This window comes from Clarias gariepinus, chromosome 13 (assembly GCF_024256425.1).
Source record: "Clarias gariepinus isolate MV-2021 ecotype Netherlands chromosome 13, CGAR_prim_01v2, whole genome shotgun sequence".
In the NCBI taxonomy this organism is placed as follows: Eukaryota; Metazoa; Chordata; class Actinopteri; order Siluriformes; family Clariidae; genus Clarias; species Clarias gariepinus.
In genome coordinates, this window is record NC_071112.1 from 21,816,057 (window position 1) to 21,927,289 (window position 111,233).

At 38.4% G+C, this 111,233-nt stretch overlaps 4 protein-coding genes across 4 annotated transcripts; 2 read left to right on the forward strand and 2 right to left on the reverse strand.

The window, feature by feature from the left end:
• The first annotated feature begins 19,629 nt into the window (after positions 1-19,629).
• On the forward strand, positions 19,630-76,266 carry ldah (lipid droplet associated hydrolase). Its single transcript, XM_053510463.1, has 7 exons — positions 19,630-19,748; positions 21,834-22,028; positions 34,668-34,802; positions 49,945-50,114; positions 59,773-60,013; positions 73,407-73,489; positions 75,722-76,266. The coding sequence occupies exons 1-7, from the start codon at positions 19,655-19,657 to the stop codon at positions 75,911-75,913; spliced, it is 1,110 nt and encodes a 369-aa protein (XP_053366438.1). The 5' UTR covers positions 19,630-19,654; the 3' UTR covers positions 75,914-76,266.
• A 4,738-nt stretch (positions 76,267-81,004) lies between these two features.
• On the reverse strand, positions 81,005-86,785 carry gdf7 (growth differentiation factor 7). Its single transcript, XM_053509268.1, has 2 exons — positions 86,450-86,785; positions 81,005-83,748 (listed from the first exon to the last, which is right to left on the reverse strand). The coding sequence occupies exons 1-2, from the start codon at positions 86,691-86,693 to the stop codon at positions 82,769-82,771; spliced, it is 1,224 nt and encodes a 407-aa protein (XP_053365243.1). The 5' UTR covers positions 86,694-86,785; the 3' UTR covers positions 81,005-82,768.
• Positions 86,786-93,273: 6,488 nt separating this feature from the next.
• tpp1 (tripeptidyl peptidase I) lies at positions 93,274-100,778 on the forward strand. Its single transcript, XM_053509717.1, has 13 exons — positions 93,274-93,401; positions 93,594-93,665; positions 93,792-93,931; positions 94,010-94,160; positions 95,766-95,887; positions 96,119-96,297; positions 96,471-96,669; positions 98,091-98,279; positions 98,381-98,450; positions 99,032-99,152; positions 99,464-99,622; positions 100,116-100,241; positions 100,553-100,778. Exons 1-13 carry the CDS (start codon positions 93,373-93,375, stop codon positions 100,691-100,693), a joined length of 1,698 nt encoding a protein of 565 aa, XP_053365692.1. The 5' UTR covers positions 93,274-93,372; the 3' UTR covers positions 100,694-100,778.
• Positions 100,779-103,183: 2,405 nt separating this feature from the next.
• Positions 103,184-107,098, reverse strand: yy1a (YY1 transcription factor a). Its single transcript, XM_053509718.1, has 5 exons — positions 106,476-107,098; positions 105,100-105,262; positions 104,658-104,718; positions 104,333-104,491; positions 103,184-104,009 (listed from the first exon to the last, which is right to left on the reverse strand). Exons 1-5 carry the CDS (start codon positions 106,981-106,983, stop codon positions 103,827-103,829), a joined length of 1,074 nt encoding a protein of 357 aa, XP_053365693.1. The 5' UTR covers positions 106,984-107,098; the 3' UTR covers positions 103,184-103,826.
• Positions 107,099-111,233: the final 4,135 nt, after the last annotated feature.

A 111,233-nucleotide genomic window follows, 5' to 3' on the forward strand; every position in this document is an offset into this window, starting at 1 on the left:
AGATGTTACTAATTAAATTATCAAACTCTTTTAATTGCCAGTAATAAGATGGCAATGACTATGTTATTGTTAACTAATCATTGTGAAAAGCAGAAATGCTTAAATACTAGAGAGAGCTGACTGGCCGAGCTCTCTCAAGAGGGGAGGGATGAGAGGTACTTCGTGCTCCCACATTAATCACGGCTCTTATAGCCAATCAGAGGCATCTGTGAGTTCATGCAAGTGAAAGGAGTGGAAAGCGCTGTCCTTCGAGTGTGTTACGCCGTCCCCAATAGTGCATAAGTGAGCAGTTCGAAAAGATGCGGTCGGCTGGTGTCACGTGGTTCGGAGGAAACACGTGATAGTCTTCGGCCCTCCCGACTGAGTGGTAGTAGTAGCCTTAATGTGGGTGCCCCTATGGACGGGAAGGAATTGGACATAAATAAATTAGGGAAGAAATCAGGGAAATATAAGACTGTTAAAAAATACATCCATTAATGGCAGCACGGTGTCTAAGTAGTTGGCACTGTTGCCTTGCACCTCTACGGTCTGGGTTTGATTCCTGCCTTGGGGTCTGTGTGCATGAAGTTTGCATGTTTTCCCAGTGCTTGGTGGGTTTCCTCCAGGTAGAGCTTAATTACTTGCAGATTAGGCTAACTGGTGTTCCCAAATTGCCGAATAGTGTGTAAATGTACTGTACATGTGAATGTTGACCAAAGCTCCTAACATGGTCTTAAACTATGGAAACAAATACAATGGTAATCACCATTGGCCTCCACTTGTTGGGCTACAGAGGTTCCTAGATGGATGGACGGACTAAGTTTGCTTCAATGCTTTTATTTTAAAAGAAAAAAACATTATAAGTACTGATGTTTACTTGTTATAGCTAACTTGCAAGTAATCAATTTAACTCCATCCTCAACTCCATGTGTGTGTCCGTCTAGGCGCAAATGCTTCGGTAACTATTTCCAGATGGCAGGAGGGTGTGTGTAAGAGGTGTGTATGATTGCTGGTGACTTTGCAGATGAAGTCTGTGGTGTAGATGTCTGTGATAGAGCGAAAAGAGAACCCAATAATCTTCTCGGCTGTCCTCACTATCCGCTGTTGGGTGGCACAATTCCCAAACCAGATGATGATGCGGCTGCTCAGGATGCTCTTGATAGTCCCACTATACGTAGATAATGGTTAGAATCTGTGGTGGAACCTGGGCCTTCCTCAGCCTTTTAAGAGAAAAAAAGATGATGTTGGGCTTTCTTTTGCAGAGACTTGGTGTTTAGGCTCCAGGTGAGGGTCTCCTCCAGGTGGACACCAAGGAATTTGGTGCTGTTGAAGAGCCACAGAGGTTCCGTTAATGTTCAGAGGAGAGTGGTCACTCTGTGTCCTCCTGAATTCAACAACTATCTCTTTTGTCTTATCGGAGTTCAGAGACAGGTTGTTTTCTTTACACGAGTCTGTTAACCTCTTTTGTTCCTCTCTGTATGCTGACTCGTCATTCTTGCTGATAAGACCCAACACGGTCATGTCATCAGCAAAGATAATGATGTGATTGGAGCTGTGTGTCGCTACACCATCGTAAGTCAGCAGTGTGAACAGCAGTGGATTAAGCACACAGCCCTGGTGCTGGAGGTGCTGTTACCGCATTGACTGATGCCTTCCAGTCAGAAAGTCCAGGATCCAGTTACAGAGAGAGGTTATCAGGCCCAACAGACTCCAAGGTTGGACCAGGTTTTGCAGATGATAGTATCAAATTCTGAGCTGAAATATATGAACAGCATTGGAACGTACCGTAGATATCCTTGATGTCCAGGTGTGCGAGGGCCAGATGGAGTGTGGTGGAGATGGCGTCATCTGTGGAACAGTTAGGACAATACGCAAACTGCAGTGCAGACCAGTGAGGAGGGCAGCAGGGTCTTGATGTGTCTCATGACGAGCCACTCGAAGCACTTGATGATGGGTGTGAGTGCAACAGTATGGTAGTCATTGAAACAGGATCCAGATTGCACTGCACACAGAGATGTTAAAGATGTCAGTAAGAACACCTGCCAGATGTTAAGCACATTATCTGAGCACTCTGCCAGGGATACTGTCTGGTCCAGCCTTCCTGAACATCATCCACTCAATGTTCTCAAAACAGTCCTAAATAGAAAAAATAGATCCTACTGGCATGGGTTGACTCTGCATAGAGTTTTCCTTACATCAGCTGCGGTGAGACACAGCACCTGGTTGTTTGGAGGAGGGGTGGTCTTCCTCTATGTTGTTCTGCACGTCAAACTGAGTGTAGAAGCCATTCAGCGCATCTGGAAGGGAGTCATCACTGTGACACTGTGTGGCAGGTGATGATGTCCTGATTGGTGGACATGGCGTGTATGCCCTGCCTCATGTGCCACATGGCACTGCTGTCCTTAAAGTGGCTGTGGATTCTTTGGACATGTGTGCGCTTCACCTTTCTGATGGCTTGGCAAAGCCTTGCTGTTCTTAGGACCACCTTGTCCCCCGCTCTGAAGGGAGAGTCTCGGGTCTTCAGAAGGGCACACACCTCCACAGTAATCCACAGTTTTTGGTTGGGGAATAAGATGTTCTTGGCGTCATTGACGTCGTCGGTGTACTTGTTGATGTGGCTGGTCACCAATGACGTGAACTGACAGGAAAAATCCTGTTCATTAAAATCCGTAAAATCTTATTGTTCTCCTCTTTTGTAAAATGGTCAATGTTACAGTGAACACTGGATGTGAGGCAGACACATACCATGGATGAGATGCCAGTCTATCGCAGAGCATTGTGCCTTGCTTTGTAAGTTGTGTTTAAACAGTGTTAATCTACATTATACAGCAATAATTAATCGCTCCATAGCATTTACAATTCCTGATTATCATTATATGCATTATAAATTGACAACATTTATTAATACTTGTCACAGTTCATGATTCAAATCTAAAATACTTAAGTAAAATAAATGTAAAAGATGCTTATAAATTACACAAATTTATGTGATTTAGCCATTGTGCATGTTTTAAATGATCGATCTGATGAATGCTTGTGGACTGATTTTGAAACTGCTATGACAAGAGTCCAACTTCTTTATGAACTGTTGTAAATTCTTCTACCCCAGACCAGACTGTGTGTGTGTAAGTCACCTCATTGGCACACACATACAGTACTGAGGTTAAGGGACTGCGTGTGATAAAAAATTAGATTTTATATTTGTTTTCACATTTGTGCTTGAATAAGTCTGCATTAAGAGCTCGGGGATTCTGATAGACAGATTTTTTTTTTTACTCTGGGGAAAAGAGATAATAATATTGCACAATCCGTAGCACTTTTTAAACACTCCAGCAGAGTTTAAAGTCTCTCAATGTACTGTGGGCTGATTTACGGCTGTACTCGATCATAAAACAACAGCTGGCTTTATGACTGACCTGGCACACTGCGGCAACATGTTTCTCTGAACTTTGGGGACTGAAATTTCAAGAACATAAATTACACTATTCTGTTGTGTTTGTAACACAGTGACAAATCAATTAAGATTTTCATGTTCTGTTCAGAAAGGTCTAGCAATCTGATGCTTGGCCGTAGCTTCGGTTTATATGCTGTGGTTTTATTAGATCAATATTACTATGTTGTAGGTCATAACCTGCTATTTTGCGCTTTCATCACCCTTGACCCCAGACCCACACATTTAGCATATCATACACACGTGAGGGCCATATCTGATAAACATGTCAGCATCAGCTGAGGGGAACAGTGATGTCAGCAATTTAACATCAATGAGAAATGGTTTACCATGTGTCTGAAATGTATCTACTGCAGTCAACCACAAGAGGACACCAGCATTTCTAAAGTGAATCATTTTGTGACTTTCTTTTTTTTTTTTGCATTAAAATGTTATTTATTACACAATATATGCAAATGCAAAAGCAAAAAGAGCCCACCACTAGGTAATTAATTCAGTTATTAATACTGTATGTTCCACCTGGAAACAAGTTATTTAATCCTTGCTGAGGAAGTGAGCAGCTTCTCATTTCTTAAACAACCATGTCAGAAGAACCTGGGGTCATAACAAAGATGTTACTCTGTTTCAAAGAGGTCAAATTATAGACCTACATCAAGCAAAGAAAACAACTAACTACTGTAAAATTGGTTTAACAACTGTAAAATATATTATTAAAACCTGAAAGGATAGCAGTGAACCATCATGTTTGAGGGTGTAATGTGGTTGGAAACAAAAAGCTTGTGATCAGTCAAATGTTTGGTGAAATGAAATTCTAAAAAAAAAAAAAAGGAGAACTGATAGCTATGTTTAATAGTAAAAGTAGCTGAAAAAAACACAGTGTAAAAAGAACTTAAGAGATTGGGACTAAACTCCTGTTTCGCCTTATGAAAACCACCTATCGATAAATTAAAGGCTTCAATTTAATAGGAGAAGCAATGGAAAGGATTATGTGGTCTGTTGAGTCCAGATTTATCATATTATAGATTTTTCACACAGTAAATTTACAAACAGCAAGTATTATAATCACAAAAACACTTTTTTTTTTTTTTTTTACAAATGTAATATAGCTAAGCATTCAGATCCTAAGGTCCTTCAACTGAGCTCCAACTGGTGTATCCTATTTGCAGTGATATCTTAAGATGTTTCTGCAGTTCGAGTCAAAATGTGGCAAAGTCAAGTGATTGGACATCATTTAGAATGGAACAAACCCTTTCTAATGTAGGACCAACAATTCACAATGCACGTCAGACAAAAAACAAGCAATGACATCCAAGGGACTCTCCCTAGCCCTGTGCAAAAAAAAAGGTTGTGACTGTATAAAAAGATTTGGGCAAAGGGCATAAACCATATCTAAAGTTTTGAAGTTTCCCAAAGTGCAGTATGTCATGAACTAACCCGAGGAGAACAGAAGACGTAGCTTTAGCGGTTAGCCCTTTGTAGCGTGAATGGTAAACCCAAACGCGGAGTGACACGAATAGGCAGGATAATCACGCTATTTGATCTAAGGACTCTCACAAATGGGGAGCAAGGGAGAGACACAAATCTAACCCGCGTCCTATAAACACACACTCAATCTGGAAGTAAACCCAAGAGGGTGAGTACTCACGGTTCGGTGAAACGGTCCGAGGCGACATGGGCGAACTCAAATGACTGAGCAGAGTGTAGAGGTTTGTTTACCCTTTTTATACTTCCTGGTTCGCGACCGCCTTACTTCCGGGTCCTAGTGCCGGTCGCGCTCTGAGTGTGCATGACAGTACCCCCCTGTCCAGGACCGGCTCCAGACGGTCCTGAGGTGGAGGATACCCGACGACGGTAGTCCCGTATAAGTTCAGGATCGAGGATAAACCGAGCCGGAATCCACGACCGTTCCTCGGGGCCGTAACCTTCCCAATCGACCAGGTACTGGATTCCTCTACCCCGAGGGCGCGAGTCGAGGATCCGGCGAACGGTGTAGGCGGGACCACCGTCAATGATCCGGGGAGGAGGAGCTGGGGGGGTGGGTGGAATCATGGGTGATGTGATGAAAGGTTTGAGTTGGGAGATGTGGAATACTGGGTGGATTCGGAGCGCCGCAGGCAGCTGGAGCCGGTAGGTGACTGGGTTTATCCGAAGGGAGATGCGGTAGGGACCGATGAATCTGGGTGAAAGTTTCTTGGATTCAGTGTGAAGGCTGAGGTTTCTTGTAGAGAGCCAAACTTTGTCACCTACGTGGTACAATCGTCCCGGGGGGTGTCGGCGGCGATGCTGGGTGGTGTAGCGGGCGTTGGCTTGGTGGATGGCCCGATTGGCAATGTTCCACAACCGCCGACACCTGCGGACCAACTGTTGGGCTGACGGTACGTCGACCTCCGGTTCTTGGTGGTTGAACACTGAAGGTTGGAAACCGTAGCATACCTCAAAGGGGCTGAGCTTTGTGGCCGATGAGACGTGGAGGTTGTGTGAAAGCTCTGCCCAGATGAGGTAGCGAGCCCAGGAGCGCTGTCGGTCTGCTATGAAGCATCTCAGATAGCGCTCCAGCTGTTGGTTGGCCCGCTCCGTCTGACCGTTAGTCTGAGGGTTGGTATCCAGAAGATAGACTGCAGGTGGAGTCGATCAGATGGCAGAAAGCCTTCCAGAACCTGGCAGTGAACTGGGGGCCTCTGTCCGAGACGATGTCCTTTGGGAACCCATGCAGACGGACTACATGCTCTAATATCAGTTCCGCTGTCTTTTTGGCTGATGGGAGTCCGGCGAGGGCCACCAGGTGCACGGCCTTAGAGAACCGATCGATGATGGTCATGATGGTGTCTTTTCCTTCGGAGGCCGGCAGGCCCGTGATAAAATCGACGGCGATGTGCGTCCAGGGTCGGCGAGGGACGGGGAGAGGTTGGAGTTCGCCGGAGGTAGGTTGGTTGGTGTCCTTTGCCCTGGCGCACACCGGGCACGCCTGAACGAACTCCCGGACGTCCTTCACGATGGATGGCCACCAGAAGTCCCGTTGGAGGAACTGCAGAGTGCGTCGGATGCCCGGGTGTCCCGAGATGGGGGAGGAGTGGCCCCACTGGAGTACTTCTGACCTCATGTTGGTGGGCACATAGAGCCGTCCAGGCGGCACACCTGCCGGTTCGGTCTCTGTGGTCTGCGCCTGGCGAACCCTCGTTTCCAAATCCAATAGTAGGGGTGCGATGATCTTTGAGGGTGGTAGGACAGGCGCGGGGTCTACCCGGGGGCTGTCAGTTTCATGTTGACGAGAGAGCGCGTCTGCCTTGGTATTCTTAGACCCCGGGCGGTAAGAGAGATGGAAATTGTAGTGCTCAAAGAATAGAGCCCACCGTGCCTGTCTGGGGTTTAATTGCTTGAGGTTTCGGATGGTGATTAGATTTTGATGGTCCGTCCAGATGATGAATGGGTCCCTGGCGCCCTGGAGCCAGTGACGCCATTCCTCCAAAGCCCACTTTATGGCCAACAGCTCGCGGTCCCCTACCCCGTATCGCTGTTGAGTGGAATCGAATTTTTTGGAGAAGAAACTACATGGGTGTAGTTTCTGATCTGGACCTCGTTGAGAGAGAACAGCTCCAGCGCCCACATCTGAAGCGTCCACCTCTACAACGAAGGGTTTACTGGCGTCCGGGTGGAGGAGAATAGGAGCAGTGGTAAAAAGGGAGCAGAGTTTCTTAAAGGCAGAGACGGCGGTCTGGTTTAGTCGAAAAGGGGAAGATGATGGGCGAGTCAGGGCGGTCAGTGGTGCGGCAACTGTACTGTAGTCCCGGATAAAGCGACGATAGAAATTCGCAAACCCGAGAAACCGCTGAAGTTGCTTGAGGGTCTTGGGTAGGGGCCAATGACGCACAACTTCGAGTTTCTGCGGGTCCATGGCCACACCCTGGGGCGAGATGATAAAACCCAGGAACGTGGTGGAGCGCTCGTGAAAGGCGCACTTCTCCAACTTACAGTACAGCTGGTGGGCAAGTAATCTCTTTAGAACCGCCCTGACGTGCTGGATGTGTTCATCAACAGAACGGGAGTAGATGAGTATATCGTCCAGGTACACGAATGCCCACCGGCCTAACATGTCCCGGAGGACATCGTTTATGAAATGTTGGAAAGCGGCGGGGGCGTTACACAGTCCAAATGGGATCACTAGACTCTCATAGTGTCCTGTAGGGGTGATGAAAGCCGTCTTCCACTCATCGCCCTCTCTGATGCGTACCAAGTTGTAGGCGCTCCTGAGGTCCAACTTTGTGAAAATGGTAGCACCAGCGAGGACGTCCAGGGCTGAGTTGGTAAGAGGCAACGGATGTCGATTCTTGATGGTGATGTTATTGAGCCCCCGATAGTCAACACATGGGCGAAGTTCGCCTCCTTTCTTCTTCACAAAGAAGAACCCCGCGGCAGCAGGCGAAGAGGATGGCCGGATGGTACCATGGCGGAGAGCGTTGGTCACATATTCCTCCATAGCCTGCATCTCTGTGGATGACAATGAGTAGAGGTGGCCGCGGGGTGGGACAGTTCCCGGCTGAAGGTCTATTGCGAGGTCGTACGGTCTGTGAGGGGGAAGATGAGTGGCCCGTCTCTTGCAGAAGACCTCCGCCAGGTCCCGATAAGCGGCGGGGATGGCGTTGACATCGACATCGGGGGCCTCGGACTCCCTAGAGCACGTCCCAGCCGCAGCCCGTAGACACAGTTCGGTACAGGTCGCGCCCCACTGTAGAATCCGGTTCTGCCTCCAGGAGATGAGAGGGTCATGTTGGATGAGCCACGGAAAACCTAAGATGATTGGAGGAGAGGAGATGGGGGTGACATAAAAGTTGATCTGTTCCTGATGTTTATCGATGATAAGGGTGATGGGACGAGTCTGGGTGGTGATGGGACTGGTGGAGAGGGGCCGACCGTCGACGGCGGTAATCCGAACCGGCTGGGATAACGCCTCGAATTCTAACCCCAATTTTTTGGCATAAGAGAAGTCAATGAAGTTACCTGCGGCACCGGAATCGATGAACGCAGTACTCCTAACTTGTTTGTGGCCAAAATAGAGGTGTACTTGAACCGTGAGACGGGAGGAATCGGTCGAAGTGGAGGAGAGTTGGATATGACCCGGCGAGTGGTCCTCCTTCCTCACCGGGTCTGGCCGTTTCCCGGTCGAACTGGACAGATAGCTCGGTGGTGCGTCGCTGACCCACAATAGGCACAGAGTCCCTCCTTAAATCGTCGCTCCCGTTCTTCAGCGGTCAAGGAGGCGCGTCCTAATTGCATGGGTTCCCCGGCTCCTGTGTTAACCACGGCGGGAGGTGGAGATCCGGCAGGTCCGGTGGTTGTAGAAGTGACGGTAGATCGGGCGTCGAAAACCGGGGCCGGGGTGAAGAAGGTGGGCGAGGACATGGAGGGCGGCAGGGTCCGAGGAGCTGGCTTCGGGCGCGAGAGCATGCGTTGGTCAATCCGGAGGGCCAATTGGATGAGACCCTCCAGGGTCGCGGGCAACTCTCGTCCGGCTAGCTCATCCTTAATGCGAGACGCCAGTCCCTCGAAGTAAGTCGTGCGGAGGGCGGCATCTCCCCAGGTGGTCTGGATGGCGAGGGTTCGGAAATCCGCCGTGTAGCGACTCACGGACGACTCTCCCTGCCGCAAGTGATAAAGCTTGGTACCGATCTCCACCTCACCAGCAGGATGTTCAAAAGTGAGCTGTAGTTGACGTGAGAATTCATTGTAGGAGTGCGCTGTGTCTGAGTCGGAGCGCAGTACCGCCGTGGCCCACTCAGCTGCCTGCCCAGTTAGCAACGAGACGAGAAGAGCAATGCGTAGCCGATCGGTGGAGTATTTGGTGGAATTAAACTCAAACACCAGATCTAGCGCTGTCAAAAACACACTACATTTCCCGTCCGTGCCATTCCATTTATCTGGAAGCGCGAGAAAAACGTCAGAAGGAGGGGGGGGGGGTTGATGCGGCGCCGCGGCCTCCGCAGCGGGGGGCCGGCTAGCCGCGCCAGCAACAGCTGCGCGGAGATCCGCGTTCTCCCGCCGAAGCTCCGCTACCTCGCGGCGCAAGGCCGCGACGTCTCGGATGCTCCGGCACAGAGTAGTAAGATCTCCGGTTAGCTTGTCGATTAGCTTGGCATGCCGATCCACCACATCGCAAAGACGCGCGTGCTCCGCTGGGTTTACCGCGGAAGGCTCAGTCATTCTGTCATGAACTAACCCGAGGAGAACAGAAGACGTAGCTTTAGCGGTTAGCCCTTTGTAGCGTGAATGGTAAACCCAAACGCGGAGTGACACGAATAGGCAGGATAATCACGCTATTTGATCTAAGGACTCTCACAAATGGGGAGCAAGGGAGAGACACAAATCTAACCCGCGTCCTATAAACACACACTCAATCTGGAAGTAAACCCAAGAGGGTGAGTACTCACGGTTCGGTGAAACGGTCCGAGGCGACATGGGCGAACTCAAATGACTGAGCAGAGTGTAGAGGTTTGTTTACCCTTTTTATACTTCCTGGTTCGCGACCGCCTTACTTCCGGGTCCTAGTGCCGGTCGCGCTCTGAGTGTGCATGACACAGTAGCTCCATCATTGAAGAATGTAAGGCATTTGCTAAAATGCACTAGTTCAAGAGGGTGGCCAAGAACCCAAAATCTCACTCACTCATCGTCTATACTGCTTCATCCTGTATTCAGGGTCACGGGGGTGCTCGGAGCCTACTGTATCTCAGGAGACTTAGGTCACAATGCAGGGTGCATCCTAGACAGGGTGTCAATCCATCACAGGGCACACACATACACTCATACACTATGGCCAATTTGGAAACGCCAATTAGCCTAATCTGCAGGTTTTTGGGAATCAACCGGAGTAAACCCACCATAGGAAGAACATACAAATTCCATGCACACAGGGACAGGAATTCAGCCTAGCCGGGAATCAAACCTGGAGGTGCAAGGCGACACTGCTAACCACTACACCACTGTGCCACCTAAACCCAAAAGCTGATTTATTAAAAGTCCTTCTCAGAGAACTTTTAGAACGACAACCATTTTAGAAATACTCTGAAACCCCAAATGTGCTTTACAAAGTAAACGGTTCGTTACAAAGTATGCAGTCCCGAAAAGGACTTGTAATGTAATGCAGGGATGTCCGTTTTTCCTTTTTTTTACTGAATTAAAAAGGGTATTGACTTTAGACTGATGACCAAAAAGTCAATGGAACCCTCACTCTCACTCTCAGCTCACTCATTGTTTATATCATTTTATCTGGTATACAGGGTTTTGGTGGACTTAAAGCCTATTTCAGAAGCCTTGGGGCATTTACTGCCTTGTGCCCTGAGCTCCCTGGGATAGGATCCAGGTCTCTAGTCTACACAGGACAAGCGGGTATGAAAAATGATAAAAAATTTTTTACTCCATTATTGCCAAGACACAGGATTACTTTAAAAAGTGTATATAACTTCCTTCAATTTCAGTTCCCCAGTGAAACCTTATTTTATGACCTGTGTAGTTACTATAGCAACATATGCTTTAGACAAACTTTCACAGTGTCAGGCAAGCTAATATTAAAGCTTAGTTTAGATTGATCAATTCTACTGGACAAGCCACATTACATCATGGTTCCAGGACTGTTGTGCCAGGTTCAACAAATTGCTACAAACCTAGTGCTTCATGTATTACATTGTGTGTTGCGTAGCCTGATATATTAGAGCACCACTGCAATCACGGTAAGGTAGTGTTTCCACCTGTCTTGGTTTCACCCTCAACTTAACTTACTGTTATGTACAATACGTTCTGCATGGATTAAAGTTAAAGATGTATATGGATAAAAAAATTGCATGTTAATTAGGCCTGTGGTGTAGTGTTAAGGATTTCCAGACGAAAAGAACATCTTTTCAGAGTTTTCAAACTCAGAAATTAGCCTGTAACCAATCAATCAGTCATCTGCCGCATTTATGTTGGTAACCGTAAAATTAAATGATGAGACAGAGATTGCAATGAAGTAAAAATGGAAGATATGAGTCAGAATGAGGTAACTGTATATAAAGTTTAATGTTCTATTGAAATAGCTAAACTCCCATTAAGCAGCTGAACTTGGCTAACCAAAACTAATCAGACAGTCAGCTGGTTGTAGTTTGGGGAACAACACAAAAAACTCTTTTTATCTTAAAAAAAACAATGCAAGGTTAATCTCTAAATCATTCAAATGTTCTATTTTGTTTTAGAGAAACCCATTTAAAGGGGCCTAAATAGACCCTAACTCGAGGTGGCGATCCTATGTCAAACTTTTAGGATACCTGGCAGATGGAGTGACCTTTATTTCCTTTAGAAAATTTACAGTATAACAGGTTTGTGAACAGCCTGAGATCTGATGTCCACCATACTGTGACACTCCATAATAGTGTAGATGAAGGCTTGATTCTGCTCAGCTGTCCTAGTCCCTGAATAGGGACAGAAAGTTTTGGCAGTTCACTGGATCAATTTGACGAGGTTCCAACCACTTATGGAATGATTTCAACATAAGAAAAATCTCTTAATTCAAGTCAGTTCAAGATAGTTACCTCTGAGGCGGCTGTTACAGTAGCATACCCAGCATCCTGAGTAGAATCCAGTACCATTTATAGCAGCCTGAGAGTCCAACAGACAGCTACACACCGGAGTGACATTGTGGAGCATCATCTCAGTAATTATAGTTTTCCATGATATAAACTGTGTGACCTATCTCATTGTAAGGCAGTGTTTTTCAGTCTTCACAGTGAGACCAAGCTCAGTGATGTGAGCAAAGAAAGAAAAATATGTATTGCTACTAAGTAGGAGTACTTATGAGTGCATCATCATGTATACTGTAGATGCCTATATGTCATCCATGTATAGATGCCGTGTCTTGATGCCTATAGCCTCCTTATAATTCTCCTATAGAAGAATTATAACTTTTATGGAAATCCAGGTGTGCTTGAGATAGGCCAAAGTGTAGACCTTTGTATTAAAATGTTTTTCATTGACAGACAAATCTCAAAAAGCATCCGTGATGATAATAATGTAAAAAATATGGCCAGAAGGGCATTTTTATGACAACCCACACACCACGCATTTTTATCTGCTATGACCGCCTCAATAAAATCTTCTAGGAGGGATTTTGCAGGGATTTGTGTGCAAACTTCCAAAAGAGCAGTAGTGAGGTTGGGCATTCCAAAAAAAAAAAAAAGGATCAGTGGTGGGACGGCGCGGTGATGTAGTGGTTAGCACTTGCACCTCCGGGGTCCGGGTTCGTTTCCCGGCCAGGCTTGATTCCCTTCTCTGTGTGCATGGAGTTTGCATGTTCTCCCTGTGCTTGGTAGGTTTCCTCCGGGTACTCCGGTTTCCTCACACAGTCCAAAGATATGCAGGTTAGGCTAATTGGTGTTTCCAAATTGCCCACAGTGTGTGAATGGGTGTGTGAGTGTGTGTGCCCTGCGATGGATTGGCACCCTATCCAGGGTGTACCCTGCCTCGTGCCCTAAGCCTCCTGGGATAGGCTCCAGGTCCTTGCGACCCTGAATAAAGGATAAAGCGGTTTAGAAGATGAGTGAGTAAGTGATGTTCAGATCAAGCCTCTGTTCAGGGGCATTTTTTGCGTTTAGAGGAATTGTTATGTTGGAAAAAATTTTGGCTACGCCCTCTAGTTTCAGTGAGTGGAAATACAGCATACAAAGACATTCTAGGCAATTGTGTACCTTAAACATGTGACTTAGAGGTTCGGCGAAGGCCTCACATCTGGGGGTCATGCTCAGGCATTCACATACTGTACATTTGGAAGTATGCTGGAAATATTGTGCAGATCCAATAATGTGGACCAGTCCTGAGGTTGGGCTGCATGAATTACATCTGAGAAGAAGAAGAAGAAGAAGAAGAAGAAGAAGAAGAAGAAATAAAAGAAGAATATTTTATTTGTCACATATATTTCACATCACTTTACTTTTTTTACATTTAATTTTCTTATTCACACACCCAGCTTGTTAGGAAGCTAAGGTCAGAGCACAAGACGAGTAATAATATGGCACCCTTAGACCAGAAGCTGACCAGTGGCAGCTTGCTGGTCCCAGAGCTTGAACCCCCAGCCTTCTGTGAGGTGGGGCACAGTTGAGCTATCAGTTCAAATTTTCTTTCAGACAACAACTCTTGACTGTCTCACAAAGCCAACAAAGCCCAGCTGAGTATGTGTTGTTGGAGTTGTTGGAGATGGAATGAGTCAGTGCACCAAGCAGCAGTTTGTGGGTTTCAACCACAATATAATCTTAGAGATTGCATAAGGTGTCTCTGAATTCCTTTGTTGATCTTTCCATCCACCTGGACTGGCTGCTGCAAAAGTAAAATGGAAAACCCAAGTCAAGGTTCAATAAAGAATTCAGTTCAATTGTTCTCATGTGCCTCTTAAAGATCACCAAGATGTTAAAGTTAAATGACCAAGCTGTTAAACATGTCTCACCCATCCTGACGCATCCCAAATTCTTATGGCCTTTCAAGATTTAAGACTCAAAGGCGTATTTGCGTCCATTTGTAGCGGCTACAAAAGGCTGTAATACTAAGATGTGGCATATCTGAAGACTGTGCATAACAATCAAAATAAGGGATAATGCCTAAAGTGTGCAAAACAAGAAAATACCTTTTATAAATGATTTTTTTAATATCTTAACTGCTTCAGTAATGCACCACCTGGTGTAGATGTCTTGCAGACATAGATTGGTGTATGACCACAAAGTTGTGTGAAACATGAATAGGGAGTAGAGCAGAGGGGTCAAAACAGCATACAGGGGCACTGCAGTCAAGAGCGAGGGTGATGTACTGCTGTCTGCCACATTGGAAATTAAAAAAAAAAAAATAAATTACTAAATTCAAATTCTATTTCAATTTATTAGACTTATCACTCTAAACTTTTGAAAATACCAATTAGCCATAATTTAAAACCACTGACAGATGAAGTGAATGAGATTAAATGGCTCATTACAAAGGTACCTAACAGGGGCAGCAAAAGAATTGTTAGTTTTCAAAGCTGATTGAAGCAAGAAAATAAGAACTCATACGGATCGGATTATGATGGCTAGATTATTTGTTCAGAGTACCTACAATATAGCAGATCTTGAGGGATATTCCCAGTATGCAAAAGTTGGTGCATATGAAACATGGTCAAAGGAAGGACAAAGTGTGCACTGCACTGGTCAGCAGGTCATGGGGGCCCAGGACTTGATGGTACAACTGGGGAATAAAGGCTAGCCCGTCTGGTCTGATTATAAAGAGATTGACTTTAGTAAAAATAAAAAAAATAAATAGCTCATGTGGATGCTCCTTTGACTTAAACCTCCTACCTAAACATTGTTTTAGACCAAGTACACCTTTAAGCAATTCCCTAACTGCAGGAGCCTCTTTCAGCAGGATAATGCATCCTGCCCTACTGCAATAACAGTCCAGGAATCATTTCAGGAACATGACAAAAAATTTTAAAGTGTTGACTTGGCCTCCAAATTTCCCAGACCTCATTCTGACTTGGCATCTGTGCTGGAAGTGCTGGACAAACAAGTGTAATTCATGAAGGCTTCACCTTGCAGCTTACAGGATATAAATGATCTGCTGTTAATGTCTTGGTGCCAGATACCACAGCACACCTTCAGAGTTCTTGTGGAGTCCATGCCTCAATGGCTCAGAGGTGTTGTGCTGGTACAAGGAGGATCTTTACAATATTGTATCAATATTAGAAAATGTTAATGTTATAGATGGTCTGTGTACTGTACTGTTACAATGTTGTGCTTTTGCATATGAAACATTGGTGTTTTTAAATGATTAATTTATTATAAGTATTATTTTATTATTTTAAACTTTTTATTAACCAGTGAAAAAAAAATTATACTGTCACCCATCAACATGTACAGTATGCAGGAAATACTTTATATTATGTCCTTTTTATGTTTAAATGTTGGAGTCTCCAGAAAATGTTCTTGATATTTTAATATTGTGTTTTCACAGGTGCCCTAAATGTTCTCCAGTATTCTCAACAGATGTGCCAAAATGATTTTGACTGAGTGTGGTTGGACTTCATGCATGTTTCCAGGAAAACCTCAGTATTATTGATGAGACAGGGACTCCTGGATGTCAGATTAAGGGCATGGAATTCTTGACATATTTAATTGAGGCCTACAAAGTAAAACCAAATGGAAGCTTGCATTTTATTCTTTTTCTTATTTTAATTGTGCATGTCAATTTGCAATTTGTCACTTTTGCTATTGTCCCCCTGGTAAGCACTAATCCTTATTCATGTGCATTAGCTGTTATATCACTGTAATATGTAAGGTAAAGTATATGATATTTTAAACTGGTTTGTATGTTTGGACTCTCTGACAGAAAGGAAATCATGTCCGTATCTTGAAAAGGGGGCAGAAAATATCACTCATATATCCACCAGGAACAGTAGAAGGCCTGGTAGCATTAACTGACTACTTAATAAGTTATCACTGAATGACTGTACCTAAAATATTATGGAAATTTAATCACTGGTCACTTGTCATTTTAAAATGTGACTGCACACAGCCCATAAAGAAACTGTGATTGGGACTTGACCATTTGAAAAGCAATAAAAAAATTCCTATACGTCTTTGCCTCCACCAATGCATATGATTTTGTGTACCATGGTTGAGATGAAGTCCCAGAAAAGTATTTCAGTGAAACAAGAAGAACACATAAAAAATTAACTGTAGGAGAACCAAAGAACACATGAAACAATATGCATAATTGTTCAACATATGTTTAACAGAAGGAAAGTCTTTGCCAAACTCAAGGCCATTTAGAAATCATCGGACACAAAGCTAAACTAATGCAGAGTCCAACATCAAACAATTGTATGTACTGTAAGTGCTAGTTGCCGTAGCCACTTGGCCAAGGACTGAAAGAAGACTGAACCTGTCACTATCAGATAAGAGAAAATTGGTTTGGATGGGCAGGAACCACCAAGGCCGCCAATGTTAGACAAGCAAGTTTCTAAATCACTAATGTCCGAAAGTCTGTTGTTCAACAAAGAAGCCCCTATTCCAAAATTGACACTTTTGTGCAGCTGACCCCATGAAAAAAGCAGAAGCCTTCTATAGGAACGTTTGGAGCAGGATTAAAGGAGTAGGAGTAAAGAACACTGTACCAAGTGTTAAGCATGATGGTGGTAGCTTTATCTTTGTGGCTGCTTTGCTGCCAGTGGATTTGCTGAATTGCACAAAGTGGATCGAATAATGAAATGGGAAGACTTTCTGTGCTTAAAAATTTGGGTTTGGGCTCAAAAACCAACACATTTAACTGAGCACTAACAATTATGCCAAAAAAGGGTGGTCAAATATCTAGTCAAGGTTCTGCCAAAAGCCATTTGATGTGTATAATGATATACGTTCCCAAGGGATATTCAACAAAATATTAGTTGTGCAATACAGTATATGCAGTATATGTGATCATTATTATTATTATTATTATTATGTTATTATTATTATTATTATTATTATTATTATTATTATTATTATTATATCTTTCGGCATGAAAAAAATTGAATTTTCGGTATAATTTTGATTTATGTTGTAGAAGAATTCTGCCTGAAAAAAAAGGCCAGTTAAAAAAAATCTTAGCAAGCCTAATGTTGACATGCCATTCAGTTTAATGATGAGTTTATCTAAACTTCTAAATGCCACCCATTCTTATCCAACCAGAGTCTATGCCACTAGTGAAAAAAATGTGTCCGGAAGCACTATTATAAAACAAAACTTAACATTAAGTCATGCATGGTAAAAAAGCCTCCAAGCAGTCTTTTCTCCAAACTCTGAGAATAATTTTTGAGCAGTTGACTGCTACTGTATAAGTTGAGCAGCTGACACCTACAGTATAGTGCGCACACAACATTGCTGAAGTGTTGAGATTGTAATTCTTATCTGTACCATAGCCCGCCAGAGCAATGTTATTAGCCATAAATGATTGTATTGTATAATGTGAAGTGTTTGGAGCATTGCTGTGTTTTTGTTCCAGGACTTTTTTCCTCGCTGTGTCTTCTGGATCACCTCTCATTTGGTGTTCTGGTACAAATTAAATACTGCTTAATAATTTGTTTGCAGTTCAGAAAAGTTTCTTGATGTGTGTTAAGCTTGAAGTTAATTAAAGTAAGAATTATTGCTTAATGTGTCTGCCATGTCTTTTTATACTTACTGTCATGAGGGAGCCACAGTCGTGCAAACGCGATGGATGTTAAAAAGTTCTCTGGTTATTTTCAGCAAAAAAGAAAAGAAAAAAAAAAGTACAGTACGTCATGTTCATCAAAAGATTGTATTGTATGTACTGAATACTGTGTACTGAATCTTATGGAGATCCAGAGACCAACAGACCACTGGGAACACATTAACATGTTCCATTTAGAACAAAAGGGTTCTAGTTAGCCATATGAACTATTAGCATTATAAGGAATAAGAAAGCACAGCGAGGGGGTGGATTTCTGGACATATGACATTGAACAAAGAGAGAAATAAGCGATAGATGTATGGAAAAGTGCACACAATGTCAGAAAACCCTAACAGTGTGTTTTGCAAATTATTTAACATTTCCCCCAAAAGGTCAGCAACATATTACATTCTGTGACTGCAGAATCAGATTTTAATAATCTTTTGTTTTTAAGTCAGATTTTTTTTTCTGTGAAAAATAGTATTTCAAATAAATAAATACATAAATAAATAAATGGAGTACCACAGGTGGAAAAACTATTAAAGTGCATGTTCAGTGGCACAGTAAAGACATACTGAGGGATGCTAAATGTATTCTAAAGGTATGGTATGTTAATGTAAAATGTACATAACTAATTAATATAAGATGATCATAAAAAAAAATAAAACTTTTCATTTGATTGGTATCAGCATCCTAGCTAAACAACGCAGCTTATATTCTAGCTTTTCAGTTAAATTTGTTACAATTTACTCAACGTTGCAGGCGGCGTGAAGTCATTCCCAGGGGACTCAGGGCAAAAGGCGAAGATGCATCCTGAAAGGGGCACGTGCACATACACAGAGATCACACAACAATTACACTTACCTCTCTCGGTTATCTCAGACATGACAGCTGTAGCAAAACACTGACAATCTGACAACCTCTGCATGACAATCTCCAAAAATAACTGTTTACCTTAAAAAAAATAAAAAAAAAATAAAAATCTATCATCTCATCGTGAATCTATTTGCACTACCTCAACTCACTATCAGAGTATTGCATTGTGTCATGTTGTTGCTCTTGTTTGCAAATTTGCAAGTGCACGCTGTCTTATGTTGTCTTATTCTGTCTTTTTTATTTTTTGTATAGTTCTTAGACAGTTCAGGTAATTCATGGTGTTAACTTGTCATTTTAGCTAGTCAGCTAAAAAAAGGTGTCTTAGATAGATAGGTTTTTAATTTGTTGTATGTACAGTAAACACTGGTTCTCTCACTAAATTCACTGGTTCACTATTTACTGAATTGTATATGGTTAAAATTACAGTAAAAGCTCACTTGACTTGACTGGACATGACAGGAGGGCCACAGACACTTATTTGTTACATTTTCTATCTTTATAAGAGTTTTATTAGATAGATAGCGATGGATTGACATCCTGGACAGGGTGTACCCTGCCTCATGCCCTAAGTCTCCTGGGATAGGCTTCGAACACCCAGACGCTGTAAAAAAAAAATAATGGGTGGGTAAGTGAGTGAGTTTAGCTAATTTGAAATTTTCTTTAATTGTAAGTTTTGAGTAACATCTTTATCGTCAGGAACCTAGAAGAAAAATGACAACATGCCTGAAAGATTCAGTGCAGATGGATTTTGCTTTTTTTTTTTTTTTTTATTAAATCTACAAGCTAGTCAGGTAATCAGTGATCAACCTAGGTTATGCTGATGCTGATATTTTGAACGGCTGATTTTAATCTCTAATATTCATTCAGAAAGCACTGAATTCCTCTGTTTCATCATAGTAGCTGCACTAATAAAAATGACCACCAGGACTATCTTTAAACAGATATTGTTTTTGTGATATTATAGGAAAGTCTTAATAATGAGTTACTTGAATATACAGTACAGTATGAGACAGAACAATGTATATTTACTGCATCCAAACAGCAGGTGGCAGCAATAAAGACCAACTGTTTAATTAGCAGCAATTCGGGGGTCTAGAAGAAGACAAACACGGAAGCGTGTGTTCAACATAATCTTCATTTCTTGCTATGATATTTGTATTAAGGAGGAGACTGGAAGTTTTTAGGAAAACCATTTTACTAAACTGTCTCGCCATCCAAAACGACGCAAAATTCTTTAACGGTAAGGAGAGTCGTGACGTATAACACAATGTCTGTGTGATCCTGAAATTTGGTCAAATTAAATTAGAATTGATTCTGAAATTGAGTAGAACTGATGTTACAGAGGATTAAGAGTGGCATTTCCCCTAAAGACTCAGAAATAGGAAATAGGTGACTACTTTATTATATTAATGAATGAGTCTTTACATGTTTTAAGGTATAACATTGTAAATGACAAAAACATAAATTAAAAAGCACTGAGAATTACATTAGGAAACACAATAAAAATTAAGAGTATTAAAAGAAGAAGTATTTCATGATAGACCCAATAAATACAGTACATGTACTGTAAAGAATAAATGAATGAATAACTGTATAAATTGCATACCCCTAACCCATGTTATCCAGGACGATGCTTTCCATTACAGAATAATAATTAGTTGCTATGTCATTATTCTGAAATAAAGACAATTAGCAAGCATAATTACTTTTACAGATGTTACTAATGCTTTGTAACACTGCAAGAAATTATTATTGATTTGTGGCTTCTTAAGGTCAGAAAAGCTGAATTTTCAAGGCGCTTTATGTTATACATAAAAGATGCATTCCAAATGATGCAGAAGTTATTTATTAGCACAGCCAATAGCAAAAAGAAAAACAAGTCCCTGTACCAAATGTGACCAAATTATCTACTTTTAAATCTGTGCATTGATAATAATGACTCTGATAATTGTCCATTATAAGAACTGGCTAACTGGCTTAATTTTATCTATAATTAAACCTTACCATGGGAAGAAAAAGTGGGCACAATTTGTATGGTTTGTGATACAGAAAAATGCTAGACAACTACGTGTGCTTATACCAATAAAGACTATGCTGAGCATCAAAAAGCACAATAATTGAAGAAAACTAGAAGGAAAACATTGGAGAGAACGAGAAAGAGAGAAGCAAACCAGAAAAACAAGTTGCCAGCAATAACATTTGATTTAATAATTTCATGTGTATTTTTTTCATAATAAATTCTTGTGGAATTTATTCTAGTGGTTTCATATTAAAATTCACTATTTCCAATTATTAGTTCTCTATATAATTTGAAGATGACTGAATCAGATCATCACATCTATCTGGAATTTTCTTTCAGATCAATAAAGGATCTATCTATCTATCTATCTATCTATCTATCTATCTATCTATCTATCTATCCATCCATCCCTCCATCCATTACCATGCAGAAATGTCATGTAAAGCCACTTACTTATTGTCTATACCTCTTTACCCAGTATACAGGGTTGTGGGAACGCCTGGAGCCTATGCCAGGAGACTTAGGGCATGAGGCTGGGTACACCCTGGACAGGGTGCCAATCTATTGCAGGGCACACACATATACACACACAGTGATTGTCACATGCTCATTTACACTCTATGGGCAATTTGTGTACGACAGTCATCCTAATTTGCATGTTTTTAGAAACACTCAGAGGAAACCCACCATGTACGGGAATCAAACCCAGGAACTGGAGGTGCAAGAAGACAGCATTAACCAATAAGCCCCAGTGCTGTCTCATGTAAAGCCAGTTTATCCAGAAGAATTTATTTAAAAAAAAAAAGGTTAAAATTTACACATTTGTGTTTATTCAGGTCTCTTTCATTGTATGAATGTAATGCTTTCTGCAGTCTTTAAAATTCACAGTTTGTAGAAAACCAGTACTCTCTTGTAAAAAGTTGTCTGTTTTATTTTAGATTCACAACACTGATCAAAAGCTTTATATTTTCAGGATGTAAATGAGTACATTAACTTTTTTAACTTTGTTTTTAGTGAACAAATTCCATTACACATTATACAAGTTAATTCCGTGATACTAAGCTTGTCCATGCTCTGAGGCTTTTAGTATACCAGTGTGAGTCAATGAGTGAGCCTGGAGCAGGGTGGCAGGCCTGAATCCCAAATAGCTGTTTGCATCCACTGTTCAGTCTCCTTGCTTTTGGCAATGTAGTAGGAAAAGGCGTTTGTATAGTATTATTTGAACTAATAAAAAAAAAATTAAAACCATGACTCGATAATTGAAGACAAAAACCTTGACTCTGTTTTGCATGTGTGTGTGTTTAGGCCCGCCATCTGGCTGTGGAGGTCCATCTAATGTAATGGGCAGCCTGAAGTCTGGATGCCAGAAAGAGGATGCAGCTGTGGAGTATGTCTACTGCAGAGGTGCTGTCACTGAGCTGCTTAAATATGGTCCCAGAGACCTGCACACAGCTCCCAAAAACTCTAACTCACCACAAGTACTCTTCCTCATTATCCCAGGTAGGCAAAAAGCAGCCAGTTTCCAAAATTTATGTAAAATATTTATTATTTTGGGCATTGAACGTAAACTTCTTTTAGGCTATAAATTCTTTGGAATTAGTTAAAAAATGTAGGTCGCTCTGGATGAGGGCATCTGCCAAAATGCCTAAATGTAATGGAATAAAAAAATAAATAATTTAAGCAGTAATAGAGAGAACATGAAAAACGGAAGTATTAAACTCTTTAACTTTAAACTCATTGTGTGTTGTTGGTCACTCCCCTTAGTGACCTGCTTAAAGACTTTTGCAAAAAAAGCTAACCATGTGCAGAAAGCGAAAAGCATGCAGCTGCACAATTAATCGCAATTTGCACCTGTGCACTAATTTAATCTCAATGCTACAATGTATTGCATGTAATATATGCATAGTAAGAAATTTGTGTTTGCTAATAATTTGAGTATTTATTTTTTGTAATACTTTTTAGGTGATAAATAACTATTGTCTATTTTTTGTACAATACATGTAAGGTACTGCCGTGATTTGTTCCCATCTACGAATGTTCATAGAACCGCGCTCTGTTGGTATCTGCGGAAATTCGTAACTCGAATGTTTGTAAGTTGGAGACTCCCTGTATTGACAATATGCTTTTTTTTTTGTAATCATATTTTGCAGCTCTAATTACAGGTCACAAATGTAATAAACTATCTTTTTTATATATAATTTAATACATTAATGCGATTTAAATAAATGCACAGATCCATATTGCACTACTTGAAATGTAGCCCTTGAAATAGTCAGACAGTACACAGTCCAGCATGAGTCATGAAGAGGCCAGAGACGAACACTACAGTCTGGGGTGTGTTGACATGTGACGGGCCAAATCTGCTTATTTTTAAACTATAAAAAATTCCACCACTATTGTGGATGACAGTGCAGGGCCTCTGACGGACTGTGTAACCTGTGTGTTGACCAGAATGACATAGTAGGTGCATTTATAGGCTAATTGCATAGACTGACTGTCTTATAGCCTGACTGTTTTATGACTGTCCTATTAGTATTCAGTGAGCAATTGAGTACGGTAAATGGGTAATGTCAGATAGTTACAAAGGGAACATTGTTCATATTATAGACATATGCACATATTATGTACTTTTTTAAAAAACCTTTGTAACTTTATTAAATTTTTACATGCAAACGTGATCTATTTAAATTTCTCAGCAATGAGAATGCTCATGTACCTCTTTTTTTCCTGTTTATGAGGCACATAGCGTGTTCAAGATTCTGCTACTTAAAACCATTTCATAGGCCAAGATGCAAGTTTAGTTTAGAGTAAAAACAAAGCTTTATAAAATCATTGCTCATCAAAGCTCATTGTATGTAAGATCTTGTTTACGGTGATCTTTGAAGTTTATTTAAAATCTCCTAACTTTTTAAAAGAGACTTTTTTATTGCTTTTTTAGAAACCCAGGAGAGTTTATTGGGGGGAGGTTGAGGGGGTGTTGAGGGGTGACAAAACAAAACGCAGATGAGTTTACACAGCACGTAATCTGTGTTTACTTTTATTAGGAAGGAAATGTTTTTGGCAAGTTAAAGTTACTTAAGTGTTTTCAGACCCATTTGTATCCCAAGAACTTTCCACAGACAAATATGAATTATTAATTCTTGATAGGCTGTCATATACCATTCATCGTATCACGTATGATTTACCGCAGAGCCTCGTGTCACGATTAACGGAACGAAATGGAAGAGTTTACTTCACTAAATACGTGTCAGCTGTACTTTCCTTCTTTCAGGCAGTTTTTTTTTTCTTCATTATTGTTTGTGAAGATGATTTTGCTTGATTTTGCATTTTTAGTTTGTTAAATTCTTAACGCAGTTAATTAATTAATGCTTAATCATTATCATCTCTACTTGATCTGTTGTCTATGGCAGGCATTAAGCAAATGCATTATATAAAGAAAATTCCTTGAATGGGAAAGCACAGGGAGGCCTTGCAGTTGATGTATCTTTAAAGGACAAATATTTCACAGATCTGTCGTTTATACAGTGTATATAATAGGCTCTTCGGTTAAGGCTTCTTCAAATCAATCAAATTGCGGTGCTGTAATTTCCTTTGTGCCTCGCTGTAAGACCTTCTTTTCAGTTTTAAAGGGCTTCTTTGTCTGTCTCTATAACTAAAAATAGAAAGTGCAGTGATGTAATCTCTACCCAGTTCTAATTCCATGTAATAACCTGTATCATATACATTTAGCACATGTCGATACAGCTTACAAGTACTTTTTTAGGCAGTGAGCCTTCAACTACAGGTGCCGTTAAGAGAAAGCCCGCTCAGGCTGATGACCTTAACGATGGGTGCATCGAGCGCCTGCTTTTCTTCAGCTCTGAATGTCACTGAGCATTGTGCTCAAAGGACTCTTTATGGCCTTCTGAGAACGTGTGTGAAGGGCTGTTATTGTAGAGCCCGTGCCCTTTTCCCTAGAGATAACAGCAATAATCACCATCTTCTCCCCAGAATCAACTCACCTTGTCTTACAGTGTTTCATATCCGTCATAGCGGTGGCGCAGGTGCTGAGGTTTTAATGTGTTACAAAAACATTGCATAAAAACTTTAAAAGGGATAAGACAAGTTACGTGAACATGGTAACTTAAACCCAGTAAAACGCTTTAGAAAACTCATGCATGCTTTGTCAGTTTATGGCCGGTACATTGTTACCTATCAGGGATTGATTTTTTTTTTTTTTGCGTGGCATTGAACAATGGTCAGGGTTACATGTCAAGTAAGGCTTTCTTTTTCCTTTTCTTTTATCTGTGCTGACATTACTAAATATCTGTCATGCTGTAAAGTTTGTGAAAAATCTTAATTTTATCTAATCAAATCTTTAACCTTAGTGTTATAAGCTTCTATCCAAACTTAGTTATCCACATGGACTTCATAAAAGGTGTTACTTTATTCTTGTGTGTATGTTTTTTTTTTTTGTTGGTATAATATATTTGGAAAAATAAATCAGTCAATTTTTCTATACCTTTATGTCTGTAACCCGATCATTCACCACACATACTGTAGGCCCATCAATACCCGTGTTTAATTTACAAACCCTGTTTGTGAAACAATTGGAATATTTTTTAAAATGCAATAAAAACAAAACAAAAAAATATTCGTAAACATAACAACACACAGAAAATGGGAATTTGGGATGATACAAATTAACAGTGAAAACTTTTGTGATATTTGAGTTAAACTGTGATATTTAAGCTATAATAAACTGGTGTAAATTTAACATGTAACAGTTTTATACCTTAGCTTCACAAATGAATTGAACATGAGTAATTAAATCTAGTCCATTCAATATGATGTTGAGTTTACTACCGCAATGGCCTTTAAAGTCTTGAGCGCGTGTTGAGCAATTTTGAGCATGCCGCCATGCTGCTTCTATTTTGGCTCTGCATGGCTTTTAATGAGTGGGTTTCAAGACTAATTCTGAGTCTTTTTAACTCATGCAACTTTTGATAATGGAACGCCATAAAAATGCATTTCAGTTTTGCCACTGAGATTTTCCCACACTCAACACAGAAACGGTTAAATCCAACGTGATCAGTTAAGGCTGATAAAGATGAAAAAGAGCCAAATCCGGTCACTGACTGATCTGGGTAAATCATTTAAAAAAATATTTTTTTTGGAGTCAATGTGGTGATATATGAATCAGTACGTAAACGAATCGCCGTTCATAACTGATTTGATTTTACCTATCTCTGGTGTCATGATTGCGTCTTAATGGAGCTTCCACTAAATCACGGATTGGTCATGGCTCATCATGAACTTCAAGTCCTTTAATGGCACTGAATGAAAAGCTGATATTCTCTTGTGCTCAATACAGCCGCATGGGCTTGGGAGTACTTTAGGAACCTTTGACACTATTTATGGGGCGATCATCAGCTGAGCATCAGTTGATTCCCTGTGCATTTCAAGCAGTCGGTTATAAAAAATAGCAATTGATTTTAAATGCAAAAAAATCATTTAAAAAAAAGTTACATTTGTTTTAAATACACCATAACATGAGATTCTAACTCAGTTTGACTTAATGTACCTTCATCAGTCCCAGCTGAACTTTGGCATGCATTTTTTGCATGGAACGAGGATTGTGGAATTTGGCCCTAGTTACTTACATAGCACTTGTATTCTGGGTGACAAACTTTATGGTAGGGTGCAGTATCACTACCAAGGCCTATGGTAATGTACGATTTTTATTTGTTTCTGATTGATTTCCTCGACCTTCGAAGGAGAACTGTGCAGTTAAACCGATTATTAATTGATAATCGACTGACTTACTCAAACTGATGATCAATTATGGAATTAAGGGCCTTGAGCTTGTCTCACATGGACTAAAATACTATGGAAATGTTTGTTATGATCAGATAGGTTTAAGTTTTAGCTAGGTTCGGAAATAAAAGGACGGGCGTCAAGGTCTTACTGCCAAAGATATCACAGACCCACCAGACTGTTATTGGTCCTTTACACGTACAACTGGCATGTATGGAGATTTAAGAAAGACACATTCTATAATAAGTATGACAAAGTTCATGCTTATTTCAGCAAGACAGTGCCAAGCATCATTCTGCATGCCCTACACCAGTGTGTTTTCACAGACATGGAATGTTTGGTGTATCTTGAAGACAACAGACTTCTGAGAATCTACGGACTTATATCAAGCAAAAATGGGCAAAAAAGCATTAGTTCATCTAAAAATTAAACAGGTGAAGCTTATGAGTGTGCAGTTGAACATTTTGGCATAATAAATTTTTTAAAACGTGCATAGAAGTGTGCAATTCAATTCCACGTGAACGAAGTCGTGGGCATATCTAGTCACTAAATACGTTAAAGTTGGTCAGTGTAAAAATTGGAAATCTTTTCTCAATTACATAAAAGTTTAAAATAATTAACAAATAACAGATTCTTGTTTTTCATGCATTTTGGAAAATAATTAAACTTTTACAGTAATGGATCTGTATACTGCGATAGATCTACTGTACTTACTTGCAAATTAGAATGTCTTTATCGTAGAAGTATTGTAGATATGCATTATACATTAGCATTGACGTTACAGTTAAATTCCGCTCTAACCAATAAAACAATTAATGTACACTTACCAGCCACTTTATTAAATAGCCTGTGTTAATAGTGGGTAGGGTCCTACTTTGTTCTCTTAAAACAACCTTGTATTTTTTCGTCGCAGGGTTTCCACAAAGTGTTCGAAATCTTTTTTTTTAAATCCTGGGTTATGTTAATTGCATCACATTATTTCTGCAGATTTGGCAGCTACACTTTATACTGTGAATTTCCAGCCTATCACAGGGAGCATAATCATGCCGAGAGTAGCATTTGTTAGATGCATGAATAGGGGCTGTAAAGGAATGCACATGGTAAGCAACAATACTCTGGCCTCGTCCATATGTCTACAAACAGAGCTTGTTCTATGCTTTTTGTACTTTTGTTCACATGTAAATGGTTTAAGATGGCTGAAAATTATTTAGACCTCCTGGAAAACTCCTTCCATGCTAAACATATTTAGAAAGCCAGTTGGCGTATCTCCTGTGTTTAATGTCAGAGAGTGAGAACATTTTTCAGACTTCTGATTGGCTGATGTGGCTTTACAGTTAAGGTTATATTGCCACCTATTGGTTCAGCACGCTTTAGCAGCGTGTTTTTGTGTTTCCAATGATCGTTGACTGTTATAAAGGGGCCCTCCGTGTGCCAAAAATCATTCTCCACAACATTACACCATCAGCTTGAAGTGTTGGATCCATAAGTTCATGCTTTTAAAATTGAAATTGATCAGGAACGTTTGGAAATTGGATCCAAGGAAATTTTTTTTCTCAATTTTTAGTTCCACAATTATAAAGCTTGGTAAGTTGCTTTGCTGTCAGCTTGAACCAGTCTGGCCATTCTCCACTGACCTTTCTTTCAGCTGTTTTTTCCACCAGAACTGCCACACACTGGATGTTTTTTTTTCACCACCATCCTTAGAAACCGTTATGTACAAGTGGTTCAGCGGTTTCTGAAATACCCAAACTAGTCCATCTGGTCCCAACAACCATGCCATAGTCAGAGTCACTTAAATCACCTTTTTCCACATTTTGCTGTTTGACTTGGAGTTTATCTGGTACTTCTGCATGATTGTATCTGTATGATTGTAAGCGCTGCACTGCTCTGTTAGATAATTGTGTGAATATGGATGTGTACAGGTGTTCCTAAATGAAGTGGCTGGTGAACATATGATAATATTGGTATATGTTCAACAATAAAGTTTCACTGTAAAATATCTGGTTTAGGAAGAATGTCCGATTTTAAGAATTTAAAAAAGATTCTGATAATGGAACATTAAAAAAAGATCTCCTTGCAAAATGTATGATCAGAATGTAAAATGTCTTGATAGGCCCAGAAAATCTTTCTGCTGAGTGCGTTACCATTTATTAGTTATTTAATGAGATTAAGTTCTTTCTGCATTGAGACAAAAAATTTAAAACCATCAATTTTGATTATTTAATTATTTACAGTAACAATAAAATGTAAGTCTTGTGTAGGTTTTAAATGTAAGGGTTTGGCTAGCTAATACGTTAAACCTTTGATGTCCCATATCTCTAAACAGCTCTTCACCCAGGGAGAACTTGTAATACTAAGGTCACAAAATGTTAATAATATATCGAATGGCATGAACTTTATTCTTGTTAAAACGTAATTACTTTAGCGGTAGTATAATTGTTTCCTTGTAAGTGTTATGATGTTTTATATTAATGAGCTGTTTATAGACAGCATGCAGAGTTTTACCCCTGCCAGACTGATAAGTTTAATGACTTGTTTCATACAGATTTCTGTGTTTCGTGCAGAGTATCTCTGGTTATCTCCATTCTTATCAGACCAAACACGGGGAATTTCAACCTTTTTAGATGTCAGGTATTTCCCCCAATGGGATCAAATTCCAGTTAATCAGGAGAGCCTGAGAGTAGCGATAGGATCTGTGCCCAGATGAATTGACATTCCTTTTTGGTTGCAGTTAACTTTAGATGCATAACACCCATGCTGATCTGTTGGATCACTGAATAGCCACAGCTTATCATAATTGTCTTGAGATATGTTTAGCTCTGCATGACCACTACTGGGAGATAACCAATGCTGATAGTTTTACCATCGAGACACAGCTGGTCTTTGTAATAAGGATTGTAGCATAGGACTGAAATGAGAAATGTGCTTCAGTGTGTGTGTGTGTGTGTGTGTGAAAATGTTTTACATTAAAATAATTTAACTGTTGACCTTAACAGCATGAATAGATGCTGCCAACATATGTTGTGCATACTTGATGGATGACTATTATTTTACTTTTTTTTTTTTTTTTTCCTTTTTTTTCCCATCATTTAAAAATTAAGCAGTTTAAAATCTTTAAGCGTTGTTAGGCTAGTCATAATTTGTTGGTAGTGGGGAGGGGATGTGAGAGAAGAGTAACTTGTTATAGCTCATATTAAAGCCATAAAGATGTTCAGAGGGTTTGGAATGGCCTCTACAGATGGTTTACATTTATAAGAACCTGATGTGCACGGCACTCTCTCGAGCAGCTGTTTCCAATAACCTTCAGTATCACATTGTTTGATAATTCATAATGATCTTACAAAGATTCCTTCTAGTCTTTCCTCAGTTCCCCATATACTATCTATAAGGGTGTTGCTATGAGGTCTCCTTCCTCTTTTCCAATCACGGAAGACCTACGGATCGAGCGCCCGCTCAATCAATCTAACTAAAGTAATGTCTTTTAATAATGATTGAAGCATGAAGAGTTTTTTTCTTCTGTTTTTTTTTTTCATTTTCCTAGAATATGGAAAATATATGGAGTGCCCTCATCATTCCTCGCTGTCCTTCCTCCCCACTATTTTTCTTTCCTTCTCAGCTTAAGCCTCACACTTTTCTCTTGCTGTTTTTTTTTTTTTTTTTTTTTTTAAATAAAATTCTTACCATCCATCTGTTCTTGCAAAATGTGGTGCTGCAGTAAACATAGCAATGAGAAACACCCTGGATAATGAACAGTGAGTTGATGTGAGTCTAGAGTTTTCTGAAACAAGAGTTTTCTCCTCTGGCTAATGGAATAAATAAAACATGCCACTTTATGGTCCCATAAGGTCCCATATTTTACTATTTCTTCAACACACTAACTTGGATCTCAGATGTGTGTTTGTTAATACTCCAGGTGAAATACCCCTCAGGTATTGCACTTTTTTCATACCTTAAACAACCTATTTGTCATAAAGGGAAATATGCAGTTTCTTTATGTATGTAACTGAGCTACCGCTGACGCTGTCCCATCCAATCAAACAGCAGAGCTGAGCAGAGCTAGAAGAGGAGATCTACTTATATGAGGTCATATTAGGGGGTAAATTAAAATTATAATTTTTTACCCCCTCTTACACGTTTTGTTGTGTAAAAATGATTAAAAGCTGAATTTCCCATAACATGTCTACCAAACTTCATCCACTATAGTGTAAGTATTATCAAAAATATATGACTTTATGTTGTAATTGTTTTATATTGTAGGATCTTTTTCAGGGGGACGTGATCTATTTTTTAATAGACACATCATGCACCTCTGAAGTAATCTCCTTTATCCTTGCTCTCATCTGGAAACGTACAGCATTGTGAATTTAAAGAAGAGCCCTCAGAGATAAAGCTGTCTATCAGAAGATCTGGCCATACTGACCCTTGTCTCTATGTTCGCCAGGCGTCAGTAAATCATTTTCACTTCTTCCTCTTTCGTAAGATGGATACACATCTTGGCATGTTAAGACCCAATCCATTAAAGGATACTCCACACAGTGTCTGCGATAAAGAATTCCAGCGCCTTCAGGGATGATGTCGTCTAAAATACGTGTTTAGTTTGTGACCCAAATCTGCGATTGTGATTCCGTATTGAAGATATCAATCAGAGTTGACAGTTAATGTTCAGCTGGTGAATTTGGGATTGTGTCCCAGAATTTGAATGTGTCTTATCCCCAGTATACAGTGCAAAATTTTTCACTTATGCCAAACTTGACAACGTATTTCATTCTACGAAAAACCTCAAGGGTCGCACATCACTGTTTGGCGAGCCTAAGAGAGATTTAGAGACGTGTGTGTATGTGTGCGTGTGTGTGTTTGAAGCGAAGGTTGTCGGAGAGAGAGTGGGCTCTGCACCTGCAAGGCTACGTCAGTGGCGTGGTAGTCCATGCAGCCTCGGGGTCAGAGACGGCAGGCAAGGTATCTGTTTAATGTTCCACTGAACAGTGCTAAATTTATGAACCCTGTGAAAAGAGGGAAATGATAACATGAGGGAGAGCAGAAGATAGCTCATGCTTTTGTGTCCTTTTTTTTTCAAATACGGGAATCCCTCCGTTACATTCTTTCTCTCCGCACAGAAACAGACAAAACTTGTCTTTACTGTCACCGCTCTAAATGGAGAGCTTCCGTTTAAATTCCCATCTTACGACACAAATGATGGGAAAGAAAGGACTTTGCAACTTCCTGACTGCACTGTTCTCACAAACACACAGATAAACCCCACATTTTATAATCATGAATTCCTCACTCAGAAGAGTTTCCTGGTTATATAACCTACGGCTTACATCGTGTAATCCAGGGTGGAGCAGCACTTCGGTATCTTACCAGCTCCCTCACAGCTTTGCCCTTACAGCTGATGATTTAACAGTACAATGTTTTGGGAAGGCTTTTTACTCTGTCTGGCTCTTGATAGAGCGTGACAATGACTTTATTGTAGTGACTTGAAGCAATCATTAATCATGCTGAATATGGCTGAAGAGGACTTGGAAGGACGGCTTTTGGCTTCGGCTGCCTGCCTGTCTCTTGTCCAGAGATCAGTACTGACAGTACTATCTTAATTTGGTCAGTTTCAGGTCCACAGACTCCGAAACAACAAGCGCTGATTTGCCCGAAGGCAGCCCATGCCCTTCTGGTATTAAAATAATATGTTTTTTACATTGCCTGGCCAAAAACTGTCACCATTTCAGAAGGGTCAGATTGACCCGCATCAAGCAAAGAAAACAACAATTACTGGAACAGGATTAAGAACTGTCTAGCACATTCTTAGAATCTGGAAGGACATGGCTGAAAATGAGCTTTGTCGAAGAAATGAGGTCCAAAAAAATAAATAGAGATCACAGTAGAAATCACAGCTTTGTGTGAGCATTTCCACATGCACAATAAGATGAGAACCTACAGGTTTGGGAATAAACAGCTGTTTGGCCATAACCACTTGTTAGAGAGACTAATCAGAACAAAAAAAAAAAAATCAGTTTGCTAGGGAGCATAAAAATTGGACTTTGAAGCAATGGAAAAAGGTCAAGTGGTCCCAAGATTCTCAAGTTTACCCTATTCCAGAGTGATGTGCACATAAGGATAAAAAGAAAAGCACATGAAGCAATGCACCAATGATGCAAAGTGCCCACTGTACCAGCCTATGTAGGCATTGTCGTGACCTGGGGTTGCTTTAATTGGTCAGGTCTAGGCTTCACAACAGTATGTGGTAATAAAGACAGCTGATGACCTGAATGTACTGAATCACCAGATTATCACATTAATTAATTCGGTCTTCCCCGATAGCACAGGACTGGTTCTTGGAGCATGAGAAATCATTTACTCACATGAATTGGCCACCATATTGGGCACCATAATTATAAATTGAAATGTTAGAGTGCGCAACTTTTATTGGTCAGGCAGTACATTCCTGGCACATTTTAAAGCACATTATCAGAGTGCATAAATGCTGACAATATTTCACTGAAATTTGAAAAAGTCTAGTTGTCAGATCATATTTGTCCTGTGAAGCTTTCATGCTACAGTCTAGGCAGAATGATTTTTATACAAAGATCTGCAGGAAGAATAATAGGAAGAGAGGAAAATGAGACACTGATGGTGTGTAAATGAAAATACGGATAAAACTAATAGACGCAAAATTTCGAATAGACATAATGGCTACAATTAATTAATACAAGCAAATTTTTGTTCTTCTGTTGTATAGCGTAAAAGCCTTATTGGCTTTATTTGAAAACTAAAGAGAAAGATAGTACCATTCCTCTTGGAAGTTAATCTTATTGAAAAGTTCCTATTTAGGTTCCATTAGGTTTTTGAAAGTTTATTTTCAGTCGTCTCCTCACAGGTTTTTGTACGTAATGTAACATAGATAAATAGTTGCTTGTTCACATAAACATCTTTGCACGCTATCAAGGCATTAAACCATAAGCAGCTGTGTTGTTTTAGAATTAATGACTGATGAAATATGAAAATCAAAAGAGTGTTGTGAGTTTTCGAGCAAAAAAAAAAAAAAAAAAGAAGCACAATAGGTTAGGTTCATTTCCAGACTACCGCTCATTCACCACAGCTGTTTTTATGGTTTCACCAGTTCCTTCAGCCCTCACATGCTCTTGTTTAGAGGTTTTGTATTTAGTCATTAATGGTGTTAAATGGCTTGTAAAGTGTTTCACTTTGCTCTAAGGCATCAGTTCGATAAGGCTTGATTACCAAAGCCAGCTGCTCTACTACTTCAAAGAAAAAGAATTGCATGTGTTGCTACTTTTATTTATTCTGTGACTACATAGGTTTCTCAGACACTGAGTTCACATAAGTTTTTCTTGCTTTAAATTACACTATAAATTATTCATTGGTAATTTCTGTAGCGTGAAACTACTGAGACTGGACTTTCCAATTTGTTTTTCAAAAGTCTTTATGCACCATGTGTATTTCCTCGTGTGAAGAAGAACCTGCATCTGGGACAGTTTTGCCCATTGCGCAGCCTCACTGAATTCCTAACAGGCCAATGACTCAGTGTACTGAGATTTATCTACTACCTAAGTGGATACCGAGGACTGAATTTACACCTCTAACATCTCACTCAGTGCCTTTAGTTATTTAGTGGCAGTAGTTCCAAGATGATTCTCTTTCCAAGTAAGAATTCGCACCACACTTGGCTCATAAATTGAGGATAAAACGGCGGTTTTGTGAAACTTTTTTAGCTTCACCGTTCACACACGCAGACACACATCCATGGTTTATTATGGAACACTGAAGCACATGAGCAAGATTTTTAAATAGATATCAGTTGTGATATCTATGAAGATTTGATCCAAGATTCTTGTGCATGATAAAATCAGTTGTTTCTCGCTACAGTAGGTAAGTAAGATTTAGCCAAATTACAGTAGGACCCTCTGTACCTACCTAAACTCCTGTGGATCTGGCTGCACCAAATACCACCTAATTGCATGAACTAGTGGAAAGACAAATATTTTAATTATAATATATTTTTTACTGCATAACAATAACTTTCTGTTCACTATTATGTACTGGTTATCATCATCATCGGGTTGTGAGTTCAAATATCTGTTTTTCTTTTTTTTGTCTTTTCATTTAATGCCAAGCTGTTTAATTTCAAGACTTATTGACAAAGAGCCTTTTTTTTGCCACAATGACGTTTTTCACAGCAGGTTTTTTTATTTGAGCACAGTGAAAAGGCACGAAATAGTCACACTTTTTCCTTTCTACTTTTTGCTCTTGTTAATGTTGCCTTTTTTTCAGCAACTTTAGAGTAAAGCAGACAACAGAATGTTCAGTGTGATTTTTCTCCCCTTTCTACAGGCAATCCTGGCGTTGTGGGATTTTATAAGAGCTTCATGTGGACATTGTATCAGGCATTTAAGCAACGATACCCAGTCTGGGCTGTGAGTCATGCTGGACACTGTGCGCCTCCAGACACAATGGATATGGTTCAAGGTAAGACACCTACCGTACACTAGCTTGTTTCATTGAAAGTCTTGTAATGCTGACTACAACATTGACTATTTGTTGCTTATCTTGGGGATGTTAGTATTGGTCGTATGCTCCTTCTAAAACCCTTAAAACTTTTTTGATTGCTTTGTCAGCTTCTCTTCAATATTATTTTGCCTTGATAGTATTCTAGTATAGACCCTGGTCTTTCTGTACTACCAAATCAAATGAAAAGTTTATTTTATTTAGCACCTTTTATAACGAGCCTTCTTTAAAGAATAAATAAAGAAAATTAAAAAAACAAATAAAAAAAAATGATTGAACAAAGATTTTAAAGTAGCCAGATTGAAGGCTGAATTTTTATTAAAAGGCGAATTATTCCAAAGAAATAATAAAATAATGATTACATAATAAAATAATTATTCCACCATAGAAAACAACCAAAACTTAACATCCTTTAGGAATTAAAAACCAAAGTAAAAAAAAAAAAAAAAAAAGAGTTTTAACCAAGATAATTTAATACTAGCCAGATTTGAGGCCGACTTTATATTAAAGGGCAAATGATTCCGCAGCAACGGGAAAAGCTCAATCTTGTCTGTTCTTATAGTTAGTCCTCAGTTCATATAAAAGAAGCTGATGGGAGGATCTGAAAGTGAGTGTGATGAAGAATGGGGCTGTAAAAGGTCAACAAGGTATTTGGGAGGCGAATTGTGTAAAGATTTATAGACAATCATAAGAACGTTAAGATCATATCTAAAACTGAAAGCCAGTGCAGCGATGCCAAAGCATAGGGTTATATGTTCTCACCTATCTATTTTGGTATACATTTTTGACTCAGACTGCATAGCATTTCCACACGTCACATCAACCAAATACTATAAATGTAAATTTCACCTTTATCACCTTCACACAATTTACAAGTTGACAGGATCACTATTCTCATCAAGACAGTAGGTGGCAGCAGACAATTAAAGAGGTTTTAAGACTGAAGTTGTCCCACAAAATATGTGGGTGCATCAAGCAAGTATGTCACAATATCCACAAGACGATAAGAAAATTGTCACTACGCTAAATTTTAAGTGTTCATTTAATTTGCCATTGCTCTTCATGTAATGTGGGTGTCAAAGTTTTATGTATAACACTTAGAATTTATGGACGTCTTGCTGAGCTGTTGTTGTGTTACGGTGTGTAGTTGCCAGAAAAATCTGAGGCAAAGGGATTCTCCTCACCACACAGTAGGAAGGAATGTTGAACGTGTACAACACTGGTGAGCTGAACCAGGCAGCTTCTCATTCTTCTTCCTCATGCCAATGTATGAATGCGTCCAGTATGTTCAATCATGAACCAGTGTGGACGTTTTTATTGAGTTTGCTACGTGGGAAAGACATTAGCCAAGCCCACCTGTAATAAACCAAACCGCATACAGATGGCTTGGATCAACTTAAACAGCACTTCCACTGGCTAGTTTGATGGATTGGACAGTAGAGCTTGAAGCTGGACATATCAGGTCTGTAGACAAGACAAAAAAGCGACCATACATTTCTTATTCTTATTTATGTAGCTATATGGATTATTAATTCCCCAATAATTCCACAATGTATTTCTCCTAAATGAAGGCGCAAACCGAGTGACATTTACAGAAGACTTCAAGCACAGTGTGTTGCCCGAGACTCTTAGCAGCAGTAAACAGTTTGAATGGTGTAAGTGTCATAAATGAAAATTCCAGATGAATCATTTCTTGAAAATTGACAGATAACTCACAATCATTCACAACCACCACTGCCACATTACATGTACTCAGCTGTGAGTTATTGCCACGTCACAAGCTATTTTCACATGTTTGTGCCAATAAAGGAGTTCCTGGGAGGCCAGCATTTGAGGCGTGAAGGAGACAGTCCGATCATAGCTCCGGTGCACTGAGAAAACTTTCCTCCTTGATGGTAACCAACCACTAGTAAAACGCTGGCATAAGTTCATTATTTTAGCAGGGGATTCTATGGTTTTTTTTTTACTTTGCATAATCAAAAGTCCCGACTTGACTTGAACACCAGTTGTAATAATCAGTAAAACAGTCGACAACACCAGTCAAATGATATAAGCATTATTGTTTAACAGTTTGTTCCAACTGATATTACAAGAGGCTTTCCACAAGGAGTGATAATAGATGGTAACAGCTGTGAGACGATTTAACCTTATGTATTACTCCACATCAACTGATGGTTGCCATCATGGATCAAAGTAGGGCAGCATGTTCTGTAATACTGAGGTGACAGCAGCTAACACGTAAGGAGCACTTAACTCTTATCTCTCCATAGCAACTTACTTTATCTATTGTCATGGATAGTTAGTTACAAGTCACAAATTGGTGACATTGTCTTCTCTTAGTATCCCACATTTCTTATCTGGAGGCCAACTTGTATAATTGTGATTATGTGATGCTTGGGTGGTTGAGCTGCAATTACCTGGATTTCCATTTATACTCAGCTCTTTTTCCTCAACAGCTCCCAGATTTCCCACAGTAGCTTAGCCAGGCTAAAGATGGTCTGAATAGGATTGGATGATGTTATATGGTCCAAAGCACAAAATACACTTTATTACTCAATGCTCAGTGCTACAAAATTCACACTTCCTCAATGCAAATAATTTACCAGATACATCAACTTAGGACTGGGACACAGCAGTCCAAGAAACAGTTCTAAACTCAATCTCTTTGGCTTTGTATGTCCTTAAATGGAAGCTGGCTCACAAATGGTGTGTACCTTCTTGGCTTCATTGCCCAGTTTCCAATATACTTCCTTTTGTCTAAGCCTACTGTACACAGAATAGCGACTAGTAGTTATCAGTTCTTGCAAAGAATTGAGAATTGCATGCTCTAACAAAAAAACTTGCCTTGCATGCATGGTGGTCCAGTTACACTGGGGCAACCTTTTGTTCGAATTTAGGACTCTTGCCCAAGGTTGTATCATTTAACTTTGTGAATTGGTCAACTGATCTACCAACTTGTAATAAAAGTGAGCTTGCAGATCATTCTTTGCTGAGTGAACTAGGCACCTAGTGTATTATTTAGACTAGCTGGCAGTCATTCAATTTTTAGAACAAATGTGCATTTGCCATAGGAAGTCTGTGAACACAGTAGCATTCCAAATTATACCAAGTTTTTCTACTCCAAACTTGACAAACCATCTTTATGGACCTCACTTTGTGCACAGGGGCATTGTCCTGTTGCAAGATGTTTGAGCTAGCCACCACAGATCACAAAATCTTATTTCCTCACCTTGCAAAACTCTTGGGTAGCTTTTACTGTATGTTTTTATTCATTATTTATATGCAATATAAGGCGTCTTATCAGTTTTTGGCTAAATCTGAAGACAGAGTATACTTGTTCAGGTCAGAATTAAATCTGTAAGCACTCAGGTCATCAGTAAACACCAGTGATCTGGGTTCATTGGCAACCATAAACACTTATGCCATAACACTGCCTCACCCATGTTGATCATGAGCTGTTCTTTTCTTTCTCCATATTTTTTCCATCATTCTGGTACAAGTTTATTTTGGTTTCATCATTCCAAAGAATCTGGTGAAATGATCTGGCAAAGTCTAATCTGACTTTCTGTTTTTAAGCATTGCCAGTGGCCTGCACTTTTTTTGTGAAGAGTCTGTATTTACTTAAATAAGCCATCTCTTGACTGTAGGCTCTTGACTATATATGTTGGCTATATGTTGTGAAAGGGTTCTTCTTTAAAATAGATAGAATTCTGCAGTCATACACTTCAGTTGTCTTTCATGGTCTTCCATGTCTTTTGATGTTGCTGAGCATGGCAGTTAATTTTGTCTTTTTAAGAATGTTCCGCAAAGTACTTTTGCTATCTCTCTGATTAAGGATTTTTTTTTAACCCGTTGAGCACCACCTTCGGACCTCATGTTGAGAGTTTGAGTGAACAGCTACCAAATGCAAATGTAACGCTTAGAACCACCTTCATGCCTTTAAGCTGCTTGATTAGTTATCGAGCAATAAGTGAACAGGCCACACCTAGCCATGCAACTGTTTGTTAGCCATTTTTAGCTACTTGATAAGTCATAAGGAAATAGTAATAAGGAAACAGGCCATACCTGGCCATGCAACTGTTTGTGGTGAAAGTATTGACTTTGCTCATTTGTTTCATTTTGAGTTCAGTGTGTTTGTTCCAAGGCCAAATGAAAAAAAAAACCTTTGTTTCAAAATTTATGGATCTTACTGTATGTGCCTGGTTCATTGAAACCTAACTAACTAGCAGGTTTGCTTGTAATTGCAACTACTGCAACTCATGTTCTTTTAAGGAACATTTCACACAACTGTGAAGAGCACTAAATACACAAACCAGAATGATAAATATACCATGGGCTATAAACTATTGGTAAGGTAGCAGTAATCGGTTTATTGTTCCATAAAGTATGTGTTTCAGCTTTATTAACTGTGGGTGTGCAGTTGTAGGCAATTTAGTCATACCGGGTAAGTGTCTGACTCGCCCAGGTGAGGGTTGCAGCAGTGTATTGAGTAATCAGAGGCTTCAGTAAAAAATCTGATACACAGTCTGCTGGTGGTGACGTACTGTACAGTGGGGCAAAACGTATTTAGTCAGCCACTAATTGTGCAAGTTCTCTCACCTAAAAAGATGAGAGAGGCCTGTAATTTTCATCATAGGTATACCTCAACTATGAGAGACAAAATAAGAAAAAAAATCCAGAAAATCACATTGTAGGATTTTTTATGAATTAATTGGTAAATTCCTCTGTAAATTAAGTATTTGGTCACCTACAAACAAGCAAGATTTCTGGCTCTCACAGACCTGTAAATTCTTCTTTAAGAGGTTGCTCTGCTCACCAGAAACAAAATTGTAGAACTGCACCAGGCTGGGAAGACTGAATTTGCAATAGGTAAGCAGCTTGATGTAAAGAAATCAACTGTGGGAGCAATTGTTAGAAAATGGAAGACATACAAGACCACTGATAATCTCCCTCGATCTGGGGCTTCACGCAAGATCTCACCCAGTGGGGTCAAAATGATCACAAGAACTGTGAGCAAAAATCCCAGAACCTGCAGAGAGCTGGGACCAAGGTGACAAAGGCTACCATCAGTAACACACTGCGTCGCCAGGGACTCAAATCCTGCAGTGCCAGACGTGTCCCCCTGCTTAAGCCAGTACATGTCCAGGCCCATCTGAAGTTTGCTAGAGAGCATTTGAATGATCCAGAAGAGGATTGGGAGAATGTCATATGGTTAGATGAAACCAAAATAGAACTTTTTGGTAAAAACTCAACTTGTCATGTTTGGAGAAGAAAAAATACTTAGTTGCATCCAAAGAGCACCACACCTACAGTGAAGCATGGGGGTGGAAACATCATGCTTTGGGGCTGTTTTTCTGCAAAGGGACGAGGACGACTGATCCGTGTAAAGAAAAGAGTAAATGGGGCCATGTATCGTGGGATTTTAGGTGAAAACCTCTTAACAAGGGCATTGAAGATGAAATGTGGCTGGGTCTTTCAGCATGACAATGATCCCAAACACACCGCCCGGGCAACGAAGGAGTGGATTCGTAAGAAGCATTTCAAGGTCCTGTAGTGGCCTAGCCAATCTGCAGATCTCAACCCCATAGAAAATCTTCGGAGGGAGTTGAAAGTCAGTGTTGCCCAGCAACAGCCCCAAAACATCACTGCTCTAGAGGAGATCTGCATGGAGGAATGGACCAAAATACCAGCAACAGAAAACCTCTGTGAAGACTTACAGAAAACATTTGACCTCTGTCATTGCCAACAAAGGGTATATAACAAAGTATTGAAATGAAATTTTGTTATTGACCAAAAGTTTATTTTCCATTATAATTTGCAAATGAATTCTTTAAAGATCCTACAATGTGATTTAATGGATTTTTTTTCTCATTTAGTCTCTTATAGTTGATGTACAGTCATGTGAAAAAATTAGGACACCCTTTGAAAGCATGTGGTTTTTTGTAACATTTTTAATAAATGGTTATTTCATCTCCGTTTCAACAATACAGATAGATTAAAGTAATCCAACTAAACAAAGAAAACTTAAGAAAAGTCTTTTCAAGATCTTCTGTAAATGTCATTCTACAAAAATGCCTATTCTAACTGAGGAAAAAGATAGGACACCCTTGCCCCTAATAGCGAGTGTTACCTCCTTTGGCTGAAATAACTGCAGTGAGACGGTTCTTGTAGCCATCTACCAGTCTTCGACATCGGTCTGAGGAAATTTTACCCCACTCCTCAATGCAGAACTTTTTCAGCTGTGAGATGTTTGAGGGGTTTCTTGCGCGTACAGCCCTTTTCAAGTCACCCCACAGCATCTCAATGGGATTCAAATCTGGACTTTGACTTGGCCATTCCAGGACTCTCCATTTCTTCTTTTTCAGCCAATCTTTGGTTGATTTACTAGTATGTTTTGGGTCATTGTCATGTTGCATGGTCCAGTTCCGCTTCAGCTTTAATTTTCTAACTGATGGTCTCACATGTTCTTCAAGCACCTTCTGATACACAGTAGAATTCATCGTGGATTCTATGATGGTGAGCTGACCAGGTCCTGCTGCAGCAAAGCAGCCCCAAACCATGACACTTCCACCTCCATGCTTCACAGTTGGTATGAGGTTCTTTTCTTGGAATGCTGTGTTTGGTTTACGCCAAACATGTCCTCTGCTGTTGTGTCCAAATAATTCAATTTTGGACTCATCTGTCCAAAGAACATTATTCCAGAAGTCCTGGTCTTTGTCAACTTTATCTCTGGCAAATGTCAGTCTGGCCTCGATGTTTCTCTTGGAAAGCAAAGGTTTCCTCCTTGCACACCTCCCATGCAAGTTAAACTTGTACAGTCTCTTTCTGATTGTAGAGGCATGTACTTCTACATCAACAGTAGTCAGAGCCTGCTGTAGTTCTCGAGATGACACTTTAGGGTTTTTGGAGACCTCTTTTAGCATCTTGCGGTCTGCTCTTGGGGTGAACTTGCTGGGGCGACCAGTCCTGGGCATGTTGGCAGTTGTTTTGAAAGCCCTCCACTTGTAGACTATCTTCCGGACAGTGGAATGGCTGATTTCAAAATCTTTTGAGATCTTTTCAAATCCCTTCCCAGACTCATAGGCTGCTACAATCTTTTTTCTGAAGTCCTCTGACAGCTCTTTTGTTCTCACCATGGTGCTCACTCTCACTTCAACAGTCAGGAGCACACCAAACTAAATGTCTGAGGTTTAAATAGGGCAAGCCTCATTCAACATGCAGAGTAACGATCTACTAATTATGTGCACCTGGTGTGATATACCTGTGTGAGATCTGAGCCAATTTAAGAGGGAATACATGTGAGGGTGTCCTATCTTTTTCCTCAGTTAGAATAGGCATTTTTGTAGAATGACATTTACAGAAGATCTTGAAAAGACTTTTCTTCAGTTTTCTTTGTTTAGTTGGATTACTTTAATCTCTCTGTATTGTTGAAACGGAGATGAAATAACCATTTATTAAAAATGTTACAAAAAACCACATGCTTTCAAAGGGTGTCCTAATTTTTTCACATGACTGTATACCTATGTTAAAAATTACAGGCCTCTCATCTTTTTAAGTGGGAGAACTTGCACAATTGGTGGCTGACTAAATATTTTTTCGCCCCCCTGTATATGCTCCTCTCACATATAAAGAGTCCATAATTGGTGTGAGAGGAGTTATCCGGGATTCTGGTGGCTCTGCAGGGTTGTTATATGAGGTGTCAGTGGTGGATAGAGAAACCCTGATGATACTTTTAACAGTTCCTATAATTAACTGTTGGATTTTAAGGTCTTTTGGATCTATGCAAGATCCAAAAGATCTTGTACCACACAGTGAGACATCTGGTCTGGTTTTTCCTATTGTCCCTCCATACTGGGTGGAGTTTGGCTTCTTTCTGCCTCAGTAGGAAGTGGATGTGCTGCAGTAATTCAGGGAAGACAGATGAATATTTGGTGCAGGCATGAGGCTGGTTATCTTCAAGCACACAGGCATGACTCAAGGAAATGTAGATGATGTGAACACATTCCCTTAGCACCCGAACAGGTATGTTTTTAGAACCTGCAGCCTTCTGTGAGTTCCACTGCAGACAAATACTTGGTTGCTTGAAGTTGGGGTTGACCTTTCTGCTGGCATGTTGTTCCGTGCTTCAAACCATCCGTAGAACTCATTCTGTGTATTAAAGAGCAATGCGTCACCATCACAGACAAGTGATGTAGGTTTGTAGTCTGAATGCCTAAATGCCCTGCTACATATGCCTTGTGTCCTTGGTGTTTAGGAGATCATTATGGATTCTTTCTTTCTCTCCTGGGGTTCTCTCTGGTACCCCAGGACAGATCTGTATGCAGTATCGTGGTCTATCTTAGTCCTACATGTCTGTGGTGTGGTGGTATGTAGCAGTCACTCTGACCTATTCTAGTCTGTGTGCATAGTTATATTATATGTGTGTATATTAATGTGTGTTTTTTTGTCAGTTTTTTTACCATCTGATCCACACACCACAGTAGATGCCTTTCCTGATACAATCGTCCCATTTTATATAGGCTTGGGACCAGCAATACATCCATTGGCTAGGGGGATTTACTGTGAAAAAAGCTACTTAAGCCTAGTACTCTTGACACTTAAGTAAATTTGATTGTGAGTACTTCTGTACTTTTACGCAGGTACAAATAAATGGAGGATTTCTGCTTTTACTTGAGCAATATTTGCCTTAGGCAATCTCTGCTTTTACTCAAGTACTGGATTTGCTGTACTTTGCCCACCTCTGGTTATAGCCTTTTAACTGGACTACTGTTTGAATGTAATATGAAGTTATATGTTCTTAGTTATAGATTATTTGTACATCTTGATGTTCGGGCAGTATGCTAAAGAACAAATAGATTTTTTTATACCCTTTTTATGATGCTATAATTGAGTAGCATAACTCCTTGTAATACTCTTTTACATTTTTTTAACTAAGACATAGTAATCTATAAAGCCTTAACAATGTCTGAAGCAGCACATTATGTGTTTCTCTACATTTTATAACCTAAACCTGATTATATGTAAAAGGTAATAATAACAGTGCAAGACATAGGGAGTGGAGCTTAAGCTCTACGTGCAGACACTTGAGTCACCCTACTGACTTGTTCCTTCTGTATCATATTCACTGCTTTATCAGCCTTTCATATATATACTGGTATTTTACATTATAAAAATGATTTAATGTCCTGAACTCTTTGTGTAGTTTGCTATTTTTTCTCCTACCAAGCAGATTCTTTTTATCTCTCACATTTCTTCATGTCTTACAGGTCAATCAGCCTCTTTATCATTGTCTGGACCCTATTTTTATGTGTAGCTTGCATGACATGGTGAAAGCTTTCTGATGTGTAAGGGAAGCACTTCAGATTAATAGAGATGAATAGGACTACTTCTTATCAGTATAGAGGCTTCTCAAGTTTGATGAGAGAAGCTATCATCAAAGTGGTTCTGTTCAAATATTTTGGTTTAAGAATAAATACAGTAAAAAGCAGATCACTGTGTCTTGTTGGAGTTTACTACACAGATACACAGAAATCAAATTTGCTATGCACTATAATAAGTTTTTAACATGACAAACATGGGCATCGCGTGAATATTAACCTTAGGTTTCCATTTTTATTCGATTAGTAATTGTTTTTATTATAAAAATACAATAATTAATGAGCATATAATGAAATAAAAGCTGTGCATTAGAATGTAACAAAATTAAAGATGGGTAATTGAATGCTATCGCTTTGGCCAGGAAAGGTAGTATGCACTAGTTTAGTTAAATTTTTTTCTTTTCTATTCTATTTAGTTCACTTCAATTTAGTTCAGTTCACTTCAGCTCAGTTCAGTTTAGTTTGGTTCAGTTCATTCCACTTTAGTTCATTTCCTTTCAATTTAGTTTACTTCAGTTCAATTTGTTGTAATTCTTTCCAGTTCGGTTCACTTCAATTCAGTTCAATATTTTTTTTTTGTGCAGCACTTAAACATTGTCACAAAGCAGAAATAAAACAGGAAAAAAAAGACATAAAGCCTATCCTCCTTTAGGTGATACTCAATGTTTGAGTGATACTGGCATCCAGGGCTGGCACATTTCAGGCAAAAAAACCTGGGGGGTGGGGGGTGGGTATTGCCTTTGAAAGAAGTTCATTGTGGCGCAGATGCATATTTGATTTAACACTACCTCAGTATAAAAACCCAAACTAGCTCAGCAAAATCCCGAACCTTCCTGGGGTGGGCGGGGGGTTTGGGGGTCTATCTCACTTTATTTTGCAATCAGTTGTTAGAGTTGTGGTATAAAAATGTTTTTGAATTTCTTGTTCACTTTTTAAACATTAACTTCCCAGTTACTCACCAGGAAAATGCTGTCTTAAAAAAAACAAGACAAAGAGAGCGAGAAAGAGATTATTAGCCATGTTAGCCACCTTGTTTGGTTTATGAAAAGCAGTGTGCTTATATGAGGGTTTTTAAAGCCCATGCAGTCTCTCTTGTCTTACAAAAATAAAGTAATGTTTTAGAGGAGGTTGATCAAGTTAAAATATTTGTTATACCGCACATAAACCATGTGGTATTTTATGATGAAAAGCGTGCTTAATTAACCAATCTAATCATAGACTTTAAGATGCAGGCTAGGTCACACAAGACACGTAGAAAGAGATTCAGATTTCTCAGGATTTACATCTACTGTATGAGGACATCACATGGTCTATACACTGAAGATTTGGCAGTAACACATGTACCCTGTATGGTGAGAGGAGATGCATAAGGAGGTCTGTTAATGTATCTCTCTCTCTCTCTCTCTCTCTCTCTCCCTCTCTCTCTCTCAATAGGTCTTCCAAAGTCCAAATTAAAATCTTGTTATTTAGCACTGTTGCCTTGCACCTTCAGGTGTTCGATCCCCCCCTCTTTGTATGCGTGCTTGTAGTTTGCATGTTTTCTCCCACAGTCCGAAGGCAGTTAGCTAAGGCTAATTGGTGTTCGCAAATTGCCCGTAGTGTGTCACTGAACGTGTGTGTGTGCCCTGTGATGGATTGGCACAGGGTCCAGGGTGTACACCGCCTCGTGCCCTACGTCTCCTGGGATAGACTCCAGGTCCCCGCGATCCTGTATACAGAATAAAGTGGTATAGACGATGAGTCAGTGAGAATGAATGACATCATATCAAAATTAAAAAAAAAAAGATTTCTTTGCGGATCTTGACTAATGCAAAGAAAACAAGTTCATATTCATTTTAAAACAATAAGGTACTAAGGTTTTAACTAAGGAACATTTCAGAAATCAGTATTTGGTGGAACAACCCAGATTTGCAATCACAACTTTCAGGCGTCTTGGCATTCTCTCCACCAGTCTTTCACATTGCTGTTGGGTAACTTTATGCCATTCCTGGCACAAAAATGTAGGCAGCTCAGCTTAGTTTGATGACTCGTGATCATCCATCTTCCTCTTGGTCAGATTCTAGAGCAAAGGTCCTGAATTAATATTTATAAAGGTCCAGTCAATAAAATTTTCTTCGAGCCGAGGTCCGAATTTTATGGTTGTTAGGATTCAGATCTCTCTATATAAAGTTATTTTAAATCTATAAAAAATAAGTAGTTTAAAATTTCCATGGAATATCAATAATATCTATTTTCGGCTTTCTAACTATGTTTGAGGACAGTTTTGAGGAACTTTGATGGCCTTGTATATTTTTTTGTATTTGTATGGGATACAAACAACAATCTTTAATCAATCTTAAGTGAATTTTCATTCACACTGTCTATACACTGTATACTATTGCATTGGTGGGCTCTGTTAAGTGATGCGTATAGCCCCACCCACATTGAGGAAAAAAGTGCTAGATTTCTAGTATATTACTTATTCTCATTTATTAGAAATGCATCAGCTTCCAAATAGAGCAGAGTCCTGTTCTAGGGTCTTCATTGGGGTTTAGGTCTGAAGATTGGGCTGACAATGGGTCTTGATCTGATGGTCCTCCATCCACACCTTGATTGACCTGGCTGTGTGGCATGGAGAACTTTCCTAAAAAAAAATGGATGACCCATATACACCTATCTCACCTATGCGGTTTGACTCACAGTGAGATGCGATATTAGGCACCGTGAGGTCGCGATTGCCCGCCGACAGTCCACTAACGTTCCGCGAAGTTCTGCAAGGTCTGCAAGCTTTCGCGAGGACCGCCAAAAAAATTAAACATGTTTAATTTTTCACACAGAAAGATGGAAACATAATCACAGCGCAAAAACCCGCGGTTAATTATGATGAATCCTACTTATGGCCACCGCGCAAAACCGGGTAAGTGAGATAGGAGTAATAGTCAGAGCAGAAGGAGGCAAATTTTCTCACAGGATAATCTTGTAGGTGTAAAATAGATTTATCAGGGAAGCTCCAGTTCTCTGCAATCCAGCTCCTATGGTCTTTTGCAATTCACAGCCTGGCGCTTCTTTGCTTCTTATTGATGAAGGGCTTCCTTCTGGCTTTGCCTGACTTCAGCCCTGTCTCTAGGAGGTTCCTGTTTGGAACCGTCCTTGCCGTGCACTCTATGTTTAAAGGTCACTTGATGTCACCCTACAGTTGTTGAGTGACAATTGAATGAGTTTTTGGTCATCCCTATCAGTACATTTTTTTTTCACCCTCTATCAGTTTGTAGATTGCTCTCCGCAGTGTCTGCTGCCTGATGTTGTTCTTGTGTAATGCCATCTTTGAAAATTTAAGGATGGGAACAACCTGATGTCCACCGTATCCATGTAGCGGTCAGCTTTAAGTCCTTCTTTTTCTCACAGAACCATTTTTTAAAATTATTATTATTAGGCATCGGTCAATGATTATTTTTTAAAATTCCAATTGTCTTTGAGGTACTACTACTACTGGTTTGACTTTCCAGCTGGTCACATAGCAAAAGGAGAGTGATGATCACAGCAATGGTATTTCCTCATTCCTCATTAAATGATTTGGTCCAGGTAATTGATCTAATCTAATCGGATAAACCAGATTGAGGTTTGCTTGTATGGGAATTCAACAGACACTGGAATAGATTAAAGAAAATTTGCCAGTGGTCTCTTACCTCTCTGTATATATTGGGTGTGTATATATGTAAATATACTGTGCCCTGCAAAAGTTTTCATACTTCTTTACCTTTTCCACATTTTCTTATGTTACAATTATGAATGTAAATGTATTTTAATGGGATTTTATGTAGATTAACACAAAGTGGCACATAATTGTGAAGTGGAAGGAAAATGATAAATGGCTTTTAAAATTCTTACCAGTCTCTACCAGCTTTGCACATCTATAAAGTATTTTTTTTTTGCACTTTGCAAAGTAGCTTAAGCTCAGTCCGATTGGATGGAGAGCATCTGTAAACAGTAAAATCTTGCCAAGTCTTGCCACAGATTCTCAAATGGATTCAGATTTTGACTGGGCCATTCTAACACATGATCTAAACCATACCATTGCACGTAGCTCTGGCTGTATGTTTAGGTTTGTTGTTCTGCTGTGAACCTCCGCCTCAGTCGCAAGGCTTTTGTAGACTCTACCAGGTTTTCTTTGCCCTTCATTTGGCTCCATCCATCTTTCCATCAACTTTGACCTGCTTCCCTGTCCCTGTTAAAAAAAAGCCTCCCCACAACATGATACTGCCACCACCATGTTTCACAGTGAGGCTGGTGTATTCAGGGTAATGTGCATTTGATTTGGCATTTAGCCAAAAAAAATATATATTTTGGTCTCATCTAACCAGATCAACTTCTTCTGTATGTTTGCTGTGTCCCCTGAATGACTTAACACAAACTGCAAATGGGACTTCCTATGGCTTTCTTTCAACAATGGCTTTCTTCTTGCCATTCTTCCATAAAGGCCAAGCGCATGACTAATAGTTTTTATCTGTCTGGTGTGTTCTTTGGGCTTCATGATGGAGTTTGTTTACTAACAGCAGTATGTTCTCTAACAAAGCTCCGAGGGCTTTACAGAACAGCTATATTTATACTGAGATTAAATTAGACACAGATGGACTTCTGAAGGCAATACGTTCCACCGGAATTCTATTTCATCATTTTCCTTCACTTCACAATGGTGTGCCAATTTGTGTCGGTCTATTACAGAAAATCTCAGGGACATACATTTACTTTTGTGGTTGTAAAGTGACAAATTGTGGAAAAGTTAAATACTTTTGCAAGCAATGTACATACAGTACATACATGGAGTACCTATAATTTCTACTGTTCATTTTTAGGATGGACCATTACCAAGCATATTCCCATTTAAAACATATTATTAATTTCAGTAATTATCCAATCCAATGTTCTTAAGTATTTATTTAAACAGTCCTTTGGATTGTTTTGGCTTTTTTTTTTTTTTGGCAAGGCAGTGTTTATTTATGCTTCACTGTTGTTGGTTCTTTCTCATAGGAATTTCACTAGGAATTTTATTTTATACTTCACTTATTAACTGTATAACCTGTGACGCGGTGCTAACTGTGGCGCGAAAATTAATCTGATTATGCAGTCTGTTGAATCTTGTTATGATGCATGCATCTATCTTGTTTATTAAAGTATCTTTTTATTTCGGCTTAATTTGTGTAAAATACCTAATCCTTATTTTGTGTGATAAACTATTTAACCAACAGGCCGTGGTGATTTACCAGCAAAATGAGGGAAACTGCCTATAGCTCACACTTTGCTGTTTAAGATCATCACAGCATTTTCCTTCTTTTCCCTGTTGCAACACCAATCTCACGTAGATTTACACTTTTTTCTCAAGTTAACACTGCTTCATTTAGTGCTGCTTGGATGACATTAATATTGATGCCTGCCAAGCATTGTTCAGGATTGCAAGTTACTGGAATTGCTGATAGGGTGTTATTTTACCTGTCCAAAGACATAATGAAAAACAAGAACAAGATGTTGAAAGAAAACTCAGCACATGAAAAACTTGCCAATTTAAAGTGCCCCATAGATTATTAACAGTTTCTAAAAGGTGTAATCAGACTCTTACAGTCAGGAAACAGTCTTGTGTTTTTTAGGCAATTATGATGATAGCTATGTTGATTATTGTTAAAATCGACAATGTACTCACAGCCCTCTTTATAACGCAGGCTTATTTTATTGTCCTGTCTTGTACTTTTAAGATGCTTCGAAGGCCGAGTCAGAGGATGTGTTTGGATTGAATGGACAGATAGAGCACAAACTGGGCTTCCTTTTAGAACATGTGCCCCGAGACACACACCTCGTCCTGATTGGTCACTCGATCGGCTGCTACATCATTCTGGAGATGATGAAGAGGGACCCAGAATTGAAGGTAACAAATTAATTGAGTCCTTGTTAGCAGGTTTTAAAATAATTTTTTAATTATTTTAATTGACTCGCAATGAGCTGTATTTTTATTTTAGTTTTCATTTCGATGGTTATTTATGCAGGTCTGCAATACGTTTTTAATTTGACCATTAAAGACCTGGTAGTGTAAGCCATAGAAGACAGCCTGCTTTTACCATGATTAAATGGATTTTTTTTTTTTTCTAGAGCTGAAAAACAATGAGCCAGCATAAGTCTAAGCTTGAGAGAGTAAATTTTGCTTAGTGACTCACAGCTGTCTCTAGAGGCTATTGTTTGCTCATTCAACCTGCTTCTCTTTATTAAAGCATGTAAATAATGACTAGCTTTGCCTGAGTTCCTTGGCCCTGTCTGCCCAGTCTCTGAAGACTGCTTTGCTAATGTGTGTGTGTGTCTGGCATGGTTTAAAAGTTCAGCAAAACATGAGCAGGACTATGAACAGTTTCGAAGTGGCCTGAGATGCCATTGCTGAACAGGATAATAAGACAGTTGTGCTCCCTTGTGCCTGCTGTGCAAAAAAAGGTCAGAGGATTAAATAAGGTGGAAAAGAACTTTGATTTTCTTTCTCCCTCTGGGTTTTTTCTGCTACTAAGATGTGCACTTTGTCATTTTTATTTTCAGGCTTTGCTTCTTGTGGGATTTTTTTTCCTGCTCTCCTTATCCCTCACCTCTTTTCTCTAACTTCCTGTCTGTTTCAGTCCTGCGTTTTCTTTTGTAGAAATATTTAATTCCACTCAAGGGCCTTATACAGATGTGCATGTAACTCATATTAACATGCAAGAGCTACATCATTCTACATAATTCTTCATGTAAAGGTCAAGTACTTAAAAACCTTGCTCATTCGATTTTATAATAATATCTAAAGTATGTTCTGGAAAATGTTTACACTTCAATATTTGAAGTAGATAAAAATAAAAATAAAACAATATTAATATAGTCCATCCAGTGCATGTCTTCCTAACATGTTTAAAAGTGCAATGTGCTATTTAATTCCAGTCTTGTTAACTTCATATTTTTAAGTGTGCACTATTGTCTGTCATTTCCGTTTTTAAAACAGGTTATACTAAAAGATTTTGAAGTCGTGGCATGCCATATCTTTATAGGCGGAAAAGAATATAAAAAGGAAAAAAAAATATTTCCTTCACTGCTGCAGATTGTAGGCTGCCAAAAATGCAACATGGTGATTATGTATGATATGTGATAATCAGAAACTCCTGCTGTAGCTATGTGGGTTAGAATAAAGGGCCCTGCTGAGGTCTGAAGAGGCAATAGTAGGTCTTGCTCCGCTTTTCTTCTAAAGTGGACAGGTGGCATAATTTTTCAACTTGTACCGGGGACAACACCAGCATGTGTGAGTTTCAGCCACTCACTTAAAAATGATTCTGTTAGCCATCTCAATACGGTGATTATTTAAAGGACTGTACGTCATGCATGAATACACCAGTTCCTTTTTCGCTGTTGATTGGCCCGTCTTTACAGACTTGTGCCTATGGAAGATTATTGTCACGCGGGTAATTTAAAATGGCAAGGCCACTGGACTCGCAGCATAAATACTCATCAGTACTTGTCCAGCCACTTAGACTGACTGCTACTAGACATTATTACAGACATGTTTGTCTTAGAAAGATCAAGGTTACTCGACACGATGAATATCCTCTCTGGTCTGCTGCACATGTGTGCTTAAATTGTGTAACCTCAGCCTACTCAGCATTGTTGGGATTTCTGCCCATTCTAAGACGCTGAGGTGAATGTTTAGACTCCAGCTGGTCTAATGAACAACTCCAAGAGCACAGCAGACATTTCTCAGTTCGACTGAGTGCTATGAGAAGAAAACCCTGCAAGAAATGTGTTCCATGTCCCTGACCATAGCAGCTATTTTTTTGCAGGGGGCCAGTGCACAAGCTGAGAAATCATTTTATCATTTATGTCACTGGTGTCAGATTATTTGATTTAAGAGTCTAAAGTAAAGATGTGCAGTTTATATTTCTTCAAGTGATTTTAGATTTTGAGTTTATTATTACTTCTGTTGACGTTCACTCAGCCAGAACCTTTTTTTTTACATCCTGTATGGTTTCTTTTTAATCATTCATCATTTCTTCTCTGGTACAGAAATTACTGGAGAATTTTCACGTGTCACGTATAAGATTTAGTTTTAGTCATTTACAGAATGCAGACTAGTTGCCCGACATGGTCTTTATGGATAAATGTAAACAGATGTGTACAACCATCTACATTTGTTTTTCACTTTATTTATATGCATGATTAAAATGTGTACCTTCTGCAGACCATGTGTCTTGCAAGTGAGGATGGGAAAATATGGTGCGTCGTTGGTTTTCATCAGGCTAATTCAAACCATTTTTGCTGGTGCACACTGACCTCATGCTCACATTGCTGTATGAACTCTTCCTTACACTTCAGACTACTTAATCAGTATATACAAACAAGTAAAATTTAAGTAAGATCGGTACTTTGAGGAGGAGCCAAATTCGTTTTTGCAGTTTGTTCGTGTAATGTATCAGATCAATCATTTTGCTTGTATGCTAAAGCACAGATATATATACGTAATTTAGTTCCTATGTTCAAGTCTCTTTATCTGTACAAGTATGTAGTCAGACATAATTTTGAAACCGGAGATCATTATTTTGACAGCAGTTTGACTCGGCTAAATGACTAAAAGAGGAAATTTTGTTATTGCCTTGGAACCTGAATTGTTTTCAAAGAGGTCTTGGACAATTGGTGCACTACAGTCTGTTAAGTAAAAGATAATAGTATTTTAAATGTTTAAATGGAGTTGTTATCAGGGAAAGGTAATGGAAATCTTACAGATGTTTAAAGAAAAGAACTTAACAGGTTGTGTCATTAGCCTTAGTGGAACGATGGCACGTCCCCAAAATTCCACCAATGCGAAAAATGTGCCTGCCGCTTCCTGTGAGTGTGTGTATCTCAGTCGCAGCACATTGGGTGGGCCTTCATTCATGGAGTAAAGGTTAGGGCAGACAGGGGTGAGGTCTAAGTGTTGGCATTACTTCATAATTCACTTAAATAAAACATCGTTATAGTTACTGTGTGCGCCAAGTAAAAGTGTAAACATTACATTATATAGCTGGCTCGAGTTACTGCCCCGATACACTCCAGGTTTTATAAACCCAAATAGTAAAATTTGCTTAACATGCTGCAGACTGGTCGGACCTTCAACACATTCAAATACTCAAATGACCACTTGCACAATTTGCCACATTCCATGGCTACGTTCGACCTAGTTTTTACAAGTGTGTACCTCGCTTTTCAAACACAAGTGGATAAATCGGGCAGAAGGTTGTTTAAAGGCTTTCCAAACCTAGGTGAGTGTAACATATGCCAATTGGCTAAGGCATGTTCAATTGGCATTTTAGGAATTCTTGGCTTTTGTTATGTGTTAAAGACTGGGAATGTTTTAAGGCTTTATGGGTTCGTTGAAATATGAGGTACCTAGTAAGATGGACATCTTAGAAATTTGGGAACGGACTTGATGTGGTTAAATATATGCCTTTTATATGGTGGGCTAACAAGGTAATGCCAATCATACACCAGTTATTCACATAACATTGGTAGTATTTATATTACACATTATTTACATTACATTGTTTTTATTTCGCCTTTATGAGCCATAGATCTGCACACTTGCCCACAAACTGTGTATTTCTCAGCGTTAATGTGTTACAAGCACCTCTCTCTGTAGATCCAGAAGGTAAACAGAGTATTTCTGCAAAGCCTAGATTTTGTGCCACTCAGTAAAAATAAGCCTTTTTTTTCATCTCACCTTCTCCAGATGCTGGTACAGAAGAATCAGTTTTTTTTTTTTTTTCAAATATAGGAAATTTAGGAGGACCTATCCCTACGAATAAAAAGCAAGTGTTTATTTTTTTCATAAACATTTTTTTTTTTGGTAAATATGTGTGTAAGAGAGTTTTTGAATTCTGCAACAGGTTAGACTGGAGCATGTGTGAATGTGTGTGAGTGAGAGAGGAACAGAGCAGGAGCGGGTGACTGGCAATCAGTTTTACTGATTAGAGAATCCCTCCCAGAGTTCAATTCCTGTGACCTGCGTAAAGAGAAGCTGCTTCTCATCAAACCCAGTACTTTACACATCAAAGATCACCTGTTCACACTCACTTAAGCTCTCTCTCAACGAATACCTCCGTTCCAGAGACAGTCACTAAAAAGTTCATCTTTAAGCTACAATTTCTACACCTAAATTTAATTTAAGCACCTAATTAGAAACCTCCTGTGTTAGTATGTTTTGTGAAGATGTGCATCAGGACTGGATAGCAAGAACCAACAAAAAGAGCATGAAAAGGAGTGTTTTTTTTTTTTGTAACTTTTTGTGCAATTATATCTGCAGGCAGTCAGATATAACATGCTCAGGACAAATAGCCCAAGTCGTTAACACGGGAGCATGCTGCGTGCTTGTGCATCTATTTATTTATCTTCAGTAACTGATTTATCATGGTCAGGGTCACAGTAGTTTAACCCTATGATGCACGAGTGATATGACCCTACACTCTTCCATAAATGGGTCATTTTTGACCCACCTATAAAAGTCAATGTGTTTTATGCTATTTTTTTTCATTTTGGTTGTGAATAATGAATTGTAACATAGTCTGCATTACATTTTAGACCACACAAAAATTATTTCATGTTTGAAATTGTATTATTTTTCACTTTAATACAGATTTTAAACATTTTGATAATTAAAAAACGAATATTATACAGAACAGCAATAGAACATTGTCAACATTCATTATGTGTATGTGTGTAAATGTCTGGTCATTGACAGTTCTTCACTCTTTTCTATTCTCCTGCAGGTAAGTCTCCGTGTTTGCTAAAGCGTTTGATGTGATAGTCCCTGTTTTGCCTTCTTGTCTCCTCACTGCACGCAGTTGTGACAGACTACCTGTTTCTGGCTGTGATCATTGCACACAGGCACATTGCACTTCCCACACCTATTGCTGACTTTGCGATCTTTGTTACTTGGGCAGATCGGACACCTCTTTCTCTTCAGTTGGCCCTGTCTGCTTCTGTCCTTTGGCTGGGTTGTGGGTTTTGTTACTCCACACCTTCCCATTGCTTCAATGATCGGGGTTTGCAGTTGTGGGCAGCCTTCCAGTCGACTTCTTATGTGTGGTGTGACAAGCTCCTTTGAGAGCTCTTTTAGGAAGAGTCGTCGTGCATTGGTGATACCTCTGTTGAATTTAGGGTGCTGAGTCGTGAAAAAGGTATAGGCATTTGGGGTGGCGATGTCAAGGATGTTGTACCACAGCACCATGGGCCACCTCTGTGTTTGTCGCTTGCAGGTGTAGGTGCCAACCATTTGGTCCATGGTGTCAACACCTCCTTTGGTCTTCACCATTTCTGTTTTTTTCTTTCTGGTGTTTTCATCCACCATTTTATTGTGGTGCATCGTGCTCAAGAGGACAACAGCCATTCCTTTCTTTCTGACGTAGCTGGCCATAGTAATGCTGCCATTGAATCCAAACTCTGTTCTGTGAACCTTCCTGGACTTGGAAGCCTTCATCAGAGGAGGGATATCTGGCTTGTTCTGCCGTAGAGTCCCCACAATAGTGAGATCCATTTCCAGGAGATGCTGCGCAAGAGGCACACTGGTGAAAAAATTATCTGTGGTGATGTTGCGACCTGTGTTTCTAAATCTACTGCACAACTGCCGGACAATGTTCTCCCCCAGATTCTTCTGAACTTCTTCTCCTGGTTGTCTCCCTGTGTAAACCATCTATACAACCGTCGTAGGGAGCCTAAAAATTGTAGAGCGGACTTAAATTTAGGGTTAGGGGTGCGTAGACAATTCAAGTGTACGTGCTATTACTAATTTCATGTGTGCCATTGTTACATTTAGAATGTAATAATTGTTATTGTCAGATTCTTAAATGAGGCTGATGGTTGTATGCAATACATTTCACTACATGTTGTACATGTATAACTATGTATGTGACAATAAACTTTGACTTGACTTGAGGTTCCCATGAAATTGTTTGGGAAATGCATGTGGGTCATTTTTGACCCACTTATGGAAACTTGGGGTAGTAAAACAAATATTATAATTTCTTAAAAAGTATAAGAGGTAACTTAAACATTTTAATGGAATGATATCAAAAACATGTTATTTGAGGAATACCTGGAATATGAAAAGATAACAATTTTTCATTACAAAGATATTGCAAGAAAATGACCTCTCCGGGTCATTTTTGACCCACTTGTGCATCCTAGGGTTAAATGACTAATTTGTTGATGTTTGGGGGAGCAGTTGGCTTGTTAGAAACTATCGCATGTGGGTAAAAAAAAAACACAAAAAAAAAACAGTTGCAGCAGGCAGTATTGGTCATGAGAGGGAAGAAGTAAAATAAAAAATAATAATTAAAACACTAATGTTAGCTACTAAAAAGGGCAGTGATCAAGATGCAGGTTTGAATATTCACTTGCAGGTCTTCAATTCTTAATTTTTTAAAGAAGGTACATTCACCAGATAACTTATATGTCACTTCCCAAATCAATCAAGAGAGGCAACTTATCTTAGAGTTTTAAACAAGTATAATATTTACAATTGGCTGTCTTGCTTTTGTTAAGACAGTTGTGCAGTTGTGTTGGTTCAATGTTCTGCAGTGCTGAAATTCTTTTGGATCTAGGGTGCAGGTCCATATATATTTGGGAAGTGACATATAAGTATTATTATTCCTCTGTATACCACTACAGTGCATTCAGTGTTAAGCAACCAAAATGTGATACAAGTGTAGACTTACAGGCTTAATATAATGGGACAATTGACTGCTAAGCAGTTTGATGGCCATGTGTGGCCTGTTTTTTAATTATTTCATGAAAAATTAAGAAGATAGAGGTTCTGGAGGTGATTTCAACTCATAATTTTGCATCTGGTAGTTGTTCATGGAAACACTCAATTTGCACTCCATAGAAATACTGTTGAAAGTAAAAGAGGCCACCACTCTCACTCACTCACTCACTCAATCTTTTATACCGCTTTATCCTGTATTCAGGGTCGCGGGGACCTGGAGCCTATCCCAGAAGGCTTAGGGCACGAGGCAGGGTACACCCTTGAAAGGGTGCCAATCAATTACAGGGCACACACACACACTCACACACTACGGGCAATTTGAGAACACCAAGTAGCCTAACCTGCGTATCTTTGGACTGTAGGAGGAAACCGGAGTACCCAGAGGAAATCCAACAAGCATGGGGAGAACATGCAAACTCAGAGACGGGAATCAAACCCGGAACCTGGAGGTGCAAGGCGACATTTCTAACCACTACACCACCACTTTAGGAGGCCACCAATAGATGAAAAAAAGGGGGTTTTCAGAGGGATAATAGGAACCTTTAGAGTGGTCAGATGAACACCTCCTGCAAAAAGGGACATCTAGCTATTGTATGTCTGGAAGACTCTTGAGGAGGCAGGGACACCTTTGTGAACATAAATACAGATGTTTTACCTCAAGATATAAGCCACTTAAAAACAGAAAGGTCAGATTTTACTTTGCTATCAAAAAAAGGCCTGCTTACTTTTAATACAAGATGAATTCGTACCAGAATAATAGGAAGAGAAAGAATATGGAGAAGGGGATCGCTCAAGATCCATAACATACTGTAGCATGTTATCTGGTGTTAATGGTCGAGGCAGTGTTATGGGATGAGACCTGGTTTATGGTTGTTTTTTTGATGATAAGACTGATGATAGAAGAACAATGAATGAAGCGTATAGAGTTATACTTTCAGCTCAGATTACTCAATCAATTGGACAGATAGGATAGGTTTTTTTTTTAAAGTTCAGGTGGATAAAGCCCAAAAGCGACCCGAGGCACAGAAATGCAATGTTTTGGAAAAGGACAGACACTTTCTTACTTTCTGAAGGCTGAAAGACCCACAATCAAACAGCAGCTGATGTTTTTTCTACAGTAAAAGCCTGGCATCTCAAGGGAGGCAACTTATCTTGTTGTAAGCAGGTATAATATTTACAATTGGCTGTATAATATAATAAATGGCTGTAATTTCTAAATGGTTAACTCAGTTTTTTTTAATGCCTTACATTTAAGCTGAGTGTATACACTTCAGTCACAACATGATTATTTTTATAGTAATTACCTTAATCATTTTTTTTTAACTTTCTTTGCTAAATTCCTTTAGCAGATGCTTTATTTTAATTAAAGATGGATTTATTACTGTAAATGTTTTTGTTGTTACAAGTGCTTAATGTTGGAAATTGCTCTAAATGATTTACTTTACCCTATAGAATGTTTCCTTAGAACAGTAAAACTGTTGGCAATAAATGTCCACAAAAAGGATGTATTTAATAATTCTGATTTCACCAGCTTTTTTTCTGTCTTCCCACAGAGGATAGGTATAGTTATATGAATCAGTAGAAACAGATCCTAAATCAACAATTTTTTACTGGAACATCCATTGGGCCCCGCGCTTTCTATTGTTTGTATCAGAGAATTAACAGATGTTGTGCTATAAGTCAAATGCGATGTCATTCCAACTAGCAGCAGTATCAGTGCTCGAAATTGGTTTGACAATAAATAAATTACATCTGGCATTACATGCGGCTGGCTATTTGATATTTTGCCCCAGGGATTGAATATTGAATTGTATAGTTTCATTGAAAAATACTTGGCCTTAGCTAGAAAGCTTCGCAAAGGCAGACGAAGCACGTTCACTTTGTCTTACTGAATGAGTTGAGCTGCTTTTTAGTCGGTGGCCAAACACAGACAGGTGCTTCCTGTTTCTGGAAGTCTCTCTCTCTCGTTCTCTCACTCTTCCTTTCTCTCTCTCACACTCTCATTCTTTATGGTTCTGTCTGCTATCGGTTTCATAATAAACAAATCATGAAAGTTACATGTCATTTCTCATATTATGCTCACCCAGAGGCAGCTTTAAATTAACAATACATGTCAGGTGCATCATATTTGTGTGGCGGGGAAATGCATAGAAAACCACCTGTAGCATCTCTTACACTACATGTCATTCCAAAGGCTCTGTGGTTTTTTTTTTTTTTTTTGAAGTACATGTGGTTCAGTTAATGTGGAGAGCAAAAGCAAATGAATCCAAGGAATGTAAACTGATATTATTGCTACAGAGAGACTTTTTTGGGCCCAACAACACCTGTTTTTATAATTTGATTCAATATAGACCAGTGCTCTTTACTCCAAGTTTTGATATTGATTTTTTTTTCACTATTTTCTAAAACTCATTTCAACTGTCTTGCCTTTCTTAAGGCAGTTGTGTTGGATCAATGCTCTGCTGTGCTAAAATTCTTTTGGATCCAGGGTGTTAGCAAGAGTCTAGCAAGAAACATGGCCTGTGTATTTTTGTGCAAATCTGATTTTGTCATTGGCTGATTAAACCTTTTCATAATTTATTATTATTATTATTATTAGGATTGCGTTAATGTGTTTGTGAGATAATGCCATGCTAACATTGCAGACCATAATACAAGCAATTCTGTAATTATTTAATGTCGAAACTGAATCTAAAAGGAATTATGCAGATCTGCTCTGCCAAACATATGCAAACTCATTTTCAATACGTGTAACATCCTCTGTTTCAACTTCTCCCGGGATCAGGTGGTGAAGTCCGTGCTGCTGTTTCCCACTATTGAGCGCATGGCCTCTAGTCCGCAAGGCAAGGTCATGACTCCTGTGCTGTGCCACCTGCGCTACATTGTCTACTTGCCCATCTTCCTGCTCTCTCTCCTACCCGAGAGGCTAAAGGCTGGCATGGTGCAGCTGATACTGAGGAACATGCGTTCACTAGACACATCCTGCATTCCAGCCACTCTCAGCTTGATCAATGTGGACTGTGCTGGTGAGTCTGTCTCATTCACTTCCTACCACTTGCTCACTCACTGAATGATTGATGTTTTAGTCGCCATTACAGCAGCACTTAAAGAGGAGTCTTGCCAAGTAAGAGCACATGAGAAATCTGGTTTTTAAATTTATTTAAAATTGTTCTTGACATACATATCCATTATATGTTGACCCTGTTTTATTTATTAGCAAATGCTGGATGGATATTCTCCAAACCATCTGTAGCAATTCAGTTTTTAGGATGGTGAAATGTAGAATCTATATTATTATGCAGTAGCTTGTGTGTCACGATTACACAGGAATAATTGTATTAAAGGCAGCTTGACATTTACCTATGAATAGACCACAGTAAAATTTGAGCTTTGCTTTAAATGATTGCAGTTTCCTCATCGAAATGGCATTATTTAAAAAAAATGGAAGGGAAAAAAAATTGTCTTTGGGACACTTTTGGAATCTTTAGCAACAGAAATGCTACCAATATGTTATTCTGTTGATTAACTTTATAAATACATCACTATTTCTATCCCTCATATGAATTTTATTGCAACATTTGATGCTGATGTTTGGAATGGCCTGCATAAATGAAATCAGCATTTGAGTGGCAGCCAAGTAAGCAGTTTTTTCCCCCAGTGAATGGAATAAATTTTTATTTATTAAAAGTCTTGTCTAATCTCCAGGGTTTTCTATTTGCTCGGTAATGGTGCAGATGAAGTGTTGTGAGGAGGGGTGATATGAATCTTCTCTTCTGAAGGAAGCAGACCTGCTTGGCTCTTTCTTTCAGGCTGTGTAAAAGGCAGAGTGTTTTTCCCTGTCTGTCCTGGGAGGTGGATGATTGATGCTGTGATGGATAGAGAGGCTCTGCCAAAGAGCCCTCAGTGGACTATATAAGCGTCTCTCGCTCTCTTTTCCTCTTTTATGTTCACTGTCCTTCTTTCTATGTTCCTACTGAGACTTTGCAACCAACTGCAAGACACATGCTTTAAATCATTAACACTTTTCAGGTATTGTCAGGATATATATATATATATATATATATATATATATATATATATATATACATACATACGTACGTACGTACGTACATACATACATACACACTATATAGACACAGTGCATCTTGAAAAATCATGAAAAAACGCCAGTGTCTCAAAATATTAGACTATTGCATTTCTTGGTCTAGTTCACTACAGTGGGGCAAAAAAGTATTTAGTCAGCCACAGATTGTGCAAGTTCTCCCACTTAAAAAGATGTAAGAGGCATTTTCATTATGATTTAATTTTCATCATAGGTACTGTATACCTCAACTATGAGAGACAAAATAAGAAAAACAATCCAGAAAATTACATTGTGGGATTTTTAAAGAATTTATTTAAAGATACTGTACTTTTTTTTAGATGCACTGTGGCTATTTAATACTGTATATAACACAGTGCATCTCAAATATGTATATAGCAAGTCAGGATAAATTTAATCGGTATATTCAATATTGTAACACTTGTACACCTGCTTCTATACTGTATGTAGTTATCCAATCAGCCAATCATGTGGCAATAGCACAATGCATCAGTGTTGCAGGTCAAGATATTTAGGTAAGATTAGATAATGTATTAGTCAAACATGTGACTTTAGCTATGGCATGGATTGAATATTTCACAGACTACAGTCTTATACTTTATATATTGCATTTTTCTGCTCATTCTGGAACATTAACCGAAGCTCTTCACCTATATCTCCATGTCTATATGGTTGTGCTGCTGCCACAAGATCAGTTGATTGGATAATTGCAAGATCCGCAGGTATTTTTATTTAAGTGGCCTGTGAAAGAGTCAAATTAATAATGACACATTTTGCATGCGTCTGTGTGTGTTCATGTGTCTGTGCGCGTGTCCATGTGTCTGTTTGTGTGCTCACATTGTAGCTAAGTACTAAGTCCTGGTCTTCATTTGTAAATGAAAAGCTGCTCTTTCTCTGTCTTGCATTACACCCATAATTAATGGCAAGTTGACAGACTTAATTAGGAAAGCATGTTGTGATTAGATGGGACTTCCTGGGTACTTTTAAGGATTTATTTATACGGAAATCCCTTTTCTTGAAATCTGGACTGTTGATGCTTTCATGTTAACTTCATGTGAAACATGCACACAGTACATGCCAAGCAGACGTGGGTGTCTGACATAAATAAATGAGACCAACCTCCCTAGAGAAAAGAGATATTAAAACGATTCTAATGTGCTCTGTCATCGAGTAGTTCAGCTTGTAGTACAACCCAACTCTGCTTTTTTTCTTTGGCAAATTACCGAGGGAATAAGAATTCTTAACATTTTCTGTCACCTTTCAGCCTTGCATTTTTTGGGAATGTGAGAGTGTGAAACCCGACTACGATTGCTAAACACTCCTTTCACACCACCAGAGAGAAACATAGTTAACACTGACCTGACCTGCGGGCCAATGACGAAGGTTGTACACTTCCTATCTGGCATTTTCACTAGACTAGCTGCATATCTTTTCCCTTTCCTTTTCCAGACACCTGGAAACCAGGGAACGGACATAGAAATATAACATTACATTGAATAAAACACACATTATCCTTCCATCAAAAGATGTTTATGATTATTAAGGATTTGAATTTTTTTTCTTTTTCTAAAATATATACCATAATTTCCTCTGTCGTAATTATTTAGACAACACATCTGTTTTCAGGCACTAAAATGTGTTCTTAGGGAAAGTGGTTTTAAATTACTTCTGTTTTATTAAATAGTATAAGTTAAAGAACACTATAACACTATATAACACCATGTGACAGATCAGGTTTGCAGGACGGAGCCATGTCATGGAGCAGTTTTTAAATATTGAGATCCAGATGGTTTGCTAGACATGTCAATAAGTTGATTTGGCTGCCTAAAGAAAAGTTTAAACTTTTCAATTTAATTTAGTTTTATTTGTAAAGAGCTTTTAACAACTTTCATCAAAAGAAATGCTGGAAGTTTATATGAAATGTTAGTGTGTATGAATCTAAATGATTGGTGAACTAGTGCTATCAATTGATTAAAATGTATTTTAATTATAAACAGTGTATTCCAAACTGGTTAGAGGAAACAGATTATGCTGTTTTATTATATCTTAAACATTAACATTTAACAAATGTTAAATTTAAACCTTTCAAATAGAACCAGCACTGTATCTGCTCGAACCCGGATCCTTAGGTCCAAAAATCAATAACTTACAGCCTTAGCCACCTGAGCCACCCACACTCCCACGTCAGGCATTTAATGTATTCTTGTAAAAATAATTCTTAAACTTGCTGCTCAGCACACCTAGTGATGTCTCCTCAGTCCTCTTATTATCCGGACTAACCGTGCCATTTTACAACAGGGTGATGTGCGATTTACTTGGTCCTATGATTTATTTGAGTTCAAAAAATAGTAACATGTACAAAAATCTAGATTAATCGCATGCGACAGCCTTCGTTTAAACCCTCTTTGCTGTGTAGCAGAATGCATTATCAACCTGAAAGCTGATTTCTTTGTCACTCTTTTCCGTCAAAGAAATGAGTAGTCTACAGTCTATCACTGAATATTACTTTCATCCAGTCATGCCCACTCTGTCATTGTTTCTCTTTAGCCCACTGTAACTTTGTAGTCTTCTGTTAGGTGTTAGTGCTGTTATTACTGTTAGTGCTGTTATTAGTCTTAGTGCTGCTGTTTGGTTTTGTTTGATTTCTTTCAGTTCTGTCACCAACATTGACATGCCTTTTTTTTTTTTTTTTACTGTTCTCTTGTCAAGGTTTATTGCTTGACTTTTCCACTTTGATGCTTTCACACCTTCCTTGTCCTAACCTTATGTTTTCTTTTTATAACCTTCCCATTTTGTTTTTGAAAAATTTTAGGCACCCCTGACTGGGAGCAACCAAAACGTTTTGCCACACTCCATATTGAATTTCCTTCCTGAAGGAGTTTTATAATACTTTTCTTTGTTTCATTTGGCAACTCTCTTGTCTGGACCATATTTCCTTGTAATTAACCAAGTGCAACTATAGGCAGATTTTATGGGGGGGATGGGGAGTTGTAACTCCACATAATCAAAACCGGCCAGTAAAACTCCAAAATATCACATCATAATGATGAACTAAAAGTGCTATTGTATAACAAGATAGAATAGTTGACTTTCTTGATTCCATATACTTGACAAGCAAAGAATAACACTTCCCCTGCCACGTGTGAGACTTGGTTGCGTCCAACCCATCTTCTGCACGCAGGCGTGAGCAGCAGCGAGCGAATACCCAGTGAAAAGAGGAAAACATCGACTTTTTTAAGAAGGCAAACCAACCATTTAAAGTTGTTTATTGGTCAGCCATAGACATTAAAAATACAGTAGAGTCACACCCCCAACACCCCATCACTTTCACTTTTTTCCCATAAAGGATTTACGGTTGTATTTTCTCACAACCTTTTAAACACAAATGTCATATTGCTTTATGACATTAATTGTCACAAATATCTTATCTCATCTACAAATACTAAAATGTATTTGAAGACACCTGACTGTTTTCCACTTGGACATGGACACATGGACATGTTCTCGAACATCCCCTAAATGTTTGGAAATCTCAACCCCCCATTGTGGAACCCAAAGCCCTCGAGTGTAATTGTTAATTGTCTGTATAAGCACTCTCTTTTACCTGCAGATTATTTTGGATTTGTTTTCTCTTAACATTTTAATTAAGTGTTAATGTATTTTAATAAATGGCAATAAAAATATCACTATAATATTTTGTTAGACTAATTTGATTACGATGCAGATTCTTCATAACATTATTTTGACTTATCTTATGCAACATCATAGTATTTATTTCCAGCCACAGTCGTGTTAATTTTTGGCCAAAATCTTGTACTGATTACGGTAGGGTTAAACCACTCCTTAAAGTCTTCTCCAGCACGTATCAATGACTTTTAATTTGTTAGCCAATCCATGTGTGAAATTTGGCTCCCAGAGCCACTTTTTTAGGATTCGTGCCCAATGAGAACCAGCACTGCATCTGCTAGAACCCGGATCCTTAGGTCCAAAATTCAATAACTTACAGCCTTAGCCACCTGAGCCACCCACACTCCCACGTCAGGCATTTAATGTATTCTTGTAAAAATAGTTCTTAAACTTGCTGCTCAGCACACCTCGTGATGTCTCCTCAGTCATCTCATTATCCGGACTAACCGTGCCTTTTTGCAACAGGGTGATCAGCGATTTACTTGGTCCTATGATTTATTTGTGTTCAAAAAATAGTAACATGTAAAAATTTCTAGATTAATCACATGCGACAGCCTTTGTCATTCTTAAATATGCCCGTGCCATAAGGATGGGAAAAATCTATTGATGGGATAACCTGGTCACTTTGCATGGTGGGTGCATCAATTTTTGTGCTTCTCTTATTACACTGATTCACCCATTTGTCTGGAAAAGGTCTCATCACACCAATTGGCCTTTTTCCATTGCTCCACATCTTTATGTTCCCTAGCAAGTTAAAGGCATTTTTTTAGTTAAGTCTAACTAACCAGTGGTTTTTTTTTATGGCCACACAAAGTTTTAGACCCAATCCTGTGATTTCCTATTGTATTGTGCATATGGAAATGGTCTTACATTTACTATTAACCATAACTTTGATTTCTACGGTTGATCACTTTAGAATAGAATGAATCTAGACTCCTCAGACCACCTGATCTTTTTTTCTGGTTCTTAATCCAATTTTTGCGCTACCTAGCAAATTCAGGCCTTTATTATTAGTCTCACTAACAAGTACTTTTCTTATGCCCATATAGCTGTTTAGTCCAAATCTTAGAAATGTGATTATTTTGACTAATTAACATAGTTGTGATTTCTACTGTCCATTTTTTATGTTTCAGCTTCACCAAGCATTTATGTGATCGCTGATCATGGTCATTCATGGGTTTTTTTTCCACCAAGTTGATGGTTCAGCACTATGCTTTTTAGGTTTTATTAATGTGTTGGACAGTTCTTCCAGTAATTTCAGCAATTTTCTTAGATGTTTTCTTTGCTTGATTACTGATTACTCCACAATTGCAAAGTAAAAACAGGTGTATGGAGTGTTTTGTTAATTTATTAAAAAAAAAAATAAAGACTGAAATATCCTATTTACATAGGTATTCAGACCCATCACATAGTACTTGGTTAAAGGGCCCTTGGCAGCAATGACAGCCTAAAGTCTTCTTGTGAATCATGCTACAAGCTTTCTTTTGAAAGTTTCTTCCATTCTTCTTGGCAGAATCGTTCAAGCTCAACCAGATTGGATGGGCAGCATGGGTACACACCCTTTTTCAGGTTTCTCCTGAGATGCTCTATTTGGTTGAGGGCCGGACTCTGCCTGTGCCACTTCAGGACTTTCAAAGAGTTGTTCTGAAGCCGCTCCTGTGTTCTTGTTTTTTTTTTTTTTTTTTTGGCAGTATGCTTTAGAACGTTGTCTTGGTTAAATGTAAACCATTACCCCAGCCTGAAGAATGGCTCTGTCTGTTCACTTTACCATAGATTGGTGGAGTGCTGCAGTGATGGCTGTGCTTCTGTAAACTTCTCCCATCTCCATACTGGAACGTATGAGCTCATTTGTAATGTTCTGTAATGTTTTTACTTAAGCTGTCTGATCAAGGACCTCTGTCCCTGATTAGGCAGTTTGGCTTAGCGGCCAATTCTGAGAAGACTATTGGTTGTTCCAAATCTTTTCCATCATGGTCACTTGAAGCTCGTTTATTCCTGTAGGGAGCTTATGGCTAGCCTGTCCAGTCTGATCTCCCAACAAAAAAAACAATGCAGTGCAACTTGCTGACTGAAGTCAAATGTTGGCCACAATAGAAGGGCACTGTTACATCCAGTGCACCGCAGCCCGCCGCACATGGGGCCCAGTAGACAAACAGCCCAAGGACAAACCAGCCTCCAAACTGCCTAGATCCCAATCCAACCGACCATCCATCCATCCTGCAACCCACAGCACTCGAAGGATCCTGGTGCCAGACACCCCAGGGCACACCCCAGAGGTTTTGTATCAGAGTCATGCCCTGAACAGTACCTACACAGCATCATTGTTAAGCGTGTGTATTTTACTTTTTTAAACCTAATAAATTTACAGCTGTGCTCAAATTCTGTCCAGTGCTAATTTGGGCTTGCCAGCCAACTTTAATATTATTCTCGCTTAAGGGAGGGTATCTAAAAAGTAATTTTATCCAGTAGCAGTTACACAACAGGAAACTAAATCCTGTTCTGTGAAGCATAAATCCGTTGCTCTACGGGATTTGATCAGACCACGTTGGAACATAGAGGCAAGCATGCTCTTATGTAAGCTTTGGCTGTTTAGAAGACGAGACACAATTTCATTTACACACCACTGTACATGTTATATTAACTTCAAACGTGAACTGCACCTGATAATAGTGGCCTACTCTGTAAAGAAATAGTTGGCACGTTTCTGAATTTAAGCTAGGCACCCTAACAAGAGTTCAGGCATGTAAGCATTTAAACATGAAACCTCTCAGTTGAAGAACGTTGAATAGAAACCCGAGGGCAATAAAATGATCAAAATGAAAGTCATACAGGGGCTGAAATATGTTCGCTGTTTTGAAGTAACTCTAGAACATCTTATCATAGCTGACCAGATTCCTGATTTTCCATGCTGTGGATTGGTTTATGAACGGTTTTATTGAATGATATTGAGGTTTTGCTTCAATCCGTAGTCAAGACAGTAATGTTAGAAAAGAAGCCTAAGAAATATCCACTCCGAAAAGACCTTCCAGCATTCCTTCAATGTTGTTTTTCATTTGTTGTATTATTTGCAGTAGTATGGTTTCGTTTTTCTAATATCTTTAACTTTAATTCTTGCGTAAACTAAAAATCTATTCTGTGACAAGCATGATAGAGAAAAGTACCAATCAGAGGTCAGATATATTCTAGCTAAATGAAGGATGTGGTTACAAATTTGTGCAGCCTGGTCACTCTGGTTTCTTGACCACAGGTGTTATTTCTCATGGAGAAAAAGCCACAAAGCTTTCCTCAAGCACTTCCAAATCAACTTTAATCCACAATTAAAAAGCGATGATGGATAAATCCCTTAAACTCTACGTGATGAAAGACATGTTTATTTCTGTTATTTCATGCAATTGCTTTTCTCTAAACGGCAGGATAATTCTGTATGAGGAACTGCAGAGTTTGCCCACCCACCTTGGGTTCTGTTTGGTGGGAAAAAAAAATCTGCACTTTGTTGCACCGGTTTGTGGTTTTCTTTCAGGACATGTGTTATTGAACTGAAAAAAGGAGGGTAAAACTGTCTAGTTCATCAAGTTCATTTCTATTTCATCGAAGCAAAATGAGGAATGAACAGTGACATAAAACAGTCAATGTGGTGCAAAACAGCAGACAGCTCCCTTGGTTTTGCTTACTTACATCCCTTACTACTACTACTACCACTAATCCTGTTGTTGTTGTCGTCTTGTGTCTTTGTCTTCGCAGGGACAAGAATATCTAAGAGTTTTGACAGTGAGTTTAAGGTCGATTTTTGGGTTGAGACATAGCCCCATCAATTATCTCAGTGGAATTACATCACAACGATGCTAAGACCATCGGTTTGTGACACTTATGAGTAAATGTAAAATTAATGTATCACATACAGTAAACGACACTAGCATAGACTTTTAAAAGTCTTTGCATAGACTCAGTTTTTATTTTTATTGCAGGACTATTTTTCCAAAATGCACATGACTAAATTCTTAAAGGTAATGATATTTTTGTCACAGATTGTTCTAGATGAGACAGCGCATTCGTGTGCATTCGTATGCATTCGTGTCTCCTTTACGTCTTCTTTCTGATGTTAACTGGGTGCATGTGTGAGGATGTGTAAATTGGGCTGGAATGCTATGTCCTGCCAAACCCCAGAGTCCAGACACCCCCCTAGAGATAAGTGAGATAGACCAGGGGATGTCTCTCTCATCACTGCCCCAAGACTGGCACACACTTCTCTCTATCTTCTGTTTCTCTCTGTCTGTCTCAGTCTCACTTTTTTTAGTTGTTGCTTTAAAGTAGTTAAAGTTCTCAATCTGTGTCCCATTTTATCTGTTGCTCTCTTATTCTGAAAATCGGGATGTGCAGCATTACTGGTGTTAAACGATGTCAGCAAGTTAAGTCCATATACTGTGTAAGTATGCCCAGTCGATAAACATACAGACCTGCTACACCCTTCTGGCGTCTTTGAAAGATTATCCTTTTTAATCCATGTCTTTAATTTTCAACCTGAGAAGCCAACCTTTTTTTAAAACTTAATAACAAACAAGCTCTGAGTAATTTTCTTTCAGACAAACTCTAGGGTCTAGTCATCTCGCTTATTTACACTGATTCATGTCCAAGCTTACCCTTTTTAACATAATGCAATTAAATGTTCTAGGTCATAGTACATAGCCTTAAACTCAAGAGAAAGACATTTTACTTGCACTGAAAAGAAGCAGATAACCGTTTTTAATCTACAGACAGCAATCAGCCTAAATCTATATGACTGTTTTTAGACATTTTTATTTGTAGGAATTCTTTTTTCATGTGAAAATCGTTAGAGTAAACAAAGGTGTTTTGTACCATATGGAGCAAATGCAGTTTACACTGGAGCAGTACAATATATTGTTTGTAAGACGGTACTGCAATACTGGCCTTTGATATCTCAGAAACGTGCACTTGAGCGCTCAAACAAATCCCTAAATGTTTTTTTTTGTTGTTGTTGATTCTTTTTGCTGTGAGCATCCTGAACGATCTCAGATGTTGCAGATGAGTGTTCCCGTGGCTGTTTTGATGAATCACATTTACATGATCCGACAAACGTAAATAATACTGATCAAAATAATGCAGGCCAGTCTTCCCCCACTGCACGTCAAGGGCTTTACCAATGTGTTTTTAATACATATCAAGACATATCACAAAAGCAATCCATAGCTTTGCACATTATAAGATCTAGTCCATATTGTGCAATAGTTCGGACCAGTGATGTCCCTTTTTGTATGATTGTGCACATACCTTATATGGTAGCATTGGATCACTGTCTTTTCAGTGGAACTTTTGTATTGCTGGACCACATCAATAGTTACGGCATCTAGAATATTTTAATGTGTTTTTGAAGAAGGTGACATCTTTGGCTGAGTGTTCAATGGGATTTTAAGCAATAATACACAGCTACAATGTACAAGGTATGATCGATTTAAACAGGGACGTTTGATAGTACAGAATAACAGAACACAGTTATAAAATACAACCTCATATATCTTTTTATAATCTCCGGCTACATTAAAACATTTATTTCAGTGTTTCACTAATGCTTGGATACCACCAATGCATAAATTTTTTTCTTGGCCAGAGTCATCATCGAACTGCCCACCACGTCTAAATCGCTGGCCTCCCAAGAACACATTTAATAGCCAAAAATGTGTGGAAATGACTTGAAGTGCGGTCAGGACAGTACAGGGGATGTGGAAATAACTCCCAACCAAATTCCGGTAATCTGCTGATTTTCAATTATCAGGTGGTCCATTTGCTGAAACATTTGCACCATTCAAATGTTTTACTGTGGCTAACAGACACGTCACTGTACTACGCTGCAGTCTTCTGAAAATGTCAGTTGGTTTTATGTCTTCATTCATGAGAAATTTCATTACAAGTCCCAGTTTGACTTGAACCCCCAGTGTAATATGTTTATTATACATCTGTTTTATTATTCGGAAGATGAACTTGCGTTACCTCTACAGCCTCAGAATATAAAGGTACACAGTGGATTGACAGATACACCGAAAAATAATCACAGGGTGGGCGAAATTTAATGATGGCTATGAAACTTTTAGTATCACTGGAGTCATGATGAAAACAGTCTATAAAAAGACGATAGTAAATAGGATTTCATAATTTCAGTGTCGATTGTACAGGCATCAGCCGCGAGAGGCAGCACATGCAACGTAAAAACTAAGATGGCTGTTCATAAGCGGACTAAGATTGCGGCGGGCTGCAAAGTGTGGAATTAAATTGTACTTGCAGTAAAAAAAAGGAATGCAAGACAAAGTCCGGAGACCATAAAAAATTGTCAAGCAAAGCTGATGACCACAGACTTAATAAATGATGCAAGAAGAAAGTGGCTGTCCATCCACAAAGCTTTCATTTAAAGTACATGTACAATTTGTTTCAATACATTTGTATTAGAAAAATGGACATTAATACCAATTTTTAATGCCTAGTTACTTTTGACCCACCCTGTTTGTGCATGTGTGTGTATATATTGTGTATATGCTGTATATATATGTGTGTGTTTTGTTTAGTTTTGTTTTTGTTTTTTTCCTTGTCTACACACATCCAACACTTAAGTTTTATATTTTTTTATACACAAGGTTTATATTCACCTCTTTCCTTGTTCCATAAGTCATCTATTGAACAGTTGCGTAAGACCCCGTTACCTACACCCTACTGCTGTCGATGCTTAACTGATCTCTCAGACATTAGCAGCTTGCCTCAAAGGATTAATTTTTTACTGTTTGGGTTGCACGTACAGTATATGCGTCTGTTGCCTTTTTTAGTACTTCAAGAAAATATATTTGTTGAAAATGCTTGTTCTCTTTGTCAGAACCTCAAAGTACACAGTGTTATTATTATTATTGTTGTTATTATTATTATTATTATTATTATTATTATTATTGTGATAGCTGTTGTGGGTGGCTGATCCAACACTTGATTCATCTGGCTGAGCAGCCCTCCTGAGCAGTCTCCCAGGCACTTAAACTTGTGCTCATAGACTAAAATATCCCTGGAAAAAGAGTTAGCAAGGCACAACTGCATCCTTTACATTTGGCCAGCTACATATACACACTCCCACGGACATATACACAGGCAATAGGATCCCTCTCGCTGATCACTCGCCAGGTCATCATATCAGGCGATACACATTAGCTCATAAATGGTGTATTTGGGTATTTGTCAAAGCCTCCTACAATATGTGTAGGGGAGATGGAACCAAATATCAACTACAGTATGTTTTATGTAGGCCCAAAACCCTGTACTTCAAGTAATGCTTTTAATCAAGTGTCCTCACTAGTGGACTCTACTAACGGAATATAAGATTAAAGGCACTGGGTTGCTGTGACTCCAAAAGACTTTGCGTATTTCCTCTTTTGTCTTCTCCTGCACAGATGCTTCCCATTTTCTGTCCTTTCCCATTTTAAATTCCCTTTACTTCACAGATATGTAGCAACGCCGTGTACAAGGTGGAAAATCTCATCTCGGTTTTGAGTGCGGAGGCTGGGGAGACGATAAACATGACATTTTCTCAAATTTCTTGAAGCCGAATATCCAAAGTCCTGCTGTAAGAAACATGGTTAATCATGTTAAGGGTGCAGTAATTACTAGTACATATCTATGAAATGTAATGTATCCCGCTGACACTTTGCAAATCCAACATATATCTGTACATAAATGGGAAATCAAGAGAAGTGGAGAAGCCCCCTTGTTTGAATTATTTGACATTCAGATATATGTTTCAAATAAATGCCTCCCAGTGTGTATTAGCATAGTGCTGCACCACTTTGAACTTAAGTGAAGTTGAGAAACTGTCAGAGCCTGAGTTTACAGTCCATGTTGACAGTGCTGGCATTTCTTTATTTTTATTTTCCTCTGTTTCCAGGGACATTGGTTCAGGATTCATATTCAATTACTAAAAAATAAATCTACATTTGGCCAACGTTGGACTGAAATCCAGGCATAGATGTGGATATTTGGAGCCTTACTATTATAGAAAACAAATCCACGGTGGGGAATTTATTACTGGCGGTATGGTGGCGCAGTGGTTCGGGGTTAGGGATCTGTCTTTGGGTTTCCTGGAGTTTGTATGTTTTGCCTGTATGTGGTGGGTTTCCTCTGGATGCTCCAGTTTCTTCCCACTGTGCAAAGACATGCAGGTTAAGCTAATTGGCATTCCCAAATGACCCGTAGTGTGTAAATGTGTGTGTAAGGCCTACATTGGATGGCACCCCATCTAGGGTGTACCCTGCCCAGTGCCTAGAGTAAGTGAGAGTGAGTTTATTATTTTCAGCATGTTCTGATGGGTCTATTTCTCTTATTCCACAGCAATTCCATAGTCAATGCATCATTTTTTTTTTTTCAATTATTTTCTTTTTTATAAAAAGGGTATATAGCTATAAACACACCAACCATTCTACTTTTCATTAAAATAAAAAAATATATACAGTTCAATGGACAGATCATTATCATATTTTTTTGGTGATGTTTTGGATTTAGAGTGCTGTATTCCAGTAATTTTTTGTCAAAGTATTTTTGTGTCGAAGTATTGTATTACCTAATCTTTTTTTTCTCATTTCATTTTACAGCTAATGCTATGTATATGGGAAGTCAAGAAATGAGGATGGTGCAAGATCGAGATAACTTGACCATACAGCAACATCTCGACAAGGTACTTAATCATCAGCATATATATTACCATTGATTAATGAATGTTTGTTGCAACGTTATATAAATATTAGTATTATGGTTCTTCCTCTGAAGTTCGTACAGATTTCGGACATTCCCATGTGGTCAAAGGGGTTCGATTATCTTATAACCATCCACAGTTTATTGCAAAAAGTTGAAAGAATGCAAGATCAGAGCGAGCGCCTGTGCCGCCTCGCTCGGGAGGCATGAAGAACGTATTGAGCATGCGAGTCAGCCTGTGTGTTTTCGATGCATTTGCTCTGATACTAAACAGAGGCCTCATGCATGCAGCGAGGTGGGACATGACTGGCTGGGATGTCAAAGACTGGTGCACATTATCTGTCATCAGTTAAAAAGGTGATATCATTGCTGCTCTCACTCTGCTTCTCGTACACACCACATACTTTAACCCTAAGCGTCACAAGACGTACAGCACCTTCCTGTTATGTTCTGTTGAAAAGACAAAGCTCAAAGATGGCACAGCCGGGGCACGTTTAAAGCAAGTCAAAGTTTTGATAAATAGTGTTCAAATTTATTTATCCGTTCCCTCGTTTGTTTGTTAACATCAAATTCATTTATCTCTGGATGCCCTTATTTTGTTTAACACAGATTGCATGACAAAGGGAACACCTTACTTTGTTCTGCAGCTCTGGGCTCTGCATGTGCGTGTGTATTCCCATTTAGCTTAGCTCATGCACTTTGTTGAAACTATCAAGCCTTGCCGGCTTATTGCTTGCCAGCAGCCTTGCCAGAGTAATTCTTTTTGAAGGAGCTGTAGGTGAAGACAAGAGGTCATACGTTTCAACCCCTCTTCAGTCTTTTATTAGATTTATAAGCTGTGGAGAAATCAATCAGCCAGACAGATGTAGAAGCCATCATGATTAACTAGTACAGGCAGCAGAGGCCTAGCATTATGCAATTTGTCAGAAGAGCGGAGTAAAACAGTTGACAAGTAAATGCGATCGTTGTATTTTGCACAGCACGAGGACGATTCGCTTTTAAGAGTCAATAAGGGAGGTTTTTTCGCTTTAGGCCTCAAATCATTGTTGAACCACTGCTCACCATGAGAAGCATTTTATTGTCAATCATTCCCGATCTGGTCTGAATCGCGAGTAAACTATACGGTCACTGAGACTGTCATTTGTGGTTTGTGATGTCCTGTTCTATCGTTGGTTTGTTTTTTGAGATCCTATCAGGGATGTGGGAGAGAATAAACATAAAAAATATTTATGTACATGTTTAAAGTATGATGCATGATTTTTTTTTTTTTTTATGTGGGTTTAATTTAGTGGGATTTGGGGGTGGGGGTCGAGGGTTGACAACAAAGACGATTGAAAATTCACAGTATTAAAAATGGAGCATCTTGAATCCCTTTATAGTCACCACATCTTGCTTTTTTTCTGTTTAGTTGATGTAGATGTGGATAATTTTAGATTTCAATATTCCTTTTAAATAAATCACACGATTCCCAAGACGTTCACAAGACATGCTATTCTATTCTAGGCAAATAATCATTGACAGAGTTAATTTATTTTCTAAAAAAAGCGCATGCCAAACTGTTTTATTCTCCTTATACCAAAGCAAAAAAAATTCATTTATCAAAGAATGACACATTATACATTTCATCCATTTATAGGTATGTTTAATGTTGTTGAGCATCTGCTAAATAAGTTAGCTCCTGTTATTACTTATAACAGATATAAACAGTCACCACCCTCTCATTTTCTCTTCCTTGAAGTACTCTCCCAGACAAAAAAAAGCTTTTTATGTTTCCAAAAAACACAACACTTTCCCATGGCAGAGAATGTAAAGAAACAGCTTAACCTCTGACTGTTACAAAACACAGACCCTGGAGAGTCTGAATGGAATGAGCGAACGTCTCGTCACAGAAAACTTCACCATATCAACAATTACACACGTTAATTCAATTTATTTAATGGGAGAGTCCGGCATGCACATTCTCCATGATAATGTATTAGAATAATACTGGATTAGAACAAGTACATTAATGCATGGTATAACCTTGTTATTTGCTTTGAAGCTAAAATTACTGCCAGAGCCATGCTGTTAGGGGAAATAAATCATCACAACAGTAATCGCAATCGAGAGTTCAAACATGCAGTCGTATTATAAGAGTGTTTATAGTGTCCAACTATCAGTGGATTATACATCTGCATGTGCATATAGAACTAATGCACTTTTTCCATGTCCGTAGCTTGTTTTTTACTACGGAGCCACAGACCACTGGTGCCCTGTGCAGTATTACCAGGATATCCGAAGAGACTTTCCCGATGGAGACTTCCGCTTGTGTGAGCGCGGCCTGCGCCATGCGTTCGTCCTGGATGCGGGTGAAGAGATGGCTAACATGATCACAGGGTGGATCGATGACGACCTAAAAGGATTATAGTGCTACTTGTATCAAAGCAAACCTGACCACAGACCCTGTATTCCAGTGCAATGCATTCCAGTGCTTAAGGGAAACAGACTTTTCATCAAAATCTTTTAAAAGCTTTTATTATGGTGCTGAAGCTCAATGCTTCTCAATGAACATTTGAAAATGCACAGATACTGAAACGAGTGACTACTCTACCCTTAACATCTACATGTCATTACTCAGTTTTTATTAAGATCACAGGCTTAAATGAAGAATTTAATTTAATTATGATTATTATGCCACTGAGTGATTGTTCAATCAAGATTTACAGTAATTGGATTTTCTCTCTAATAGTTAAGAAATAAAACATACTGCGCCAACCATAATAGCAAGTTTTAAAACACATTTCATGTTTTAATACCAGCGTTTTCTGATATTGTTCAAAACTGATTACAAATCAAATGAAAGGACCAAAAAAAAGCATGAGTTGTCATTGCAAAAATACATGTGGGCTTGTCCCCACTAAAAAGATTTCGTCTGTAGTTTAATGCTGAACTATTTATGGAAAATTTACTATTAGTAATTGTTTAGACATTCAGATGACCCTCCAGTGTGTGTGTGTGTGTGTGTGTGTGTGTGTGTGTGTGTGTGTACAAACTGATCCACTTTTACTAGATAGAGCTAAAATGAAAAAGATTTTCCCCCTAATGTGACCTCATATAAGATGATTCCCTTCCGCTTCTTGTTGCTCAGCCCCGTTCAACTCTACTTAAGCTCTGCTGTTCTCTGGTGGCTCATGGCTTCACAGTACCTCATTTACATAGATTTTAAAATGTTGTTAAGAATGTTAAGAATAAGAATGAAACAGAAGGAGATTGAGGTATCACAAAATGCTTCGTTTGAGAGAGTCGAGCTCAGCTGGAGCATTATCAAACCTTGGGGGACCTCTGAGATTTATTTTAACTTGTCAAAAAAAATTTAAAATATGGAACCTTTAATATGAAGGTAATGGAATATTAATGGGTAAACTAGTGTTTAATATGAATCTATAATAAATTATTGTAAAATATTCAAGTATGTGCAATATCCGTCGTGGTGTTCTGTTTATAAATATCATTTTGATTCATTCTGAACATTTTGAAGGATGGGTATAAAACACCTGTCTAAAAAGTGATGTGGAAAGTTTTTTTTTATAAAGTAATGGGGACTATTAGAGTGATTTATTCAACTATAAATATGTTGTAAGCATGTGTTTTCCATTCCCGGTAAAAACGTAGATCATAAGAAGACCTTAAATGGGGTTTGATTTGGTTTTTTTTTTTTTTTTAGGTCAAAAATAGAATTTTGGCGCGGTGGCAAGAAAGCAGAACAAGTACATACTGACAGGAGTCAAATATTCCAGGCTGTATAACGGCAAAGTAAACCTTTTGAGAACATTGAGTATCTTCATAGATTTCATGCACTTTTCAGTGCAATGAATTCCCATTCGGTGTATTTGCAGCACTCGCCGTATATTTTCCCTCAAAGCTTATCAACACTCTGGAACAGAGTGGAACAGCCTGTCAAGTAGATTTTCTATACTAGTAATCATGTGGTCAAAAATAGGGCTCTTTTATTTTATTATTTTTTAAAAGAAAAACCTTCTTTTAGAGTTTTCACTGGTGGAACATGCAAGTCTCATAAATCATAAAGGATGTCTCATAAACCATCTTATCCTTGTGGTGTGGCTATATTATTGTCTACTGCACTAGATAATGTTCTTTAGATTTCAGCATTGTTACCACTGATTCAGATGCCACTAGCTTGGATTTGTATCATTTTGACATTAAATATGCTCAGTCAGTATTAGGGATTTCATGGTTCATAATGAAACGTCCCAGTCAGGAATACCCCATAGGTATCATACTAGTGAACGATACTTGTGTTGGTGAAAAGCTGAACAAATATAGAGTAAAAAATCTCCAGCTGATCCCATCTGTTGGACGTCCCACAGGAAATGTAAACCCTCGTCATGTAAACCCAGGCCTTTTTAATCTCCCTCTTCTGTCTGTTCAGAAAAGAATGACAAAGCCCCTTAATTTGCTTATCCTTGATTTAAACCAGGAGGCAGGGCTAGTTTAGAGAAGGAAATGGAGTAATCCCGTCCGGGTGGATTGAATTGTGGCAAAGCAAACAAGCTTTACTGTTTTACATTTTCAAAGTGGCTCGAGTTTTTTGCGGCAATGAAGAACCGGCCCAGATAATATAAATGGTCATCTGTAACGGATCAAGTTTGTTCCACTGGTCTTTGTTAGGTCTTGTTTTGACGTAGTAGTAGTTATTTTGTGTCCCCTCTTTCAGTTTTTTTGTACCAGTTTAGCGTTACCTAATAAACCTCGATCGATAAGTGTTGGCACTAATAGTGGAATGCCTTTTCTAGAAATTATCCTTGTTTCTGGTAATAAGTGGGTGCATCAAATAATAACTTTTAAACCTTAAAAGTGTGATGTTAATTTAAATAATTAAATTATTTATAAAAGGATTTTAGACGATTTTTAATTCCTGGATCACTTACCCTAAATACCTAAAGAATGGAGATTATGTGAAAAACAATACACTTTTGTGATACCTTTTCCCAATTAAAAAAAAAAATTCATTTGATTCAGTACATCCATATTGTTTAAGGAACAATTCTGTCGTTTTTCCTCGTTTTACTTCTTTCTGCATTATAAAACAATACTGAGAGCATCCAACATATGCAATAATCACCTTTGAACAGTTGATATTAAGATGTGTCTGCTACGTGTGTTCTGTAAAGCGTTCATAACGGCTCTAATCTAAAGTGCTGTTAATTGATTATTTGGTTTAGGCTGGTAACTCTAAATGAACTACAGCAGAGGTAAGAGGCAAGTTTTGTTCTTGCTTTCCTGGGATGGTCGTCATGAGAGCCAGTTTCATCATGGTGCTTAATGGCTTTTGCAAATGCACTTGACAATACTGTTCTTGCAAGAACTATTCCAGGCTGAAAAGACGTTGTCTTAAAATAACTGACTGTTGTTGAAGTTGTTGTTAATTAATGGCATAATTCCATATGTGTTAATCCATAGTTTTGAAATCTCCTGAAAATAGTACTCTAAATTTCAAATGTTAATGATGCATTAGAAATGTAATAATAACTATAAAATAATGCTTTAGAAACATATAAACAGTTAAATGTGTATAATCATATTTAACCATTCATTATGTTGAGGCTACACAGTCTTAAAATATATATTAATGCAGCATGTAAGTAGTGAAATCTCTTTAAGTCACAGCGTTATACAAAGTGGTGTGTATTAAAGATGTCTCTTTCACTATTTTTGAGAAAACATCACAAGATAAATGTGCTATTGCATCACAACCTTTCGAGGGCATGGACTCAAAAGTGTAAAAAAATGAAGTCAACAAATTTAAAAAAACTTCCAATACACACCCACTTACACATACAAGCATTAAAGTACTCTGAGCATAGAACTTTCCTCCCTTTCTGCCTTTTGGAAATATGCTTAGTACAGTTTAATCAAAACAGAAATGTAATCATACTTCTGAAACCAAGGTTGGGACACACATTTAGTAAAAGTTTTCTTTTATTTGCATGTCTGGCAAAGAATCGCTGATGGAGTCCATTTTTTACCTCCTTATTAATAAACTCTTTGCTTAAATAAAGCAATCCATACAGAGTAAAATAAAGTAAAAAGGGTGAAATGAAAGGAAGAGGCTACGATGTGTGCTTAAATTTGGGTTTGAAATTTGTATAGATATTCACATGTATTAATGTTTTTTTATATATACTACGAAAAAATATTTTCAGACGATAAAAATGCATAGCTGTTTACAGATAATTTATAGCTCAATTATGTACAACTCCTTGTATGTTACACGAAAACTCGCACATAGTGCAATGACATTACTCCAATATGGTTTCTGCATTTAAGACATTTGTGGTCATTCAAAGGACACGCATTACTCATCATACCGCATTTCTGTTCTGTTTTACATAACGTAATAACGTTTTCATTATATATATATAATGAAAATTAAATAAATATATATATATATTTATATAATATTATATATGTATATATATTTTTAATGAATATTATTATTATTATTATTTTTTGTTACTGCTCACAACTATACAGAGACTTAAATAATAATAAGTAAATATAAATGCACCAAAATAAGGCTAGTACTCCAAAAATTATTATAAACACTGTTTTTCTATTCAATCTCCCATTTAAAACCAACAAAATATAAACTGGGATGGTAAAGTAAAACAGATGTCCGATTCGTACGAAGTGAACACGGTCTAACGTTGATGTATACAGCAAGGTTGCCAAAGTCCTTAGTTGAAGCATAGCAATGCTGTAGGATTTACATTCGGTGTCTGAAAGTACTTGGCCGGCTGAAATACCTCCGCACAATGTCTCGAAAGGCTTTTAAGTTAAAATGCCAAGGCACGAAAACGTAATTCTTGCAGTTTTAAGTTTAACCTCCACCATGCTCCTGAAATAGGACAGCGTACACTTTGTTTAGGACAGATTTATGCTTAATGATGGTGACATAAGAGCAAAGCATAAGTCCAATGCTAATTCTAAGGAAATCTAATCCTTTATCTTATGATAACTTTCAGATAGAACAGAGAACAAGGTTCATTATAATGATGCAAGTTTTGCTATTCGTTAGCTGTGTTAAAAGGAAATTTGTGGTTGTGGTTGTAATCGAGGCTAAAAATGTTTATCTCTAGGTTTGCACATTCTGGTGTTTCTTTTATTTGACTAGTATTTATTAATTTATTTAAGAAATATTTCTTTAAGTACATTTATAGATTTTTTTTTACTTGTATTATAGTTTTTTTGGGTTTAATGGCCTTGTTTAATTTTTTCTAATAACCCATGTTAAACAGCATGAAGCTGTAGTCCATTTGTGACAAGTGATATGTAAATAGTAGTTATGTAATACTATTATTGTTATAATAATAATAATAATTATTATTATTATTATTATTATTATTATTAATAATAATAATAATTATTATTATAATAATAATAATAATAATAATAATAATAATAATAACAATAACAATAATAATAATATCAGTCTAGATATGCATTAAGGAGATCTGATGTCACTCTTTTACAGAATTTATTAACAATAGATTATTCATATATATGTATATTCAATAAGTATACTCACGGCTCACAATGCTTCCTCACTATGTGCCTCTGTTCCTTTCATTATCCTTAAAAACCCTGATAAATGTCAACCAAAATGTTTTTTCATCCTGACAAAACAAATTGTCTTTACTTACATAAAAATGGAATAAAACAACACTGTTATCAAAACCAGCAGAACTCGCATAACACTGAGCTCACTGGGTCAGACCGATCATAAGGCACACGACAGTTATTTAATGGCTGCATCTTTTCTGACTGTCTATTTATGCTGAAATGCTGTGGTTTATAATGCAACCATTAACATATTGCTTTTCTTATGCATTACAATATTCCAGTGTCTATATATATATATATATATATATATATAATTTAAAGTTATATGTATCACAGGGATTACAGAATTAGGTGTTGAATAATTTGAACCGAATTTAATAGGCTAATTCATCTGTCGTGATTCCAGGTGTAAAATGTGAAGCTGCATCCAGAAGACTGTGCTTGATGGGAATGTTTATTTTAAAATAAATTGAAAATAAGGACAGCAGAGACAAGGAAAAGCAAACCGACCTACACATGAAGTTCGAAAGGGTTGTCACACAGAAGTGCACAATGCCAAGAATCATTTCGACTCTGGCTCTCGAACCTCTTTTTTTCCCCAGGTCCCGAGGTTGAGTGAAGTCATTTACCTCTTACACATATGGACATCATGAATAACACAGTTATTGTATCTCGTCCCACAGATGCCAAGTGGGGTGTCCGAAAAGCTTATTTCTTTTGTAATGAGTTTGGTTAAACACAATTCTTAAACTACTTGACGTGATTAGGATTTTGACTGGAACAAATAATGACTGACGTTCCTAGCAACGTATGCTTTGTGACTTTCCTTCTGTGGGCCAGTCAAACACTTATACATTATGCTGAGAAAAGGAAGCGAGATGTCACCTCATGGGAGCATCAGCTGTGTGTGGGTTACCTTAATATAAAATTCAGAACTGTCATACTCAATAAATCACCCAACGAGTCTCTTGATTATAAAAACAACCCATGCTCCAACTGGAATAACACATTGCGCCGTACAGAAAAAAGTCAAAACCTCCAACACTCAGACAAGCATTGCTGTCAGTGATTTAGGTCACTTTTTTCTTTCTCGTGTTTATAGTTTTAAATATTTTATAAAAATTCTTATGAATGTTTTCTTCAGCTTTAGCTGACTGTCAGACACAGCACTTCCGCTCTTAGACTTGCATGGAATCTCTGACAGACTTGGGAATTCAGAACAGTTCAACATTTTCTCAGTCACTGTGAGCAGGCTTGAGTGCTCCATCATTCCGTTTACATTATCAGGATGTAGTGTTATTTCTGGAATTTCTGGTCTTACTTTTTTCCTGATTAAGGAGGTGTTTATTTTGTTGGAGAATTTAGTATCTTGCATAGAGAGCTGTTCTGCATTTTTACCCACTGGGTTTTCAGCCCATTTTTACAGACACTGATAAAAATGCCCTGTTGAGCACAACCTCTTGTCTCTTGGTGTCCACTACACCACATGCATGTGCGAATACACTTATCCATTGTAGTGATTGCTAAAATATTTTTGCACTAATGCTCATTTCAGTGAGGCTGGCAGTGCTGCATTTTGGCTCTTTTTTTTTTTTTAGGTTTCAAATCAAGGGCTGTAGTCCAGCCCAATTGCATGCTGCTACCTGCAGCCACAGCTCTCCACCACCATGTCCTCATACTGCTTATACACCACATTATTTCCAGCGTCAATGTACAGGATGCTAATAGGGCTGAGCTTGGAAGGCACACAGCAGCTGGGCGGTGTTGACTCTGGATCCATTGAGTTCATGAGCGTCTGGATGATGGCATGGTTGGTGGGTTCGAGGTGCGAGCGCAGTGGGAAGTCACATGCACCTTCGCAGTGGTATGCATCGTAGTCCAGTGGTGCAATGATCCAGTCATCCCATCCCAGCTCTTTAAAGTTGACATGGAGAGGTTTGCGGCTGCAGCGAGTCCTCCTCCTGCCACCTCCTTTGCCACCTCCGCCTGTTCCACCTGCTGCAATTGTTCCTCCTCCCCCTGCTGTCCCTGCCCCTCCAGAGCGGCCTGCTAATGCGGTCCTCCTCTTCTGGCGGGGCCTGGGTCTAGCACGACCCTCAGAGCTCCGATTAAGCATGTGCATGGCTTTCATCTTTTCACGGATCTCTCTGAACAGATTCTCTTTCCTGCGAGTGCGGGAAAAGGCTACAAGCAAAGCCCTCTCACTCCTGTGCTGCCCCTTAGTACCCAAACCAAAAAAAGCAGGAGAGACCACCTCGTTAGTTAAGACTGAGACAACAGCTATGCTGAAACACGCATGTCTGCTGTCTTGAGTTGTCCTGTGCACCCTATGGTGGACTCTCAGAGTAGTTCCAATGTTGAACACATCCCAAGTGCTCAAGGTGGTATCCAGAATGTTGATGGTTTTAGAAGTGAGCAGTAGAGGCTTGCCTGACGAGCCCGTAGAGGAGCAGCTATAAAGGAGCAGGTGGTATAGGTTTCCTTTAGAGGACCGTAATTTCTCCAAATCAGATGGAACCTTCCGCAACACCCGCAGCTCAGCCTCCACTAGTTCTTCTGTTCTCGAGAGACCCGAAAGGTCAAATACATACTGCTGGTGGGACTCAGCTGATGGCTCATCTGTAAGAACAAAAAAAATAATAATAATCAACAACAAGAAGATGAACAGTTCAGTCTTAGACAGTCAAATATGTACTGCCTGGGAGGAATTTCAATAATGGTTCAATGTTAATTTAACTTCAACAGTGCTTACAGGAGCCATCTGTCTGGGGTAGAAATCTCACATTCCTTGGCCCGTTGTGAGCAGTCTACCAAATAGCCGAAAATGCCATACCGACACTGTCAGCTCTTCTCTTCAAAGAGAATAACATTCAGGGGCCTGGAATGGATTCTCCAAATGCAAGGCTCACAACACCAGCCAAGGCCAGGTGGAGAGTGTTGGGTTGACCTGTCAGATTGCCTTTGTCCTTGGCAGCATCTCCTAGTTGTGCAGATTGAATGTGAAAAATACTTACTGGGACAAACTAAAAGCTCATGGTCTCCAGCAAAGCCCTCCTCTCCCCTTCTACTATACTCCTCAAGAGGAGGCTGTACATTTAAGGAGTGGTTTGTGGCCTGGGGACACAATTAGATGTCAGCCATTTGGGTTGAACACCTCTGATCACCATTATAACTACTAGAAATCACCTGGACCTAGTTTTCTGAAAGCATCTAAGTGTTAACCTCTGGAGAGTGCCTAAATGTGATTCCTGTTCGAACATCTCATGATGATCTTTGTGCTACGCTATTTTTCTCATTAAGATGTTTTCCAAAGAGATCCATCATAAGCCTATGTCGCAGTATGCCATCCGTGACTGAAGCAATGCAGACAAGAGCTTTGCTAAGAGGGACCAGATCCAGCAAGTAAAACAAGTTTCAATGTTGACGTCTTGACATCTAACTCAACCGTAGAAGCCAGAACACTGTGCAACCTGAGACGCAGACCACAGTTTCATGGTTAAAACATGAAGGGGATTCTTCTAATATGAGTGGGTAGCACGAGAACCCAAGGCCAGATCTGGCTATATCGTGTTGACTGCATATCACGAGACAGAACTAAGAAAAGCAAGTAATTGCAAACAGTTAAGCATCTGCTGTGAGCAGCAACACAACCTGGGCTTGGCCTGTGGTCCTCAAGAGGAGCAAAAAGGACAGAGGCATCCAGTGTGAGCTGCATCTCAGACCTGTATCTCACACTCAGAAAAAGGACCACTATTAGAAGGAAAGGTGAACCTAGGCCAAAGCATCCTCTTCTAAAGGTAACATATGCTGGCCAGGCACAACAATGACATAATCTGAAAAAATGTTGTGAAGAGACAGTCTGGAAATGGGTGTTCATTCCAACTCCCCTACTTTTATTTTGGTCTTGAACATGCAGACTAATTTGTGCTCAAGAATTTTCTGGGCCTCTGAGACCAAGGGGGATGTAGAGGTAAATTATGTCAGTGGATGATGTACCCAATACAAATTGATAATTGAATTGTGAAAAGATTCCCAATCATTTCTAAACAAAAAGGACTGCTGATTAAAAACAGTATTGTTTTTTTCTCTTATTATCATAAGATTTAATTTTAGTAGTATTTCTGTCTTTCTGATAATTGAACTTTTTTATATTAATGTTTTTTTTTTCAGCGTTTTTTTTTTTTTATCAGCACTGACATTTGCATTGAGTCATATTATAACAATTAGATAACGTTTTACAGGACAGACAAGACAGGAGGCTTTGACCTCCTCATTGCTCCAGTCCCTAAGAACAGCGTTCTAGCCCATACCACTCAACTTCGTTTTCTTGTGTAGAGTAATGACCCACTGAACCAGGAGGTATTTTGTAAAGTCACTATTGTATGCGATAATGTGTATTTGACCATAAGTTTTGAATTAAGTGTTTCTGTCTTTATCAGCAACACCTGGCCACAGATCGCACGCTCTTTCCGAGCATTCGGCTCAACACGCCAGTGAACTTTATCTATCACAGATGGTGGAGGTTAGACACATTAAAGCCTACGATTTTAGGTGTTGTTTGAAATAATTTATTTTAAAAGCGTAAACACCAGGAAAATCTAAAACTGGTAACAATTTGTTCCTGAAAATACCAGGCCTTAAAATAAAGAGTTACGACCATGTCTACGTAAAACCCTAAGATTTTTTTTATGATATGCTGCTGCCATAATAATAATAATAATAACAATAACAACAACAACAACAACAACAACAAGAACTTGCAATTAGATTACTTAATTTCAGGATTGTGTCATTCTTAATTTCAGGATTGTGTAGGTAATATAATATCAATAATATTATTTTTCAAAGCATAATTAAATAATTGCTTTGCATTTGCCCATTAGCCCTTTTAATTATTAAAATTGAACATCGACCTATAGATTACTGTGGGAGAAAAAACACGAACAATAACATAACATGGGACTGCATAAAGTGACAAGTGTACCCTAAATGTGTTAACAAGCCACTGACTACAGAACTTCACGAGCTGTACGATACACAATTCAAAGACACTAATTCATTTCATGGCAATTGCATGCACATAATGTAATGTAAGAACATATAAGGGTTGTCGCAGGGATCTAAGGAATATCAGTAGGATAACATCTGGAACGGCGGTGCATCTTGAAAAGGGCAATGCACTCGTTTCTGTTTTGGGGATTATAATTAACTTTAAAATCAACTGACTTATTATTTACTGAAAGAAAGAAAGAAAGAACATATCTAACGTGTTCACATGAAACCCAGTGCTCATTAGTGCTGAGTGATGAGCGTCCCTCACCTTTGCTCTGGTCCACGAAGCTGGTGACTGTGTTGGCGCGTCTCCTCGTGCGCGTCGCGCTCCCGTAGCTGCTCGTGCGCTCGAGCGCTGACTGCGTCCTGTACAGGTTGAGCATGTAGTCCGGCACGAGCACCGCCGAGCCGTTCCGCCACACCGCGCGCGAGCCCAGCGCCACGGCCTCGAGCGCGCTCCCGAAGAACACGGCTAGCCACAACCAGGGAGCGCCGCTCTTCCTGCCGCTCATTTTCACTACACTCTGGACCACAGCGGGGGAACCTGACCGATAGTGGTGACTCTAGGAACTCCCCCTTTCGGTCTTTAAATTGACTTAATAGCTCGATTCGGGCTGAATATGGTGTATAAGGGAACGCCTGTTGCGCTGTTCACTGCCAGCGCCCCCACAGGCAAAACGAAAGAATAGCGAAGTCTAAAACTTGGACTTGCACTGAGAAGTTGTGGTTGATGTTGGTCAATAATTGTCTTGTAATAGTGTGTATTGAATGGTGCACTCAGATGCTTTTTATTATTGTTACTACATGATATTCTTGCCCTTACCTGATAATGTGCATAAAGTATACCTTTAAGTTATATGACTATAATTTGTATATTTTCATGATGAGGCTTTAAATGTGCACAATATGTAGCCCTCATTTATAGCCCCAGGATTAAAAATGTACAATAAATTTACAAATGGTTTATCCTTGAGCGGTACCACCCATGTAGATGATTTAGTATCACCTTTTTGTGTGAGACTGACTGAATAACTAGGATCAATGACTAACCTTGTTTAAAAATTAAAACGCTTTTTATGGATTTATTTTTACAGTCCATTGAATTGAACAACTGAAAACCTTCCCAGGTTTATTGACAAACAAAGGTTGTTGGTAAATATACAGTAGCAGTAAAACGTTTGAAAACATTTATTTATTCTAGGTCTTTTCTTTAACTTTATTATTTTCTACATTGTAAAACAATAAGGAAGACATCAAAACTAACCTCAAAATACAGGACAGAATACAGAGCTAAAAAATACACATACAGAAGTATGGGGTAAACAAAGTATATATATGTAATAAGCATCTCACTGTAGTGAGCACTGTTGGTTGTTAAACTTTTTCCTCATAATGTTTTAAATGTTTCAACACTAAGCCTTGAGAACCTTAGAAAACGGTATGCATCAATTTTCCAGGCTTATGGTTCACTTTTAACCTTTTTCATGCTTGGATGTCTTCATTCCGTACTCTGCTGTTTACTCTCAGACTCATAGTGATAAATCCATGTCTTGTCACCAGTGATGATTCTTTTTGAGAAATTTTTACCTTAGAGTATCGGTCCAAATTCTGTTTCCAGATATTTAAACACATAGGACAACAGATGTTTTAATATAAAGATAGGAGTGCAGAAAATTTTTTACTTAACTCTGTGTATATAAAGTACTGTGAAAAAGTATTTTCTTTTCTTTTTCGGCATAATAGTCATGCAAACAAATTATAACCAGAATAAAATAAAGATGACCAAAATAAATATAAAATGCAGTTTTTAAATTATGATTTCATTTATTAAGGGAGTTTCAAACCTGTCTGGCCCTATGTGAAAAGTTATTACCCCTACACTTTCATAAATTAATAATTAATGGTTGTGCCCGCTTGCTGGCAATAAATGCAATCAAGTTTTTGCAATAACTGGCAATGAGTCTTTCACATCACTGTGGAGGAATTTTGGCCCGCTCTTTTCACAACTGTTTGGAGGGGTTTTTCAGAATTGTTCAGCCACATTGGAGGGTTTTTGAGCATGAACAGTCTGTTTAACGTCATGCCACAGGATTTAAGTCTGGACTTTGACTAGACCACTTGAAAACCTTAATTTGTTTTCTGTTTTTTTTTTGCCATACAGAGGTGGACTTACTGATTTGTTTTGCATAAATGTCCTGCTACATAACCCAAGTGTGCTAGAGATTGAGGTCACCAACTGATGATCATTAAACTACCACCACCATGTTTCACTGTTGGTATGATTTTCTACAACAGATGTTATGGCACACACACGCCTTCCGAAAAGTTAAACTTTTGTTTCCACACTCCACAGAATATTTGCTCAAAGGTCTTGGGGATAATCACAAGTTGTTGTATTTTTTATTTTTTTTTATAGCAAACGTGATACGAGCCTCTATGTTCTTTTTGTTCAGCGATGGCTTTCGCCCTGGAACTCTCCCATTGATGCCATTTTTGCAAAGTCTCTTTTTTACTGTTGAATTATGTACACTGACCTTAACTAAGACAACTGATGCCTGCTGTCCTTTAGATATTGTTCTGGGTCTGGGTTCTTTTATGAACTCCTGGATGCATCGTTTTTGTGCTCTTTGAGTAATTTTGGTAGGCCGGCCACTCCTGAGAAGGTTCACCACTGTTTCAAGTTTTCTCTATTTGTAGGTAGTGGCTCTTACTGTCAAAGTTCATGGACAGCAGGTAGGTTTGGACAGCATTTTTCCCTTAATAAATGAAATAATCATTACACAAAACTGCATTTTGTCTTTATTGAGGGATCTTTGTGTAATATAAAATTGTTCAATGATCTCTATCATCTAAGTGTAACAAATATGAAAAAGGAAGAGGGGGGATTTTTTCATGGCACTGTAGACAATTTAATACCCTTTTTTTCTGAGACTATGGAATGAGTGAGTCCTGTAGGATAAATGACCACTTTTAAAATGACCTTTACAGTTTTTGACTTGAATACCCTAAAACCTTCCCAGGTTTACTGAGAAAAAGAATGATGTCACGCATACAAGACCAGCTACACGTTTGACCACATATTTATTCACGAGTTTTTCTTTATTTCTAACTTTAAAAAAAATAGTATGAAATAGCATATACAGAATTGTGGTAAACAGGGAGCCTATATATATATATATATATATATATATATATATATATATATATATATATATATATATATATATATATATATATATATATATATATATATATATATATATATATTAATTTACACTAAAGAAAAAGAGAGAGAGAGAGACAGAGAGAGAAAGAAAATAAATGAGCAATTGTGTCCAGACATTTAAGTAATACTGTACGAAGGGAAATTGGTTTGGAAATATGTCCTACCGGGGAAAGAATTGTTTTTGGGATAAGTCAGTTACACAAAATGTATACTAAACTGCTTTCAGCTCGTGGTCTTGACCCATAATCTATCATTTCTGTCACATCACGTCTACACGATGACCGCTAATGATCGGGTTCGGCGCTGTTCACTATTTTTATGTGCGTATGTCGCCCTCTACTGTTAAACCGCAACATCGCAGTTTATGCCTGTAAAATGAATACATGTAGCCGCCGAACGTTGCACCCACCAATCGCTATATTAGAACACGTTACGAATCCTGGGTAGGGCGTTGTAACCAATCATCCACATGGTTCGGCGTGTTGTGCATTCTGAGATGCTTGTTCTGCTCACCTCAATTATACAATTATACAATGGTTATATGAATTAACCAATCTGGCCATTCTCTGTTGACCTCTGATTTTAACAGGACACTTCTGTCCACAATTTGTGCTCACTGCATGTCTTTTATTATTGCACCATCTTGAGGAAACTCAAAAGCATTGACATCATTTCCCCCTTGTTCTGAATGTTGGTGTGATCAACACCCAAACTGCTGGTCTGTATCTTGCGATTTTGTGCATTGCTCTGCTGCTACATGATTGGCTGATTAGATAAATGCATGAATGCATAGGTGTACAGGTAGGTGTTCCTAATAAAGTGTCCTGTGAGAGTATATACAAAAATAGGTAGTTGAATAAAATTAGTGACTAGTAACCAGATCTCACCACAACCCAACATAATCAGTTATTTTTTTGGTATTTAATTTAATTTTATGAGGATTCTAAGTAAACAGGTTATAATGGTGATACATGGCAGAGCTCAGAGGCTAAGAAAACCCTTAGGTTCCAGTAAATAGCCAAAATATTATGTTAGAATTATAGCTTGAGAGGTGTAGGTTTTTTTTTTTTCAGTTACAAAATGTATTCAAATTTAGATAACATGAATTATTTGTATTTAATTATAACGCTATTGCATCATTGTAACATGCTACAGCTAACAGTTTTGAAGACTTCCAATGATTAACACAATAATGTTGTAGAATTAAGAAAATTATTTAACGCCAATCCAGAGCTGACAATGCCAGCTGCCAATTAAGCTTCGAGTGCCAGCATTACATGGAAAGTTGAACAAGGATACATTTTTACAATTATGCTTTACAATTTAGCTTTTACACAGATTTATTTTAGCATATAGGTTTTTATCTTGGTGGTGATGTAAACCAGTTGGTTGGTAGCTTTCCCTGGCATTTTAGGGGTGACTATCATGGCTAGAATGGCTGGTCTCAGTATGCTTTTATATTGTATAAAAGCATATTTCAATAAGCAACTTAAAAAGTATTAATACTGTATTATTAAAATGACAAACAATACTTTCTCCTTGTACTATTAAAGTAACTATATACTATAATACTACATTATTATTATTAGTAGTAGTAGTAGTAGTAGTATTAGTAGTAGTAGTAGTAGTAGTATTACAATAATAATAATAATAATAATAATAAGAAGAAGAATTTAATAATTAATATACTATATTACTGTTGTTATTATTATTATTATTATTATTTAGAAATTCTATTCAAATTTGCATGCCCAGTCTGGTTTGAGAATTGCAGTTTCCATATATTTGCTTTAAGTAATTCCCTAATTTTTTTGTTTATATGGTTTAAAACTAATATTTATATTCATTGTTTATTTTCAACTCTTCTTAATTCATATAATGTAGTAGGGATCATTGTCCTATTGATTTAGGTTCCCGTAATTTATATGCCTTTATACCTTTATTTATCTGTATAATCCACTGCTGCACTTATTTCACCAGTGCTTGGATACCATCAGGGTAGAAAGTTGTCTGTGAAGGACGTTGGAGTTATAATCAGACTGCCAGCTTCACATCTGTAAAGCTGGCCTCCCAGGAACTCCTTTAATTACCCAACATATGGACATGCCTTGGAGCAAGGTCAGAACTGTACGGGGAATATGGAAATAGTTCTCAGCCAAATGTCCAAATGATGTTGTTGAATGATTGTGTGAACATTTCTCACAGACAGATGCGTGTCTTCTGCAAGTTAGTAACAAGTTATCTATTGATTTTCAAGGAGCAGGCGTTCCACACATTGAATGTTAATGGGAACAACTGCAATGGGCTCTGAGCCACCTCGGCCAGCATCATCATTTCTGGATTTACAGCCTTCTTTAAAACATTTGCACCTTTTAAATATTTTACTGAGCCCAAGGGCCAACAACCCTTGATATAATCAGTGTGTTTGCAAACAGGATCTCCATTTCACTTTTTTTGTTCCAGTTCATAATTTATTGTTTTCACCATAATACAGTATGTCCCTCAGCCTCTTGCAGAAGCCAGTTTGACACAACTGTATATTTGGAGCATGCGTGTTGACTATTTTATCCCCTTGGAATATTTATTAAACAGATCTATTGTCTTAATACCATTTATAAACTCTCTCCTTTTATCTACAAGACATCTTATTGGAAAGTCAAGGCTATGTCCTTGCAATATGAAGTCCCTTGCTTGATTTTATCTGGATTTATGTATTGCTTGCTCTGAAAAAGTCAAGCATAATTTTTTTTTTACAGGTTAACCTTTATTTTATTCTACTGTAAAATATGCTGCAACTTTTGTATCATCTGCAAATAAGGAAATAGTGTTGAAATAGTGGCGCTGGTGAAACTTTCCATTCGAAGTGTCAATCAGCTGACTGTAGGGTGTCATATGATCACGTGATAGTTACAATCATAGTCATATGACTTTTCTGTCAAAATAAAAGCTTGTAGGAGATAAACTAAATAAAATAAATAAGCTTACTCTGAACCTATAGAAGTGTGGTCTCAATTTTTTTTTTACGCCACTCACTCCCTTTAACTTACTCATCGTCTGTACCACTTTATCTTCACAGGGGGCCTGGAGCCTACTGCAGGAGATGGGGTGCCAACTAATCACAGGGCGCACACACACATACACACAATTACATGCTCATTCACACACTAAGGCAATTTGGGAATGCCAATTAGCCTAATTTGCTTGTCATTGGACTGTGGGAGTAACCTGGAGAAAACCCACCAAGCACAGGATGAACATGCTAACTATGCACACAGACCCTGAGGCATGCATGAAAAAAAAATCCTCAGAAGGTTCTGCAGGATATCCAGTAAAACTAAGCAGCTAATTTCCTTATAAAACTGCACAAATAGAATCTGAGACTATATTTTGAGCAAAGAGTCATCACATAAATTATTTACTTCTCTTTTTTATAAATTACTCTACAGCAGTTATCACAAAAATGAACACACACATACATCCACATACACAGGCCTAAGATAGCAGAACCAGTCTATTTACTGGCATGCTTTATTTGGAGGTGGAGGAAAACCAGAGAACCCACAGAAAACCCTCATGATGGACGCTACATCATCTACACAAAAGTGCATTCACACAAAATCACACTAGCATGAACTGAAAGTTTGAATGTATGAAATTTTTCAGACTTGTGTCAGACCATACGCAACCACTACGCAATTTTACACTCTTTTTCTTTTCTTTTTTTTTTGTAGTTAAAGAAACAAACAAAAAAACGTCTTTGAAAGAAAAAAAAAAGAAAAAAAAAGCTTAGGAAACAAACTGTTAGGTCAAGTCTGACAGTCTACGTTTCACAGTAGAGCGTTTTATTTAGAACTTTTATTTTGACAGGACAGGATTTGGATTGTGGCCAGGCGTCGCTGGGCTCATACACAAAGCGCAGAAGTGTGTGTGTGTGTGACACACAGCAGTGATTGTGTTGGCTGTTTATGTTGTTTGTTTACACCAAGACAATGCGGTAGGAGCATTATTGTCATTGATTTATTTTATTTAGTCTTTTTAAAAAGCTGTAGGATTGAACTGGTTTTAATAGCAGTTAAAGTCGCTCAGACACACAGACCGACCTTCAGTTATGAATAGTGCAGATTCAGTTGAAAGAAATATGTGAATTAATAATTTTTTGTGTAAATGATTCGGTTTTTAATGACAGGGTGCTGTGTGTCCTCCTGTTGGGTGTGTGGCTTGTCAGTGGGGAACATCTAGAGCTCGACCAAGTTGTACTGTAAGCTTTATTTTGAAATAATGTCTTCTCCAGCAGTGCACGTCCTCACCCTCTAATAATATTGAATGCATTTAGTTTGATTTGTCTGATTGTAACTAAGTGTGCATTTGTATGATCGTCCATCAGCGTGCCAGAAGATTGGACCCATGCAGGTAGAGTGGCTCTTCAGGAGGAAGTGGAGCTCACTTTTGCTCTCAAGCAGCAGAATGTGGACCAGCTTCAGGAACTGCTGCAGCTCGTGTCAGACCCGGATTCACAGCAGTATGGTACTGAGACATATCATGTGTTAAAGCTTTAAACTTTACATTCCACCTCATATCTAATGCACCCTTTGTCCTGCACAGGGAAGTATTTGACCTTGGAGGAAGTGGAGTCGCTGGTCAGGCCATCTCAGCTGACCGAGAAAACCGTGTGGACGTGGCTGCAGGGTCATGGGATTCGAAATTGTCGCACTGTGCAAACACGAGACTTCTTGCAGTGCACTATGACTGCTCAGTAAGCTTTTTATTAGACCAGAAATGCACACACAGCATGTGTACAATAGGAACCTCTTTTTTTTTTATTATTTTTAAAATAGGATTTAAACCCCATGTACTCTGTTTTTTAGAAAACATTCAGCCTTTAGATAAAAACAACAACTAATGGTTACATTTCAGTATGGCTGTGTATATATCTGTAAAAAGTGTCTTAGTCTCTTAAACCTTTCCTACCATGAACAAGAACTTGGATATGAATAATAGTGAAAACTTACTGGAAGCACGTTTGCAGTGCAAGTCTAAGGGCACCTCTTCATCTTTTTCTTTCTCTCTCTTTTTTTTATTTTTATTTTTTAGATCTTTATAAACTCAATGTTTTAACATAATCATAAAGTTTCGGTCATAGGGCAGCATGGCAGTGTTGTGGTTGGAACAGAAGTCTCCAGGGTCATGGGTTTAATTCCTGCCTTATTTATCATGGAGTTTGCATGTTCTCCCTGTACTTGGTGGGTTTCCTCTGAGTTCTCTGGGTATGCATGTTTTCTGCACCTTGCCTTTTGCCCTAAGTCTTCTGGGATAGGCTTGTGGGTACAAGGTAACTAGTATAGATGATCAATGTTAGTCACAGATACTTTTAACTAAAATAGATAGATAGGTAAATAGATAAATAAATAAAGTATCTATCTATCTCGAAGAAAATCATCAAACTAACAAACATCCAGTAGCAAGGATAGTAATAGACATGTAGTTGCACTAGCAAGATCGTTAAACCATGCTTCATCACATCATAGTGCTTGGGCTCTTAATATATAATATACAATAAAAATATATAAAAAGGCCAATAAGGATGCATAACCAGTGACAGACTATGATTTGAAATGCACAAATACTGAGACATGGGAATTAAAAGTGACAGCAGTGCAAAAAGTAAGTGGTGCAAGGCTGAGATAATGAAGGTCAATGTAGATTAGGGTACACAATGAGTGATAAAATGTAAATATATGAAATTTGCACAAATCTGTCTCATTCCAAGACCTTTTATCATGACTTAGCAGTTTTAGCGGCAAAGCAAACCACAGGATTATATTAATTGCTTGTTTTTAAGCCTGATGAATGCTTTATTGTACACTGGTGGTCTTGCATAGCTCTGTACCCTACGCTATCACCTACAGTATGTAACCCTACGCAGTCACCTATGCCTGATGTGCAGCTCTCGGCGTGCTTGCCGGCGCGGACTGGAACAACTGTGATTGGTCCATTTGGTTGCATTGCATTTCGGCGGCTTCTACTCTTCCATTTTTAAATCGATTTGAACAGCATACTGATTCTCTCCTCCAACATACTGTATCTCTTTTCTGTGTTTCAGTAAAAGTAACCTTGTTCTTTTCCTAGTCTTCCTTTGGGAGGTTTTTTTAGCTTGCTGCACCTCTAACAAATCTTCTTTTTCATTATAAGTATGTTAGGACTGAAACTTTTTTTAAACAGTTCTCAGTGCAAGTAAAATGTTGAAATTCTTGTTCATGGTATTTAATACTATGTTTATAAATATATGACACTGGTGTGGTGGAAAGATTAGGGTTTAAAATGCAGGAATTTATGATCTCCTTCTCTCTCACTTTCTCAGGGTGGCAGAAAATTTGCTTCCTGGAACCGAATTTCACCGTTACAAAAAAGGAGATCAGACTATAATCAGATCGTCGTCTCAGTACTCAGTTCATGAAGATGTGTTTGAGCACCTGGATTTTGGTTAGTGAGGATTTATTATTTCAATCACTGACTGTACTAAACTTGGACTGACTGCAAGTTTAAAGTGTAATATTGGCATGAGATTCATAAAGCTGTTGATAGCTGTGTACTTAATAAACAGTATTTATAAATAATAATAGACATCACTTTTTGAAGACATCTGTTATTGTGGAATTTTACATTCTAAGTATAGATATGATGTAATCGAGTTGATTTTTACTCTTCTTTCAGTGGGTGGTGTGCTGCGCTTTCCAACAAGTGGTAAAGAAATCAGTAAGGCCTGGGAAGGGCCTAGGCGATCTGGAAAGGCTTTTCATTTGGGTGTGACTCCTACAGTCCTAAGAGCTCGATACAATCTGACTGCAGCTGATATTGGTCACGCTGCTAACAACAGCCAAGCAGTGGCACAGGTACACCAATCAACCTGTACTCCATTCGCTTTACATCTGTTTTGGCTAACAAGAAATAATGGATTGATTAGAAACTGCAGTTCCACGATGGTTAATATTTCGGCTATGTTATTTACATTTATGTATTGCATTTATAAAAAAATACAATAATTTTTTTCCTTTACTTTTCATAGTTCTTGGAGCAGTATTACCATCCGGCAGACTTGGCCGAGTTCATGAGCATATATGCAAGAGGCTTCAAACACTTGACAGAAGTAGAGCGAGTGGTGGGCACACAGGGAGGAGGAAAAGCAGGCCTGGAAGCCAGTTTAGATATAGAATACATCATGAGCACTGGAGCCAACATCTCCACATGGGTCTTCACCAACCCAGGTAAGGGAAAATGAGTTATGGAATTACCTGCTTTGTTTTTGTAATGGTCTGCTTTTCTGGCATTAATTCCAACCTAAACGCTAAGTTTAATCAATATTTAGGCATTTGGCAGACATTTACATTTAGGCATTTGGCAGACGCTCTTATCCAGAGCGACTTACAAAAAGTGCTTTAATGTTTACAACATTGGATACATACTTACACTGGGTTAACTAGGTTAATAACTAAGTACCATTAGTCCAACACATCTGAGTTTTTTTTTTTTTTTTTTTTTTCAGGGGTGGGGGGTTAGTCCAAGTACTGGAGACCTTTTGATGTATTTATGTAAACTAGGGCTGGGCGGTATGGCTGAAAACTGTATCACGATATCAGTGTTTCATTTAAGTCAATATCGATAATTATTGATATTTTTTATGACCCATTTAAAATAATGACCAGGAGAAAAAAATATTACATTTAAACATTTTTATTTTAAGCTTAACCTTCCTTTGATCATAATCCCCTCAGTTATTAAGACAGAAATGTCCACAACCATGGAAAACTCAAATAATTAAAATGTAAACATAAGTCTAAAGTCACAATGAACACTTAACAATTATTTCTTAACATTTAAGGGTCAAAATAAAAAAAAAATAAAAAAATAAATAAATGCTCAATAAAGTGTAATAAAATAGTTCAAAGTGTTAAATATAAACAGAGAAACCTGAGAATTTAGTGCAAGTTTGGTACTAGGAAGTTCACTGGCTGACGATATTTCTTGCTGCACAGATTCTTTGCACATTATTGCACATACAGCTTAGAAATTGCAGTCTTAGAAAAGTACTTTCGGCCAGGAAGAACATAGCGTGGGTCAAACACGTGTATAAGCTTTTTATAACCTGGCTTCTCAACAGTGCTAAGTGGGAGCATGTCTTTGGCTATATGATATGCCACTGCCTCCATTATATTTTTAAACCATTTAGATTTTTTGTCATAAGGCACTGATGCAAAGTACCTCTCCATGGTGGTCTTCTGCTTGTGCGGTGTTGTAGCTACAGATTTTGTTGGTCGAATACAACTGTGCTCCAAAGATTGAGCGCAGCTAAGGTGGTACATCAAGTTTGTGGTATAACCAGACTTAAACTAGCTTTGCAACCTCTATTTTTTTTCGACAAAGAATAAAAAATATTGAACGTTTTATTGAACACATTTTTTATTGATATCGATCCCGTGTCTGTCGTGATACATATTATCATTTTATCGCCCAGGCCTAATGTAAACCCATTAGATCAACTATTTCATAAAGTCTTGTTTTTTGAGCAATCCATGTGACTACGTCTTCATAATCATATGAAACTGTGTGACTAAAAATGTGCTGCTGTGTATAAGTCTTATGACAAACAACTTTGCAATCCAACTAATACATTTTTTTTTTGTTCCAGGTCGACATGAGACCCAAGAGCCATTCCTTCAGTGGATGCTGCTGCTTAGCAACATGTCTGCCGTGCCATGGGTGCACACAATCAGCTACGGCGATGACGAGGACAGTCTGTCCACTGCCTATATGAACCGCATCAACAACGAGTTCATGAAGGCAGGGCTTAGAGGAATCTCTATGTTGTTTGCATCTGGTAATTAAATTTATGAACTAAAATAGACCAGGCACCTGGAGCAGTTTTGCTATTTGTCAACATTTATTGTTCTATAAATATCTGTGTTATTTTTAAAATAGGGGACAGTGGGGCTGGCTGTTGGCACTTGACCAAAGAAAATGTGTTCAGGCCGAGCTTTCCTGCTTCCAGGTGATTGTCATATTTTTTTGTGCGTGTTGTACCGCGATGGTCGGTCTTGTAAAAAATGTGTTACAGTGCAAAGGTTCTTAATGAGACAAAATCATTTTGCTTATTCTGCCAAACTCAGAATTTATACACACATTTTATTTGGTTATGTATGTTTCTGTAGTATGTTTCTGGTATTGTCTTATAAGAAGAAACAACATATAATCGAAAATATTATGAAATAATATTACTTGTATTACTGACTAGTAATACAAGTTATGCAGTTACAACCAGTAAAAGGCAATAAATACATACTGTGCAATAAATAACCCATGAAACAGACAGTCATAAAATTATGGAACCTATGGTTAGCAGCATCACAGGGAAGGCAACAGTATGTGATGGGTAACGTCTAATCAGCAGCATCAAAGGGCACATGTACAAATTTGATATTTTAAATTTGCTGCATGACGAGTAAAACTGGCGACAATTGATCAGTGCATATACAGTATTATTGTTAAGTACAACAGTATAAGTTGCATTTATGATCTGTTGTATTAGTTCCAAGTTTAAAGGGGTCTTCTTTTCTTACTCCACATTTTCAGTCCTTATGTGACCACAGTGGGTGGGACGTCCTTCAAGAATCCTTTCAAACTCACCTATGAAGTCACAGACTTCATCAGTGGTGGTGGCTTCAGTAACGTATTTGCAATGCCAGACTATCAGGTAACCATCCATAAGCTGCCTGACACCACCTTAGGTGCCTTGTTTAAAGTTAAAAGTGGAAGTACTTTTTTATATATAAAATAAAAGTTTTATATAAATAGTATTTTATATCTGTTTATTCTCACTTAAAAAAAAACAACAGTATAGGTTCTCTGGTTTAAAAACCAGTACAACTAATTAGTATCTATAGATGTTGTGCTGTGTTATTAGGTTTAACAAAGTTAACAAATACAGACTGTACATTCCAAAAATCTACTGTCTAACTAATATGCATAAGAATAAATACTGACTTCCATATGTGATATCTGAAGGTTGGTGCAGTGAGTGCGTATTTAAAAGGTGCAAAGTCGCTTCCTCCAGAGTCTTACTTCAACCGCAGTGGAAGAGCCTACCCTGACATGGCAGCACTGTCAGACAATTACTGGGTCGTCACCAACCTTGTACCCATCCCATGGGTATCTGGAACCTCGGTTAGTAAAGAACCTATATTTATTTACTTATCGGTCACGTTCTTAGGAATATGCATGCAAGTTTCCAATCAGCCAGTCTTAGTAATGCATAAAATCATGCAGTTACAGGTGAGGAATTGTTTATTGTTCACATCAAACATCAGGCTGTGGCGCACAAACTGTTTTAGATTGTTGTGCTTAAAAATCCAAGATCAGCAGTTTCTGAAATGGTCAAACCAGCCTGTCTGGTGCTGAACATTAACTGGATAGCATTTGATATGTATCTGCTCCTGCCACATAACTAGTGGATTGAGTAATGGCACAAATGAGCAGGTGCGAGTGTGTGCGCGAGAGCTTCTGTGCATGAGTGTGTTGTGCATTAAATTGATTTCCTCATGCCTTTCCCCTCAGTTCATATCAGCCTTGATTAATCAAGTTTATGATTAAGCTAAATGAAACAGCCTGAGGCGCTGGGTAATAATTTAATTAAATTTAATCATCTGTTCTGTTCTAGGCCTCAACTCCAGTGGTAGGAGGGATCCTCTCACTCATTAATGATCAACGCTTCCTGAAAGGCCTTCCCTCTCTTGGCTTCCTCAATCCACGACTGTATAAACTCAAAGGCACTGGTCTTTTTGATGTAAGAGACTCTTACATCAAATATACATTTACTTATGAAACAGTACATATACATTAACTACAGTATATGTATTAACGTGTATATGTAATGTGTGTACGTACATAATACAGTATATAGTATTCGTTTGAAGCATTTCCCTTTTTAGATAGACTGAAATCTTTTACTAAATTCTCTGAGCTACAATGAGATTTCTTTGAAACCAATGTAGCTGCATTGAGGCCACATCTATTTAACTGGAATTTCTGTTCCTCAATTTGTAGTGTTACTCACAATTTTCTGTTTCAATTCCTTAAACTTCCTTATGTTCTTAGGTAACAGAGGGATGTCACTTGGGTTGTTTGGATGACAAGGTAGAAGGACAAGGGTTCTGTGCTGCTTCTTCATGGGATCCAGTGACTGGATGGGGAACTCCAAACTACCCTGCTCTACTCGCTGCTCTGATTGAGAAATAAAAGCTCAGAAAACCAACGGGCTTAAAAAATTCAGTTACATTGAATGACATTAAAGATAAACTTGTTATATAAAAAAAACCTAATGTTTTAATTCTGAGCAATCTCATCCTAACAAGTCAAACTGAAATTTCTTAGAATTGTTAAAATGGAACAAATGCCTGTTTTTGAGATGTTTTGAATGTTATGACTGTTTTGAGTGCTGCCTTTGAAAATCCTAGGATGAATGCTTATAAACAGTGATTTTACTTTTCTGCTTTACAGAGATTTAAGCCAGAATCTACTGTTCCCTACTGTTAATCATTACCGTAAATATATTGCACTGGAGGTATGTACATATGTTTTTATATGTGGCCTTAAAACCCTCTCAGGGCCTCTGACTAATGTAATACAATTTTCAGTCAGATTGCACTAGAATTTATGCAGTGAAACTAAGAGCTAGGTTCTTTGTATTAGTAAAAGTAGTGTCACATATCTGAATCATCACTAATGGAGAATTGTTTGGTCTACTTGCCATCACTTTCAAGAAAATGGCTATTGTTACTGTTAAAAAAACAGCCATTATCAAATAAGCTTTAAGCTGTGCTGCAAAGACGTACAGAATTGTGTTTTTAGCACTGACATGCAGCATCATCTTATTAATTACTTTCAAATGCAAATACAGTGATGTTGATAATCGTACGAAACACCTCTTTCATCTTTGGTACACCCTAGACTACTATGTTTGTGTGATTTTAATTTTTTGTATTATTATTGCTGCATTTGCTTTGTTTGAGATCACAAATATTATATTTAGAAATATAGGTTTTGAGTTGAACCAGGTCTGCTTATACAGGGAACATGATCATTTCATCTGTCCCAGGGATGTTGATTATAAAAATGAACAATGTGTGATGATCGATGCATGTCAAATAAAAATAATTTGGAGATGTTCCTCATGGAACAGAAACCATATGCTTACAATCTTGGTGTAATACAAAGCCCTAAACTACTTCTTTTTGTTTCTTTTCTTATACCATTTCTAGTCCAGACAAGTCATTGTTATAGTCTGGGTATTATTAACAAATTTAAATCCAATCGCTTTATCTAAAACATAACTAGAAACTAAGCTTTTATTGTGATGACAGTGTTTCATCAGTCTGTGTGTCCTTGGTACTGTGACCAGAAACACTTCACAAGCCTTGCCCTTTTGAAGATGATGCTCCGACTCAAGCCTTCACCCCTGCCAATTTACCCTGTATCCTCATTGGTGATGTAACACATCACCAATGAAAAATGACTTTCTGCTCACTGACAAAAACTTTCAGGACTTTGACATGAGCTGTTGTATCCTTTGGCAATCATAGTGCTTTGGCTTGTATGTATATACTTAAGTTATAATAGGTTATTGAGAACATCCGTACATCCATGCAGTTATTTAATTAGCCAATTATGTGGCAACAGCACATTGCGAAAATCATTTAAACACACCATGAGCTTCAGATAATTATCTCTGATGTTGAGGCTAGACATGCAGTTTTAAGTATATCAAACTGATCTGGAACTTCTACACACAGCGTTCTTGAATTTACACTGAATGGAGTGAAAAATTAAAATCATGCTCCGAGGGTCTGCAGGCTTAAACACTTGGCTGATGAGGAAGATCAGAAGAGAATGACCAGATTGGTTTGAGTGCTCTTTTTACAACCATGGTGAGCGAAAAAGCATTTCAGAATGCACATCAAACTATGATGACCTCAGTGGTTAAGGCATTGGGCTACTGATAGGAAGCACCACCAGGTTGCCACTGTTGGGCCCATGAGCAAGGCCCTTAACCCTCAACTGCTCAGTCGTATAATGGGATGATAAGGTAAGTCACTCTGGATAAGTATCTGCCAAATGCAGTAGATGTAGTTGGATGAGCTACAACATTAGACCACATCAGGTTCTACTCCTGTTAGCCAAGAATGATCGCCTTAAATGCCTTTTCATGGATGACAGGAGTGAAAATCAAGGTGTCCGTCTGCTGTTGTAGGCCATAGACCTTCAGGATGATGTTTACTGCATGCTACAGTCGTTAAGAGTTACTAAGTCACTACATCCTCCCTGGAAGCTTAAACCAATCTAAGCATTCTCCTTTGACCTCTCTTACCCATCCACAAGACAGGGCTGTCATTCACTCAAAGTTTTTCGATTTGTCACGCTGTTCTCAAGAATGTCATGTAAAAATCTAAAAAAAAAAAAAAAACAATTTCTGAAATGCCCAAACCAGCTCACCAGCAAACACACCATGGTTAATGTCACAGAGATCAGGGTTTCCTCGTTCCGTCGGATGTTTGCACTGTGCTGCTGCCACATTATTGGCTGATAAGATAAATTTGCAGGTGTACAGGTGTTTATAATAAAGTAAACAGCAAACATATAAACAGAGAAAAACTTACGTTTAACATCTTAAGCCTCACATTTAGTAATGAGTACACTAGTAACAATAAAGGAGGAGTCACACTAAAGAAGTGTAGTTCTGCATGCATTTGTGCAATTTTAAATTGAATAAAATTCCTTTAATAGGTTAAACAGAAATCTACCATCTCTATTATCTACATGATTTTCAAAATATTTTTACAGAACAGTTATACAAAATGAGATACCACTGGAGGATACCTCATGACTGGAAAAACATTTTTAATAGTAACTCCTTCTTCTTGAAGAAGAGCATTCACATATCAAATTTCAGGGGGAAAAAAAAACATTTCAAGACAAAGCTAATGTCAAGAAAGTGTACAATATGCACACTTTGGAGACAACTAAAAAGCAGTCATGTCTCTTATTGGACAGATAACATACACAGACAGAAGGATTATAGACTCTTTGGGCTCTGGAGAAAGAATATCTCGTGTTGTGGATGAAGGTCCAGAAATGCACGTCTTCGAAAGAAGACACCTTCTGGTAGCAAAGATAATTTCAGTCCAGTTTGTACCATAAGAAGTGTCCTAAGGGCTAGTCGGGTATCAGTTCATCAGTTAAATACTCATTCTGATAAAACATCCATAGATACTTTCTCTTCCAAAAAAAAAATCTTCTACAAACAACACACAAAGGGTGTTTTAAAGCGTTGAATGCTGCTGTCCTTACTGAAATGTCTTTCCAGATAGTCTTTTCACTGGTTGTTTTTAGCTTTAGCATGTGTCAAAATGTGAGACTTTAGGTTGGTGGACTGAGCAAATTTCTTATTGCACCCGTCAAACGGGCACACGTAGGGTCTGTCTCCGGTGTGAATGCGCACATGAGTGCGCAAGTTGAAGTCTAGCGAGAAACGCTTTCCACAGCCTTCAAATGTGCACTGAAAAAAAAAGAGAAAGATTTATTAATGTCTTGCGATGATTATTTCTTAATGAGGTGATGCTTAATCCTACTCATGTTGTGTCCCTGCAATGCACTTTTTAAAAAAGATTTAGCTCAACTGATTAACAAGCTCCAATGATGGAAATAATTTGCATTAGGGGCATGAATCAGGAGAGTCATTTTATGGAATAGAACAAATAGATTTTTTTTTGTTAAGCAATAATATAATATATTATAATATAATATAATATAATATAATATAATATAATATAATATAATATAAGTTTGTAAAATAGTTTATCTCAAACCAGAAAGACTTACCTGAAAAGGCTTTTCACCAGTATGAACCAACTGATGTCGTTTGAGTTTGGAACTTTCAACGAATGCTTTCCCGCATTCGGCGCACACGTGGACACGTGGTCCATGTGTGTGCAAATGCTTCCTCATTGCAGAGTTGTCTCTAAACATTTTTGAGCAACCCTGAAAAGAAAAATAAATACATTTCAAATTAACAGCCTAATGAAATGTGACATTTAAGCAAATCTTTCTTAAAATCTGTCAAAAACAGCCATACATTTAATTTGAGAACAGTGGTTAAAATAGAAGAAAAAACATTTAAATATACGATTCATGACAAGGTACTCACTTTATGGGGGCAGGCTATTGTTCTTGGTGAATCGTCTTCCTTAATTTTCCGTGGTTTCATTCTGTTAAATAAAAATTATTTTAAATAAACAAAATGCTAACCTTGACACTGTGTGATAAAATCTGTAATTACTGTGGTATAAGAGGAACCCTTTGGAAAGAAACACCATAGTGGATTTGAACTATAGTTAGTATTACAGTAGAAAAACAAAACAAAAAAAACTATTAATAACTTCTTATGAATCACATAAGTTATGTCAATATCACTTTTGAGTGTCCAAACATTCTAGTATAACAATCCATTTATATGTTCACAGAGTGTAAAAAAAAATAAATGAAAATATATGTTTTTTTTTATTATTATTTTTTTTTTAATTTCTTGACTCTAACAACATACAAAACACCACTTGAGAAAGTGTCTGGTGTAGACTTCAGTTGATTACCTAGCAAACTCTGCCAGCTGTTTGGGGTCGGACAGGTCGATGCCTGGGATACCACCAGGTGGCAGCTTCTTGCCCGTCATGTACTCCGAGTAGTCTGGAGGGGAGTTCTCGCCAATGATCTGCTCCTCGACTACCGTCTCATGATCGATATCTTTCTTATCATCTGCAGCAAAGCCAAAGGAAAGTCATTAGAAGAAGCAAACAAAAACTCCCTGTAAACTGATTATCACTGCTTCAAATGGGACTGAATGGAGATCAGGTCACGTGATCTGTTTCATCAGACTGTGAAGAGACATGGATTAAAGATGATATTGTCACTGTTATAATCATGTCACTAAAGTAATTAAAATGAGACTTACACTAAAAGGCTTAAATTCACTCTATGGCTATATTCGATTTCATGTTGATTCACACCTCAAAACGCAAAAGCTTTTGGATTTGCAAATGTGCCAGAGAAGCATATATTTTACTTATATGTAAAAGACTAATGACTTTCAACTTTCAAATCACATTTCCTGTGCTATGATTAGGTTTCAGGGATTAATAACTTAAGGGCTTGTTAGTCTACATGATCATAGTCCCAACCAACAACCACAACTACAATATTAATAACAACAGAAACAACAAAAAACAATAATCGCCGCCTTAGGTTATAAAGCATTATAACCATATACGACGTGCAAAACTGTTTATATACCAGTAGGCACATAAATAACAGCATTAATTCACGCTTTATTGTTAATATACACTAACAGATCTAACACGGATGTGTATAATAAATTTGCGAAATGATTTCGATAACAGTTGTTTTTAAGGTCACTCCCCCTTCTTCGGGAGCGCTTCGGCTTTTCACCCGTATTCCGCCACATATCGCTCTGTTCTCATTGACTGGTTAATCCATCAGCCTCTTTTAGCCGCTGACCAATAAACAGCAAGCTTGAATACAAGACGAGCCAATCACATCACGCGGGGCGGTATTCGCTCGAATACGGGTATGAAAACAACAACTGTGAAGAGAATCCGTTGAGCTGAAGTGCGCCACTGAGGCCTTCTTCCAGCCTGCAGCAGGGCGCCCGCCGCCGTTCGCCGCCATCTTTCTTCGGCTACACAAACGCCATTTTCGGGCGGCCATAATGGTCTGGACGAATATGGCGGCGCCCATCAACACTTAAAACATGGCTTCCCATCAAAACAAAAACATTTCAAGCCGGCACTATAGTGTAAAGTGTGTATTTGTGGCTGTGAATAACGCCGCACGACCTGCTGTTTGACTCGCTCGCCTGCTGTGTGTGTTGTTGAGCTCAGAGCTCAGGCCCCAGACGAGGCCCTGTTTTCAAAACCAAGAACAATGCAACTTTCAAAACATAAAAACTTACCCGACGCCCACATAGTAACAGAAAATTCCCCTTCGAGCGTTTTTATCTGCACTTGCTTCTGCTCCCATTTCCGTCCGCTTGCCTCTGTAGCGCCTAAAAAGCCCTTTTTGACCACTTTCTTGCCGCTTCCTTTCTTCAGACGCCCCGTGTTTTTCCCGGACACGGTCACCAGAGTCTGCTCGATGAACTCTTCCTCGGCGGCTGGAACAGGGACGGGGATCAAAATTTGCTCCTCGAACCCGTCGTTCGGGTGAAGTTCCGAGTCGTCGCATCCCACCACCTCCTCCCGGGTCTGCACTAGGATCACCTCCTGGTGATGGATGTGATTCGGGTCGTCAGAGACCAGCGGCTGCAGCGCGATCATCGACTGGTGCTCGTCGTCTTCGTCGTCGTCTCCTCCGACCACCGTAGTCTCGATGGTCTCCACTTCGATTTCATGCAGCTCCACGATCTCAGCGGGCATCTCCGAGCCATCCGTCTCTATGTACAATGTCTCTCCAGAAGCCATTCCGGATTGTTGTTTTTTTCCGCCGTCCAAACGGGACCTGACTGTGTATCGAGTAGCTTCACGCTCTTTCACTCTGCCTCTCCGTCGCCTCCTACTAACACCCCCTTCCTCACAATACTAACAACACTGTCTCGCTGGGTGGCCAGATTGCACACAAATCCACCTTTTTTTTTTACTTTCTGCTTAACCTGGAATTGAGGAATGTAGAGGTAAAAGTATGTGCAAAATGTACCAAAACCACAAAAATAGCTTTTATTATTATTAGATATTAGTTGAACTGTCAATAATGACATAAAGGTGGGAAGGTTGAAAATTTACTGTATCTGAGATTTGTACAGATAGAATATATGCTAGAGGTGGAAAGGGGTCAGGTTTTATACCCTGTGAGAGAGAGAATTTGAGAAATTTGAAACCTTTTGTAAAAGTACACTGTGATATATTTATATATAAAATATTTAACATATATATTAATATTTAAAATATTTTATAAATATTTATACTTAATCTAAAATGTTTTTTAAATCATTTAAAATCAATAACCACAATCAATTTATTTATCACATAACAGGTGTAAAGTAATTTTAAGCACATATATTTTAATTATAATCAGTTAATACAGCTTTTTTTTTTGCTCTACAGTGGAACAAGTCAATATTATTTTACCTTACATTATATTTTATTCAAGGCACTTACCACATTAAATCATTTTGTTCATTTTTGTCCACAGAACTAATAATTGAAATAATATAAACAATGCAAAGCAGTATGTTAACATCTCTTTGGTTTGATCTCCTGAGCTTGGATTTTTGTCTATGTGAGATATTAGATGTTCTCACAGTGTCTGTGTGGGTTTCCTTCATATTCTTCAGTTTCCCTAAAACATTTTTTTTTAATCTTTTTATTTACCCATCTTTAGAAAGGAGATTATTATTTACTCATTTTTAGACAGGAGATTAAAATCTGTTTTTAGGTATACCTGGCCATGAAAGCACACAATTATAAGGTCTTTAAAATTATACATGGATAATAACAAAAACAACATGAATAAAAACAGATGACATTGGGTGCACTAGCCCGTACTCAGGAAATAAGTATATGTATCTGTGTTTATTTTCCAGCGTATAGTCCCAGACAAGGCTTACTGAGGATGAATGAAGAAATTAAAATGTTTAATGAGTAAAAAATGGGTTAATAATAATGTTTGTCAAAATGAAAAATATTAAATCGCTTTTGTGTATCATTTGAAACTGGGTAAATTACCAAATTCAATAAAAAAAAAAAATAAAACACTAAATAATCAAAGTAAAATCTCTACCAGTACAAGATTATATTATAAAATTAAAGGATTTTAAATAATAAATAAATATGAGCTAGTGGGTGAAAAATTCCAATCTGGCAATCTCCAAGCCACACTACAGTTACCAGTTTCGCCAAAAAATCTATTATAAGTTTGATTTCAGAAAGGCAGCGTCATCATCGACTTTTATATCAAACTTTGAACGTGTCATAGGCGTTCCTCATTGGATGTAACAGCAGGCAGCGTCATCATTGTCATCATTAACCTCATGCTGTGAGGTAATGGCATATATCCATTGGACTGCCAGATCATCATAAGGTGGATTTACATAGAAGGAGCCGTGCGCAAACTTGTAGATAGTTAGGTAGATAGATAGATACCAGCTTATTCATAAGAACAGTATTAGATATACTAGTTAATTATTAATTCATGTTGAAACTAGTATCACTTGTAATCTTTAAAAATGCCATGGCAGTGATGGCACAAAATGAAGTGATGGCTGCCAGAACACACAAACATTTAAAACAGTTGATGTGTGCTTATTGAATCTGTTATTAAATTGTTAATCAGTGCTGTGATGCATTAAAGAGAACCATTACCATTATGACATAATTTAAGAATAGGGGAAATTTTATGTCAAGATCTTCAAACAGCCTTGGATGCTGAAAAAAAAAAACAAATACTATGATGTCACATATGATATTACTCAATATAATGAGGGTGGGATAGTGTGTTTGTATGTGTGTGTGCACGAGAGTGTGAGACAGAGAGATGTATGTCTTAACATTTGTGATGTGTAAGTGTAGGTAGAATAAAGGGAAGTTTATGTTAAGACATCCAAAAATCCGTGGAGGCTGAAAAAAAAAAAGGATCACACTATGATGTCACTCAATGTGATGTCACTCAATATAATGTTACACAGAAAGTTATTAACCAAGTTTAAGGCATTGTCACAACTGACTAGTTTGATAAAAAAAAAGTGTTGCATCCTTAAGGTTTTAAGATCACGTAGGCCTAGTTTGGTGGAGATCATATGAATGATTTTCCCTAAGAAAATTCCTTTGGCAAAAATTCCTTTTGCAAAATGACCTTCTGTTGAGTGGAGCCTATGACATGCAATGTGAAGGTTGTTCAGCTCAATGAACTCTAAATCTCTACCACATTTTGCATGCATATATGCAAGTGAATATGAGCTATGCATCAAAATCTCGTGTGGGGGCGCCATGCTACGAACAGGGCCCAGATTCTTAGGCATCTACAGCAGATTCCAACCTGTTTGCCAATTTTCATGTGTTTCTGAGTATGTTAAGACCCTAAAAAAGAAAAAAATATTTAGAAGAATGTCTAAATGTTCAAGAATGTTATAATGCTTGGGCTCTAATAAGATGAGTATGGACACAAGAATGAGTGAGTGGACATGTAAAGTATGACCTGTCTGTTTTGCAGCAAAAAGTGGAGGCATGTTCACAAGTTCATTGAAGTGATTTCATGCAAAATTATGGAAACAACGAACCTGCTCACACCACAAGACTGCTGACTAAAATAACATGCAAAAAATAACATGCGAAAAGTAGTGTTGCCACTTTCCTTGTTTCTCCAGGACGGTCTTTAATGCATTTCCACGCATACATAATGTCCTGTTTCCCTATATGTTTATATTGCATAACTCCAGGGTCGAGGGTTTGATTCCCGCCCCGAGTCTGTGTGCATTTAAGTTTGCATGTACTCGCCGTGCTTGGTGGCATCTTTCAGGCACTCTGGTTTCTTCCGACAGTGTCAAGTGTTTTTTTTTTTTTGTACATCTGATTAAAGCAGATCATTGGCTATCCAGGTAATTAATCAGGGGCTGGGACCCTGCTCAGACTGCACATCAGGCAACAACTGACTGGGGCAAGATTTAGCCCAATTTACAGATTTACACATTTAAACTCACTCACTAATCATCTAAACTGCTTATCCTGTATACAGGGTCACAGGAGGCCTGAAACCTATCCCACAAGGCTTAGGGTGCCAATCTATTGCAGGGCACGCACCGACATCACAGAAACACACCGGGCAACTTGGGAACGCCAATTAACCTAATCTGCAAGTCTTTCGACTGTGGGAGAAAACCAGAGCACCTGGAAGAAACCAATCAATCACAAGGAGAACTCCATGCACACAGGCCCAAGGCGGGAATTGAGACTAAACCACTCTGCTGCCTTTACAGATGTACAAATTTACAGTAAAATATAATTATAATAGAAATATATAAAATGTATAAATCACACAGGATTTGCAGAATGTGCAATGTAAAAGAGTATAAATGGGTAAAAATATGGTGTGTGTGTGTGTGTGTGAGACAGAACCAGTATGAGTTATACATACATGAAATAAAATAATGTATATGTCAAAAGCAGTGTTCAAAGTTCAAGTTAGTCCTGTGGATTTTAGTTCACATACCACCTAAGGAAACTGAATCAAAGGTGCTTTAGACCATGAGTTCTCCAACTTCTTATCTTCCTGATCTTTTTGGCTGAGGTGTTTACACTTGGTTCCATGCCTTCATTGCTGGAAAAAAAATCATCCAGTCCAAGTTTGATTTAAACACCCCTTTGTATTATTTTTTTAATTCTATACTATATGAATTTTGAGATGAGATAAGATAAGGTGATGTTAAAGGATACATCATACGTTGTGTGAACTCATGGACTAAAGCAATTTTGCGTCAGTGTCTTTAGGTGGGGTGTGTACTAAAACCTGCTGGGTAATATGGAAAATCTTTAACCAAGGTGGAAAAGACAAGCATGTCAAGAAAATAAGTTTCAACATAAATCTAGTATGCAACTGATGGACAAATGTATATATATATATATATATATATATATATATATATATAAATTTATTAATAAAATATATAACAACAAGTTTTTCTTTTTCTGATATTTGTATACATTTTTGGCTGTTACTGTAT

Coding starts and splice junctions, on each gene's coding strand:
- yy1a (XM_053509718.1), bottom strand. CDS start 106,983: ATGGCTTCTGGAGAGACATTGTACATAGAGACGGATGGCTCGGAGATG. Junction 105,263..106,475: donor TGTTACTATGTGGGCGTCGG/GTAAGTTTTTAT, acceptor GCTTTGCTGCAG/ATGATAAGAAAGATATCGAT. Junction 104,492..104,657: donor CAATAGCCTGCCCCCATAAA/GTGAGTACCTTG, acceptor TTTTCTTTTCAG/GGTTGCTCAAAAATGTTTAG.
- ldah (XM_053510463.1), top strand. CDS start 19,655: ATGATATTTGTATTAAGGAGGAGACTGGAAGTTTTTAGGAAAACCATT. Junction 50,115..59,772: donor AGAGGGACCCAGAATTGAAG/GTAACAAATTAA, acceptor TCCCGGGATCAG/GTGGTGAAGTCCGTGCTGCT. Junction 60,014..73,406: donor GATCAATGTGGACTGTGCTG/GTGAGTCTGTCT, acceptor TTCATTTTACAG/CTAATGCTATGTATATGGGA.
- tpp1 (XM_053509717.1), top strand. CDS start 93,373: ATGTTGTTTGTTTACACCAAGACAATGCG. Junction 93,932..94,009: donor CCCGGATTCACAGCAGTATG/GTACTGAGACAT, acceptor TGTCCTGCACAG/GGAAGTATTTGACCTTGGAG. Junction 100,242..100,552: donor AAGGCACTGGTCTTTTTGAT/GTAAGAGACTCT, acceptor TTATGTTCTTAG/GTAACAGAGGGATGTCACTT.
- gdf7 (XM_053509268.1), bottom strand. CDS start 86,693: ATGAGCGGCAGGAAGAGCGGCGCTCCCTGGTTGTGGCTAGCCGTGTTC. Junction 83,749..86,449: donor CTTCGTGGACCAGAGCAAAG/GTGAGGGACGCT, acceptor TTGTTCTTACAG/ATGAGCCATCAGCTGAGTCC.